This window comes from Erpetoichthys calabaricus, chromosome 9, assembly GCF_900747795.2.
Source record: "Erpetoichthys calabaricus chromosome 9, fErpCal1.3, whole genome shotgun sequence".
NCBI classification, from domain to species: domain Eukaryota; kingdom Metazoa; phylum Chordata; class Cladistia; order Polypteriformes; family Polypteridae; genus Erpetoichthys; species Erpetoichthys calabaricus.
The window spans coordinates 12,606,811-12,750,989 of record NC_041402.2 but is presented as its reverse complement, the minus strand read 5'-3'; positions in this window follow the sequence as shown (position 1 = coordinate 12,750,989).

Here is a 144,179-nt window from a genome sequence, read left to right as displayed (position 1 = left end):
GCTGTATGTATTTTCATGAAAATTATGGGATAATGCAGGGATAGTCCAACTTGTCATGTCTGTGCTGGAGATGGCTATCAGGTTTCATTCTTCCAGAGGCTAATTTTAAAGCCTATAGATTCAAGCTGAATGACAGTCGGACTGGAATGGCTCATGGGCAGAATGAGGGGCCATGATGTCAATGGGATGTTATAAAGGAGAATTAGCCCATCAGTTTTGAATGGCTCTGTGAATCTACACTCACCAGGTACACCTGTTCAACTTCTTTTTAATGCAAATATCTAATCAGCCAATCACATGTCAGCCACTCAATACACTTAGGCATGTAGACAATGTCAAGCCGATCTGCTGAAGTTCAAACTGAGCATCAGAATGGGGAAGAAAGGCGATTGAAGTGACTGTAAACATGGCATTGTCGTTGGTGCCATATGGGCTGATCTGAGTATTTCAGAAATTGCTGATCTACTGGGATTTTCACTCACCACCATTTCTCAGGCTTACAGAGAATGGCCAGTAATATCCAATGAGCAGCAGTTCTTTGGGTGAAAATGCCTTGTTGATGACAGAACAACAACAACATTTATTTCTATAGCACGTTTTCATACAATAAAGCAGCTCAAAGTGCTTTACATACTGAAGAAGAGAAAAATAATCGACAAAATAAGAAATTAAAATAAGACAACATTAGTTAACATAGAATAAGAAGTAAGGTCCGTTGACCAGGGAGGACAGAAAAAACAAAAAAAAACTCCAGATGGCTAGAGAAAAAAATAAAATCTGCAGGGGTTCAGAGACCACGAGACCACCCGGTCCCCTCTGGGCATTCTACCTAACATAAATGAAATAGTCCTCTTTGTATTTAGGGTTCTCACGGAAAGACTTGATGATGATGGTCATGCAGACCATCACTGTTGGAACATCACGGTGCTTTGAGTAGATGGTGGTGGCACAAGCAAGAAGTCAGAGGAGAATGGCCAGACTGGTTAGAGCTGATAGAAAGGCAACAGGAACTCAAATAATGACTTGTTACAACCGAGGTAGCAGAAGATCATCTCTGAATGCACAACACGTCGAACCTTGAAGCACGTCGAACCGGGTGACATTCCTGTCAGCTAAAAAAGGGCTACAATTCACACAGGCTCACCAAAACTGGACAATAGAAGATTGGAAAAACCTTGTCTGGTCTGAGCGAGTCTCGATTTCTGCTGTGACATTCAGATGGTAGGGTTAGAATTGCCATCAACAACATGAAAGCATGGATCCATCTTGCTTTGTATCAATGGTTCAGGCTGGTGGTGGTAGTGTGATGCTGTGGAGGATATTTTCTTGTTACACTTTGGGCCCTTTGGTACCAACAGAGAATTGTTCAAATCCCACAGCCTACCTGAGTATTGATGCTGACCATGTCCATCTCTTTATAACCACAGAGTAGCTCCTTCCAGCAGGATAATGCGCCATGTCACAAAGCTCAAATCATCTCAAACTGGTTTCTCGAAGATGACAATGAGTTCCCTGGGCTCCACAGTCACCAGATCTCAATCCAGTAGAGCGCCTTTGGGATGTGGTGGAACGGGAGATTCGCATCATGGATGTGCAGCTGAGTGGCGGAGTGGTGGCTCTGAGGCTAGGGATCTGCACTGGCAATAGTAAGGTTGCTGGTTCGCCAAAAGGGACTCTGCTCTGTTGGGCCCTTGAGCAAGGCCCTTAACCTGCAATTGCTTGAGAGCTTTGAGTAGTGAGAAAAGCGCTATTTAAATTCAAAGAATTATTATTATTATTAAATCTGCAGCAACTGTGTGATGCTATCATGTCAATATGGACCAAAATCCCTGAGGAATGTTTTCAGCATCATGTTGAATCTACGGCACAAAGAATTATGGCAGTTCTGAAGGCAAAAGAGGGTCCAAACTGGTACCACCAAGGTGTACCCAATAAAGTGCCTGATGAATGTATATTTCATAGCTACTCATCTCCATTCGCTTGCACAGATGAGTGTTTTATGTTGAATTTAAGGTAAAAGAAAACAATAAAGGCAGATGAAGAGGGACCCATTTATAGTAAAACTAGGAATAAATGCGATAAATACCACGATTAGTTCTCCATAGTAAAAATTTTCCCTCTGGTAGATCAGTTCTCCACAAAAGCTAGTCCAATTACAAGCAGGGAATTGCGGTGAGGTGTCAGTTTAAATATTATTGGCACCGGAAAGAGTAGGGCTTATGGTGTCAGAGTGGAAGTAACATCAAACGTCTTCAGCTGACTTCTCAATGATAAAACAATTCTGCATTTTAAGGACTTTATTCTCCTAACTGTGTATCTTTCTTATGTACGTATGTGTACATTATTTATCTATCTTCTTGTATACTCTTTATTCATTGTTAGACCAGGTTTATACTTCACGTGACGCGACGCATGCTCCAGCGGATGCTAGTGTTACGCAAGCGTTTTACTGCTCATTCTTGCACGTGTACTTTATGTAAATCTGGAAGATTCCACCAGGTGGCAGTGTGAGCTATCATCACGGTGAGAAGATGTTTGGCTTCGCTGTGTTGTGAATTGCCTTAAACATCCATTAAATTCTGAGGACACCTTGCCGCAATCTCACTGAAAAGGATGTTTATTGATTAAATCCATCAATCCAGGGATGTGCCCATTTCAGCTAGCATTGGACACGAGAAAGAAACAGAATCCCTGGACGGGGCATCAGCTCATCGCAAGGTGAATCAAGCACTCACATACACTAGTGTCATTTTAGCGTCACCAGTTCCCCAAATCTGTATGTCTTTGGAAGGAAACTGGAGCACACTGAGGAAACCCAGCAGGAAAACATGTAAACTCCAGGTCGGAAATACCAGTGACGTGACTGAGGACTGATCATTTCTGTTAGGTAGAATGCCTAGAGGGGGCTGGGTGGTCTTTTTGCCTCAGAACCCCTGCAGATTTTATTTTTTCTCCAGTCGTCTGGAGTTTTTTTGTTTTTTCTGTCCTTCCTGGCCATCGGACCTTACTTTTATCCTATGTTAATTAGTGTTCTCTTATTTTAATTCTTACTTTGTCTTTTTTCTCTTTCTTCATCATGTAAAGCACTTTGAGCTACATTATTTGTAAGAAAATGTGCTATATAAATAAATGTTGTTGATGTTGTTGTTGTGACTCCTCTGCCACTGTTTCACCCCCATGTGTAATTATTAACAGTATTAATTATTTAAACGAAATTAACGATTTAACTGTAAAATATAACAAACATACTTTAATGCATTTTGTCATGAAAGTGATGTCAAGTATAAATCTAAGGATTCTAAATGTACAGAGAGCTGGAATATCAGAAATGTAATGTGTTCTGTGTGGCGATCACTGCCTGCCACTGCTGTCAGGTCAGGAGGAAGCCTCAGAAGCTCGTAATGATTAACAACTGGGTCGGTTTTAAGATGATGCATACGACCGTCTACTTTAACGATAAAGTAAACTACAATATACATATATATATATATATATACGAGGGTTGTCTGGGTTCCACGCGGAATTTTATCGTTTGTCGAGTGTCAGCCTGTCGAAACCTGTTCTCCTGTGTAGAGGGATTATTCAAGTGGTTGCATGTTTTTGTTCAGATGTTTTGCTCCATCTCTTCCTTCAGAATGAACACGAGAAGCAAACGAACTGAGAGTGCGCAGCCGACTCCGTGTGTGCATGACTGTCGAGTGATGATTTTTTACGACTTTTCTGATGGTTTAATCTGCTCGGTGGAACGCACCATGTCTGCCATCTTTTTCAACATCGATGGCATTGTCGCGTCAATTCCGCTGATGAAGGGGACAACTGTCACCTCTGAGTGGTACACCAGTCAGTGCCTACCTGACGTTTTTTATGCGATGGCTAGAGGCCGGTCCAAGAACTTGCGAAGGCACTTTTTGCATCATGACAATGCGCCAACCCACACGGCTAATGCAACGAAGCATTTCATTGAAGACAGTGGTGTCAACGTTTTGAACCCGCCACCCTACTCGCCTGATCTTGCACCGTGTGACTTTTGGCTCTTCCCCTTAAGGTGACAGAACCCCTGCGAGGCCACAACTTCGAAACTCGAGAGGAACTGATTGCAGCTGTCAAAGAACAGCTGGACAACCTCCCAAAGACAGCCTTTCGCGAGTGTTTTGCGGCGTGGGTCAGAAGAGCCCAAAAGTGCATTGATGTTGGCGGTGAATACTTGGAAAAAGTTTAAAAAGGATCGAAGTACATGAGAAAAATAGAAAAAAAAAATCCTTGGCTACTTATTTCGAGTGATTCCGCACGGAACCCAGACAACCCTCGTATATGAGGCATACATAAGGAAAAAGAATGTTGAGGATGGACTACCTGGCAAAAAGAAAAGAGGAAGGCCAAACAGGAGATTCATGGATGTATTGATGGAGGACATGCGGGGAGTCGGTGTGGCAGGAAATAATGTTAAAGACAAGGATAGATGGAAACGGATATTCTGCTGTGGTGACCCCTAAATGGGAGCAGCCAAAAGAAGAACAAGAGTGGAGTCTGAATAAACGCTCTGTGCACTTGTAGCTGCTGGTAAGTAAGGCAGGATCAAGCACAGGCCAAACGCGTGGTGAAAGAAATCTCTCTGTCCAAAAGTTTGCTTTTTAATAGATTTAGTGAAAATTCTAGGCAAACAGTCCACACAAGAATAAAGAAAAAGGTTGTTACACATGTAGAATAAAAGGCAAAAAATATTGGAACTAAACTTAGCTTTTCTTGTCAAACTTCAGTTGTTTCTCTACTTAAAGATTCTTAACTCTGCCTTTAGTATGCTCTAAACGTACAGCACTGCACATTTAATTCAGCTTGTTGTGTTACATTCTATTTGGTACATTAAGGCACAATTTACAACCGTGTGCCCTCCATATCTTATCCATGGCAAGGCAGGCCAATAACTGAGAGTAATCTGTAGTCAGAGAGACAAGAAATAGTTAGAATGTACCCATTCAATTCAGCTTATGGGGGCTATAAGAACCTCCTATAGACTATGTACTAATATTTAGGTAAACATTTAATATAACTTAAATAACTAGCAAATGGTTCTTACAGCACTTTTTTGCCAGACTTGTTGTTTTGTCCTTATGTGCCCCAGTCCACCTCGGTTATGACTATCTAAGTCCCGGAAAACGGAAGGAGCCCAAGGCTGTGGGTACCCGGGGCATCTCATGTTCATGTGTTTGGTTAACTGGCATCTCTAAATTGGCCCTGAATCAATGAATTTATGTGTTCATGAGGATGTACTGAGATAAACTGGCACCCTGTCCAGGGTAGTTTCTCTCGATCCTGAACTAGATATGCAGGTTAGGAAATGGATGAATGGATTCTTTTTGCTCTGTAAACTATTCATTTCATGGCCTTGAGTTACTGTAGGTGAGCTGAAACAACTCAGGTGCAGTAGCAGTAATGGGACAGACAGGTACATCTAATAGCAATGAAGATGAAGCCCTGATTGGTGATTACAGCCTTCACCACAGCGCCAAAGGAGAATTCTGAGAGGAGATAACACCTCCTGCCACAATAACAGCAACAAGAGGTACATCAAGACAATAGCCAGATATTTCAGGGCTACTCGAAAGTCCTTGCTTTAAATTTATGTTTAGTACCTTCTCTAGTGTTACGCTCTGTGCCATCCTCTTTTCATTCTGGTCAAATGCGGGATTAATTCTGCTACTTCCCACCTTACAGCAAAACCACAGGCCAATCTTAGAGAATGATAAAAAAAAAGTAATAATAAAAATAAAGAAGACAAGAAAAGCGCTCTAACGTGGTGTCTTGGCCTCTGGAGTTTAATTATTGGAAGGCAGCAGCTGACAGCGGTGTATGACAGACGTGCTTCGCTGAAATTTCTCTGCTTGCGCGACACATTCAGCATGTCTGTCTTTTCATGACTCATCTCGCAGCAGAGATCTTAGTGAAGCCTGAACAAAAAACACACACTCGACTAGCTGCCCAAAACATGTGGACATTATATATACCAGCACGGTGGGTGTCGTGGGAAATGTGGTCTTGCATCGAGGGACATAGTCTTTGTTAATGATCGGAAAAGGGAATCATTTCCTAAGGGTGTGATTGGGATCCTTTGGCACACTGCATGAGACAAGAGAAGCTAGGTGCTCACAAGCATGTACACACACTCACAGGCACACACACCGTCGCAGGCTCGTTGGAGGCTTTTACTTTTGTCTGTCCAAATCAATTTAATCTGAAGGGGAAAGTCAAACTGAAAGAAAAGTGTATCGATGCTTTGACTCAGTAGATCTATATGTCCATGGTTTTTAACTTCCTTAAGGAATTGGTTCCCATCTCTGCTGTATTGATAATGAGCTGACCATGAAAGTTTTTTTGAAGACTCTGACTCTATTTTACTATGTTTAATAAGGAAATAAGGAATGTTTGCCGTCAACTATTTTTAACATATCATGCAAAAATCATTCATTCATTCATTCGGTCAATCATTCACTCTTTCACTCATTCACAGCAATTTATTTGAAAAGTCGAGTTTGGTAAATGAATTTCTTTCTTTCTTTCTTTCTTTCTTTCTTTCTTTCTTTCTTTCTTTCTTTCTTTCACAACAATTTATTTGAAAAGTTGAGTTTGGTAAATGAATGAAGAGCAAATCTTTCTTTCTTTCTTTCTTTCTTTCTTTCTTTCTTTCTTTCTTTCTTTCTTTCACAACAATTTATTTGAAAAGTTGAGTTTGGTAAATGAATGAAGAGCAAATCTTTCTTTCTTTCTTTCTTTCTTTCTTTCTTTCTTTCTTTCTTTCTTTCTTTCTTTCTTTCTTGCCACATGATAAGCATTTTTCATGGACTTGTAATCAAAATTTTAAAAACTGCTAAAAACCCATTGTTTTAACATGGGTTTCTCATAGCTTCATTTTAGTGTAACCCTGATATTCTGTATATTCATTAAATTGTGGTTTCTATCATGGATCCGCAATCAGTACTAACACCTACTTTCTCTGCTGTTCTTTTCCAGTTTTCTGTGGTGGTGATCTGCGCCAAATGAAAATCATGAGGACTGATTGAGATCATTGATTTTAGATAGAATGCCCAGTGAGGGCTGGGTGGTCTCGTGGCCTCAGAACCCCTGCAGATTTTGTTTTTTTTACTTCATTTTTTTTGTTTGTTTTTCTGTCCTCCCGATCATCGGACCTTACTTTATTCTGTGTTACTTAGTATTGCCTAATCTTATTTTTTCTATTTTCTTTCTTCATTTTGTGAAGCTCTTTGAGCTACATCATTTGTATGAAAATGTGCTATAGAATAAATGTAGTTGCTGTTGTAAAAGTCAGAGTGTATTTGGAATATAAATTCTGATTGCAAATGAAAAGTAAATCTTTCTTTCTTTCTTTCTTTCTTTCTTTCTTTCTTTCTTTCTTTCTTTCTTTCTTTCTTTTCTTTCTTTCTTTTCACCTGAGTCCAGTTATGCATGCACGCCATCTCCAGTGCCATCACACTGAGCATTGATGGCCCCCCAAGGCTGTGTATTCAGCCCTCTTCTGTTCATGCTGCTGTATTATGTACAGCTCTGACGCCATCATTAAGATTGCAGATGACACAACGGTGGGGGATCTCATCAGCAGCTGCAATGAGCCCGCGTAAAGAATGGAGATGTGGACAATTGTTGACTTCAGGAAGGCTCATGCTATTCAAACCCCACTGCACATCGACGGCCCTGTTGTCGAACTGGTCAAGAACACCAAATTCCTTGGAGTGCACCTGGTAGCTGACCTTACTTGGCTAATGAACATCACCTCCAGAGCCAGGAATTGGCAGCAACGTCTCCACTTTCTTCGGTGGCTGAAGAAGGCAAGCCTACCCCATTCTCACCACATTCTGTGGGGACAATTGAGAATGTTCTGACCATCTCTATCAAGGCTTGGTTTGGGAACTACAGTGTCTTTGATTGTAAAGTCCTAGAACATGTCGTGCACCCAGCAGAAAAGATCATTGAGACCTCTCTGGCCTCCATTGAAATCATCTTTATCTGGAGATGTATCTTTAAATCCTACAGCATTGTGAAGAACCGTGCCTACAGTCCTACATAGAACCAGCAGAAGGTGCTGTAGCATCCAAGCCAGCTCTGCCAGCTTCTACAACAGCTTTTACCCCTTGGCGGTCTGAATTCTGAACTCTGTGTTGTCTCTACTGCCCTCAGACCTGCTCCTGAAAGTTTATTTGTAAACAGTACATTTGTTACACTTGTTACTATGGTTGTTCTTTTTTATTATTAATTGTTGATATTTTTTAGTTTATTTACTACTATCTATTTCAAATTATTACTAATTATTATTACTAATCGTGCAGTGGTAGCGCTGCTGCTTCGCAGTAAGGAGGTTGAGGGTTGTCTTCCTGGGTCCTTCCCTGTGTAGAGAGCACTTTGAGTAGTGAGTAAAGTGCTATATAAATATAAAGAATGATCATTATTATTATTACTATCTTTTCACTTATGTATTATTTATTCATTAATATATTGTGGCCACCAGGGGGTGCACCAGCTCTCCAAACCTGATACAAACAGGTACCAGGCAATAATAAATGACAAGGGCAACCAAAGTTCTGGCTGCTGCATTCTGCTGTAACTATAACTGACTGATGTCTTTCTTAGGTTCCGTAAATACTCGCAGATAAGTTCTGCCGCAGATAAGTCGGGATTTGATTTTACCATAGAATTTCTGGTATTTTATAATGTTGGTCATATTAGTTGAATGCGGAAAACTCACGCTATTGGTCCAAGTGATTATGATATGCTAACGGCCACCTGAGAGAGTCACCACGGAGCAAACGGACCTTTTTTTTTCTATGTATTGTGCCTACGTGACTATACGGTAATACACAAACTATTCTGAAGTGATATTTGCCCAGATTTGTGTTTTTTGTATCTCACACCTTTATCGTAAGAGCATCCCTTAACTACGATGGTGCGTTCGATCAGAAGAAAATATGAAGCTGGTTTTAAATTAAACATTGTTGAAGTAGCGAAAGAAAGTGGAAACTGCGCTGCTGCAATAAAATTCGATGCATCTGAGAAACTGATGCGAGATTGGAGGAGGCAAGAAGATGTAAAAAAATAAAATTTAAGTGTTGCATTTTTGAACAGGTGTATAAGTCTCTAGTTTCTATGTATTTTGCCTACGTCACCACATGGAAATACCCAAACTATTCCAAAGCAACGTTTGCACCGATTTATGTTTTTTGTATCTCACACCCTCATACACCGCAATTGTAAGAGCATCCCTTATTTATGATGGAGAGTTCGATCAGAAGAAAATATGAAGCTGGTTTTAAATTAAACGTCATTGAAATCGTAAATGAAATTGGTAACTGCGCTGCTGCAACAAAATTCGATGTATCTGAGAAACTGATGTGAGATTGGAGAAAACAAAAAGAAATAATAAAATGTAAGTGTCGTATTTTTGAATGGGTGCATAAGTCGGGGTCTGATTTTATGATAGATTTTTCGCCTTTCAAGACTCGACTTATACGTGAGTATATACGGTAGTTCCGGTAAGGAGTGCATTACAGTAATCTTGTCGATTGAATACAAAAGCGTGAACTAATTTTTCAGCAGCTTATAAAGTTATGAGGTCTAACATTTTCTATATTCCTTAAGTGAAAAAATGCAGTCCTAGTAATCTGATTAATATGTGATTTAAAATTTAGGTCAGAGTCAATAGTTACCCCTAAATTCTTTCCAACCGACTTGACTTTTAAGCCTAAGGCATCAAATTTATTTCTGATACCATCACTATATCCATTTTCGCCAATCACTAAGATTTCTGTTTTCTCCTTATGTAGTTTGAGAAAGTTACCGCTCATCCATTCTGAAATAAAAGTAAGATGTTGGATCACAGAGTCAAGAGTGTCAGGGTCATCAGGCTCTTATCAATAAATAAAGCTGTGCATCATCTGCAGAGCTGTGGTAGCTCACCTTGTGCTTTGAGATATTCTGACCTAATGGAAACATGGAGATCAAAAAGAGCAGTGGACCCAGGAGGGACCCTTGTGGTACACCGTATACAATATCACTTGTCTCCGAAGTACAATCACCTCAACTAACAAAGAATTTTCTACCTGTTAAATAAGACAAACCAATTTAAGATGCTGCCAGAGAGGCTCACCCATTGCCTAAGACGATTTATAAGAATACTGTGGTCTATGGTGTCAAATGCTGCACTGAAGTCTTAGAGAATAAGAACAAGAGCAGATACGCGGCTTCTGTCAATTAGTCAATTACAACTTTAACGAGTGCAGTTTCTGTACTGTGATTTGTTCTAAAACCTGACTGAAAATGGTCAAGAATAGAATGTTCATTTAAGTAATAATTTAGCTGGGTAATGAATGCCTTTTTGAGAATTACTTAAAAAAGGCAGGTTCGTCTAGAGTTGTCGAAAACAGAGGAGTCCAGATTATTTTTCTTAAGCAGGGGTCTGACAACTGCAGTGTTTAGACTGTCAGGGATGACGCCCGTATCTAATGAAGAGTTCACTATGCCAAGTATACTATCAATTAGCACAACAGAGGCCACTACATCTGTGAAGTGAATAGACTTCCGTAGTAACTCAATAATACAATTTTTTTTTTAAATAATGAAGGGATATTTATTTCCATAAATAAGTATTGTATTAAGTTACTCGTTACTTTAAAAAGTCATCTGCCAAATAAAAGAATAAGCACAACAAAGATGAAAGCAAAGAAAACATAACAATGTCTTTCCAGATGCGACTCCATTAATGAGACTGCGGCTCTGTGGTGGTCAGGGCTATAATGATGGTCCTTTCCCAGAAGAGGGGAGGGGCTTCTTACAAAAGCAGTCTTGCCTTAACGGATTATCAACTCACAGATCCTCTGGTCCTTAGATAAAAAAGGAGGAGTCGTGAATGACAGCGCCCCCTCAGCACCGGGAGCAGAATTACAATCTGTGCACAAGCCCTGAGAATGTCCCCTACTCATGCGTGTGTGAGACTACGTAACTCAGATTACTTTTAACGTGTGGGCTTCCTCACAATCACATTTTTGGCCACAATAATTGGTCAGACATACCTGGCAGGTGCTTCCTTAGCCCTCAGGGTCCCCTAATATAATTAATATTATTATACACTCCAAACTAGTTCACTTTCTCCTTCTCCCATTGACTTCCATCAAGATCTCCCGAAGCTTTCTGATTTTGTGGAAGTCGAGGCAAAGCAAATTCACTTCTGAAAAGTAATTAAGAGGGCCCTGGAGCAAAGCACACAAGGTGGAAGGAAAGGTTAAAGGTGAAGCCAAAGCCCACTACTGACAGTGAGCCAGCGGTGCTAACTAGCATTAATAATTGTTCTATCTCTGTGCACTATTGTTCCACATACAAAATGCTTATGACTTGTATTCTGCACGAAAACGCTATTTTAAATAAAAAGCTTCATAAAACAGCATTCCGCTTCAGCCTTTTGGGCTTTGTAGGTTGTCGGAGGCCTGGTTTGTGGTTTTGTGCAGTCTTTAGGCAATGCACGCTTATCTTTTTAACTGACAGACATCAAAACAATAGTCTGTGTACGTTCACATCTGCCGATTCACCAAAAGATTCTATGTAGTGTCAATTAACTTTACAACCTAAGTGTTGTGTCTGCAGTTACCTCCGAGTGTACAGGTGCTGTCTTAAGGATCACAGGAAAGCTTTGTTAGACTAGAAAAAGAAAAAAAAAAGAGAGAAGAAAGTGAAAACTAACTTAAAATATGCAGCTCAGTGTATTGGCTAACTGTCAAAAAGCTCTGCAATATGAGACTTTAGAAAGATTTTAGGTGATGATATGCATTTTGTTGCCTGGAAAATAACTAAGATAATGATAAAATGTTAATTATATGTGGCATTGCATGCTTGGAAAGGTGCTATATAAAAGGTGCAGGGGTGGGATGCGCTATATAGCTAGAGGATAAGGTGAGGGCTGTGCAGTACCCTCATACGGCATGTGTTCTCAGTGACAAAACTAATTGACATGCCAATATTATAACTGGCATGATACCAGCAGGTGGAAAGATTAATGAATATCTAGAATGCCCTGCAGAGTGGACTCTCAGCGAAGAAGAAGAACTACGTGCCCATTCGATATATACATTCCCTTCTGGAACCATGTGATCATTAGATGCCTGGTGGCAGGGTTGGATAAACCATTAAGCAAAATAAGCACATGCTTAGGGCATCAAGGGAAGGGGCGCACCACAGAAATTTTTCTTTAACAGGTACCATATGGTGCAGGTTCCACAAGGGGGGCTCACACATTAAATGAAAAATTTGCATTAGAAATTGTCACACACGTGTGCATGGGAGGCAGCTAAAGGGCCCGAATGAGAGTAATTCCATGCCAGACCAGGGGGTGCCGGAGTGCACTAACTCTTTCTCTCACTTCTCTGAAGACCAATTACAGGAATTCCACCTGACCCTGATGATGCCACTTCCGGTTCTGCCCCCACTGATGACATCACTTCCTGTCCTGGGCCTAAGGAAATCTCTTCCAATTTAGGCCCCACTGATGACATCACTTCCGGTCTCGGGCCAAATGACATCACTTCCAGTTCTGGCCCTACTGATGACTTCACTTCCTGTCCTGAGCCCTATGACACCACTTCTGGTTCTGGCCTCAGTGATAACGTCACTTCCTCCACTCTCCCTTAAAGCCGCCATATTTGTGCCAGCAAATCAGTTCAGTTGTGGACTTGAACCTGCACAAGTCTGTACCTTACGATTATTCATTGCAGTCAGGAACAATATGGGTGGCCGCCCCAAACATTTTTTTTGTGTGGCTGTTTGTTGTGCTTATGACAACAAATATAAACAAAAAGACGTGTGTGTGTGTGCATGTGTGCATGTGTGTGTGGGTGTGTATGTGTGTGTGGGGGGGTATGGAGCAGTCCGCTCTGCTCACGCTCAACCACAGCCACTAGATGGCGCATGCATACACTTTTAAATTTTTCGCCTCTTGTATGCACCTGAGTTCTCACTATGAAAGACGTGTGGTGTGTATGGAGCAGTCTGCTCTGCACACACACAACCACAACTTCAGGAGTTGGTGTGAATTCTATGAAAGATTTAGAACCTTATACAAGTGTGACTTGCACTTGGTGAAATGGCACATGCATGCACTTTTACATTTTTTCGGCTCTGGCATGCACCCCACTTCTCATTCAACCCTAACAGAGAAACTCAGCTTTGTGGTACATACACATTGTACTTTCACACAATGAGCTATAATACGTTTCCCTGTGACAGATTCCAACCTGTCCCACTCAATTTGTGCCACAGCTGCACTCAACTACATGTCCATTTTGAACAAGATACAACCTGTCCTGGCCCACTTAGCTGATGCCTCTGCAAGTTCATCAATGTAGTACTATTGCTAGGGAGTCGTTGGGTTAATTTTTATCCCGAATTTGGTGGGCTTCTCCTGTAGTGATGTTACCAGCCCAGTACACCACAATGAGTTGTAGAAAATGTGATGGATATCACAATAAATGTCACTGTTAACATATTGTGTAACCGGCATTTGTGGATGTAACTGCATACTGGATAGATAGATAGATAGATAGATAGATAGATAGATAGATAGATAGATAGATAGATAGATAGATAGATAGATAGATATGAAAGGCACTATATAACAGATAGATAGATAGATAGATAGATAGATAGATAGATAGATAGATAGATAGATAGATAGATGTGAAAGGCACTATATAATAGATAGATAGATAGGAAGGCACTATATAATAGATAGATAGATAGATAGATAGATAGATAGATAGATAGATAGATAGATAGATAGATAGGAAGGCACTATATAATAGATAGATAGATAGATAGATAGATAGATAGATAGATAGTTGTGAAAGGCACTATATAATAGATAGATAGATAGGAAGGCACTATATAATAGATAGATAGATAGATAGATAGATAGATAGATAGATAGATAGATAGAGTGTTTGTCATGAATATCACACCACATTTTGTCCCAGTTTGAACATTTGTACTGTGCTAACTGGTGGTGGTCAGCCACAGATCTGGATTATGAAGACCCTCAAAAGCAGTTTGCTTTCAGTCCTACAAAATAAGAGACCTCCCACAGTCTCAATCCTGCCAACTACACCAAGTGTTTTGTTGTGGAATAAAATGATTTTTCATCTCAATCTGGACATTTTCACTGTGGAAACTGCTGACAGCCAGCTGCAAACCCATAATGTCTGGATTACAAAAATTATCAAAGGAAGCTCCTTTATACTTGTGCTAATAGGAGAATTCCCACCAATTGTGAAGGTGAGGGGTTTCGAGCACGCTCATATTTACGTCCAGTGGTCTTTTAATAATGGCTGGGGTTGAGGGCTGGGAAGGTGAGACTTGATATTGAGTCTTCCATTGGCTGACTTTGATTATCTGATATCATTCATGCTGTGGCACAGATATTCACACTGTTCCTTCATGGCACTAGAAGACAGGGTCCTAATTTTAGTCTGGTTGTTGTCTGTGTAGAGTCTGCACATTCTCCCAGTGTCTGTGTGAGTTTTTTCCTCTGGGTGTTCCCGTTTGTCTGCAGTATTCTCAAAGAGGTGCAGGTTGGGTTCATTGGTTTTGTGTGTGTGAATGTGGGTTTTTGCATGTGTGTGCCCTGTGATGGACTGGTAAGTGAATTTGATAAGAGTGTACAGGTAATGAAGGGATGGATGTTGCTCTTCATGTTACACAATACTATATACAGTTGAATAAAAAAATGAATCATGAAGATTAAGCAGCAGTTAGACAAGCCACTTCTTTAACTGTGAATTTCAATTGAATGGCCCCTCTACATTTACCTGGAGGGGTGCTGCTTTATTTTGTGGCTTGTGGGATTTTTGCTTCTCTTTTTAGAGAAACAAATAAGCTGCCCTGCACCTTATAACAGTATGTCCCATTTCTTTTGTATGTGCCAGGTTGCTCTACTCAGCCGAAAACGCATCCTTGGAGCAACACGTACGGAGACCACATGGAGCCGTTCTTTGCACTTAAGGAAAAGCTGCAAACACAGCAAGGCTTATTCAGAGCCATGAGGACTAGTTTAGTGAACATCTGTAGACCACAAAACAGCGCTTTATGCCTCTTCAAGGGTAATCGAGACCATCTGGTGATCACCCAGCAGCGTGTGATTCAATGAGCTACCGTTGTCTGGACAGAGCTCTCTAAGTGCCTGTATACTGTAAAAAGAAACCTTGCAGCTTGGTTGGGCTGATGCTCACTTAATACTCAGGTTGTCTATTTTGATAGAAGTATAATAATAATAAGCCTGTGTCTCCTTAAGCACGTTTCTCAAATATGAGATGAGGATCTTCTTTTTTTTTTTTAATTATAGTAAACCAGGGGAAAATCATGAGTGTGGTACAAACATTTATTAGCAAACCCCATGATTTAAATGAACAAATTATGCCAGCTAAGCAGCCAAGAAAAAAAATTGGACCAGATCCTGCCCCTCTGTTAGAACAATGGCATTCATATTTGAAGGCTGCTTCTTTCTCTACAGCAGACAGGCATCACAAGCAGACTTTGTACCACGCCACTATTAAATGAGGCATTCCAGCTTCTTTTAAAATATGTACATCCCTGGGAGGGGGTCTTCTGAGGACCACCTAGTTCAAAAGCTATTTGGCAATGCGATGTGAGCTTATAATGGTGCAATCTAGAAGAAGAGGTGACCGAGACACGCATGCAAAATCCCTATGCAGGTGCTGTCCAAGGTAGACGGCTGAACCTTCTAGAATGTTCCATCTGCCTTTTTATCTAACTGATCACCAGAAATAGAAAACATTTATCCTCGAGTGCTTCAGAAAGTTAGTGAGTGCATATATAAACTCTTGGTACATCTTTTTTGCAACTCTCTGCACACCAGAGAAATTTGTAAAGACTGTAACCTAGAGAATGTTATCCAATTGGGATAAAAAGATGACCAGGCAGATCTAACTAACCATAGTCCTGTGAGCTTAACGTGCATCAAAGGTAAATTAATGGAAGGAATTATTAAGGAAAAGATTGAGCAGCACAAGGCCAGAATTTTAAGGAGCAGTCAGCATGGGTTCAGACAGGGACGTCGTGTTTTAGTTAATATGCTGGAAATCTATGAGGGAATAACATAAGGATACGACTGACACCTTCGATACCTTCAAGCCATCCCAGTTAAGGGGTAAACTCACAGACATGGCGGATGAGCCTGTGATGTCCTAGATCATGGATTGTCTGTCAGGGCAGACCACCAGTGTGTGAGACTCAATGACTGTGTGAGGAATACTGGAGCACCACAAGGAACAGGCCTGTCTGCTTTACTCGTCACTCTGTACACCTCAGACTAGAAATATAATAGCAGGCCATGTCACTTCCATATATTCTCAGATGATTCTGCACGTATGGGGTGTATTGATAAGGGGGATGAGACAGAGGAGAGGAGTCATGGGGAGAACTTTGTTTTTTTGGTGCAGAGAGAATTGTCTACAAATTAACATCAGCAAAACCAAGGAACTGCTTATTGACTTTTACTGCACCACAGAGCCTCTGTGTCCAGTCACTATTCAAGGAGTGGATGTAGAGGTGGTCCACACCTACAAGTACGTGGGTGACAAATTAGACTGGTCTCGTAACACAATGGCACTGTATAAGAAATGGTAGGGCAGGCTCTTTTTCCTTAGGAGACAGCAGTCCTTTAATTTGTTAAGTAACATCCTTCACATCTCATACAACTCTGTGATGGCCGGTGTGGTGTGCTAGGAGGGTAACATCCTTCAAGAGTGGCCTTCTGAATCAACAAGGGCAGGCTCAGTTATGGGGTGCACTTTGGACCCCCTGGAGACAGTAGTGGAGGACAAAATGAAGACAAACAGAGTACCATTGTGAACAATGCTGCACATCCTCTTGCTGACACAGTAACACTGAGGACTTTCATCCATCCATCCATCCTCTTCCGCTTATCCGTGGTCGGGTCATGGGGGTAGCAGCTTGAGCAGAGAAGCCCAGAATTCCCTCTTTCCAGCCACTTCTTCTAGCTCTTCTGGAAGAATCCCAAGGCGTTCCCAGGCCAGCCGTGAGACATAGTCCCTCCAGCGTGTCCTGGGTCTTCCCCGGGGCCTCCTCCTGGTTGGACGTGCCCGGAACACCTCACCAGGGAGGCTTTCATCCAACAAATTATTCAGCAGAAGTGTGTCAAGAAATATGACTGGCGATCCTTCATACCAACAACAATATGCCTGTATAGCGCCTCACTGGGACTGAGACGGCCAAGTCAGAAGTTTTATTTCTTGTTAGTTTTTTTGCTTTACAGTCATTCTGGTGTGTGTTCAGACCATAGTGTGTGTGCATACATATTTATTTAATAAGCTTCAAGGCCCTTTACGAGTCAAACCTACTCACTCTAGGAACAAATAAATGACTATCTATCTATCTATCTATCTATCTATCTATCTATCTATCTATCTATCTATCTATCTATCTATCTATCTATCTATCTATCTATCTATCTATCTATCTATCTATCTATCTATCTATCTATCATATAGTGCCTTTCACATCTATCTATCTATCTATCTATGCACAAACTAGAAATAGTGGCTAATAAAGTATAAATACTGATTTGTCATTCTTAATTCAGACACCCTCTGTCCGTTACTTACGAATGCTTGTGCTCAGTGCAACAGCCCCGAAAATGTAGATCACCTACTATGAGTTAACTTGTGTTTAGCACACAATGTTTTAATGAAATTGCACAACAAAAAACAGAAACGAAGATAAAAAAATCAAAGATGAAATCTAGAACATTTCATAATTATCATGTTCATACTCTTAGATCTCCTTATTTAAATCTCTTGGCTATGCCTTCTGCTTGTATATCTACTATGGCATCTAAATCCTTTAGCTTTGTTGCTCCTCACCTCTTCAGTGTCCTTCCTTAAGATATCTGCAGCACTGATTCATTTCTCATCTACAAATCCAGACTTAAAACTTATTGTTTTAAACTTTGATTTTGTCCCTTTATTGTACAGTGTTGTACTTTTATGATTATATATATATACTAAGGGGCTCTGCCCCCTGCTCTCTTCGCTCGCCAAGCACCAGGTTTGGTTAACCGGATATACAATTTAAAAAGATTGTTATTTTCATGGTAATTGCTACCTACTCTTTCAATTCAATGTTGCATCACTTCTCCGTGATCATAAATATACACCTGACTGAATTGTGATTTCTTCAAAATGAAACTTGTCGTAGCTTTAATTGTTGCGGGACCACAGATTCTTATAGTGTATGGTCCATTATTGTGTAAATCTACGTTTTGAGCATTGAACGCGAACAGATTGTTGTAGGCTCAGATATTTTGCCTGCAGTGTTTGTGGATTTCACTTTCACCAAACACCAAATCTTTTAATTCTCACGGATACACCTCTTCATTGGGAGGCAACACTGCTCTTCCCTGATGGCAACAGGAATTAGATGATCTACAAGTCTCTGACTTAAACTTTAAAGCCTTGCAATATCTACAGTATATAACTCTGACATATCACCTATGTCCATATATTTGATCTCTTTTTGCTGTTCCATTATTTCACAGAGTAACAATTTCCTTTTGTTGGTGCTAATGTGATCTTTACTTTCTTTTTTTTGATACTTTCGAATTTTACTACTTTCATATTCTTTAATTTGCTCTGAATGTGTATCGCGCCAATGTTTTTGAACGTCTTTATGAAGTCTTTTATTTCTGACTCTGATTGGACCTACAAGGTTTTCAATTCCACTTGGTTTGGGCAGATTATTACTTTCCTTATTTTCAGAATTTGCACATAGATTATTATTGTTCTTTTTTGCCTTCTTTTCTTTCCAGCGATTTTGGGTCTCTTTTTGATGCGCTGCTTTCTTCTTCGCTTAGTCGTTGATGTATCATCTAGAACATGTAAAATTTTTAAGCGCTGAGAGCACATAAAGTATGTCTCCTAAATGCATTCCAACAACTGAGAGGTTAGATGTCTGTGATCTTGCTTTAAATTGGTGGATCTGACAGGACGTCAAAGTGTCTTTCCAAGAAGGTCACATCTCAACCCAAGATTTTTTTATATAATAGTGATATACATGTACAGTCATATGAAAAAGTTTGGGAACCCCTCTCAGCCTGCATAATAATTGACTCGACTTTCAAAAAAAAGATGACAGTGGTATGTCTTTCATTTCCTAGGAACATCTGAGTACTGCAGTGTTTTCTGAACAAAGATTTTTAGTGAAGCAGTATTTAGTTGTATGAAATTAAATCAAATGTGAAAAACTAGCTGTGCAAAAATTTGGGTCCCCTTGTAATTTTGCTGATTTGAATGCCTGTCTCTGCTCAATGCTGATTACTTGCAACACCAAATTGGTTGGATTAGCTCGTTAAGCATTGAACTTCATAGATAGGTGTGTCGAATCATGAGATATAAAGGTATTTAAGATGGTCAACTGCAAGCTGTGCTTCCCTTTGACTCTCCTCTGAAGAGTGACAGCATGGGATCCTCAAAGCAACTCTCAAAAGATCTGAAAACAAAGATTGTTGAGTCTCATGGTTTAGGGGAAGGCTACAAAAAGCCATCTCAGAGGTTTAAACTGTCAGTTTCAACTGTAAGGAATGGAATCAGGAGATGGAAGGCCACAGGCACAGTTGCTGTTAAACCCAGCAGGTCTGGCAGGCCAAGAAAAATACAGGAGCGGCATGTATCTACAATTCAGCGCAATTTGCAGAAAGGACATCTGTATGGCAGGGCGATGAGAAAGAAGCCCTTTCTGCACTCACACCACAAACAGAGTCGCTTATTATATGCAAATACTCATTTAAACAAGCCAGATTCATTTTGGAACAAAGTGCTTTGGACTGATAAGACAAAAATTGAGTTATTTGATCATAACAAAAAGCGCTTTGTATGGTGGAAGAAGAACACCACATTCCAAGAAAAACACCTGCTACCTACTGTCAAATTTCGTGGAGGTTCCATCATGCTGTGGGGCTGTGTGGCTAGTCGAGGGTTGGATGAATTCAACCCAATATCTACAAATTCTTCAGGATAATGTTCAAGCATCAGTCACAAAGTTGAAGTTACGTAGGGGCTGGATATTCCAACAAGACAATGACCCAAAACACAGTTGGAAATCTACAAAGGCATTCATGCAGAGGGAGAAGTACAATGTTCTGGAATGGCCGTCACAATCCCCTGACTTGAATATCATGATGATATTCATGATTTGAAGCAGGCTGTCCATGCTCGGCAGCCATCATATTGAACTGAACTGGAGAGATTTTGTATGAAGAATGGTCAACAATACCTCCATCCAGAATCCAGACATTCATCAAAGGCTAGGCGTCTAGAGGCTGTTAGATTTGCAAAAGGAGGCTCAACTAAGTATTGATGTCATATCTCTGTTGGGAGGCCCAAATTTATGCACCTGTCTAATTTTGTTATGATGCATATTGCATATTTTCTGTTAATCCAATACACTTAATGTCACTGCTGAAATACTACTGTGTCCATAAGGCATGTCAGATATTAAAAGGAAGTTGCTACTTTGAAAGCTCAGCCAATGAGAAACAAAAATCCAAAGAATTAAGAGAGGTTCCCAAACTTTTTCATATGACTGTATATAGACATATATAAAATGTCTCTCTGTTATAATAAAAAATATTGGGAGATGAGACTTTTTATCTGGCGATGAAACGTGATCTTTTGAAGAGACTTTTTGGAATGAAGTCCCGCAAGATGGAGACTTTTAACATGAGATTCTTTCAAGTCACACGTCACTTACAACCATTTTCAAACAAGGTCCTCTCACCTCTCAGTCTTGTGAATGCTTTTGTCAGACACACTTCTTGCGCTCTCAGTTCTTATAAATTTTAACGTTTTCCTCACTTTACGTTCCCAATTTAAGAAGACTTATTATGTCCAAATCTTATTGAAGAATTTCATCACGAAGGCTTATCAACAGAAGAAATGAGTACACGGGCAATCCTAGCACCTAGTAACGAGGAAGTCAAATGAATTTATGCCAAAAATGTCCGATGGGAACTTGGCAAAATGGTTAAACGTGTATCAATAGACTATGCTGAAACAGTTGGTGGTGATCATACAGAAGATGAAAACAACAACTTACAATATCATGAAGAATATCTACAACCATTAACACTGTCCGGTCTTCCACCGCACAAATTACTGTAGAAAGAAGGATATATCCAAGAAAGGTAATATAGTACATCTCCCACGGATAACATTAGACATCAAAGGAGTTCTTCATATGCCATTCGTATTAAAATGTTAACAGTTTCCCGTTAGAATAGCTTTTGCAAAGGCAATTAACAAATCTCAGAGCCAATCATTTGAAAAAGTTGTTTTATTTAATAGAGAGAAAGAAGCGAAATGCAATCACAGGCAGTTATATGTCTCATGGATGCAAATGTAACAATTCAAATGAAAATTAAAATCTGTTTAAATTGTACATTCACATCCCCATACGCGAGCGACAGAACCGCATAGAGGCTTGTGCGTAGCACTGGCCAGAGGGTTGGCGAGCGAAGCGAGCAGGGGGCAAAGCCTCCTAGTTATTTTAATTTAAAGGTATATTGTTATTTTTTATTGTAGAGTTTTCTTTTTATTTATTGTTTATTTCTTTTAGTCTTTACATTATTTTAATTCTTTGATTTGGCATATTTTCTTTTAAATTTTTATAAGGTGTCCTTGAGTTCCTTGAAAGGCGTCATTAAATAAAATGAATTATTATTGTTATTTTTGTTATTAACATTATAAATAATAATACTTAAAAGACAAAAACACACAGTTAAGCTGGGTATAAACGCCTGGCTGAACCATATGTTCAGTTAATGCATTATTATTTATTTAATATTTAATATCAGGTGAGATTAATTAGGAAATATACTTTTTTTTTGGTCTTTCCCTGTGGGTGGTTTCCAGGACTGGTGCCACATTGCGGATTGCTCCTTCCTCATACTTGATGCTGCCAGTATAGCCTCTGGCCCCCTGTGGACCTGATTTGGGTTAATCCTGCCCAAGAATGTACGTAAGGGTCTAGATATATATATTTGGATGGAGTGTAGTAGTTGTCACATGGTTGTGATGGCTTCTTGATTTCCATCTCACCCACTTACATTAAAGGCCCTCAGCTTGGATCTTGACTGTCCCCTCCCGACTTATGTTAAGAAGAGGTGGCTCAGGTCCAATCTTGAACAACCGCCCCCCCCCCCCCCCATAATTGTTGTAACTGTGCCCCTGGAAGACTATCAACAGTTACAAAGAAGCCCATCCTCAAAGGACCAAGTATAGGAAGTCTTGCTGTGGGGTCCCTCTAAATCCCTTTAAATCCTGTTAAACTATTAATCCATCACCTTCTGTCAATTCGTTTTCTCCTCAGCCGTCCTTCTTGTGTGTTTGGCTCCATGCATCCTAAGTGATTTTGCTCTAGCAAAAGCATACATCACAGAAACACATCTTTTGTGGATTTTTAACATCCATTACAGCTATTTCTAGCAGTGACCCAGCTGGATATTGACTTTTGGCTCCCACATATTTTGTAAGAGGCTTTTTAATTTGCGTATAAATAATCTTGAACCTGACAGGTAGCCAGGACAGTTGGGGGCTATCTATTTTGTATAATTTGCATCTGGCCGGGATTCTGGCAGCATCGCCTTGAACAAGTTGCAGTCTGTTGATCTCTTGTGAATGAAGATTGCTGTTAGATAGAATTGCTTTCGTTCAGGAGAGAAAAGTAATAAATGCATGGCGGGGAATCTCCTTATCAGCAAAAAGGAAATTAGAACAAAAACTTTGGCAAAGCTCCAAAGGCAGTCAGAGGAGAAATTTTACCATGTGTTAGAAACTCATTGTCAGAGGTAATGCAACAAGTTCTTCTGGGCCCCTGAGACTGAAGGAGACAACCGCCAACATTTACGGTCCATGTGAAAATAACTTGCCCCTCTTAATCTTATTGGTGTACAATTTGGAATTCTAATATCGTGTATTGGGGATGGACACTACCAAAAGAGCAGAAATAATAAGGTTTTTGCTTCTTGGACATGCATTTTAAAAAATTGGATATGTCCAGTACATTAGTATTCCAGCATGAAGGAATATTTGAATAGTAAAATAATGTAGGGTGTAACACAAGACTAGAGGACAAGGTAAAGATTTGGAGAGTCTCCATGAATAAACAAAATTTAATGGAAAAGAAAACGAAATAGGTTAGGCCAAAAAATCAAAATAACGTCGGACCATCAGGTAGGGCTGCCAACTCTCTTTCTATGGAAATGAGGACATTTGAGTCGAAGAAGGAAGACTTTTGAGGACGCCTTTCGCTATGATATATGCCTTTATACTGTCTTATGGTTTTTTAAAATGATATAAACCTTTAGTAGCAGTTTATCACTATAATTATAATATGATGCAGTCACTGGCAAACTAATAACCCATTAAATATTTTGAATAATATCAAGTCTCTTAAATTAACAGACTTCATTCCTTCCATTCTTATTTGGATAGCTTAACTGTCGTAAACCTGTAAAAAATGATACACATGGTAAATTCACTTCGAGTAAAATAAAAATAATTTTACTTTTTTCAATTTAGTTTATTTGCATTTATCAAGATTCTTTTAGATTTTTCCACTGAAGCGATTTTTATAGGTTCTTATGAATACAAATCATTACACAGCATGCTACTGAAATTGAATCTTGGGAGTATTAGCCCCTTACTTGAATCTGCTCTACCCTTTCGAAAACAAGAAGATTTGTTGTTCAAGTAGTCTGTGAACTTGCACTTTCTTTTCTGCATAATGGGTATTCCCGAATTTATGCAAATGAAAGAATTATGAAAATATTAAATTTCTTGAAGAAGTGACTTATTACTTGATTAACTGATAACTAAAAAGATATTGCATCTATATGACAGAAAAATATGTGATTTTTTTAAATTACCATATATACTCACGGATAAGTCAGGACTTGATTTCATCGTATAATTTCCGGTATTTTATAATGTCGGTCGTATAAGTCGAATACGGAAAACTCCCGCTATTGGTCCAAGAGATGATGATATGCTAACGCCCACCTGAGACAGTAACCACGGAGCACACAGCCTTTATTTTTTCTATGTATTTTCCCTACGTGACCACATGGTAATACCCAAACTATTCTGAAGCAACGTTTGCACTGATTTGTGTTTTTTGTATCTCACACCCTCATACACCTCAATTGTAAGAGCATCCCTTATCTATGATGGAGAGTTCGATCAGAAAAAAAATATGAAGCTGGTTTTAAATTAAATGTCATTAAAATCGCAAAATAAATTGGTAACTGCGCTGCTGCAATAAAATTCGACGTGTCTGAGAAACTGCTGCGAGATTGGAAGAAGCAAGAAGAAATAATAAAATGTAAGTGTCGTATTTTTGAGTGGGTGTTTATGTCGGGGTCTGATTTTATGATCGATTTTTCGCGTTTCAGGACCTGACTTATACATGAGTATATACGGTAACTGAAACTTTAATAGTTGACTCATTCATTTACAATTATAAATCCATTTTGGAATGACGGGCACTAATAACAATATTTTCCATTAAAATATTACAAAGCAGTACTTTACTCGCACTTAAATATGATGGACTGAACCTGGATGTATGAAATTTCTTGTTTAACCAAGCTGCTGAAAGAAGAATTGAAAATAAGATCTCACACATGTGAAACTGTAATTTCGATTTTGCATAAATTCACTTAGTTAATTGTGAATTAGGATTACAAATAATTAACGGAAGGAACAACATTTATAACGAACTGTCTACTCGTCTAGAAGATAAAGCTGAATTCAAAAGATGAAGTGAAAAAGTCAAGTTGGACAGACCTCGACTATTTTCGTTAATATCTGGATTGTTTACTACTGGAATTGAAGTGAAGATGCTGGGAAAAAAGGGTGTGCACTACTTCTGCAAATGCTGATTGGTGTACGGCTTTCAATTTTTACCAATGATAAGGATACGGACATTTTCAAAATTTTATAAATTGCTCCCGGACAGTTCATGGCACGTTAAAAGTGAGGACGGTTGGCAGCCCTACCATCAGGGTCATCCATCATTTTGTTGCTTCTGTTAAGGAGCTACGCCTTTCACAGTCGTGGATTCTCCAATAAAGGCCTAATTTCCTGATTGTCTCATTGTTACAGCATCTTCAGAAAGTCCTCTGACTTCTTCACTTTTTTTGGTGAATCATTTTGGTAAGACATAGCCTTGTGCTAAAACCATCGAAATTCATTGTTTTCCTCATCAACCAACTCTCAAGAATGAGCAAAGATCAAAAATGGAATTTAAAACATTTTTGCAAATTTATTTCTATATTTATTTTAATTTTTCTTTTTATACACAGGTATATAAATGATTAGGATAGGAATATAAGTAATAAGATGGTAAAGTTTGCTTGGTGGATTGGAAGATAATCGAGAATTAATTAAATCATCACAGAAGGACTTGGACAGCAGACAGGCTTGGGCAGATTTATAGCAGATGAAATTTAACATGACGTGTTGTGCTTGAAAACACAATGAGAGGGCTGAAAATCAAAAGTCCACCTTATGAAAAGGACTTATGCGTCGTAATGGACTTGATATGATCAACTGCCAGACATTGTTCACAAGCCATTAAGAAGGCTAGCAGAATGTCAGGCTATATAGCGCCTAGATGTGTGGAGTACAAGTCACAGCAGGGTCTGCTCAAGTCTTTATAACACACTGGTGAGACCTCATCTGGAGTCCTGTGTGTAGTTTTGGTCTGCAAAAAGGACATAGCAGTGCTAGAAGAGGTCCAGAGAAGAGCAACCAGGCTGATTCCAGGTTTACAGAGCCATGTGTTATGAAGAAAGATTCAAAGAGCTGAGCCTTTTCAGTTTGAGCAGTTTTGGAAGTTGTAGAACATGACAAAGTGATAGGGAAAATGTTTAAGGGGGTTTAGAGAATGTGCCTGCAGTATAAACGACAGGTTATAAGCTTCACTACAGTATTTATCAGATTATCGGATAACAGGTCAAAATGGTCCCAACACTCATGACTGCTTTTTTACATTTCTGGACTCCATATTTAATTTAATTTAATATCATCTCTGTATAGTATATCACATCCCATTTAATTGCTTGTGGGTTAAAGCAGACAGAGCCTTGCCGGTGTTTCAGTGCTGTCCAAAGCTTTGGATGTCATCAGTCCAATAGTAATGGAAATTTGATTTAAACTTTGACAGGCTGTGTTAACTCAGTGTGCTTCACAAAAGTGACGTGAGCTTCAATGCCTCTTAGTGACGGGTGATTCAAGAATGTGTTCGAGAATGGTTTGCTCTGTTTGAAGGAGTCTTTTCAGTGAGTCGTACGAATCGATTCACAAACGGGAATGAATTGATTCAGCAGGGCACAATGGGGGTGCTGCAGGGCACGTGTGGTGTTGTCAGTGTCTTTCATTTTGCAGGTACATATTTGTGTGTAAATACAGGCTATCTGATTCATAATTCTTGTTCACTTTGTTTATGATGCTTTTGAGTTTGAACCGAATCATTAAAAGCAAACGAAAAGTCTCACTCAACACTCATCTACCAATATTTTTTAGCACAATTTGTTAACGGAAATGTTTTAAACAAAATATGTAAACAGAATATCAAACTAATACATTTACAATATGTTCCTTTATAGATTCAACAAATTAGTCACAGAAAATTAAACCTTAAAAAATTACTATTCTAATTTCTAACAATTATTTGCTTTCAAATTCACTTTAATGCACATTTTTGAATGGCTTATTGACTGCACCAGCATTTGTCATTCACGTACGACTCTCTGATGGTTTGTCTTATTTTAAATATGCATTTTAAATGTGTTGTCACACTTTGTGTCATAGGAATAATCGGTTTCTTAAATATATCACTTATCTATATATATAAAATCCCTGTGTGCGTCCAGGTGTCCGTGTGTGGGTGTCTTCTGATGAAGTGCGCATGCGCGGGGCACGGTGCGATGCGCGATATTACTGTCAGAGAAAGTTATTGGCGTTTTACGGAAATACAAACCAGTATTACTGCGAGAGGAAATTAAAGGTACACAATACAGTGACGCATGTTACAGCCACATACAAGCCAGTATTACTGTCAGAGGAGATTAAAGGCATATTACCGACACGCACGCCTGTATTACCGCCAGAGAAAATTAAAGGTATATTACGGACGTACAAGCCAGCGGACGTACAAGATGGTATCCTCAATTGAGGTCGCCCTTTTGAAGCTCGCCTTTTTGTGCGTGCCCTTATTGAATAGAGCCGTAAAAGACAGTATTACTGTCACAGAAAATTAAAGACACACAATACACGGCGGCAGCCCACGAAGAACGGTCAGCTCAGCAAGTATACATCAACAAAAGAAAGGCAAAGAACGAAAAATACGACCAACAAAAAGAATGAGGTCAAAGTCCCTTGCCATTTAATATAGACTGTTCCTACTAATATTTATGCACTACTGTTCTAGCGCCCGTTATTGTAACGGGCTAAATGACTAGTTGTATATAATAATGTATACATTAGGAAATTAAATATTTACATCGTGTTTAGAGGGTACCCGGGACATAGCACCATTGAATCTTTTAGACGAATCAAATGAATTGATTCACTTTAAAGAGTAGTTCTAAAAATTGAAACAGTAAAGTGAATCAAAATGGCCATCGTTATGATTGTGGCTTCACAAAATAGTGAAGGTGTGAGGCCTCTAAAAACCACAAAACAGATCTTTCTCAAGGCAAGCCTGGTCCAGGTAAAATGGAGTATTACGCCCAACTAGACCTCAAACCATTGTGACTTTGGAGTTCCAATGCATGTAAATCCCAATAAGTACCAAACTCAGTTCCAATAATTCCCCACTAGAGGGGGGTACACCTCCAAACCCCACTAGATACAAAAAGGGTTTTGTAGAATGTTTAGAAAATAAAAAGGTTTATTGTTAATGAAAACACTCAGACATAACATGAAGCTCCATTGAGCACAAAGACCTAAAGGAATTAAGGCAATCAGGAAATCCCAAGCAACCAGAATCCAAGCTGTAATCAAAAACAGAACACAGGTTCGAATATCCACAAAGACACAACTCACCAACTCCCAAGCACATTCACAATGAACCGTCAGATACTGTGGGAGACACGGCAGAATTATAGGGCAGGGGGCAGTTCATGGTGGTGATTTGCAGGTGGCCCTGCCTCTTGAGGAAACACCCACAAAACACATGCAACATACTGTAACACAGGTAGTGTGTATACATAGACAAAACCAAAAATATACAAAAAAAGCATAAAAACAATCAAAAATGAACTAAAGAGACATCAAACATGAATTTGGGGATGAACCTTGGTTAAGACATGACACAAACAAGACATTAAAAAAAAGCTAATTTCTTGAAAGTTTTTCAACAGGGGGAAGAAATGTGTAAATCCAGCTGGAGCTGAGACAAGTCCCCCGTGAAATCTTTATCAAATTATAATAAATTAATATTTATTAATGAAAAGTAAAAGACAGTAAAATGCCCAAATGAGCAACAAAAATTCACAGTAACCAAGTCCCAATACATAAATCACTATGTTAATTGCCTTAAATTGAGCAAAATAAATAAATAAATAAAATGTCCCAAAGATTAACAAAACAGAGAACTAACTAAACCACCAGTGCATAAAAGGCACCACAGAGGGACTGCAAATCCCATGAGCCTTTGTGGGTCTGACAGCAATCCCTCAATGGTGATTGACAGGTGGCCCCACATCTTAGGGAAACACCCACTAATATATATACGGAACATAAAGGCATTTAAAAGAAGTTGCTTAAGTATATTTAAACATTAAATTAAATAATTATATATTACACATAATAACAGAAATATTCATTATAAATAATTTAAATTGAAAACGGATTGATAAAGACAAAAGAAAAGGAACATAAACAAAAGCCAGAGAAGGAACTCCAGCCAAAACACCAATCACTAATGCTTCAGTGTCAAACGTCCCATCCCATTTGTTATGTTTCAGCCAGGGTTCAAATCTTTATTTTATGTTCTTTTTGATTCTTTTCTTTACATTATTATTGATTGTGTTTATTATTTGCATTCTTTGTTTTTCAGTTTGTCTCTGTATTAATACCTTAGTTATGTCCTATGTGTTTTGTGGTTGGCCCCTCAAAAGGCAGCACCACCTGCCAATCACCACCAGGATCTGCCCTCTGCCCCTATAAATCAGAGTGTCTCCCATAGTTCTTGGCGGTTTCATTTTAAATGCTCTGAGGACTTTTTAGTGACTTCTGTATTTTGTGCCTTGCCTGAAGCTTATTGTGATGTATTGGAATACAGTCATATGAAAAAGTTTGGGAACCCAACTTAATTCTTTGGATTTTTGTTTATCATTGGCTGAGCTTTCAAAATAGCAACTTCCTTTTAATATACGACATGCCTTATGGAAACAGTAGGATTTCAGCAATGACATTAAGCTTATTGGATTAACAGAAAATATGCAATATGCAGTATAACAAAATTAGACAGTTGCATAAATGTGGGCACCCCAACAGAGATATGACATCAATACTTAGTTGAGCCTCCTTTTCAAATCTAATAGCCTCTACACGCTGTCCTCCTATAGCCTTTGATGAGTGTCTGGATTCTGGGTGGAGGTCTTGTTGACCATTCTGCCATACAAAATCTCTCCAGTTCAGTTCAATTTGATGGCTGCCGAGCATGGACAGCCTGCTTCAAATCATCCCATAGATTTTGGATGATATTTAAGTCAGGGGACTGTGACGGCCATTCCAGAACATTGTACTTCTCTCTCTGCATGAATGCCTTTGTAGATTTTGGGTCATTGTCTTGTTGGAATATCCAACCCCTGCGTAACTTCAGCTTTGTGATTGATGCTTGAACATTATCCTGAAGAATTTGTTGATATTGGGTTGAATTCATCCGACCCTCGACTTTAACAAGGGCCCCAGTCCCTGAACTGGCCACACAGCCACACAGAATGATGGAACCTCCACCAAATTTGACAGTAGGTAGCAGGTGTTTTTCTTGGAATGTGGTGTTCTTCTTCCCCATTGCAAAGAGTTTTTTTGTGATGACCAAATAACTCCATTTTTTGTCTCATCAGTCCAAAGCACTTTGTTCCAAAATGAATCTGGCTTGTCTAAATGAGCATTGGCATACAACAAGCGACTCTGTTTGTGGTGTGAGTACAGAAAGGGCTTCTTTCTCATCACCCTGCCATACAGATGTCTTTTGTGCAAATTGTGCTGAATTGTAGAACAATGTACAGATACACCATCTGCAGCAAGATGTTCTTGCAGGTCTTTGGAGGTGATCTGTGGGTTGTCTGTAACCATTCTCACAATCCTGCTCATATGCCGCTCCTTTGTCTTGGCCTGCCAGACCTGCTGGGTTTAACAGCAACTTTGCCAGTGGCTTTCCTTCCTGATTCCATTCCTTACAGTTGAAACTGACAGTTTAAACCTCTGAGATGGCTATTTGTAGCCTTCCCCTAAACCAGGAGACTCAACAATCTTTGTTTTCAGATCTTTGGAGAGTTACTTTGAGGATCCCATGCTGTCACTCTTCAGAGGAGAGTCAAAGGGAAGGAAGCACAACTTGTAATTGACCACCTTAAATACCTTTATATCTCATGATTGGACACACCTGTCTATGAAGTTCAAGGCTTAATGAGCTCATCCAACCAATTTGGTGTTGCAAGTAATCAGCATTGAGCAGTGACAGGCATTCAAATCAGCAAAATTACAAGGGGACCCACATTTGTGCACAGCCAGTTTTTCACATTTGATTTAATTTCATACAACTAAATACTGCTTCACTAAAAATCTTTGTTCAGAAAACACCGCAGTACTCAGATGTTCCTAGGAAATGAAAGACATACCACTGTTATTTTTTTTGTTGAAAGTCAAGTTAATTATTATGCAGGCTGAGAGGGGTTCACACACTTTTTTCATATGACTGTATTTTGACTTTGACTTTGCCATGGGATTCTGATTTTGGACTGTCATTGCTTTCGACTGTCTTGCCTTTTTTTGCTCCATTGAGCTTCTTATTTCACAAAGATTCTTTAAGGTCCTTTTTGTTTCTGGTTTGGGTTTTGACAGAAAATCATCCCCCTAGTGAGCTATTTTGAAGCATTGATGGGATTTATGCGCTACTGGAACTCCCAAATCACGACATCCTTTTAGATATCCTAAAAGCCTACAGTGTGGTAACTGCTATTAAAAATTACATCTGGGAGTTTACGATGTCTTGTATATTTGTATGGTGGTTTTTTGGTTTACTTATTGAGATTTGGTATAATGATCTGACTGACCATTTGGTTTTTGCCTTGTTTTTGTTTCTATATTCCAATTATTTTCCCCTCATACATTTCCTGGTCCACCACCATCAGCCCTTTTTGTCTTCCATTCTTCACACTGGCAGAAGACACATGTCATTTTTTACTCATTTTGTTTGCAGCCATGTAAGATGGTACTTTGAACACTGGGCTGTCACCCGTCACTGTCAATGCTTAGAGCTTCAGTTCATGAACCTTATAGGATAATTTGCATATTTATGTAATCCAAACTACTTTTAAATACTATTTCTGAACAGAAAAAGTGCACTTGTTTTAAAATGATATACATTGTTTTTATTGTTTTTTTTTTTTTATTTTTGTTTTTAACTGTTAACAGTCGTGCAAATAACTTAATTTTAATAATCATTTTGGAGAAGTTACAAAAATCCCAGTTTGTTTATTATACAGGATATTTGAGTGGAAAATATATCATTATAAACCAACATGTCAATAAGCCACGCTCTGAAAATATGCTTTTAATTTCATTTAATTTATGGTAAATAATAAAACCCTTACAGACTTGGCATAAACAGCACATGGCATATGCTTTTGATCCTTTCGGAATAACATAGGTTTAGAATAAGTCAAGCCATATGATGAAAAAAAAATCTCAACATGACTTCCTATTCTCAGAACATTCAAAACTTTAACAGAGTTTAACCTGTTTCACTTAAAAAAGGAAAAAGAAAGTTTTATCCAAGGACTTAGAGCTTAGGAGGGGAGCATCTGTCTACAGTATTTCTCTTTCTCTGTGTGTGTTTGTATGTATATATTGTGGACATACGTTGTAAGAGAAAGAAAAAAAAGAAGCTCCACAAAAACAAAATTTTGGGGACCATTCCCGTATATTGGACAAAAATAAAGCAAAGAAAAGGGCTGAAGTGATCAAAAGCACTTGTAATTCGTAATGATTGACAGTTTACATGAAACAAAATGGCATTTATATACAGTATCAAAATGGAGGACAGGAAGTGGTTGGCAGGAGATGACGTCGAAAACACGAGACGGAAGTGATGTCATCAGTGGTGGCCGGAAGTGATGTCATAAGTGGCGCCGGAAGTGACGTCTTGGTGGCCATTTTGGAACCTGGAATTGAAGTGTCTACTTTTCTTCGGTTTTCTTGTTGGGAGATTAAGAGATTTGGGTAAGTACCACGAGACAGCCCCCTGTCTTGCGATGTTTCACTCACCTTTGGGCTTTTTGACTGCCTCCTAAGCGCACGTGTGTGATAATATATATATACTGTATATATATATATATGTGTGTGTGTGTGTGTGTGTATATATATATATACACAGTGTATATATATTAGTGTATATGTAGTGTATACTGTATAAATATTTATTTTTATATTGATGGAGTTTGGTACATCTAAATTGGGTTCCATGGAGGCCACCAAAGGGAGCTGCAGAGCCCTACTCTGGGTTTCGACCACACCTGGGAGTGCTTCCAGATAATGCTGATAAGCCACCTAAGAGCGCCCAGGTGCAGCATAAAAGGGACCACCTCACTTCACTCGAAGAGCCAGAGACAGGTATCTGAGTGTAGAGAAGGTCCCACAATTCACACTGCATTTCAGGACAGAAACCAAACCGCAAAGTCCTAGGAACTCTCCGTGGACCTCCACGATCAAATTGTGGTGAGGCATTAAGCAGAACAAAGGGATCAAACCATCTGTAAAACTCTGAGTGTTTCCAGGAGTATAGTGGCCTCAATAAATTTGAAGTGGAAGAAGTATGGAACCAACAGATCTCTTCTTTGGGTTAGCTGTCCAGCTAAACTGAGTAACCAGGCAACAATGGCCTTAGTCTTGGGACCCAATGATCACTCTAAGAGAACTTCAGAAATCCTCTGCTGAGATGGGAGATCATGTTGGAAGAAAGACCATCTCAGCCACACTCCATCAATCAGGCATTTACAGTAGAGGGGCCAGACGGAGGCCACTCTTGAGTAAAAGGTGTATGACAGCTGAACGGATTCTGAGAGCTTAAAGAAAACAGCTTCTTTAATTTGATGAGACAAAAATTGAACTCTTTGGGCAGAACTCCAAGCACTTTGTCTGGTGAAGAGCCAGCACTGCTCATCACCTGGCTAATATCATCCCTATGGTGAATTATGGTGGTGGCAGCATCATGCTATGGGGGCACAGGGACAGGAAGACTGAGCAGAATCAAGAGAAGGATGAATGCAGCCAAATACAGGTAGACCTTTTGAAGAAAACCAGCTGCAGAGTGCACACCACCTCAGACTGGGTGATGGTTCACCTTTCAGCATAACAAAGACCTGAAGGATACAGCCAAGACAACACTGGAGTGTCCTTTTGTGGTCCAGCCAAAAGCCCATAGGACATGTGTAGAGAGACCTGAAGATGGCAGCTCACAGGTGCGTTTCATGGAGCTTGAGAGGATCTGCCAAGAAGAATGGGATAAAGCTGGTAGAGACTGACCAAGATGTCTTGAACATGGAATCACTGCCAAATAGACTTTTATAAAATACTAAACTAAGGCTTAAAACACTTTTATGAATGAAAGATTTCAGTTTTTGATTTTTAATAAATTTGCTAACTTTTCTGTAGTGAGAAGTCAAGAAAAATGACACCTTTTGTTGGCTAACTAAAAAGATTACAATATGAAAGCTTTTGAGGCAACTCAGACCCCCTTCTTCAGGCGAGATGACTTCTCACTACATTCATAATGGCTAACACAGTACAACACTCTAGTACTACAGACTCTTCTGAAAACATATTTTCACTTTCTCGTTTTGGGTTTTTGAGTGAAGGTAAAAATGATAATATATATCCATTTAAATTTAAATGTGCAACACTGTAAAGTTCTCAAAAAATGAAGGGGTTTGAATGCTTTCTGAATCCACTGTATATGATGATAAAGTTTTTATGAACAAACCCCCCCAAGAATACAAAGAATGTGATCCATTACAGTGATTTTTGTTGTTACTGACTTCAGATCTTCACCTTTTTCCCCTGCAGAACGGCTCTGTGGAGTGATTGGTGTCATAAATTTACCTGAGCGAATCCCACGTTCTGCTTTATTGTTGCTATACGTTCATGTCATCGCCGAAACAAGTATGTGAACAATCTTTAACAGAGAAACTGCAGCGGGTCTGGCAGCTTCCCCAGTCAATCATAAAACTCAATACGTTCTTTGGACACTTTTCCATTCCACTTAGAAGCGTAAAGGGCTTAGTGCACACGTGGCAATGTGACCACTTGGTCCTTCTGAATCTAATAAGTAGGTTCTCAGCAGCAAAATTTTGAAAATGTCAACCTTGACGATAAGTAGAGAGTTCAGCCTTAATCCCCAGTTTTATGCTTCTGATATGTTCATTTAGAAAAGCATCAACATTTTGTGGACTGTAGGGAGCACACACAGGATCAGACACCGATATAAAATGAAGAAAGAATTTTTTATTGTGGGAAATGCTTCCTCTGTAAGTGTTTCCCACCACAGCCACAAGTACAAACAGTATAGCACAAGCACAATACAGCCAGCTCTGTCTTCAGCACCACTTCGCCTCCTCGGCTCCTCCAGGCAGGCTTTGTGCTCCTTCCTCCCAACTCTGGCTCCTGAATGAAGGAAGCAGGCTTCTTTTTATGTTACACCCAGGAGTACTTCTGGTGGCCCATTAGCAGGGTGAGGCGGAAGTGTGACACCCCGTGTGGTGGGAATTGGGGGACACTAGCCTACCCTCTAGGTGTCTAGTATGCGGGACTGAGCGGGACCAGGATGATGGTGTAAGACAGGGAGACACGGACACAAAAGGGTTGGGTTCTTGCAAAAATAAAGTGAGATTTTATTTACAGGTGCACATAAAGAAAAAAACAAAAATAATGTCCTGCGGAAAATATATCTTTATACACAGTCCAATACCGCAAAGGACACACAAAAAACAGCAATGGAACGGAGCCCAAAAATGAAGACAGTATACAGTATTTAGAGTGCTGACTGAAAGTCCCAAAGGAAAAAGAAAAATGCACACAAACTAGTGAAACGCATGTATACACAAAAAAACAAAAATAAAGCTGTCTACCTCCACAGAAATCCAAGTCAGGAAGTGGCTCCTCCAAATAGTGTACAATACAGGGTTTATCAAAAACAAAATATTCAAAATACTGAAAAAGAAAAAGTGTATATGTAACAGGTGTCTGGTCACACTTACAGGTAATCTAACTTTGTCACCATTAAAATATCCAACTACGCCACTCAGTTTTATTAAGAGACTGGGAACTCTTGAAATTTACTGAAAATAGCACACAGGTTTCTTTAAATTGGGCGGTGAGTAAACACACAATGAAAGACACAACAGTAATTTCAGGAAAAAACACAGTAAGTTCTATTACACAAGACAATATAAAGTACATTAAAAAGATAAACGAACATAACAAAATCTAAACATATCAGGAACAAATTTCCTTTTTTAAAAAGGAAAACACACAGTCCACACTCTAAAAGTCCGTTAAAAGCAAGAATTGGAGGATACAACCTTTAGTGGTGCAGAGTCCAAGTTGCTCACTGTGTTACCCCAACACTTAATCGTTCAACTGTCCACGGATGCATTCTGTTCACCAGACACTCGTTTCCCAACAGAAGTTTTGTCAAAACATTGAATCCCTGTCAGCGTCTCTTCGTCGTTCGTTTTTTTTTCCAACTCTGGGCTCCTTGTGTTGCTGTGACCTAGGCACGCCTCATTTCTCGTCTGCCAGCTTTGCTTGGTCCTTTCATGCGGCTTCCCTCTCTCTCTGGACCCAAAACCGGCGTCTCCTTGTGGAGCTGTCTCTTCCTCCCTGGAAGTGTTGCCGTCCTTGTGCCTCACGTCGTGCCAACCACTTACCCTTGTCTGCTTGCGAGCCCCTGTGCTCTGTCCGAGTGTCTTGGCAGCGTTCTCAGTGGACTGTTTCCTTTGCTCCTCCTTTCCTTCTGCTGCCCAGGAGTTTAAATCTCCTTCAGTCCCCGCCATTATCAGTTCTGGACAATCAGATTAAACAATGGCACATCTACATTTCCTGGGTTTAACAATTAATGAAAACACAAGTTAACAAAAAGAATTGTTACCAATCATGAATAAGTACAGATATGCTGATTAGAAACCAATAGCGTCAGATATGTAATCTCCAAGTCAGGTAAATACACACATCCTCCAAGGAAGGAGCAAGTCTTTTATCACAACTTGGTATTGTTGGTATACCCAACCAGCCAGACTTCAAAATGGTGACTCCTTTGCAAGACAGCAAATACCTACATCCTGCAGACAACCCTGACACAATCAGTAACTGGATTATCCAGGAAATTGAAAAACAAGGTCCCCTTCTGACATATATACAACATAAACAGGGCCCCATTAACCACAACCCAATAAACACCTCCACCAAAGCTAATCTAGATCTAGATTAGATATCTATCAAAATATATACAAGAAATATTTACAACAATCAAAGTATAAGCCGCAGAGCTTGGTAAACTCAAGACAATGTTCTACCAAGTAACGATCTCTCCTGAAATTCCCTTTTGAGGGCGCCGACCAATTAAGCTGCTGAACGCCACCCTTCCATGGGCATGCAATGACATTGACACATTTATGAAAGTGACGTCTCCTGCCCCGCATAATTCCTATAAAAATGCAAGCGGCCGGTGTGCGTGCACATAGCTATGCCAGCGTTTGAGACGCGAACTGCGCTCCTCTCCTAAAACTGAAAGTAAGCCCCTTTTTTTTCTCACCCGGGTTACTGCCCCGACAACTGAAATTTATGGGATCCCTTAATATGCCGCAGCAAGCCGATACTAAGATGCCTTTTGCTCTTTCAGCATTACGAGGTCATGGGAGGCACACGCATGAGTAGGAGTTGGACAACGCCATTCCGGCTGGACAATAGTGGAGCCGTCTTTCCACTCTTGCATGAAAACTTGCCATATTGTCCTTCTGCACATTATAAATGGACAAAAAGGCGAGCTTTATATCTTTACACCGTATTTGTCATTTTTCTCCAAAATCAATGTCTCTCTTTCAAAACTGCAGAGGACACAAAATTAACTTTATTTATTTGCTGGTAATGCCTTTGAGGCACATTACCACAGAAAGCCCAAGAAAGTAGGCCTTGGCAGTCCCCGCAGCTCCCCCTGGTGGCACCCACGGAACCCAACGGGGCTGAATCAGCAATCACCAAGTCCCATGATGCCCTGTGGGAATATGAGGCAATGCTGCAACCTAGGGGGGATGCCATCTACCAATCCAGGTGAAATAATGCCATGTTGAAACTCTCTCCACAAGTCCTATAAATTATGAAGGCATCCCAGCGAGGGCCCTTACCCAGCAGTCCGCCACAATCTACTTCCTGAAGAGCTTAAATGGCCCATTTTAAATGGTAGATTATGCATTTGTTTCATGCTACCCTTAAAAACGAATTGTTTAGCGTTGTAAACTTTTCTTAATTTTTTTAGAAGATGTCATTTTTCCTCTTTTCTTGGGCTATTTTCAACATATTGTTTGAAAAGAAAAGTTCTTATAGGTCTTATTTTTGCAGATGTAGCCTAATATATGCAAATATAGCAATAGATATAAATCCACTGCAGTTTGTGATGGGTAGCCTGATGGCCAAGGTGGTCCATCACAGGAGCAGAGCCCATCAAGACTGTGCACTTGACGTCTTGGAAGTAAGACAAAGATGTCTATTTAATGCTGGGTTCAAGGAAGGCTGGCAGGAGGCTGGAATTTTCCTTCCATCCACCTTCCACTTTGACAGCTTGTAATGTGTAAAGATTTTAGAGAGTGAAGAAAGAGAGAACATCTGCAGTTAAAAAAAAACAAAAAACAAAGTGACGTTCACAACTGGTAGGAAAACGGATCTCAGGACTCAAGGGGTAAGATCGAGAATCGTAGGAAAGTAAACACGTAAGGTCAGAAACCAAAACAAACAAAGAGTTGCAAAGTACATGTAGAAAAGTATACAAATCATGGACAGATTAGAACCGTCTGGGTAAGCTTTAAATAGTCGCACCAATAATGATATCGCTGCCTCACCCTGATGAATCCTGGGATACAATGTCATGGAAATGGCCGCTGTGAAGCCCATAACTTAGCCGTGCCTATGGACAAAACAAAACAGTTTTGAAAAAGGCATGAAAATAAGTAAACTTTTAAACAGAGGCTCTAATCCAGGAAATACAGTAATCCCTCCTCCATCGCGGGGGTTGTGTTCCAGAGCCACCCGCGAAATAAGAAGTAGAAACCATATGTTTATATGGTTATTTTTATATTGTCATGCTTGGGTCACAGATTTGCGCAGAAACACAGGAGGTTGTAGAGAGACAGGAACGTTATTCTAACACTGCAAACAAACATTTGTCTCTTTTTCAAAAGTTTAAACTGTGCTCCATGACAAGACAGAGATGACAGTTCCGTCTCACAATTAAAAGAATGCAAACATATCTTCCTCTTCAAAGCAGTGCGTGTCAGGAGCACAGAATGTCACATAGATAGAGAAAACAATCTCTAGCAAACAAATCAATAGGGCTGTTTGGCTTTTAAGTATGCGAAGCACCGCGGCACAAAGCTGTTGAAGGCGGCAGCTCACACCCCCTCCGTCAGGAGCAGGAAGAGAGAGAGAGAGAGAGAGAGAGACAGAGTTTGTTTTTCAAGCACAAATCAATACGTGCCCTTCGAGCTTTTAAGTATGCGAAGCACCATGTGCAGCATGTCGTTTCAGGAAGCAGCTGCACAAAAGATAGCAACGTGAAGATAATCTTTCAGCATTTTTAGACGAGCGTCCGTATCGTCTAGGTGTGCGAACAGCCCCCCTGCTCAATCCCCCTACGTCAGGATCAGAGAAAGTCAGCGCAAGAGAAAGAGAAAAGTAAGCTGGGTAGCTTCTCAGCCATCTGCCAATAGCGTCCCTTGTATGAAATCAACTGGGCAAACCAACTGAGGAAGCATGTACCAGAAATTAAAAGACCCATTGTCCGCAGAAACCCGCGAAGCAGCGAAAAATCCGCGATATATATTTAAATATGCTTACATATAAAATCCGCGACGGAGTGAAGCCGCGAAAGGCGAAGCGCGATATAGCGAGGGATTACTGTAATAAAAAAAATAAGATTCACTGGTTATAAAAACTCCAGAAATGATGTCAAGAACATGTTTATACCTCAGGAGAAGCTATGGAAAAAATGAATGAAAAGCTCAAATCATTACAGAACTAAGATGACCAAAAGCTTCCTCAATGTTATGCCTTTCGCCAGGAAACGACAAATTAGAAATGGGGATCACTGGGAGATGAAACATTGACAGAAGCCAAAATTGAAACGGACTCTGTCATTTACAACAACAACAGTTTATCTTTTATAAACCCCAAAAATTACACAATGTAGACCTCAAAGGGCTTTCACAGGCCATGTTTTGACAGCCACCCAGCTTTGACTTTCTAAGAAGACACACACAAAAAAATCTGTCCTGTTGTTCGTTAACAGATAAGTTTGATATGTTTCAAGTCAAAGTATTTCTTCACAAATCTACTGCACTTTATATGCATTTGCCATGGTAAGTTATGTTTTGAAGTTAATTGATTTCTGTAAATTTAACTCTTTTAGGGCAGATGTCGACTTTTGTCGACACAAGGGGTTAAAGGGCAGATTTCGAGTAAAGTTGACATCCAGGGACAGAAGGCAAAAATTCAAGCTGTAAATGTTGATAAAGCTGTAAACGTTACAGGTAGACCCTCTTTGATAGTAGGACTATTATAGTCGTTGACTTGACGTAGACTCCGTGCGTATGTGAGTAGCGTAAACAATGAATGGCATCAACATTGGGCGAGAAAGCAAAGCGAATGCGCAAAGCAAAATACTCTGTGCATGTTATTTATTTATTGTATTTTGTTGCTGAATCAGACTCTGATTTATCAAAGTCCAATTTTGATGCAAGTGATCTAGAGATTGAAAATGAAAGTCAGGTACCAGCATCAGCTGATCGTTCCCCAGCTGATCTGGCAGCTGACACAGCCAAGGCAACATTCACGAGGGAGGACTATACAGACACTTACCGAAGTCCGATTTTGATGCAAACGATCTGGAAATTGAAAATGAAAAGCAGGTACCCACAGCAGCTGACCAGTCCCCAGTTGATCGGTTCCCATCTGGTCATAGTGCTGAACATGTTTGTGTAGTTGACGAGCCTCTGGAAATGTTCACCCTGGGAAGACTACACAGACACAGATCTGTGTGAAGGCAAGCTGGTTACAGGACTTCACCAAACAACACGGACTACTAGTGGACACAACAGATTACCAGCCACTCGACTACTTCAAAATGTTTTATTTCAGAAAGTGCCTTTCAGCTTATGAGTGATGAGACAAACAGGTATGTAATAAATATTTGAATTTACATACTGTAGAGGCTCATAGAGCATAAAACCGAGTGACAGTTCTCATGAATAAATATTTTATGTCGATTTATATGTGAAAACATTGCTTTGTGTGCCTTTTAGAAAACTTAGTTTTATGGAAAAATATTCAAATATTTTTATTTGTGGGTCAAATTGAAAAAAAAATATTATCCCTAAAAGAGTTAAGGACATACCTTGCACACATTGAAGCTTTACATTGTAGTCTATGGGGCACGGAAGCAAATCTTCAGGGCATCATGGGACTTCATTTTTCAAGCCAAAACAGTTGTTGAGTATTGATCTTACTTCTTGCAATTACACACACATGGAAAAATAGTTTATACATGTCATTTTTGAACAAGAAAACATATATATTATGAGATTCAGCAATTTTAAATAAGGCCAGCTGTCATTGCAGAGCCAAACTTGAGCTACGAGCTGCAAACTTGAGAGACGCCACAGGGTTATGGGTAGATGCCACCTTACGACTACAAAATCTGAGAACATAAGAGACTCTGTGAAACCTAAAGGGGGATATATTAAATATTCCCGTACTCTGTATGCTGAAAGAACTGTGATCGCTACCTCCTAAGGAGCTCTGTTACAGTTGTCACACTCGTGCGCATAGGGGACAGCTGACCAGCTCTAGTGATTGTAATTCTACCTCCACACCAGGGGTTGGCACTGTGTCTTAATGCCTTTCTCTCTTTCTCCCTCTACAGACCGGATGATTGACGGCTAGAATATCTCTGACATCGCTTCCGGCGCTTCACCCACCTAGACCTCCCTCTTCCTGCCAGGAGGACTGAAAACCAGAAGCTCCACCATCTTTACAAGTTCTGTCCTCAACTTAAAACTTTCTGCAATCATTTGCTCGTTGTCTTTCAATTTTCCTATGAACCAATTATACGGGGTTAACCCCAACTCTTTACCGTTGTCCTTTGATTCTCTTACATAGTATACCTTGTTGGAGGAGCAGCTCATCTGTGAAAGGACAGGGCGAAGATCTGGAGTGAGGATTAGAGTTAAGGTAGAAAGACTGGCCTGCCTCCAAATATCAAGGAATGTTCACTCGCTTTTAAATAAGTTGAATGAGCTGTCACATCTCACGGCAAGTCATGGTGAAGTCAAATACTGTGACATTTTGGGTACAGAGTAGGGCCGGCTTAAATGTGTTATTTAAGATGGTATTTTAATGCTGGATAGGTTTCATCTGATATAATATGACAGAGTGGAAAATTCAGGAGGGGGACTAGAAATTTATGTGAATGAACAATGGTAAAAATTGAATACGCTATAATTAAAACTAAAATGTGTGATCCATACATTGAAATGATGACTGGATTTGTCCTCGTTACAACCTAGGTTGAAAAGTTACATCATTCTAATTCGGGTTTATTAACTCAACATCAGAAATTACTCATTCTGTTACCAGCACTCTAATAATGAATCATTCTGTCCCAAGAATGCTGGTGACTTCAACCAAGGGGACATTGAAAGGAACAAACATCTATCAGCATATTAAAATTTGTGGACATAACAAGTTACTTTATCCAAATGTTAATGACTTTAAATGAAACCCTGTGGCACAGCTGGAGAGGTCTGACTTCATCTTAGTCCCACCTGCAAGCCTGCCATCAGACGGCAGCAGGTGTCTTATTTTTCAAACCAGAAGTTCTTATTGTACAGATTTGCAAGAAGCAGTAAGAAGGAAATTTAAATGACCAGGAGAACTGTAAGTCCGAAAATGGGCTAAAATGTCAAAATTGGTAGTCCAAGAGATCTTTGGTCAAAGCCAAAGCACAACTGGAAAATTTGGAATGGAAAACAATAGCAGGGATTTAAAAAAACAAAGGACTAAATAATGATCTTTTAATACAATGAAACAAGGTTTATCTGTTAAGCCTGGATACCCTAGAAACACCTGGGGTGATCTTTGTATTGTCTGCAGATTAACATTACAAATGAATGCACCCCGAAGAATTCTGGGCAAGATCACCATAGAGAAGGCAGAAATGGCAACTTAACATAGTGGTGCCTAAACTGGAAACAAAAATGGTGCTGCAGCAAAACGGGTTTGAATAATGAGCTTTTTCAAAACAGGTTCTAGACTAAATCAAAGCCCATATTTGAATTTTTTGGGACTCAAAGCCACTGCTATACAGATTGATAGGAACTGCACAGGAACTTACAGAGAAAAAACATAAAAATTGAATGTCATAAAACGTATGTGTATAGGGGGGAGGGGGTTGTTTATTATATATATATATATATATTTTAAACTTCTGTAAAGTTTTAATTTCCACATGGGGACAGATGAAGTATCTATTTGAAAACAAGAAGGAATCTATGATTAGATAGATAGATAGATAGATTATTGGTTTATCTTTTCATTTTTTTTATTGTGTGCCATTTCTGGCCTTTTTTCCAACTACTTCTGCACTTATGTGATTATGTACTTTGTTAATATTGTCCTGTTTATTATTTATAATCTATGTATAATGAGTTAGTTTAATAATAATAATAATTCTTTACATTTATATAGTGCTTTTCTCACTACTCAAAGTGCTCTCCATGCAGGGAGGACCCGGGGACACAAATCCATAATCTCCTTACTGCGAGGCATGTTCCTTGTACTGCTTTGTGGGTGGAGCCCCAAGAGGCGGGGCCACCCTGATATCACAGCTGAAGGACCGCCCCCAGACTTTATATTCTGAAGCTGAGAGAGAATCCTTCAGTGGTTCATTGATATTAATTGAGTGCGCATATCTGTAAGTATTGGATTTTCAAGTTTGTTGGAATATTTTTCCTCTGTTCTTGGTTTTTGATCTTTGGACAGCATATTGGGACTTGTTCAACGTGGGTTGCTTTATTTTGCCCTTTTTCTTCTTGTTTTTTGTTATGTCCAAATAAATGATTGCATTTATAAAAATTACTTTTTGGCTTTCTTCTACCTAGTGAAAGATTTTGACACTTCCTTTCAGTAGAAAGGCATTTTTAGTTATTTTATAGATTTTGGGGCATTTAAGGGTATTGTTTGGAACTTTGAAAGCCAATTCCTCATTTTGGGAATGAGTAGGACGAAGCGTTACTGTGGAGTTGAGAGGACAGACTGCCTGGGGTCAGGCCAATTCTAGGCAGGCTAGAAAGACCCAACCTTGCTCGTGAAATCTTTTGGAAGCTTCACACCCTCTTCTTTAGAGTACTCTGAATTAATGTTGTTAATACAAACTGAAGCTTCTGGATTGGTATAGAGTAGTTTGATCCTTGCACAAATGTTCGGGCCAAACCCAAACTTCTCCAATATAGTGAAAAGGTAGTTCCATTCAACCATATCAAATGCTTTTTCTGCATCCAACGATAATATCTCTGGACTGTTAGTCTTTGTAGGTGAATATATTACATTAAACAGGCATCGAAGACTGGAAGCCAAGTGTCTGCCTTTAATAAATCCAGTTTGGTCTTGTGATAGCACTTTCTCAATCCTTCTAGCTAGGACATTGGAGAGTATCTTAACATCATTATTCAGAAGTGAAATTGGTCTGTATGATGCACATTGTAATAAGACCTTATTTTGTTTATGAAAGACAGTAATTAATGTTTGGTGAAAAGTTTGAGGTAGAATTCTATTGTCTCTAGCTTCTGTAAACCTCATTTCTAGGCCATTTCTGGACTATGTGTTGTGCAGGAAAATACATCCTTATGATAAGAGAGTAAACCAGGGGTGTCAAACTCCGATCCTGGAGGGCCTCAGAGGCTGCTGGTTTTCATCACTGCCACTTTCTTCATCAGGGACCAATTTCTGCTCTTAACTGTTTTTTAATCCCTTCATTTTAATGGCTGTGTTTTTAAAGACTCCATCCTCTGAATTGACTTTTTTTTCTGTAAATGGTAGCCAAACAAAAATAAGATATGAAGTGAGCCAACACATGACCTGCTAACTCCAACCAGAATCCAATGATTCTTGATGTTAATTAAACCTGTTATTTAATTCCATGTCTTGTTGCTGTTCTCATTCTGCCATGGAAGACATTTCCAAATCAGTTGATTTACTTTTTTCTAAGCTCACCATCAAAATATTCTGCAGACCTGAGCAGATCAACATTCCTGAGGCCTTCACCTTTCTTTATTTTCAGATATTGCATGATGGACACAGGTGAGCTGGTCAAGTGTTGTCTCACTTGTGTCTCATTATTGTTTGAATGGCTAATTAAGGATTAAAGAAGCAATTAAGGGGTCTGTGTCTTAAATAGCAAGTCAATTACAAATAAGGCAAAAGAAGTTAATTAGCAGCAGAAACTAGTGACTAATTAAGAAAATGGTTAGAATGAAAGGCTGCAGTCACTGCGGCCCTCCAGGATCAGAGTTGGATATCAATGGAGTAAATCAATAGAAGTCTTCAGAAAATAAAATGAGAAGGATTTGAAGTTGTGAATTCCACATAAACCGACCCCAGGGGTTCACTCAATAATGGAAAATGAGGGGTCAAAGTGGTCACAGTTACCCTTTTTCACAAAATTTTGAAATACTGGTGATCTGTAATAAAGGCATGTGGAGTGTCGTTTAATACTGTTTTGAGATTACTGGTCACAATGTGATCATATCGTTTACATTAGCTTCCTTACAGGTGGTCCTATCTCTCTAAGAGCCACTCCTAGAAGGTTGAAAATAACAGATTTTAAGCTAAAGCAAGTGGGGTATTGTTTTAGAACCATTTCAAGGTCCATGATTACGAAAATATTATTTTTGATTTTTATTCTGATACAATCAAGAATATTTAGACCTAAAACATTTAAATTGTAACTCACAGTTACATATTTCAAATATCTTGTAGTAGTTGTGAAATGCTAAGATTCACACCATCAGAAAATTATATTTTATTTATTTTATTACCGGGATATCAGTAACACAATCAGCTCTGACCCGACTCACACACACTCACACACTGAGTCACGTAAAACAGCTGTCCAACTGAATTGATAATAAAGAGAATATTAAACAAGTAAAGAGGGCAAGAACAAACAATTTATTAAACAAACAACACATACACAAAAGTCCCCCTGGATTCCCCCAATGGTAATAATTATTTAACAAAAACTAGACAAACAGTACCCGACAAAACATTAAGCACCAAATGGTTAACGATAAACGCTCACACTACAGTCCACAAACAGTCCGGTTCCACAAGATGTCAAGATGGTAAAAATGAATTGAGATGCCAAGTGAACAGTTTCCTGAATGTTATGACAGTTTTCTCTTACCATGATCCAGTTGTTCCGTGAACATCTGTAGAAGATGGGAGCACTTCCCAGACGAAAAAATGTTTGCCAACCCAAATGAAATCACACGGGCAAGCAAGAACAGGACAAGCACATAAATCCTGAAAGAAACTGTAATCCAAAGGATGATTTGTAATCCAAAACTGGGGCGAAGCTTGAAAACACAAAAGACGGATTACACTGGTCAACAAGCATTTTGCTATTTGGATTCTTTCACCTGTACTTTAACAAATTTCACTTGCTGACTCCAAATCTGAAAACCGTTTTCGTCCCGCACGTCCCATTTTTTAGTTATGATGTTCCAGATCTTGGACAACTAGGGTGACTGGACAGTAAAGGTGATGCTTTTCAGCATTTAAGAAATAAGTTTGGTCTTGAGAAAAGTGAAGCCAAAATTAAGGACGGTGTTTTTGTTGGCCCTGAAATACGTGAACTGATGCTTGATGATGAGTTCAACAGGAAACTGAAGCCCACTGAATCAGCCCCCTCATTCGTGCAGGTTTTCCAGAATTTTCTTGACAGTCACAGAACAGAGAATTATACTGAGCTTGTGGAGAATATGCTGAAAGTATATTAGCTTACGGGAACCAGATGCATTTTTTACATTCTCATCTCGACTTTTTTCCACCAAATCTAAGCGATGTCAGAGATGAGCATGGGGAAAGATTTCATCAAGATATAAAGGTGATGGAAAACTGATATCGGGAAAAAATCAATCCGAGCATGATGGGGGACTACCAATGGTTCTTGCAAAGAGAGATGGATATGCAGTATAAGAGCAAAAGCGAGTGCCTCCGACATTTTTGGGCACGTTGACCTCACTTTTACATTTAGGTAAATTGACATAAATATACTTTAACGTGTCTCTGGTATCGTCTTCTGGTTTGTTTTCAGAATAAACACATCAAAACAGTTTTGGTGGGACAGAGTCCAAACTCCAGATATCGTGTTGATATAAAATATTGACATTCAAAAGTGTCAAAACGTCAATGATGTGTTTTTCAAAAACCTGACATGCTAGCTTAATTCCGATTTCATATATGAAATCAGTGTAAAAAACTTAATAAAGAGCTGCTCTGAAGTTCCCAGAAGCAAACAAAAAATATTTTTTGTAGACCAGTGTTATCAATGATTATTTCAGTGTGCCTCTGGCACACTTTTGAAGTTTGCACTTTACCATTTATTTTGTACCCCTGAGAAACACTTGAAGCTGGGCAGCTGGGATTTGTAGTTCATTTAAGTGACACTGCTTCAGTCCCCACTCCTAGGTTGTTGGCTACGGCTGAACCAAGGCTTATAGTTGGTTAGAGATGTTGACAGTGTCCACTTTCATGGTTCCTGGCCATGGCCATTGTGCCGTACAGGTCACAGGAATTTTTCTTTCTCAGTATATATCATCGATTCATATGAGCCTCTTTATACTGCAAGTGTGTGTAAGTGTGTGTGCCAGATCAAGGCTGGGTGTGTTCCTGGGGTTCTGGTAATAAAATGAACAAATCAACATCTTTGCATGGTGTGAATCTTAGCACTGTTACAATTTGACATAATTATTCTGATTTATTATGTAATTCTAACACATGAAGTAAATCATTAAATTTCTTTTTGAACACCTTCCACAAATTTCGCCTTTTTTGAATTTATTATTATTGTGTGTGATGGCTGAACTGACTTAGCATTGATTTTAACGGCACTTACTTTTGATTTTTGTTTTATTTGCACTTTACTGCAATAAAGGAGAGTCTTGTTTGCACCTCATTGAGTGTCTGTTGTGTGCAACTCACTCAATACTGGTTTTTATTCGGTACATGAACTTCTAGATGCCTAAGAATTAACTTTGTGCTAGGGTTCAGGAAGCAATGGGGCAGCTCAGCCTGTCCAGCGGTAGAAAGAACCTTTCATTGATTTTTTCATGATAATGCACATGTGATCTCAGAAATAACATAATTAGCTAGAAATCAGGACTTAATTGAGAGCAGAAACATTCTTAAATTTGAACTGGAAAAAATTTAATTGGATTGATTGAATTTTAAGTAACAAGTGGTGAATTAAATAAATTAAAATAGTTACTGTAAATTAAATAGTTTAAACTACATTATCGATCAAAAGCTTTAGAACACCTCCATTTTTCTATTTTTGTTTCCAGATTCCATTTGCCTTTGGATTGTGTAGGACACCACTGGACTCACTGACACTTTGATTTTTTTTGCAACTTCTCTAAATGAAAGGGCTACACCTCTAAGGGTAATAATGCTATGTGTTATTTCATGTGTTAACTGGCATTTTCTTGCCATTATAACTGTAATATTGTCCAAGTCGTACTTCAGAGGGTGTAGTCACAAGTCTGCTTTAAGACACACAAAGGGTTTTAAAGTAATCGACACAAGTCAGGACACCTGTGCAAATTGTTTGCTTCATTTACATGAATTGCTGCAGAGCATCTGTAGGTTGTCACCTGAAGAAGGCCCATTTGTAATATTCTGATATTTCCTTTTATTCAGTTTTTCCTAACCTAAACTTTAAATTTAAACCTCTGGCAGTTTACTGCTTACCTTTTCATCATTTTAGGTCATTCATTGCATTTCAACAAATTATATTCGAAGACAAACTGGAATAACTGAGGTTTTCTAAAACTTTTGACTGGTAGTATAAGCAATTCTTAAAAAGCACAAATCCAAAAATGTCTAAACTGGAACAGAATAATGATAATGAATATAATTCATTTTCAAATTATAGCATTTAGTTTTACTAATAAAACTAAGGTTTTTCTTTTCACATACCTAAATCAAGCAGGCTAGGTTAACTGGTTATTTCAGATTAGACCAGCATTGGTGACAGCTTGAACTGCATTAAATAGGTTTTAGAACGTCATATTGCACCATGATAATTCTATTTGTTTTGTCCACGGAAAGAAGAAAACAAAAACCTCACATTGCTTGTGTGACATAATTCACATATCAGTTATTCAGTTGTATGCTCAAAACGTTCAAAACGCATGCTTTCTTGCTAAAATATTGCTAAATTATTACATTTGGAACAATCTGTGCAAATCATAAATGGAAAAACCTAAAGCATGATGGGACTGGCTTTGGAACTGAAGATAGAACTTTGTTTTTTTAAGACAGTGGTAAGACCAGCAATGATGTACAGTGCATCCGGAAAGTATTCCCAGCGCATCACTTTTTCCACATTTTGTTATGTTACAGCCTTATTCCAAAATGGATTAAATTCATTTTTTCCTCAGAATTCTACACACAACACCCCATAATGACAACATGAAAAAAGTTTACTTGAGGTTTTTGCAAATTTATTAAAAATAAAAAAATTGAGAAATCACTTGCACATAAGTATTCACAGCCTTTGCCATGAAGCTCAAAATTGAGCTCAGGTGCATCCTATTTCCCCTGATCATCCTTGAGATGTTTCTGCAGCTTCATTGGAGTCCACCTGTGGTAAATTCAGTTGACTGGACATGATTTGGAAAGGCACACACCTGTCTATATAAGGTCCCACAGTTGACAGTGCATGTCAGAGCACAAAACAAGCATGAAGTCAAAGGAATTGTCTGTAGACCTCCGAGACAGGATTGTCTCGAGGCACAAATCTGGGGAAGGTTACAGAAAAATTTCTGCTGCTTTGAAGGTCCCAATGAGCACAGTGGCCTCCATCATCCATAAGTGGAAGAAGTTCGAAACCACCAGGATTCTTCCTAGAGCTGGCCGGCCATCTAAACTGAGAGATCGGTGGAGAAGGGCCTTAGTCAGGGAGGTGACCAAGAACCCGATGGTCACTCTGTCAGAGCTCCAGAGGTCCTCTGTGGAGAGAGGAGAACCTTCCAGAAGGACAACCATCTCTGCAGCAATCCACCAATCAGGCCTGTATGGTAGAGTGGCCAGACGGAAGCCACTCCTTAGTAAAAGGCACATGGCAGCCTGCCTGGAGTTTGCCAAAAGGCACCTGAAGGACTCTCAGACCATGAGAAAGAAAATTCTCTGGTCTGATGAGACAAAGATTGAACTCTTTGGTGTGAATGCTAGGCGTCACGTTTGGAGGAAACCTGGCACCATCCCTACAGTGAAGTATGGTGGTGGCAGCATCATGCTGTGGGGATGTTTTTCAGCGGCAGGGACTGGGAGACTAGTCAGTGATAAAGGGAAAGATGACTGCAGCAATGTACAGAGACATCCTGGATGAAAACCTGCTCCACAGCGCTCTTGACCTCAGACTGGGGCGACGGTTCATCTTTCAGCAGGACAACGACCCTAAGCACACAGCCAAGATATCAAAGGAGTGGCTTCAGGACAACTCTGTGAATGTCCTTGAGTGGCCAAGCCAGAGCCCAGACTTGAATCTGATTGAATATCTCTGGAGAGATCTTAAAATGGCTGTGCACCGACGCGTCCCATCCAACCTGATGGAGCTTGAGAGGTGCAGCAAAGAGGAATGGGCGAAACTGGCCAAGGATAGGTGTGCCAAGCTTGTGTCATCATATTCAAAAAGACTTGAGGCTGGAATTGCTGCCAAAGGGGCATCGACAAAGTATTGAGCAAAGGCTGTGAATACTTATGTACATGGGATTTCTCAGTTTTTTTATTTTTAATAAATTTGCAAAAACCTCAAGTAAACTTTTTTCACGTTGTCATTATGGGGTGTTGTGTGTAGAATTCTGAGGAAAAAAATGAATTTAATCCATTTTGGAATAAGTCTGTAACATAACAAAATGTGGGAAAAGTGATGCGCTGTGAATACTTTCCGGATGCACTGTATGTAGCTGAGACACAGATAGTAAAGGGAGTACAGCAGAAGAAGTTGAAGGAGGCAGAAATGAGAATATTGAGACGGATGTGTGCAGTTAAAAGAAAGAACAGAATAAGAAATGCAACGATCAGAGGTACAACAAAAGTTGGAGAGAAATCTAAGAAAGGACAGGAAAGGAGGTAGAAGTGGTGTGGACATGAGATGAAGAGAGACAATGAAAATGTGGGCAAAAAAAAAGTGCAGAGGAAGAGAAAGTGAGAGAGGTCAAAGAAAAGGTGGATGGATAAAATAAAAGAAGATCTGAAGGAAAAGGGACTGACCAGGGAGGTGGTGTAGGACTGTGTTGTTTGGAGAAGGCTGATCAAGCACATCAACCCCACACAGAAGTGGGAAAAGATAAAGAGGAAAAAGAAGAAGAAGTTTCTTGACCATCAAATGAGGGGAGAGGCAGATCCTGCACATGTATTATTTAAACACATGGTGCAACAATAAAATAAAAACCTTTAGTACTTTTAAAGACTATTGTGGTCTAGGTGAGTGGGAGAGACCTCATCCTGACACTGCATACATTGAAGCCAGTTGTTGAACCTTAGAAGCCTCTTATTGATGTCTGCAATGCAAGAGCTTCTAATGCAACTCAAAAATCTGGGAGATAGCTAGAGACACCACAGAGCAAAAACCTGGAATGTATCAGAGAAGAAAGAAAAATGAGGAAATATTTTCATACAATACAGTTACTCCAAACTTAACTCTTATAGCCATTAGTTATTATACCTGCTGAATCCACCCAAGGTTTCAGTAGACTGCAGCTCATTCTGGCAACACTGGGTACAAGGCTGGAATGTTTGCTGGACAGGGTGCCACTCTATGGAATTATGACCATGAAATAGAGCTGTTGTGCTGTTCTGCATGAGCTCTCGGATTTTTCAATTGGTAAGCCAGGTGAAATAAAGAAGAGACAGACTTTTCAGGCTACACTGCTGTTACAGCTGTTTGGAGGTACGGAAGCAAAAATAAGCAAATACATGATTAGAGGTCCCAAGGGAAATGCGTGTTTTATGCTGATGTCAGTAGAGAGATAATCAGATCAAGATGGAATCATTAAATCAGCTGTTTTTCAGAAGATTGTTTTCCACAAAAAAGGCGACAGTCCATATCTGCAAACTGAGCGGATCTCTTTCGAACAACACAGCTCTGCCACAACAGGATAACAAATAATAGATAATTAGGAACCTTCAGCTAGTGCTGCGTGAACAGATAATAGCCCACCATAATGAATGGCTTATATACAAACATCATTTAGCTTGATGGCTACTGTGAAACAGCAATTAATATTAATTGAACAGATAATAATGATGACAATTATTAGTGAGGACCAGAACTGAATACAAACTGCTAAAAGCAAAACCACCAGTTAACACTGAAAGTCAGTCAAGAAACACAAACATCACAAAGATAAGATGTCAGCAGATATAAAAACTCAAAATATTGCGGACATCCAGCCTTGCAAAACCAAACATTCCTTAAAGTCAGACGACAGCAGCAGTTCCCTGGAAATTCACAAACAAAACAATTCAGGTACATGGCCAAAATTGAGGTCTGTCTCTATGGAGAATTACTCTCTGATTTGTTGCTAAATTGTCAAACAATCTATATAATATAGTGCCTTCTATCTATCTATCTATCTATCTATCTATCTATCTATCTATCTATCTATCTATCTATCTATCTATCTATCTATCTATCTATCTATCTATCTATCTATATGACACTGCTATCGTGGGCTGCATCAGGAGTGGGCAGGAGGAGGAGTACAGGAACCTAATCAAGGACTTTGTTAAATGGTGCGACTCAAACCACCTACACCTGAACACCAGCAAAACCAAGGAGCTGGTGGTGGATTTTATGAGGCCCAGACCCCTCATGGACTCCGTGATCATCAGAGGTGACTGTGTGCAGAGGGTGCAGACCTATAAATACCTGGGAGTGCAGCTGGGTGATAAATTAGACTGGACTGCCAATACTGATGCTCTGTGTAAGAAAGGACAGAGCCGGTTATACTTCCTTAGAAGGCTGGCGTCCTTCAACATTTGCAATAAGATGCTGCAGATGTTCTATCAGACGGTTGTGGCGAGCGCCCTCTTCTAAGCAGTGGTGTGCAGGGGAGCATAAAGAAGAGGGACGCCTCACGCCTGGACAAACTGGTGAGGAAGGCAGGCTCTATTGTTGGCATTGACCTGGACAGCTTGACATCTGTGGCAGAGTGATGGGCGCTGATCAGGCTCCTATCAATTATGGAAAATCCACTGCATCCACTGAACAGGATCATCTCCAGACAGAAGAGCAGCTTCAGCGACAGACTGCTGTCACCGTCCTGCTCCACTGACAGACTGAGGAGATCGTTCCTCCCCCAAACTATGCGACTCTTCAATTCCACCCGGGGGGGTAAACGTTAACATTATACAAAGTTATTGCCTGTTTTTTACCTGCATTATTATCAATCTTTAATTTAATATTGTTTTTTGTATCAGTATGCTGCTGCTAGAGTATGTGAATTTCCCATAAAGTATCTATCTATCTATCTATCTATCTATCTATCTATCTATCTATCTATCTATCTATCTATCTATCTATCTATCTATCTATCTATCTATCTATTTATCTATCTATCAAAGTTCTTCACCCCCATGGAAGTTTTCACATTTTATTGTTATATATCATTGAATGACGGTAGATTGAATTTGGCTTTTCTGAGGCTGATCAACAGAAAATAAAGACTCTTTAATGTCAAAGTGAATACAGAACTCAGCAAAATTGCCTAAATTAATTACAAATATGAAACACAAAATAATTGAATGGCATAAGTATTTACCCCCTTTCAAGTCAGTATTTGGTAGATGGTAACCAGAAGTCTTGAAAGCAGACCATGCAGAGAGAAAAATGGACAGGGCATCATCAGTTAGAGTTTGGCAGAAGGCACATGGGAGACTCTGAAGGCAGTTGAAAGAAAGTTCTATACTCTGAAGAGACCCAAATGTATCACGTAGTTTCTTTATATCTGTTTCTCATTTTTAACCAATTTCAAATGGGTTCTCCAATGCATTATAACACCACACACTCCAACATACACATTAACATTTAAGATATTTTTTTAATTATAAGACAGATTTCTAAGACGCTGTATTGTATGCCAAAGTATTACATAAAATGTACTGGATAATGTAGACAGACTTAATGTACTATTATATAAAATTATTTCATTGCACAGTCTGACATGGAGAACAAGTCTACTTTGTCTTAGTTACTGAGACGATTCAGAACTGAACTGGCATAAATGCTCTTCAAGAGCAAAATTAGCAGCCCAGTTTTTTTGTAGCTTGCAGTTTTAAAACTGGCACCTTAAGAGCAATTTACTAGAATGAATAGCATGGCCTGCTCACTTTGAGATGCTGACTGCAAAAAGAGAATCTGTTGAAACTATTAGCTGAGCTGCTCACATTGAGCCGAAGCACTGGGTGTACTCCTGTGGTGTGTTAGTCATTACTACAGAGATTTGGAGACAGAGACTGACTGCACCTCCTGTCTGGAGGACCCTTAAGTGCACTTTGGGAATTTTGTCCAGCATTTTTTTTCTAATCAATGAGGAGAAACGTTTTTTTCCATGAGGATCAGCATCATTTCTTGATGAGTGCACTGACAATTTATAGGACCTTGTAGCAATCTTACAATAAAAGAGTCTCTATTGTCCCTCTTAGGCACTCTCTTTGTCTCCTGAAGTCTTGATTGAAAGCTTACACAAAGTTCATTTCTAAAGCATTTTGAGTATGAAACACCCTTCTACCCATGCTCTTTACTCATTTTCAGAATTAGTTTTTGTCTTAGTTTGTAGATTATGTTTAAATTGCCACAATGTTAACTGGTGTGAGCATTAATGTTGAAAATTGGCTAAGATGGATATTAGAATACTACAGACACAGATAAACATACATAAATTGCAATATATAACAGCTAGATATTAAATGAAAAAGATAGATAGATAGATAGATAGATAGATAGATAGATAGATAGATAGATAGATATGAGAGGCACTATATAAGAGATTTTTTAAAATTTTAAACAGACCTTTATAAGCAATTAATACAGAATTATAGTCATATTAACAAACAAAGTTCAATAACATATGTAAAACAAAGTGTTTCTACTTATACTTTAGCACTAAACAATCATTTTCTGTGGAACATATGATATCATTTACACCCCAGATTTCTCTAAATATATCTAATTGATTAATTAGTTTATACTTTGTAAATTCAATCTTCAATCTCTTTTAAAGGAGTACCTTAAAAATTAGTAAAGCATCAAGGGTTTGCCCATCTTTATCCTTATCTCTTCTTATTTTTAAAATTGCCATCTTGGCATAGCCTGACAAAAAATTGCTAAGTAAACATTCCCTTTTACATTTTCTTGATGCAGACATTTCAAAAATATAATTAAGTTTGTTTAAAACAATTCCTAAATCCATAAACAATAATGCAAGGAAATGTAACAGTGGTGTTATTCAGGTACAATACAGAAATCCATTGCCTCTTTTTGGAGAAAGATGATAAAAATAATAATAATAGTAATAATAATTTTATTTATATAGCTCCTTTCCTATGCCCACAATAGATAGATAGATAGATAGATAGATAGATAGATAGATAGATAGATAGATAGATACAACTGTAGATAGATAGATTAATAGATAGATATGAAAGACATTATATAATGGATAGATAGATAGATTGTCCTGTGGTGGGTTGGCACCCTGCCCAGGATTGGTTCCCTGCCTTATGCCCAGTGTTGTCTGGGATTGGCTCCAGCAGACCCCCATGACCCTGTATTCGGATTCAGCGGGTTGGAAAATGGATGGATGGATAGATAGATAGATGTGAAAGGCACATTATAATAGATAGATAGATGTGAAAGGTGCTATATAACAGATAGATAAATAGATAGACAAATAGATAGAGATAGATAGACAGATATAAAGGCACTATATGATAGATAGATAGATAGATATGAAAGGCACTATATAATAGGTAGATATATAGATATGAAAGGCACTATATAATAGATAGATGATAGATAGATAGATAGATATGAAAGGCACTATATAATAGATAGATAGAAAGATAGATAGATAGATAGATAGATAGATAGATAGATAGATAGATAGATAGATAGATATGAAAGGCACTATATAATAGATAGATAGGCAAGCATGGGTCAATGTAATAGATGCTTAGCAAGGTGGCATAGGTCAATTCTATATTTGCTTAGTCAGGGGGTGTATGTCAATAGATAGATAGATAGATAGATAGATAGATAGATAGATAGATAGATAGATAGATAGATAGATAGAACTTTTTTTGTCTCCACAGCGAAATTTGTCTTCTCATAGAATCTATTTAAATAAATAAATACATGAATAGATAGATATATACACGGACATTATGGTCTGAACACACAAAGAGAAAATTTAAAAAGAAACAAAACTTCTGCCTTGGCAGTTCCAGTCACTATGAGGTTGTTGTTCAGACGTATTGCTGTTGGTAATCTTTATATTCTTGGCACACTTTTGCTCATTAGTTTGTTAACTGAATGTCCTTAGTGGTGTTGTTGTCTGAGACAGAGGATGTGCCGTGTTGTTCATAATGGCACTCAGTTTTGTTTTCATTCTCTCCTTTGCAGTGACCTTCAGAGGGTCCAACGTGTGTCCCATAACTGAGCCTGCCCTTTTAATTATCTTGTTAATTCGGTGGTCCCTCTGTTGAAGTGATGTTCGCAGCCCAGCACAGCGTAGACACTTATAAACATGCATAGATGCACCATGAAGTAGTCATTAAGGGCGGATTGATGAAAGGAGATATTAAAAAACTCCAAAAAAATGACAGCTTGTCCCTTGAAACACAGAAGAGAAAAAAATGTGCAAAAGGCCGATGTAATAGAAATGGAACTCATGATTGGCATGAAAACCCGGGACTGTGGATGTCTCTCAGAAAGGTCGGCCAGATTCGACTTGAAATTTCAGTCAGGCCACAGGCTTTTTAATGCATTTTCCTCTTTTTTCAGATGTGGAGTTTGGAATAAGAGCTCTGATCCACCAACCATATGTGGGTGGGACAGTTGACTTTTTCAGCTTGTAAAATGGCAGCTTTAGCCAAAAACAGCTGAATGATGATGGATAAAACGTCAGGCAAAGGTTTTGAAAAGGGTGGGACTTGAGCAGAGCATGCATTAGGAAATCGGGGTGTTTGGTAGGAATGTATAATACTGGAGAACAGTAAACGAAAAGAAAATGATCAGAGGTTAAAGTGGGGCGGTCTCTTTCTGATATTTTGCCAAACTTAACCTTTTAAGAGAAACTTAATGTAAAATAGAAACCTTTGAACCCTGCCATCCACCAGAGAGACAAATGCATGGCGTGGACTGAAATCGACCAGTGTCATCTGGCGCTCGTATAATTCAGCACTTGCTTAAAACAATTTCAAAGGGATTTATTAAGCAAGGAAAAAAAAATTATCACCTTGAAGCTAATGACAGGCAGCCAAAATACTGTTGAAATGCTGGCACAAGAAAATGAGAAGCAATCTTATTTATTACAATCCCATTTGCAATTTTCCTCCAATAGCTCTGGCTGCTCACAGTTGCTTATACATTCACGCTGTTTTGTTCTCCTTCCCATGTAGCTTGCTCTTAAATAAACCATATGGCAGGTAGTATGTTTTAGCCATAGTGTGTGGACACACACTCTCACACTTACACACACATACTCGCTCACACTAAATATTGCCTACCACTGTAGTGCTACGTGCCAGCGTAGATCTGCTTCTTTTTAATAACAAGTGATTTCGATAATCTAAACCAAATGCACTATTTGAATTCCAACCAGAAGAAAATGGGCTTTCATTAAAGATCTGAATACACTGTCTGAAATTATCAAGGGTTTAATATTCAGGCAAACCTCGCAATAAAAATGTGTTTGATCTCTCCAGTGCGGTTCAACAGTATCATTAAAGACCTCAGCCGCCATGCACAGTCAGTCCTGTTTCTCTCTCCTGTCTCCTCCAGACCATTAGCACTGGATTTGGGGGAAAGTTCTTACCTTGATGGCTCGTCAACTGCCACTGGTGCTGGCAACCGCCTGCATGGACTTGATGTGTTTTCTTCCGAAATTGTGTTTAATGGATGATGTGTTATTCATTGTCTGTCTTTAACATACAATATTGGATGTCTACTTGACTAAGTGGCAGGAGATAAAGAGTACAGGTAAAAGAAGAATGGGGTCATCAGTGGGGTCCCTCAGGGGTCTCTCCTAGGACCCCCTTTTACTCTTTCTGATTTACATTAAAAACAATGAATTCTGTATAGGTAGTAAACATGTGAAATTCGCAAACGACACTAAAAAGAGACTAAGGAGGCTGCAAAAACAATTCACATAATAATAATCTGATATTTCGTGCGGAAATGTGTGTGTTTGTTTGTCTGTCCGGCCCAGAAGTGCGAGGCTACAGTAATGAAGCTCCAAAGAGCCGGCAAAGCGTTCCCAAGTTAACGAGTTGGAACAAGAAAGACGAACGAGACTAGAGCATGAAGCTGAAAGAAAGCGACTCCGTCACCAAAGTAAAACCGGCGAGGAAATACAAACAAGAAAGAAACTCGCTTAGCCGCTAATAGACAAGGGGGTAGGTGAGCATGTCCGCAAAACGAACCCGCTGACTCTGCATGTCAATTTTTTTTCTGACAATTTCAATAGTTTCTAGGTGCCTGGGCTTTTTACAGCACAGGCTTACACAGCTAGTTATAATAATAATAAAAATAATAATAACTGGGAGCTCTGCCCCCTTCTCGCTTCACTCACCCACCACCAGGTTTGGTTAACCGGATATACAAATTAAAGAGATTGCTATTTTCACTGGAATTGTTACATATGCATTATTTTCACTTTTACTCTAAAACTTTAGTAAAAACAATATTTGGAATTAACTTTTCTTCAAGATCGCATTGAATTTTGAGCAACGTATAACTGCCTGTGAGTGAATATCATTTCTTTCTTTCTAATAAATAAAACAACTTTTTCGAATGTTTGTCCATGCTCTTTCTTCTTTGCTTAGTTGTTGACGTGTCATCCAGAACGTATATTGTCCTCATAAAATTTATAAGAGCTGAGAGCGCAGGAAGTGTGTCTGACAAAAACATTCACACGACTGAGAGGTTAGATCACTGTGGTCTTGTTTGAAAATGGTTGTAAGTAGGGCGTGACTTGAAAGAATCTCCTGGCAAAAGTCACCGTCTCACGGGAGTTGCTTCCAAAGGTTGTAAGTATGGCGTGACTTGAAAGAATCTCGTGTTAAAAGTCTCCATCTCACGGGACTTCATTCCGCGCCAACGTTTTTTGAATCTTTTAATTCTAGCTGGCAACGCGAATTAGACGGTCTACAAGTCTCTGACTTAAAGTTTATATCCGAACAATATGCAGGGGGTCCTCGGGTTACGACACAATTCCGTTCCTACAATAGTGATGTAACCCGAATTTTGGTGTAAGTCAAAACACACCCTAACCTAAGTCACCTAACACATTTTCAAATCATAATCTAGAACATAAACAGACAACTAAGCCACAGAAAAAGCAAAAGGACATAAATATACTGTACTGTACACTGTACTGTAGTAACAGAAAAAATTAGTGTAAAAAAAAATCCTTACCTTTATTCCTTCTCACGTCTCAATTTTTTTAAAGTTTTTATGGGAGTGAGCGTTGTAAACTCGAAACGTTGTATGTCGAGATGTTGTAATCCGAGGACCCCCTGTATTCGATCTCTTTTCGATGTTCTGTTATTTCACCGAGTAATACTTTACGTTTGTTAGCGCTAATGTGATCTTTATTATCCTTTTTTTGAGACTTTTGAATTTTCGTACTTCCATTATCTCTTATCTTTCGCGGGATGTGTAAGTGTCTCTCCGAGAAAATCACATCTCGTCTCCTTCCAAGATTTTTTTTTATAACAGAGAGATACATTTTATTTATTTATATAGTGCCTTTCCCATGCTCAAGGTGCTTAAGACCTGGACAAGCTTCAGAACTGGGTGACCACTTGGAAAATGCAGTTTAATGTACACTACCAGTCAAACGTTTTAGAATACCTCAGTTTTTTTCATTTTTTATCGGAATGCATGCAGTTTATGTTAATGTTTTATTAAATCAAGGCAAAGAACAAATAAACAATGAAAAACAGTGGCATAGCTAAGGGCAGACGGAGGGGGTGTTCCTCCCTGGGTGGCACATTTTTGGGGTCGGCATTATTGGCCAAAAGGCTCAGTACAATTCGAGTGTAAGCAGCAGGATTCAGGAATGAAAAAAGTACAATTCTCTGATTTTAATCCACAAACACTTCAGAAATAATTTTCAGACTGTCCTTCTGTGACGGCAACAGACAGAGCAGTTGAAATTTATGAGGCAATAACAAAAATAAACATAAACATTACACTGATAATAATTTCTAGGAAGATAAATAACTAATTTACAATTTATAATTTTGTTTTGTTATCAATCTGAATGTGTTCTTGTTCTGCACAGTAAACATCCCCACCTACCACTTGTACATTACACTGATTCTGGTTTTCACAGTGTAATTATATTAAACTAATAATTAGAATACGGCGTCTATACTATATTCTTGTCTAGTTGATGCTTATAAATAATTATATGTGAAAAACTAGCCATCTCCTACAGCTTCGCCCACATATCAGTGAAACAGGACAGTGAGGAGGGCCCTGCCCAGCTCTCTTCTCCTGACGTCACTCTTCCCCGTCCCCTCGGCCTGCAGCCTCTGTCTCGGATTAGCGCTAATATATCGCTCCTGCAAGTGAAATATGATTCTTAGTGCAATGAGAGAAGTCACAAAATCAACCGGAATGTTCAAGCAAATTATAGAAAAAAAAAGATCTAAATCCGTTAAGTAATTCTTTTGTTCACTAACTAAGCAGCGTTAAGGTTACGCCCCAAGGCAGACGCATGAGTGAGGAGGGTCCTGCCGCACTCCCCGCAGCCCGATGAGTCTCTCTCGGATTTGCGCTAATAAATCGGTAATGCAAGCGAACTATGATACGTAGCGCGATGAGAATGTCGCAAAATCAATGGAATGTTCAAGCAAATTATAGAAAAAAACCCGATCTAAATCCGTTAAGTGGTTCTCTCGTGAAAAGCGGACAGACATACAAACGGGTCTAAAAAACTTTAAGAAATTTCGCGATTGGACCACGACATTTTTAAAACCTTTTCTTATTGAGCACCTATGGACCAAAGGTAACCTACATTCCAAATTTCAAGTCCCAAGTCCTCATGGTTCAGGAGATTTCGTGATGAGTGAGTCAGTGGTATTTAGCTTTTATATATATAGATTATTGCTATTTCTCTATATATGAATAAATCTTTGCAATATTTATCTTAATTTTTCTTTATACAGTGCATCCGGAAAGTATTCACAGCGCATCACTTTTTCCACATTTTGTTATGTTACAGCCTTATTCCAAAATGGATTAAATTCATTTTTTTCCTCAGAATTCTACACACAACACCCCATAATGACAACGTGAAAAAAGTTTACTTGAGATTTTTGCAAATTTATTAAAAATAAAAAAATTGAGAAAGCACATGTACATAAGTATTCACAGCCTTTACCATGAAGCTCAAAATTGAGCTCAGGTGCATCCTGTTTCCCCTGATCATCCTTGAGATGTTTCTGCAGCTTAATTGGAGTCCACCTGTGGTAAATTCAGTTGACTGGACATGATTTGGAAAGGCACACACCTGTCTATATAAGGTCCCACAGTTGACAGTTCATGTCAGAGCACAAACCAAGCATGAAGTCAAAGGAATTGTCTGTAGACCTCCGAGACAGGATTGTCTCGAGGCACAAATCTGGGGAAGGTTACAGAAAAATTTCTGCTGCTTTGAAGGTCCCAATGAGCACAGTGGCCTCCATCATCCGTAAGTGGAAGAAGTTCAAAACCACCAGGACTCTTCCTAGAGCTGGCTGGCCATCTAAACTGAGCGATCGGGGGAGCAGGGCCTTAGTCAGGGAGGTGACCAAGAACCCTATGGTCAATCTGTCAGAGCTCCAGAGGTCCTCTGTGGAGAGAGGAGAACCTTCCAGAAGGACAACCATCTCTGCAGCAATCCACCAATCAGGCCTGTATGGTAGAGTGGCCAGACGGAAGCCACTCCTTAGTAAAAGGCACATGGCAGCCTGCCTGGAGTTTGCCAAAAGGCACCTGAAGGATTCTCAGACCATGAGAAAGAAAATTCTCTGGTCTGGTGAGACAAAGATTGAACTCTTTGGTGTGAATGCCAGGCGTCACGTTTGAAGGAAACCAGGCACCATCCCTACAGTGAAGCATGGTGGTGGCAGCATCATGCTGTGGGGATGTTTTTCAGCGGCAGGAACTGGGAGACTAGTCAGGATAAAGGGAAAGATGACTGCACCAATGTACAGAGACATCCTGGATGAAAACCTGCTCCAGAGCGCTCTTGACCTCAGACTGGAGAGACGGTTCATCTTTCAGCAGGACAACAACCCAAAGCACACAGCCAAGATATCAAACGAGTGGCTTCAGGACAACTCTGTGAATGTCCTTGAGTGGCCCAGCCAGAGCCCAGACTTGAATCCGATTGAACATCTCTGGAGAGATCTTAAAATGGCTGTGCACCGACGCTTCCCATCCAACCTGATGGAGCTTGAGAGGTACTGCAAAGAGGAATGGGCAAAACTGGCCAAGGATAGGTGTGCCAAGCTTGTGGCATCATATTCAACAAGACTTGAGGCTGTAATTGCTGCCAAAGGTGCATCGACAAAGTATTGAGCAAAGGCTGTGAATACTTATGTACATGGGATTTCTCAGTTTTTCTATTTTTAATAAATTTGCAAAAATCTCAAGTAAACTTTTTTTCATGTTGTCATTATGGGGTGTTGTGTGTAGAATTCTGAGGAAAAAAATGAATTTAATCCATTTTGGAATAAGGCTGTAACCTAACAAAATGTGGAAAAAGTGATGTGCTGTGAATACTTTCCGGATGCACTGTACATCATTTTAATTTTCTATTTAAATAGGTTAACATATTCAGATATGTTGGAGGGCGGCAAATTGAAACACCGTCCCTCCCTGAGTGGCACAAACTCTAGCTACGCTAATGACAAATAAAGAAAATATACAGGGCTAATCAAAATGAAAGAGCAGATTTCAAAAATTTATTTCAAACAAACTGTATAAGACAGAAACACATTCCGCACATCACTGGAAAGAGGAAAGTTAAAATTTTGGTCCTATGATCCTTGAGGTTGCATGCACTTAACATGAGCACCACGTGTAGCGTGACAAACATCAAAACGGTAGACCATTTCTTGCCACCCATGAGTCAATTGGTCCCTAGTTATTGAATTCACAATTTCCTCAATTCGATGTTGCAAATCTTGGAGATTAGCGGGCATAAGTGGAACAAACACTCTTTCTTTAATGTACCACCATAGATAAAAATCAAAAGGGGTAAGATCTGGAGACCTGGGAGGCCATAGACGATGAGCAAGATCTCATTGTCCACATCTTCTAATCCATTATCCTGGAATGGTGTTGTTTAGGTAACACCGGACCTCCAAGTGGAAATGAGGCAGGGAGCCATCTTGCATGAAAATGAAGTAATTTGAATCTTCTTGAAGTTGAATTTTTAAACTTTGAACTTTCCTTCATCCAGTGATGTGTGGAATGTGTTTCTGTCTTATACAGTGTGTTTGAAATAAATTTTTGAAATCTGCTCTTTCATTTTGAATAGCCCTGTATATGTCAAGGATGTATTAAGTGTGGGCGGCACGGTGGCTCAGTGGTAGCGCTGCTGCCTCGCAGTTGGGAGATCTGGGGACCCGGGTTTGCTTCCCGGGTCCTCCCTGCGTGGAGTTTGCATGTTCTCCCTGTGTTTGCGTGGGTTTCCTCCGGGTGCTCCGGTTTCCTCCCACAGTCCAAAGACATGCAGGTTAGGTGGATTGGCGATTCTAAATTGGCCCTAGTGTGTGCTTGGTGTGTGGGTGTGTTTGTGTGTGTCCTGCGGTGGGTTGGCACCCTGCCCAGGATTGGTTCCTGCCTTGTGCCCTGTGTTGGCTGGGATTGGCTCCAGCACACCCCCATGACCCTGTGTTCGGATTCAGCGAGTTGGAAAATGGATGGATGGATGTATTAAGTGTACCAAATTCTATTCAGATTTTTGATTTATTAAAGTAATGCCCTTGTGCTGATATAGCAGCTAAACTGTGGTAACCCTTTTGATTCAGAATGCCACTCAACTCTGTGCTAGTCACCAACTCTGTCTCCAGTAAAAGAACCCCAGACCATCACACTTCCTCCTCCATGGTTGACAGTTGGTGTCACGCACTGACGAACCATCCTGTCACCAACTCAACGGTGTACAAACACCCTGCACGATGAACTGAAGATTTTGATTTTTGATTCATCGATCCATAAGACTTTCTTCCAGTCTGCAGTCATCCACAGCTGACATTTAAAGGCCCTATGATGTCCTTTAATGAATGGCTTAATTCCTGCCACTAGCCATGTCAAACCTGCAGCACAAAGTCTCCTCTTCACAGTAGAAAGTAACACTTGCTTTATTCAACCTGCACCGTTAAACTGTTGTGCTGTGAGGCACCTGTGGTGGCCCTCAGAAACTTGACTTCTGATTGGCTGGTGACTTTGGTTCTGCCAGATCTTCTCCTATCAGAGTTTCTTCCACTTTCCGATTGTCTTTGGATTGTGTAGGACACCACTGGACTCAATGGCACTTTCATTTTTTTTTTTGCAATTTCTCTAAATGAAAGGCCTACACTTCTAAAGGTAATAACGCTTTGTCTCATTTTATTTGTTAATTGCCGTTTTCTTGCCATTTTCACTGGAATATTGTCCAAGTCATACTTGTAGTAACACAGTCTGTTCCAACTCTGCTTTAATTAAGACACACAGGGGGATTTTAAGTAATCAACACAAGTTGGGACACCTGTGTAAATTGTTTGCTTCAACTTGCAAAGCTTCATTTACTTTAATTGCTGCAGAACATCTGTACGTTGTCACATATTAGTTGTTCCCTGGAGAAGGCCCATTTGTAATATTCTGATTTCATTTTTTTCAGTTTTTGCTAATCTAAACCTTAAATTTAAACCTCTACTAGTTTACTGCTTACCCTTTCACCATTTTTGTTTATTCATTGCATTTCATCTGATTAAATTTGAAGAAAAACTGGAAAAACAGAGGTGTTCTAAAACTTTGTAGTGTAGAAATATGCAAAGTGCTACACGTGGGTAAAAGGAAAACCAATTGTAAATGCAAGATGGGAGACACTGTCATATGAAAAGCAACCTCTCAAAAGGATTTAGGGGTTTATGTTGACGGAACTTTCATCGGAATTTTCATCGACTAAGCAATGCAGAAAAGCAATTAGAAAGGCAAATAAAATGTTAGGTTATAGCATAAAAACTGTTGAATTTAAGCCAAGGGATGTTATGCTCAAACTATATATGCACTGATAAGACTGCATCTGGATGGTTGTATGCAGTTTACGTCTCCACAATACAATAAAAACACAACAGCACTTGACACTGTGCATCCTGGGACTGACAGCCTTTTTTGTAACAAACATAGGTGGATTCATGGGATCCTTGTCTTCAAAATCCTCAAAGGCATCGATAAAGGAGATCCAGCAATATTTTTTCAGCTTAAAGGTGAATCACGTAATCAAGGACATCAGTGGAAATTCAGGGGAATTTAAGACTGAAGTCAGGAAGCACTTCTTTTATGCAAAGAGTTATGGGACTATGGAACAAACTAGAAGAAATCTTAACTACCTTTTAGAAGTTCCTGTATAAAAATATTGGGACAGCTTAGCTATTAGCTACACAAACAGGCTTGATGGACTGAATAGTCTCCTCTTGTTTGTCAAATTTCTTTTCTTATGTTCTTTATACTGATACTAATCTGTGAGAAAAGAGTAAGTAAGACTTTCATTGTTTTAGATACACTCTGAAGGAATGCTGAACATGTGGTTATATTATGTGGATGGCTTAAATACAACTGGTAGATTGTCTGATACAGCATATTCCCTGAATGGAATGCCAATCTCCCACCTGGAACACTTCTTCATCAGAACAAGAGTTCAAGGTGTGCTCCTCTGGGCAACTAGAGAGCAGCAGAGAGGTGATGGGGTGATGATTTTTCTATTTGGAAGATTATGTGAACTGGAAGTCAACCTTCCACTTGGGTGATTATTTGGAACACTCCCTAACTTGAAGAACGTTGTGGTTCAGATGGCAAAAAATGAAGGTCTGCTCCTTCGGCAAACTACAGAGCAGCAATAGGGATTTGTGACAATGTCCAATGTTTCATCTGGGAGATTTCCTGAATAAGACGTTAACCTCCTACTTTTGAGAGTATTTGGAACACTTCCTGAGCTGAGCTACAAGGTGTTTTGGAAGGCAAGAGTTAAAGGTTCGACACTCCAAGGAACTAGAGAGCTGTGGTAGGGAGATGAATTGATTTCATTCAATCTGCGAGATTCTTTGAATGGGGCGCCAACCTCCTACCTACCAGATTATTTGCAACATTCCCTAATCAGAACTACAAGGTACTTTGGAGGACAAGAATTGAAGACCTGGTCCTCTGGGGAATTAGAATGTAGGAGTGAAGCGATGCGGTGATGTCCCATAGTTCCATTTAGGAGATTTCCAGAATGGGATGAGTATTTGGAACACCTGATTGGCACTATAAGGTATTTAGTCAAAAAACAAGAGTTGAAGTTGCTCTAGTTCGGGAACTAGTGGAGCAGTATTGGATAATTGTGAACTGTCTCATTAAGAGGTTGGGACAGGCTGGAAAGGCATTGACACCTGGAGCCACCAGGGGGAGCTCCTGGCTTGAAGCCACACTCCTCTGAAAAGAGACTGGATGATCTGGACGGTGAATCAAGCACGGGAAGTACTCTTGGGTTTTGCCTTAAAATGATCTTCCATCCTTCTGTCAGGAATGGAAAAGAGGTGAGGACTCGCCCAGCAAGGGAATGGAGCAGGATGGATATCGCATTATAGGCGATAGATGGAGGTAGGTGAAAAACGGAATTGTTTAGTCAGGTTCTGCAGTGGCTTATTTATTTTTCATTTCTTTGCTTGTGTGTGTAATTCTGTGCCTTTTACTTTCCTGAAAACTCTTTCTCCTGCAATCTCTCTCTCTTTTTTTTGCTGGTTTTGTAATGTCTAGCTGTCATTCTGGATTCATGGTTTGCTTAAGAGCAGCCCTAACAGTCACGGCACATGAGAATAAATTTGAATTTGTATAAGCTAGTGAACTGTATAAGCCAGTGAGCACATGATGATGTAATTCTATCAACATACAGTATGAAAGATAATATTCTCAAATTTTCTTGATCCAGTTCTGGGTCATGGAGCCCAACATCATTGGATACAAACACATATAAAAACAGGTATTTACTACACTTGGATTTTGCTCCTGCTGATAGTCTGTGCTTTAGGCCTACTGATTGCACTTTCAACTTGTGACCAATCAAGTATATTGTTTATTTTTTTATATGTTTCTTTTTATGGTGGTCCCCATCCATACTTTTCTAACATACAGTATAGTCAATCCACATCCAACCATAACACATGTCCAGCTGTGATTTGCTTCATATCTGTTTGCTCTCTGATGTTCAGCCTAGTGTTCTGATGGGCACAGGGAGAACTTACAAACAAACGAGCAGGTCTTTGAACCCAGAATTCTGGAATGATGAGGTAGCAACAGTGACCACTGGTGACAATAAAGTACAGGAAGATAAAGTAAGTGTAATGGAGTGGAGGAAATGATATTGCCAATTATTTATAAATCTGAGAAAAGAAAACTCCAGGGAGAAGGCCACCTGATCTATGGGGCTTTCCCTGGCCACCCTGTATTTATTTATTTATTTTTTGATCTCTAACTATCGATGAGACAAGGTTGTCTCTGGAGCTCATTTGCTACCATTGGTGTCACTGGATTTCAGATTTCACTCATGATGCATTTCCATGTTTTGCAGCCTGTGGCGATGGCCTTGGCATCATGGACACAAAGTTGTTGGTTTTTCAAGTCCTCCTTAATTTCCTTGGACCATGCCTTCTTTGGTGCAGATCTCTGCACCTTCTAACCCCATGGCTGTTGCCACTATAGAAGTTGATATGGGTTCATACGGCATATGTGTCCAAACCACCTCAACCACTTTAGATGAACCACCACTTCAATTGTAGGTTGGTTATCACATCTTGCCAGGATAATTTCGTTTTGAATTCAATCATGAAGAGTAATACTGATGCAGGTATTGCCTTGGAAAAACCTTGAATTTGTGCAGGTCAGGTTTGAGCATAGTCCACATTTCAGATCCATTCAGAAGAACTGGCAGGATCAGCATCCTGAAGAAGATGGATTTTGGCTTTGATGGTAATACGAGACTTTTCCCATAGGCACCACTTCAGCAAAGCAAGTGCTGCTGTTGACTGGCTGAATCTGCTGTTGACTTGGTTGACAGAACCTACTTTCTTCTTCTGGCCAAGTGATCCCAGATAATTGAATTCTTGCGCTTTTTCAGTTTGGATTACGTCTATGTGAACCTTAGCCCACGATCCAAGATTCTGGTTTTATCCAGATTGACCTTCAGAGAGTATCGCAAGGCCTTGAGCATAGGAAAGGTGCTATATAAATACATCCATCCATCTATCCATTTTCCAACCTGTTTAATCCGAACACAGGGTCGAGGAGCTGCGCCGAACACAGGCTGGAGCCAATCCCAGCCAACACAGGGCACAAGACAGGAACCAATCCCGGGCAGGGCGCCAACCCACCGCAGGACACACACACACACACCAAGCACACACTAGGGACAATTTAAAATCGACAATGCACCTAACCTGCATGTCTTTGGACTGTGGGAGGAAACCGGAGCATCTGGAGGAAACCCACACAGACACGGGGTGAACATGCAAACTCCATGCAGGGAGGACCGAGGAAGCGAACCCGGGTCTCCTAAATGCCACCGTGCCGCCCTATATAAATACAATGCATTATTATTATTATTATTATCAAATAATATTAGTGGCAGCTCTACCATACACTAAATATCCAGTGACACGATATCTGTCATTGGTCAGGCCTTCCCAGGCCCCCTACTGGCTAAATAACTGAACTGGTAATTTCTGTGGACTAGTTTCACCATGGTTTTGTAAAATAGGAACGTGAGAACAATTTTGGCTTTTCTCTTTTTGCAGTTTTTCTAAAGCATTCTGATAAATTTTCTGTCTTATACATTACTGTGAATCTATCTATCTATCTATTACTGTCTTGCTTTTTATCATTTCTTTTTTTACTGGATGTTCCATCTTTCCATTAGTTAATTTGGGCACCAGGCATCCCCTTTAGCATTCCTATTAGTGTTCATTTTTTCATATGAAATGATGGGAATGAATTTCTCTTATTAGTTGATATTCTCTTTTTTTATTTCGAACCAGCTTACTTCTGTGTTTTATGACATACATTTTGATTTCACAGTAATAAAGCACCTCCTCCGTTTGTCTTGTTCTCATCAATTTCTTATAATTTATTCCCGTCTCCTTCTGCTTTTGCATTCACTATCATTTTCTGTCCATCATCTTTGATCCAAGTTACCTCTGTTCTGCGTATTATTATTTTATTTTAATGACTTTTTTTATAAGAGTGATAAAAAAGTAGAACAAAAGTCAGCTAACAGTATTTGTCAGGCTAGTACATAAAGACTGCCTACCGTGTATTCATAGCATTTCTTATTTTGACACCATAAATCTGAGAAGAAAATTAAACTGATAAGAAACCTCCAAGTCAATACTGAAATATTTTTCCAAATTCCTTTTTTTGGGTAAGAATGGCATGGTGGCACAGTGGTTAGTGCTACTGCTTCAGGGTGTGGTCCTGAAGTTACTCTCCTGTACCCTGTGCTGGATACTGTAGTATTATTGCCAGGGCCTGAAGTGGCCCGGTACACAGCATAGTACATAGTTTTGGAGCAGCGTTCCAGCTGTAAATGGCTGCATACTGGCATTTCCCGTTCTGCTATTGTGACGGTGTAGGTTGCCCCCCACTAAAACAGTTGCATCCTGGGGGCCTCTTGAACCTGCATCACCTATAACATCCGAGTGATGAGCTGTGCAAATGAGGACACAGCACCTGCCTCGTGACTGATTAAAGCCTGCACTGTTAAGCAGTGCGATTATTTATTTAAAATCGATGACAGTATCACACACCACCCTCCACAAGGCCCCAGTTGCACGTTCTCTCAACCCAGTACAACTGGTGGCCCAGGTCCATGGCGTGGCCCCACATTGCACTAAAACCAAACAATAAAAGCACTGAAACAAACACTCTCTTAAACAAAACCTAAGCTCCCTTTTATAAATCAGGACATTAAAAGAAACTAGAACCATAAAATGATGTTAAAAACAATCCTCTTTAATAAAATCCCTGTGTGCGTCCAGGTGTCAGTGTGTGTGTCTTCTGGTGAAGTGCGCATGCGCGGGACACGGTGCGATGCGCGATATTACTGTCAGAGAAAGTTACAGATGTTTTACGGAAATACAAGCCAGTATTACTGCGAGAGGAAATTAAAGGTACACAATACAGTGACGCATATTACAGCCACATACAAGCCAGTATTACTGTCAGAGGAGATTAAAGGCATATTACCGACGCGCACGCCTGTATTACCGCCAGAGAAAATTAAAGGTATATTACGGACGTACAAGCCAGCGGACGTACAAGACAGTATTACTGTCACAGAAAATTAAAGGTACACAATACACGGTGGCAGCCCACGAAGAACGGTCAGCTCAGCAACTAAACATCAACAAAAAGAAAGGCTGAAAGACAAAGAAAAATACGACCAACAAAAAGAATGAGGTCAAAGTCCCTTGCCATTTAATATAGACTGTTCCTACTAATGTTTATGCACTACTGTTCTAGCGCTCGTTATTGTAGCGGGCTAAATGACTAGTTAGTAAATAAATGTCCATTAAAAAGTTCATTTCTTAAAATGTCCTCCTCCGGCTTGAGTTTGTGGGTTCTTTTGAAAGTCAGGCACTTGTCCCACTTGCTGTTCCTTCTTCCTGTCTTCAGTCCCCATTGCCACAGCTCATCCCACCGCTGCCACCAAATGTGACAGTGCAGGTTGGTCTCACGCTACCAGTTGCATCCTGAGAGCTTCTTGAACCCAAATCCACCTGTAACGTACCTGAGGGATGAGCCGAGCAAATGAGGACACACGCAAAGCAAGGGGTTGGTGCAAAAGTGCTGCAATGCGCTTTTATTAAAACAATCCAAGCAAACAGTGTTCAGACAGTTCAGTGCTCAAAAACTCCAATAAATAAATAATCCATTAAAACGGTGAAAATCCAAGAGATTAAAAGCAAGACTTAAAATGATAATGAAAGCGACAGTCAATGTTCCTTCCACTCATAGACAAGCCCAGCACAACATCCTCATTGTCTACCCAGCTCTCACATTGCTCACTAAGCTGGCGGAGATTCCAGCAACCGTGGTCCTCATATTAGAGTTTGTTTTGGTTCTGTCCCCCTTGGCATTTCTCTCTTCATTTAAAACTAGGGTGGTCAGTGTTTCACTTGGAGGTTGTCTCTGTATGGGTTCCCCCTTGGAGGTACTCTTCAAAGCAGTGGGTTGTGAGTAATTAAATTACATCAATATTGTGAGTTTGAGAACCACTGATCTATGGAATCTCCGTTGTGGGTTTTTTAAGAGTTGTACTGTGGGTGTGAATGGGTGACTATATGCAGGAGGAGTCCCAAAAAGTGTTAGGGTGTCAACAGGGCTCCCATTTTTGAATTCTAGACAAATATAAATCAAAATCTGTGCTCAGAACAGAAATAGTAATAATGCAGCCGTCCTGGCTTCCTAGAATTCTTGACTCTTGAGTGCGGGTCAGTCACAGGGAGCTCTGTCCTTTTTCAGGTTTGGGTCCAAATGTGACGCCGACATCAGGAGGTGGTGAACTTTAATAGCCCTTCTGCTGGAAGGGGCGGGGTTAATTTCCCTAAAGGGGCGTCTTCTTGCTGCTGCAGAGTAAAGAAGAAATTAAATGGTTAGCGACAGCGCCCCCTCTCGCCTCGTTGGGGTATTACGCACATATAATGAGCTGGGAATGTACTCTTCTGATGTGGATACTTGACAAGGTTAAAAGGTGTGAACTGAAAAAAAGAAACCTGATTGGGAATGATGGGCCACGTTGTGAAATCACCAGACAAACTGACAGTTTTGTAAAATGCGCTCAGATATCCTGAGAGGCGCCTAAAAAGAGGACCTTTCTGGACATATGGTAACCTTACCCACCCACCCTGAAATCACATATCAAAATATACTCATCTGTTTGTGCTCAAAACTCCTAGTGAGACTGCCCCCCCCCCCCGCCACCCTCCCCCAATCCTCACTCAAATGATTGTATATTTCTCTGCTCAGAACTCGAAGGGTTCACTCCCTGATCAAACTGAAATTTATACCAAAGGGGTCTCCTCTCCCCTCTATTAAAACATAATACTTAAATGGAGAGCACTGGAACTTATGTGTTGTCTTCACTGCAGGAACTGCCGTTTTTTGGGTGTCCCAAGGAGGGAAATTTCAAAAGCAGGCGTATTAATCGTGTAAAAAAAACGTCAAATATGTCCCCATGCTCTTGTTGAACTCATTTGAACAGATCAGGGTTATAGTGTTGGATAAAGGCTCATTTTAGGACCCACATCAGTTCATAAGGGGCTCCTATTGTTTAGTCAGGCCTTGACGACTTAATCCTTCCCGTTTTCTCACTTTATGTACGTGCTGCATTGTATCTCCAGATGTAAATATTCGCATTGTTTGGGTTCAAGGATGCCTGGTGCCTGTCCCTTACTGTTCACTCATTTAATAATTTGCCAGGCTTGATATGGTCAGCCTCCATTGCATACTATGACAATGTAATTTTGTGATTTTGGAAGTAGAGTCAATTTTCGTTGTCCGTGGGGGTCGTGTTCCTCAAAAACCCTGTGCATACAGAATCATAGATGCTAAAGCATTTATCCTATGGGAAAAAATGGTGTTAAGTTCCATTGGGTTTTTTGCTGGCTGGGAGCTGACGTGATCATCTGACGCACTGGCACTCCGCTCCTGCTTCTCATGGCTTGGTAATGAGCATTCCACAGGTTCACCTAAGGAAACTTTATTATGACTTTGACTTCCTCCATAATTAAGTTTGATCATCTCCTAGGCATTTACATGTGACCGATCCAGAGCCGATTCCAGGATCCCATCAAACCATCTAATCAGTAGTAGCGATGGGTGGTGTGTACAAAGGGTAGGGGCTGAGTTAGTGAGGACTTATTAATTGCACTTACTGGGAACTCGTGCATGGGGAACAATTGCAAGACCTGGGTCTCCTTTCCCCTCTATTAAAAAATAATACTTAAATGGACAGCACTGGAATTTATGTGTCTTCACTGCAGAAATTGGTATTTTTTGGGTGTCCCAAGGAGGGAAATGTCTATAGCAGGTGTATTAAAAGTGTAAAAAAACGTCAAATGTATCCCCATGCTCTTGTTGAACTCATTTGAACAGATCAGGGTTGTAGTGTTGGATAAAGGCTCATTTTAGGACCCACATCAGTTCATAAGGGGCTCCTATTGTTTAGTGAGGCCTTGACGACTTAATCCTTCCCATTTTCTCACTTTATGTACGTGCTGCATTGTATCTCCAGATGTAAATATTCGCATTGTTTGGGTTCAAAGATACCTGGTGCCTGTCCCTTACTGTTCATTCATTTAATAATTTGCCAGGCTTGATATGGTCAGCATCCATTGCATACTATGACAATGTAATTTTGTAATTTTGGAAGTAGAGTTAATTTTCATTGTCTGTGGCGGTCGTGTTCCTCAAAAACTCTGCGCATACAGAATTGTAGATACTAAAGCATTTATCCTATGAGAAAAAATGGTGTTAGGTTCCATTGGGTTTTTTTCTGGCTGGGAGCTGACGTGATCATCTGAAGCACCTGCACTCCGCTCCTGCTTCTCGAGGCTTGGTAATGAGCATTCCACAGGTTCACCTAAGGAAACTTTATTATGACTTTGACTTCCTCCATAATTAAGTTTGATCATCTCCTAGGCATTTACATATGACAAATCCAGAGCTGATTTCAGGATCTCATCAAACCATCTAATCAGTAGTAGTGATGGGTGGTGTGTACAAAGGGTAGGAGCTGAGTTAGTGAGGACTTATGAATTGCACTTACTGGGAACTCGTGCATGGAGAACAATTGCAAGACCTGGGTCTCCTATCCATCCATCCATCCATCCATCCATTTTCCAACCCGCTGAATCCGAACACAGGGTCACGGGGGTCTGCTGGAGCCAATCCCAGCCAACACAGGGCACAAGGCAGGAACCAATCCTGGGCAGGGTGCCAACCCACCGCAGGACACACACAAACACACCCACACACCAAGCACACACTAGGGCCAATTTAGAATCACCAATCCACCTAACCTGCATGTCTTTGGACCGAGGGAGGAAACCGGAGCGCCCGGAGGAAACCCACGCAGACACGGGGAGAACATGCAAACTCCACGCAGGGTGGACCCGGGAAGTGAACCCGGGTCTCCTAACTGCGAGGCAGTCTCCTAACCCCTCTATTAATAAATAATACTTAAATGGACAGCACTGGAACTTATGTGTCTTCACTGCAGGAATTGACATATTTTTTGGGTGTTCCAAGCAGGGAAATGTCTATACAGGTGTATTAAACAGAATTCCTAAACAGCTGCAGTGGCCACTTATATTAGCTCAGACATTTTCTTATTGATGAAATAGAACAGGAAAGTGTAGGAAGCTTAACTGTTAGGTAAAGGAAAGGTGAAAAAAATGGCCTAGGGATATATTCAGAGCAGAAAGGCAAAGCTAATTGCAGCCAATGAAGAGAGGTTTGTTTAAAGTTGCATTGTGGGCCTACTCCCCTGCTTATTGATTACAGTAAATGATGATCTTAATCAAGAATAATTAGACTAATTAGGCAGAGTCAGCAGAGATGCAGGTGCTTTGGTGTCTCGTCGAGGAATACATTAAGCAATGCCATAGGCACCCCTTAGCCCCCTGTGAGGTTACAAAGGGCTGGCAGGACCAGGCAGTGCCCTTGATTGTCAGCACTCCTTTCTTGAACTCAGGAGACCTCACGGAATTCCAACATTTACTGCAAATGTCAAATAGAAAAATGTTAACCTTCTGCCTGGCAGCTATGTCTATGAGAGGGAAGCACTTTTGAGTGAAACAGCGCACACATTTTTGTATCGACTGTATTTATACTTAAAAAAGGCGACTTTAGTTTTATGGTGATCCGGTAAGACCATTTGACAGCTTTCAGTAATTAGTGACAATAAGTCTTTGCATTAGTTTTTAGCAGTTAGCCATTTTCAGGTCTACAGAGTAACTTAAAGTAGGTGATGACATTCAGTCCCTATAACGACTCAGTAACTCATAAAATTTAAATCTGTGTATAGTGGCTCCCAATAATTCATAATGTCTATTCTACATACTGAAGTGATTTTCACTCCAGCTAATTCATAACTTTCTTTCTGTATAGTGATCCTCAGTAATTAATGATGTTCAGTCTGTATATTATGACAGTTACCAGGTGATGATTTTAAGCTTTTATTTTACTGCTCAATAGAATTTGAGACTCTTGGGAAAATTTTGCCATAAACAGGCCATTGAGCCCAGCAGAACTTGTCAATTCTATCCACTTAATTCCTCCAAAATAACATGGAGTTGAGTTTTGCAAATCCCTAAAGTTTAGGTGTGAAGGTCCATAAAGACCTAATGTCCACCACACTACTTGGTCTCTTACTCCATGTGTTTATAACTCTCCGTATGAATAGAAATGTTAATGTTAGTGTGAAATTCACCCTGATCTTTGCTCTTGTTGAACTCATTTTAAAGGAACAGTGTCTTAGTGTTGGATAAAGGCTTATTTAGCTACCAGGGCCATCTTAACAGCATTTTAGACCACCGGGCAAAGCAATGCACTGGGGTCCCTTACCTATACAACCCACTCAGCAAGTCAAAAACATACATAGATTAACATGGGGCCCCTATGCTTGTGGGGCCCCCGGGCAACTGCCCAGTGTGCCCATGCGTTAAGATGGCCCTGCCAACTACCCACACATGGTTTCGTAATGGGCTCCTATTGTTTAGGCAGGCCTTGGTGACTTAATCCTTCCCGTTTTCTCACTTTATTTATGTACTGAATTGTTTTTCCACTTGTAAATATTCGCATTGTTTGGGTTGCCTGTCTCTTACTGTTCACTCATTTAATAATTTGCCAGGCTTGATATGGTCAGCCTCCATTGCATACTATGACAATGTAATTTTGGAATTTTGGAAGTAGAGTCCGTTTTCATTCTCCGTGGGGGTCATGTTCCTGATAAACCCTGTGGATACAGAAATTATTTTGTAGATACTAAAGCATTTATCCTATGGGAAAAAATGGCGTTAGATTCCATAGGGATCTTGGCTGGCTGGAAGGTGACGTGATCAGGCTGACGTGCCGGCACTCTGCTCCTGCTTCTCGAGGTTTGGTAATGAGCCTTCCACAGGTTCACCTAAGGAAACCTTGGTATGACTTTGACTTCCTCCATAGTTAAGTTTGATCATCTCCTAGGCGTTTACATGTCACCGCTCATCTCATCAAAGCCATTCAATCAGCAGTAGCGATGGATGGTGTGTACAAAGGACAGGGGCTTAGTTAGTGAGAGCTCTTGAATTGCACTTATTGGGAAGTCATTCATGGGGAACAATTGCAAGACCTGGATCCCACCACGAATAAGATTCAACTGCTTACCCTAACCCTAAGGCTAACCCTAAGGCTGTCCACCTTCTGTTACCAGATATGGCCCATATAAGAATACCAAAAACACCAGCAGGTATAAGAGGCGATGGCTCTAAGTTTGGAAGGACAGTGCTTTTTCCCTTCTTCTGTGTATTCCGGAGTGACTTGGGAGTTTATCTCGCAAAAAAACCTAAGACTAACCCTACAAAGTAAAGGGAAACTTTGGAAGAGAGGAAAAAGAAACAACAGCTAAAGAACATTTTACAACAAGTCTTCATTTGTTTTGTGGGGACCTCGATATAAAAATCTCCAAGAGAAAAGTGGCGATGGCCTGTATATTTCTGAGCACCCATGGGACCCCAAGGAAATTTTGTACAGTCTGTTAGAAGTGCACATCTGTTAAGCGCACACTCCGCTTAGCTGCACGTGTCTTGCACTGTCCCTATTTGTATAAAGTGAAGCAAATGGGCAAAAACTTTGGATAAGCGCACTAACGATAAGCTCACACTCCGCTTAAGCGCACTAACAGTATTGATCCCATTGCTGTTCTCTCCAGCCAAATTCACAGTATGGTCTCTTCACATTCACTAGTCAAACAGAGATATTGATTGACACGCTCAAATAACGTAATCATCGTGTGATGATGTAAGTAGCCTGGCTCTTGTGACCGGCTGAAGGCGGATCTTTCAGGTGCTGATGTCCAATCCCGCTAATGTACTGAGGCCTAACAGTTTACAGTGCAGGTACTAGGTGTACACTGTAGTCAGTTTAGAAGTGTGTTCTTATGTACGTGTAAATGTCGTCTCAGAACTGCCAATGCGTTAAACAAAAGTCTGTTTAGCAATGAATGACATTACAGATTAGCCTTACAACTCAACTGTAATAAGTTAGCTGTCATGACTTTTGACTATGGTGTCAACTTCGTCGTCCCGAGCGCAAATATCGTTGTCTCTGGTTGAATTTGTCGATGTCTTAAACAGACTTGACAACAAGGAGAGTCAGGTCTCTATTGCGAAACATTACAGAGTTCATCCTAGCCAGATTTCTCGAATTTACAAGAATAGGGAATTGATATTGCAAGACTGGCAGAACAATAGCAATCCGGACAGAAAACGAAAAAGAATAGGGAAGGCTGAAGACATACAGGTACAGTACATTATATATCTGAACAGTTAATGTGTACGTATTATACATGTATCCACCATATTCTTCACCATGTCTATTTTAATTAATGTTTTATTGCGTTTGACTAGGCTAGTAGGTGGGGTAACTGAATGGTCAACTTTCAGGACTGACATGTTGCACTCTTATTAAGTGCACGCTCCATTTAAGCACACGTGGCGATCTCATCCAGAGGCCGTGCACTTAAACGGAGTTGCCTATAGCTCAAACTGCAGCAATGTGGAAGGAGCACATGGGAACTGTTTTTTTTTTTTTTCCCTAAACCTAACCCTAAATCATCCATCCATCCATCCATTTTCCAACCCGCTGAATCCAAACACAGGGTCACGGGGGTCTGCTGGAGCCAATCCCAGCCAACACAGGGCACAAGGCAGGAACCAATCCCGGGCAGGGTGCCAACCCACCGCAGGACACACACAAACACACCCACACACCAAGCACGCACTAGGGACAATGTAGAATCTCCAATCCACCTAACTGACATGTCTTTGGACTGTGGGAGGACCGCAGACATGGGGAGAACGGGAAGCGAACCCGGGTCTCCTAACTGTGAGGCAGCAGTGCTACCACTGCGCCACTGTGCCGTAAAAAAGAAATGCACATACTGTACATGTAGTTCAACACTTCACTACACACAGCCTCGAAGCGTTAACTATAACAGGGATCCAACATATTTATTAAGTTTTGCATAATAACTAAGTTTCAATCTTAAGTTATATTGATATTAAAGGCAATATGATCCGTTTTAAATTGTAACTTAGACAGTAATTTTTTATCAAATTTTATAACAAATCTTTTATTATTGAAAAGACATTTTAAGTTTTTATGCAAAAAATATGAAAAAGTTTTTATAAATATGAATACTTTTTATTGATAATATTGTTGTGGGTATGAGTGACATGAATAAAAAATGTATTTTCAGAATGAATGTTCCAAGGCCTTTATTGTCCTCTAAACTTAATCTTGATGTAGCTCAAAGTGCTTTACAGGATGAAGAAAGAGGAAAAAAAAAGAAAAAATATCAAAATAAAATTAGGCAATACTAATTAACATAGAATAAAAGTAAGGTCTAATGGCAAGGGAGGACAGAAAAAATCAAAACAAAAAAAAAAAAACTCCAGATGGCTGGAGAAAAAAACCAAAATCTGCAGGGGTTCCAAGGCCACGAGACCACCCAGGCCACCACTGGGCATTCTAGTTAACATCAATCATCTCAATCAGTCCTCATGGTTTTCAGGCTCCACATGGAAGAATTAGACGATGATGGTCATGTGGACATCTGGCCTTCAATCCATCAGTATAGGGACTGTACGGTGCTCTGATTGGGTGGTGGGGGGCACAGATCACCACCACAGAAAACCAGAAAAAGAACAGCAGAGAAAGTAGGGGTTAGTACGGATTGAGGACATACCTGTATGATATAAATGATAATTCAATGGATACACAGAATATCAGAATTACACTAAAATGAAGCCATGAGAAAGCCATGTTACAATAACGTGTTTTTAGCAGTTTTTTAAAGTGCTCCACTGTATTAGCCTGGCGAATTTCTATCAGTCAGCTATTCCAAATTTTAGGTGCATAACAGCAGAAGGCCGTCTCACCAATTCTTTTAAGTTTAGCTCTTGGAATTCTAAGCAGATCCTCATTTGAAGATCTAAGCTTATGATTTGGAGTGTAAGGTGTAAAACATTCTGAGATAGAGGATGGAGCAGAATATTGAAGGCTTTGCAAACCATAAGCAGTATTTTAAAGTCAATTCTAAATGGCACAGGTAACCAGTATAACGACGTTAAGAGTGACCTATTGTGCTCGGATTTTCTTTTCCAAGTTAAGATTCTAGCAGCTGCATTCTGCACAAGTTGCAAACGATGGATGTCTTTTTTAGATAGTCCTGAGAGGACTGCGTTACAGTAATCTAGCCAACTAAAAACAAAACCGTGAACTCATTTCTCTGCATCTTGCAAAGTTATATGAAATAACCTGGATCCAAAAATTGCAAACACACTTTCCAACAGGTTTAAACATGAGGGGCCTTCAGTAAGGAAAAGTCCCAAAAATATAGCAGAGATGGCCTGTGCACCTCTGGGTATACTTGGGACCAAAGATATTCAAGCTAAAACTTTTAGCAATGTGGATGGAGCCCATGGGAACCCTGCTTTCCCTAAGCTAACCTCTTGGCGCCAGGTAGGCACCTGTTGATCCATTCAGTGTAACAGTGCAGCCAAATGACATCTCATGGCACCACAGACCTGTCATTACAGTGCACTATAGGCCTCCGCATTGAGAGAATCCAATTGAGGTGGTTCGGGTATCTGATCCCGATGCCTCCTGGACACCTGGTTTTATGGACACGACCAGCTGGGAGGAGACCCTGGGGAAGACCCAAGACTCGGCGAGAGGATTATATAGTATCTCCCTGATTGCCTGGGAATGACTTGGGATCCCACCATATGAGTTGGCAAGTGTGGCTGGGGAAAGGGACGTATTAGCCTCACCGCTAAGAGTGGTGCCCCTGCAACCCAGCTTGTGATATGCGGTGGAAAATGGATGGTTGAATGGACTATAGGCCTCTCAGATTTTTTTTTCAGCTGTGCTAGGCAGTAAATAGGCACAATTAGACCATGCGTGTTGCAATATGGGCTACACTTTTATAATAATGCATCAGCAAATCTATTGGAATGGGATCCAGGGATAGTGATTTACTGTCCTTAAAAAACTTTCAGTATAGGTTAACTTGAAGGCTTCCAATAGTTACAGTGTCCTCCTATAAAACAAAATGCAGAGTTTTATGAGTTTTCAACAAGACAGAGCCAAATCATTTGGCCTTGCCACGAACAAACTGCCTTGAACAGAATCAGATTCTTCTGTTTCTTTCTTTATTTCTTTCTTCTTTTATACTTTTACATAAATCCACTTTCCTGTTTACTGTATTTCTAACTATGTGCAGTAAATCACTTTACGCCTTAACTGGACCAAAAATGTTCTCAAAGAGAGGGGGGAATAACATACCATGCACTTTTCTGTGACAGCAACTTTGGAGAGGTTAGCACATTTTAAAATATTTTTTTGCTTCTTTTTTTGTTCCATTATGTTTCAAATAAATATAAGTGGAATTTCATATGTTAGATTGTAGGCAGAACTGGCTACATTTTTGGGTTGGCCCACATGGACTGAGATGTAGCTAATCATACATTCAGAGAGTCAGAGGATGGAATTAAATTGTTACTAGAAAATAACTTAAATATTTTTTGTTCATCTATTCATCCATTCATCTGTCCAGCCATCCATTTTCTGCCACTTATCCGGGTCTGGGTCATGGGGGTAGCAGTCTGAGCAGATGTCCCTTTTACTCCTCCACCTCCTCCAACTTCTCCATCTCCTTAAAGGGGATGCTGAAGCATTCCTGGGCTATCTGGGAGATATAATACTCCCAGTGAGCCCTGGGTCTTCTCCAGCATCTCCTTCCAGCTGGTTGTGTCCATAAAACCTCTATAGGTAGGGATCCAGGAGACATCCTAATCAAATACCTGAACCACCTCAACTGGGTCCTTTTAATATGGAGCTCTATTTTGAGCATCTCCTGAACATCTGCTCTCATCACCCTCTCTTTAAGGCTGAGCCCAGACACCCTGTGAAGTTAGTTCACTTCCACTGCTTGTATCTACAATCCAGTTCTTTATGTCATAACCCAACGCTCCTGGTCATAGGTGAGAGTGGGAACCTGCATCAATCAGTAAATCGAGAGCTTTGCCTATTGGCTCATCTTCTCTTTTCACCATGAGTGAGTGGATGACTTGCAGGCTGCTTCCTTATTTCCTCACTCACATGACCACAGGACCCTTGTAGGAGGAGAACGTGCATCCCAGCTTGGACAGAGGATTGTTCATTACCCAGATGGGAGGCCAGTACAATAACGCACACGATTTGGCCGGTGGGACACCTTAATGAACTTATAACTGGCTGGAATGTCTTATGAGATGGACTGAGGAAAGGATCGGGATTGGTTCCAAACCTCATACACTGGGTGGTAGTGGTCCTGGAAGTATTTCCAGGAAGACCTGGCTTGACACCAGAAGCATTCCAGGGTCCATCTTAAAAGAGCCTGGGAGGCAGCAGGCAACACTCAGAGGGAGGTAGGAAGGAGGAAGAATTGTTAATTTATTGTTTGATTTCTGTATACTTGCATCTTCTATTTGGAGAGGTGGTCGAGGAAAGTGTTTTGGAGGAATTAATACCTTTTATTTTATTCTAAAAAACCTCAGGTATTTTATTGTGTCTTGGGTTAGGAGTTCTCTGGTGCCTCCTCTATGGTCACACACTTAAACTCCTCTGCTTGAGGCAGCACCTCATCCCCAACCTGTAGAGGGCACTCCATCTTGTTTCAGTTAAGAATCATGATATCAGACTTGACGATGCTGATCCTGCATTTTTTATTCTTTTCTCTATTGAAATTTGTATTAAATTATCGGTATTTTGAACAGTCCAGTTGCCATTTTGTCTTCTGTAGAAGTTGCTATTCTGTGTACCCATTGTTTTCAGTTACTGGGGGCTGATGGTTATATAGGCCTCAACTCCTACACTAATTCAAGATGAGTTTAAAGGTCATCGTTTCAGTGCTTCTCTGTCCAAGATTGTGGATAAGCCCTATCTTTGAGTGCATTTCTCTTTCTTATAAATCCTTTTGGTTCTCCTTGTCATAATCATTTTTATTGAATTTGATATTTGTCTCATGTCTCGGACTTGGTTGCCTGCATTTACGATATTCTGGCTTTTTAACTTTCGGTATGTTTTGACCACATCTTATCTCCTGACCAGTTTCTTAAAACCTGCTTCTGTTGTTTATAAGCAGGATAGAAGTGAGGGAGTATTGGTCATCCAGAAAATTTTCTTTCTTTAGGCAGGTATCTGTTTGTGAGAGTTAAGATTTTGAACATTAGAACAATCTGGACGAGAACAGGCCACTCAATCCAACAAAGGTCGCCAGTCCTATCCACTTAATTCTTTCAAAATAACATCAAGTCGAGTTTTGAAGGCCCCTAAAGTCTTACTGTCTACCACACTATTTGGTCACTTACTCCATGTATCTGTGGATCATTCTGTGAAGAAAAACTTCCTAATGTTTGGGCGGAATTTACCCTTAACAAGTATACAACTGTAGTTAATGTCAATGACCAGGAAAAAGACCTACTCAGAAGCTGAAATAAAAGTCTAAACTGGGACACCCATCAACACTGTAACCAAAGCTATAATGAATAACAGAATCGTGGTTAACGAACTCAAAGGAACTACCGATGAAAATGAGTTTTGACAAAAGAAAGTTTGTTAAAGGGTTGTGTTATCTGCAGAATTGAATGAGGAAGTGCTTAGAACAGCAACCTTTTAACCTTTGGGTGGACACACCCATAACAATGTGGGTCACGATCCTAAAAATGGGAGACGCAAATCAATGGTACCCGTAAAAAATCAAAATAGTGACAGAATCTGCATGATAAATATTACAACTGTTAAAGTTCATAGGACTGAATCCCAATCTGACTTTTTAAATGGTTGCCCGATGAGCCCCAATTAGTATGTGTCGTGTACTCTTTGGATTATTTGGCAGGTACTGTATCACATAACTATTAAAGTATGAACCAATTAAAAAAAAAAAGATTTCAGAAGGAGATTCCTGGTCTGGAAAAATCCCCATAACACAGCGTTTCTCAACCTTTAAGTATTTGCGACCCGAGTTTTCGTAACAGTTTTAATCGCGCCTCCCTAACGTTTTTTTGAAACCCTAATAAAATGTATTCCTATATTTTTTGCTGCCGATACACCGCTACAAGTTTAAAATTTCCCTACGAATTGCCAAATTACGCCACCTATGGCAACATTTGTGCCCCCTTTTTGTTACTAGGGGGGTGCACCCCACAGTTTGAGAACCGCTGCCATAAAAAGTGAAAATGCTTATAAAAGATATAGGATTTACTGAAAAACAGACTCCTAACAGAAGTTAGGACTACGGGTTTGTGGCATCTGCATGGGGATTCTCCCATGATGCAACGAGGCTGCACCACCTTTGACCCTATCATAAAGTTCACTCCAAAACAAATCAAAGCATATTAATTTCTTTGAATTTATGATTGCTGGTTCATTGATGCTTTGGTTTCTGATGTTTCTCTCTTTTGACTTACGGTTTTGACCCTCGTCTTGCCCTTCAACTCTGTCGTTTCTCCTGCAATCTTAGCCTCTCTGCGACTGCTGCAAGGGAACTATGAATAAATACTGGATACCTACTTTTGGCCCACCCTGTATTTTTCCGGGGTTTGAGTTTCTGGATGAGAAAAGAGTGTAAATGAACAGGTAGCAAGTCTATGGCACAATCATATACTCGGTGATGGAGAAACTCTCTGGATTTCTGCTTATTAAAAAGTCTGGAGAATCACAGTAACAAGACAGCAATGAATGGATTACACCACAATGCAAAACTGAAAGAGTAATTGGCATCAGGCAACGGCTTTAACAGAAGGTCCTCCATTCTTTTATTTCCTTTAACTTGCAGTTAATTATAGGGTTATGTTTTTGTAACCAAGGGTACCCTGGAATAACCTGAGGGAATTTACTAGGAATGACATAAAAAAAAGGATTTGATGTAGAGCACCTATTTGAATGGTAATTGGAGGTTCCACTTGCTCAATAATACTCGTCCCTAATCTTTTCCGTCCACTTACAGTATTCATGGTTTAAACTTCAGAAGGAGGGATGCAATTTGCAAGCTTTTGAATAATTTGATGAAATTCTCTGCTGCTCCAGAATCTATTGATATTTGGAAATCAAAAGATTAAAAAAAGATTACCTGGACCATTAATGAATTTATAAATACGCTGCCCAAGAAAATGAAGGGAACTCTTAATCATCCCATTCTAACACCAAGTCAGTGAAGCTTCAGGGATATCAGTCTGTCCAGTTAGGAAGCACAAGCGACTGTGATTCAACTTCATCTGATTTGGTGCAAAGTGAAAGTGACAACAGGTGACCTGGAGAGGCAACAGCAAGGCAACCCACAAAAAGGGAATGGTGGCCACAGACAATTGCTCTTTCCTGATCCCTCCTGACTGATTCTTCTCTAGTTTTGTGTTTTGTTAGCGTCCTTGTCACTGCTGGTAGTGTGAGGTGGCACACGCAGCCGTCTCAGGCTGCACAGGTGGTCCAGTCAGCTCCTCCAGGATGGCACATCCTTACATGCCGTTGGAAGAAGGTTTGCTACATCTCCCAGTACAGTCTCAAGAGTATGGAGGAGATACTAGGAGACTGGCCATTCCACAAGGAGAGCTGGACAGGGCAGTAGAAGCAGGACCGGCATCTGCTTCTTTGTGTGAAGAGGAACCAAAGGAACAGAGCCAGAGCTCTACAAAATGACCTCCATCTGGTTACTGACGTGCATCTTTCTGACCAAACTGTCAGACTCCATGATGGTGGCATGAGGGCCTGATGTCCTCTAGTGTGACCTGTGCTCACAGCACATCGTTTTGCATCTTGAGTGGCATTCTGTACAGAATACACAAATGGCAGCTCCACCATTGATTTCCTATTCTCTTCAGGTTCACATGACAAAATCACCATGGTGAAAGAGATGCAGCCTGAAATATCATCCAGCATGATGAGTTTGGCGGTGGGTCAGTAAAGGTCTGGGGAGGCATATCCTTGGAGGTTCGTAACAAACCTCCATTTTCTAAGCAATTGTTCCCTGACTTACTGTTAGGTACCAGGATGAAATCCTCAGAGCCATTGTTAGACTTTACGCTGGTGCAGTGGGCCCTGGGTTCCTCCTGGTATTCAGGACAATGGTCGGCCTCATGTGGCCAGAGTGTGTAGGCAGTTCCTGGATGACAAAGGCATTGATGCCATTGACTGGCTGGCACGTTCTCCAGACCTGAATCCAATTGAGAACGTCTGAGATGTTATGTGTCGATGCATCTGATGCCACCAAGTAGTGCCACAGATGGCTGTCCAGGTGATCACTGCTGCCCTGATCAGGTATGGTAGGAGATCCCCCAGGACACCATCTGCCATATCATCAGAAGCACAACCAGACATACAGGTACGTTGGGGTCATACACACTTCTCGGTCACATTAGGAACTGATGAAATTCACACAAGTTGGACAAGCCTGGGTTTCTGATTTTTGTCTTTGATTTTCGGTGTGATATTAAATCAGCCCTCAATGTGTTGCTGATTTTGGATTCCTTTGAGCAGTTTTGAATCAATTTTGTTCTCAACGAATTACACAATATAACCTTGAATATTTCATTCATCAAGATCCAATGTGTGATTGAAGTGCTCCCTTAATCTTTTCTGAGCACTTTATATCTTGATTATTTTCACCAGCTAGCCTGCATTTTATTCCTCTCTTATTCTCCACCAGCTTTTGAAAGGTGGAACTCAAATGCCCACCATAAAAGCATCAACTGCTGTTCACCAAGTGCCTCTAAAAAATGAGCCGAGATTCGAGACGGTTGAAATTCAACGGAGGGCGCTTTTAATTCTCACTCACAGCAGGACTTCAAGATGAAACTCCTTTTCTTTATGTTGTCTAAAAGTGTGACATTACAAGATGGCAGGATGAACTAGTAGACGAGTCGCAGGATGTCAAAGGCATAAAGGCCGCACCCTGATGGGTTTGGGAGCCCCCTTAGGTTTCAAGGCTAAAAGAGCTTCCACACCATTTTATGTTTTCTTGCCATATCTGCAGTGCATTCCGAAATAGCCAGACTGCACATTTGTGTCCAGTTATAGTTAATGACCAACGCACAATTTCCAAATTCATTTAATTGAAAAGTGCAATTTTTTTACAATGGTGTGAAAAGAGTAAAATCCTTGACTTTTTTATTCTTCTCAGCAAGTTTCCAATGCCAAATAAGGAAGCACACATGAACAACTCACAAATACTCCAATAAATAATACAAGGGTGGGCAAAGTTGTTCCTGGAAGGCCGTAGTGGCTGCAGGTTTTTGTTCCAACAAAGTTGCTTAATAAGAAGTTCAAGTGACACTTCTGCTTCATTTTAGTTGTCTCCCTTGTTACGATTTTGAACCCTTATTGCTTATTTAAGTCTTAAGCAGTTGTGTTCTTGGTTTTAAATTGCTTCTTATTAGCAATAATATGCAAATGGCAAAACATTTCTCCATTTAGCCTGTTTCCATTTACACCTGTGTGTAGAGGGGGCGGCACGGTGGCGCAGTGGGTAGCGCTGCTGCCTCGCAGTTGGGTGATCTGGGGACCTGGGTTCACTTCCCGGGTCCTCCCTGCGTGGAGTTTGCATGTTCTCCCCGTGTCTGCGTGGGTTTCCTCTGGGTGCTCCGGTTTCCTCCCACAGTCCAAAGACATGCAGGTTAGGTGGATTGGTGATTCTAAATTGGCCCTAGTGTGTGCTTGGTGTGTGGGTGTGTTTGTGTGTGTCCTGCGGTGGGTTGGCACCCTGCCCAGGATTGTTTCCTGCCTTGTGCCCTGTGTTGGCTGGGATTGGCTCCAGCAGACCCCCGTGACCCTGTGTTCGGATTTAGCGGGTTGGAAAATGGATGGATGGATGTGTAGAGGAGTTTCTTTCATTCTTTGTTAGTAAAATTGATACAATCCGCTGTGGTAATGTTCCAACTGGCTATGAACCTTTCTACTGTTAATCATGGCATTGTCTTGGAATCTTTTGATTTTATCTCACTTTCACAGTTAAAAAGTACTATTGGCACCCTTAAACCTACTCTCAGTCCTCTTGATGTTGTACCACCACGCCTCTTAGTGGAAGCCTTTGATGCTTTGGGTCCACCTTTACTAGCCATTATCAATAGTTCTATTAATGAGGGGGTTGTGGCCTCATTTTTTTAAACACGCTGCGGTGCTTCCCTGTCTAAAAAAGGCAGAATTAGATCCTGGAGTTTTAGCCAATTTTCACCCGATTTCCCAATTACCATTTGTGGCTAAAACATTAGAAAGAATTATTTATAATCAATTAGTTGATCACCTTAACTCCAATAATTTATTTGAGATCTATCAATCTGGCTTCATCATGATGTTGAGATGGCCTTCTTGAAAGTATTCAATGACATCTCTATTATTACTGACTCAGGTGTCCTCCTTGACCTGTCTGCTGCCTTTGACACCATTGACCATGAGATCTTGCTGTTGCAGCTTGAACATCTTGTTGGGCTTAAAGGGACTGCTCTTAACTGGTTCAGGTCATATCTAACTGGTAGACACTTTTCAGTGACTTTAAATTCCTCTTTTTCGTCTCCTGCTCCTCTTAAATGTGGTGTTCCTCAGGGATCCATTTTGGATCCTATTTTATTATCTATATACCTTCTCCCTATTGGAGCTATTTTTAGGAAATGTATCATTTCTTTTCATTGCTATGCTGATGGTACACAGGTTTATATTCCCGTCTGCAACCCTGCAATTAATCAACTGCACAACTGTCTTTGTGAACTAAGATCCTGGATGGCTAATAATTTTCTTGATCTGAATCAAAATAAAACGGAGGTGCTTATAGTGGGTCCATCAGCTAAAGCCTAAATTGGTCTCGGACTTCTCGGCTCTTTCTCTGTCTTTTGCAAACCTCAAGTCTGCAATCTTGTGTTACCTTTGATAGTAACCTCTCTTTGAGAAACAGATTAATTCTGTAGTCAAGAGTTGCTTTTTCCAGCTTTGTTTTTTAGGTAAGATGAAGCCTTTATCATCTTCTAGGGATCTTGAGAAAGCTACTCATGCTTTTATTGCTTCTCACCTTGATTACTACAACTCGCTGTATTCTGGGATTAGCAACAACGAACCACACGCCGTGGCGCAATTTTAGGGGCTTCGCCTGTAGCGCTGACGTCCGAGGTTCGATTCCCGTAAGGGAGTGAAGTGAGTGGCTGGTTACCTACCAGGTAATGCTTATGGTTGGCCAGCAAGTGAGGTAACATCAGCCACGGTGCCTTCAGTTGTGAGAAGCAGATCATAGAATGGTTGAAAATAGTTTACTGTCAAATAATGCAAAGAGTACGCGACACGTCTTTCCCCCTTATTCTTGGCTCATCAGGCGTACACACTCACTGCACTCGCTTACGGTAATCGAACCTCGGACGTCAGTGCTAGAGCGGCTTCACAGCGGTGAAGTATTGCTTTTAAATTTTAATTAAGAAGAAAAGAAAACCTTTTTAAATTAAGTCTTAAAAAGAGGTGTAAAGATATTGACAATAAGCTACGCAAACCCACCAAGAAATGCAATCGTTTAAATCAAGGCACGAGTCGAAAAACACCATCCCATAATATTAGTTAACGATTAACACATTTCTATATGTATTGTAAGCATACAATACAACTGATAATATGTTGCGCTTATTTATCTGGTGTACTGACATTTTTGCGCGTTTAACGTCTGAAATCTAACGTGGTTTGTGCCCTTCAGAATGAAAACAGTTTGCATTTACCTTTTTAATAAAAGGCGAGCTTTTAAACCTGAGAAATCACCCCGTAAATGCACACGTTTAATTGCACATGTGTTAATATGTATGCTTACACAGTATTAAAAGACACTCAAAAATTAACGTCATTTACCTTCGTTCCCGCGTTTGACTCGTGCTGTAAATCTCTTCCTTGTTTTTAGTTCACGTGATTACGTAGGAGGCGTGATGACGCGATACGTGACTCCGCCTCCTCCATTAGAGTATATGGACAAAAAACAGGTTCCAGTTATGACCATTACGCATAGAATTTCGAAATGAAACCTGCCTAACTTTTGTAAGTAAGCTGTAAGGAATGAGCCTGCCAAATTTCAGCCTTCCACCTACACGGGAAGTTGGAGAATTAGTGATGAGTGAGTGAGTGAGTCAGTCAGTCAGTCAGTCAGTGAGTCAGTGAGGGCTTTGCCTTTTATTAATTAGTATAGATATGAGATTGGCTTGACATGGCAGACTTAAAGCACTAACAAGCCATGAAATTAAATTATTGGCAAACATTGTTTTCTAATTAAGCAAATTGGGTTGGAACAAAAACCTGTAGCTGCAGCAGCCCTCCAGGACAGACTTTGCCCACCTCTGATGTAATTGGCTTTCTTAAAGGATAAATTCAGTATTTTTCAAGTCAAAGTTAATTCTTCACAATCATACAGTGGATTGAGAAAGTCTTCAGACCCCTTCACTTTCTGCGCATTTTATTGTGAAATGGATACATTTGCCATTTTGGTCCATCAATCTGCACTTAATAACCCATAATGAGGAATTTAAAATCTGTTTTTAGAAAGGTTTGCAATTTCATTAAAAATCAAACGCTAAACTGTCTCATTCGTATAAGTATTCAGACTCTACATTCAATACTTTGTATTGTAGATGCCCCTTTGGCAGCAATTCCAGCTCTGAGCCTTCTTGGCGAAGTCTCTAAAAGCTTTGCACTCGTGGATTTGGCCGCTTTACCCCTTTCTTCCTGTCAGATCCTCTCAGGCCAGGCTTTGTTAGATTGGATGGGAAGCGTCTGTGAACTGCCATCTTCAGTTCTCTCCTCTCATGTTCTGCGGGGTATGAAAAGTGAGGTCCGCAGCTGATTGCCATTTTAAATAAATAAGGAGGGGGCATGGTAGTGTGGCAGGAGTGGTTCCTGGGCACGATGTGGGTAGACCCGCACTTAAGTGCATGGGTGCGGAATCGCCCATGGCCGTAATTGATGCTGGGAGATGGTAACTACATTTACTTTCTGAATTACATCTTTAGTGTTTTTCTTTAAATTCATTCTAATTGATTTCTAAAGTGGAAAAATCTTTCCATTGTTAGAACACTAGAACACTCTAGATGAGAACAGGCCATTCAGCCCAAAAAAGCTCACCAGTCCTATCCACTTATTTCTTCCAAAATAACATCAAGTCGATTTTTGAAAGTCCCTGAAGTCATAATGTCTACCACACTACTTGGTAGCTTATTCCAAGTGTCTATTGTTCTTTGTGTAAAGAAAAACTTCCTAATGTTTGTGTGAAATTTCCCCTTAACAAGTTTCGAACTGTGTCCCCGTGTCCTTGATGAACTCATTTGAAAGTCACCGTCTCGATCCACTGGACTAATTCCATTCATAATTTTAAACACTTCAATCAGGTCACCTCTTAATCTCCTTTTGTTTAAACTGTAAAGGCTCAGCTCTTTCAATCTTCCCTCATAACTCATCCCCTGTAGCCCTGGAATCAGCCCAGTTGCTCTTCTCTGGACCTTTTCTAGTGCTGCTATGTCCTTTTTGTATCCTGGAGACCAAAACTGCACACAGTACTCAAGATGAGGCCTTACCAGTGCATTATAAAGACTTGATCAAAACCTCCTTGGACTTGTACTCCACACATAAAGGCACTATATAAGCTAACATCGCCACACATGTGCCATGTCTCCATTTGGAGGAAGAAGAAAAAGAGACAGAACAGAGGTTAGTGAAGGAAGAAGGCAGGAGGCCAAAGAGCCGGTGCAGGAGTGAATGAGCAAAACAGCAAGCTCATTGGAGAGAAGGTAGGCAAGTGGGAGGAGAACCCCTGTAAGGAGTGTATGGGGGCATGGGGGAATGGGTCATTCCTGCTGAGCTGTTTTGAGAGCGGGAGTGACTTTGAGTATGGACGGCTTGCCGTGGAAGGCAGCAGGGTCAAGGAGGCCTGGTGGGGTGGGGAGCCCCCACGTGAGCACCTTGGTCGTTGGGGACCCGAGTCTCGGTACGGCGAGGGAGACTGTAAGTAACCAGGGGACGGAAGGCAACCGGACCTGATGAAGATCAGCTACGTCTGCTGATAGGGCAACTTCTCGGCTGCAAGGCCCGTGAGCGATAAGCAGAGGAGCCGCCAGATAAAAGGAGAAGGAACTGGATTTTTTTCTGCCAGTATTTTAATGAATATATGAATTTATGAATATGTATGTATGTATGTATGAATATGTGCTATAGAAATAAATGTTGTTGTTGTTTCAGGTAGTGTACTGGTGTTACGGAGGTGTTGAATAAACTCACTGATTCTTTAAATGTAGTTCTTTATAGCAAGTCCACATAATTATTTATTAAAATCATATTTCTTCAAAAGTTGTTTATACCAGAGTTAGAAAAAGATGATTATATAAATGATATACTGTGTGTGTCTGTGGTTTCCTTTAAAAAACAGAGAGAAAAAGGTAAACGTTCATAATAATAAAAAATAATAATAATAACTGTAATAAATACATAATAACTAAGAATGTGACTGAACTAAATATCGTATGATAATGATACGGAGAACAAACTGCAATGAAAACTATGATACTTTAAAGTAATAATGAATAAAATGCTGTATTTTTAACGTTATACACAGGGCACTATCATTAAAAAAGCTTGAAAGCATTGACGCAGTTTAAACAACGTTTTGAGACACGCTACTCATAAACTGCAATATTTACGCATAAGGAATATTGGTTACAAATAACAATACCTTTAAAGCTACAACTATCTGAACAATAGATACTAAATGAATGTGAACTAACATGCAATAAAATTGCTTAACAATTATCCATCCATCCATTTTCCAACCCGCAATATCCTAACGCAGGGTCACAGGGGTCTGCTGGAGTCAAAAAGGCAGGAACCAATCCTGGGTAGGGCGCCAACCCACCGCAACAATTATATATATATATATATATATATATATATATATATATATATATATATATATATTGTCACAGGTGGCTGGGAGGGTGACCCAGCTGGGACACCCCGGTGGACCAGAAGAGGGCTTACACCCACCTCAGACCACGTGGGGGCGACCACCCTGGTTGCTATGGGGACCACAGGTACAGAGCTTTGAAGCTCAACCCTGTATGGTCCCGTGGTCACCGCCAGGGGGTGCCCCGATGCCTTGGGAGCCCTGGACCACAGCACTTCCGCCACACCCGGAAGTGCTGGGGGGAAGAGGAGCAGGGACTCCCAGAGTACTTCCGGGTACGCAGCCGGCACTTCTGCCACACCGGGGAGTGCCGGTGGAAGATTGCTGGGAAGCGTCTGGAGCATATCCAGGTGTGTATAAAAGACAGAGAAAGCCTGAAGAAATAAGGCATTGTGTTGGCCGGGACTTTGGGGGTTTGAGGTGCACTTTTGTATATTTGTAAATATGTATAATAAACATGTTGTGGGTGACGTCAACGTGTCCGCCTGTCTGTGTCTGGGCCGGCTACCACAATATATATATACAGACATTATTTTTACATGGTAACGGAGCAATATTATACTGCATAATATCCACTTCTTACGGACGTACACTGATTAAGTTTCGGAGATGTTCTTAGAATAGAATAAATAGGATATGATGAATCTTGTTGCAGATGAGAATTTTTTTGAGAAGTCTCTTGTAACGATTAACTTGAAACAGCAGGAGATGCGGTTGGCGGGTGTTCCTCTGGAGTTGGCTGATGCAATAACCCTTGGACGGATATAAACTCCAAAAGTTCTTGGGCCAGTTTCTTCAGGACTTTACAAATCGACATGTTATGCTAAAAGATTATCAGCTGTGCAGTGAACAGCAACCTGTGGGGAACATTCAGTGTTGAAAATAGGAATGACTGAAGCTGTATAGCAAATCTTTTGTACAACTGGAATTTCGTTATGTGTGTTACACGATGACAGAACAGGAATCTTATCTTATCGTTAGCTTATCCTATTTTGTCCCGTCTTATCTTATCTTATCTTAGCATATCTTATGTTTTCTTATCTTTTCTTATCTTATCTTATCTTATCTTAGCTTGTCGCGTCCTATCTTATCTTATCTTATCCTATCTTATCTTATCTTATCTCGCCTTGCCTTAGCGCTGCTTGTCTTTCCGAACCTTATCTTATCTTATCTTTCATTATCTTATCTTATCTTATCTTATCTTATCTTATCTTATCTTATCTTATCTTATCTTATCTCAGCTTGTCTTTCCGAGCCTTCCCTTATCTTATCTTGTCTTATATTATCTTTCCTTATCTCGCCTCGCCTCGTCTTGTCTTAGCTCAGCTTGTCTTTCCAAACCTTATCTTATCTTATCTTATCTTATCTTATCTTATCTTATCTTATCTTATCTCACCGTGCCTTGGCTCAGCTGGTCTTTCCGAGCCTTTCCTTATCTTATCTTATCTTATCTTACCTTTCCTTATCTCGTCTCGCCTTGCCTCGTCTTGCCTTAGCTCAGCTTGTCTTTCCAAACCTTATCTTGTCTTATCTTATCTTATCTTATCCTGCCTTTTCTTGTCTTATCGCATCGTGTCTTATCTTATCTGATCTTTTCTTATCTTGTCCTGCCTTATCTTTCCTTTCCCTGCCTTATCTTATCTTATCTTATCTTATCACCTCGTCTTGCCTTAGCTCAGCTTGTCGTTCCGAACCTTTCCTTATCTTATCTCATCTTATCCTGCCTTTCTTGTCTTGTCTTGTCTTATCTTATCTTGCCTCCTCCCAGCTCTGACCACCTGAGACGGACTGCTTCATTTTAAGGAGTACTTCTGGCACATCAGCACAGTAATCATAAAGCAGTACCAAAGGTATCAGTAGGGCTGGCCACCAGAACTGCACCTTGGACACGCAAGTGGTTGGGAAAGTGCAAACAAAATGGTCTGTCTATTTTACAAAGAGAATTAGCAGTATGTATTCTATTTAATTTATCACTGTGTGTGTTTATTTTGGGTTCTTCCAGGAAATATTTCCTAAAATATGTTTGTCATTGGCCATTCAGTTGTATGCGTGCTGCTATATATGATGGTTAGATTTTTGAAATCATAAAGGTTAAAACGGGCATGAAAACAACAATACTCAATGCGTAATGTATTGCAGTTATTTCTTTGTTGATCTGTGTGAAGCCATGATAATGTATATGAAAGTTGGGTGGGGTTTTGATTAGACCCAAAGGGGGGAATATATTGAGAACTAGCAAAATACCCGCGCTTCGCAGCGGAGAAGTAGTGTGTTAAAAAGGTTATGAAAAAAAAAAAGGAAACATTTTAAAAATAACGTAACATGATTGTCAATGTAATTGTGTTGTCATTGTTATGAGTGTTGCTGTCTTTTATATATATAATATACACACACACACACACATAAACATATATATATACATATACATATATATATATACATATCTACATATACACATATCTACATATACATACGTATATACACATATACACATCCACATAAACATATATATACATATACAAATTTACATATCTACATATATATATATATAGACATACATATATACATACATACATTCACACACACACATATATATATATATATATATATATATATATATATATATATATATATACTGTATATATATATATATATATATATATATATATATATATACTGTATATATACATATCTACTTATTGGCTCCTGTATTTAGGATATAGCAAGTTGGATAATGGACGGATGGACATTTGTATGCATAGCCCCATTTGCCCGTTTTCGTTTTTTTTCTTTCTTCAGTAATATTTCAGTAAACCCGGAGCTTGTCAGTTCAAATCCTGGTACTGACACCACTGTGTGACCCTGAGGAAGTCACTTCACCTGCCTGTGCTGCAAAAAACAAAAGTAATGTAACGAATTGTACCTCAGATGTTGTAAGTTGGTGGAATAAAGGCATAAGTAAAATAGATAAATATGTATTATACACATAGGAACTATTCATTTATTTTCAGTTAAGTCATCTGCAGCAAACTTTAATAAATGAGGGTTTCTGATTTTTAGATAGTGCAAACTGTTTCTTCTTCATTGACGTTTTCTCTTGGAGAGCTTTTTTCATTTCATTGAAAATGAAAGCAGCAGCTGCCAAAATATGTAGCTTTCTTATTAATTTTTCAACATTGTGTAAAATAAATGTATAAAGTAACATAAAAGGTTTAAATACTGGTTATCCTTTTACAGTAAAATATTACTAAAGAGATACAAAAAAAGTAAAATGGATATGTTCTTTTTCTTTAAGGAGATTAAATATTACTGAAGAAAGAAAAAAAAAATTAAACAGCCAAATGGGGCTATGCATACGAACTTAAAAGGTTTAAATAAAACAGAAATATATATTTTATCTTTACTTGCTTAACTTGTGGAGGGTGTGTCCTGTAGCAAAGCCCTAACTTTTTTCGTGAAAGCCCGTTTCAGTAAATAAGTGTTAAAAACAGGTGTAAAGATATTGACAATAAGCTACGCAAACCCAGGAAGACATGGAATCGTTTAAATCAAGTATCATTACATCTTCCTTTCTTAAAGAGAAGTAAGGCAGTACTTATAAGCTTACATATTTATATATAGACATACATACACATATATATATATATATATATATATATCCGAAGCCGTGCAAGCACACTCTTGAGAATGCAACATATAGTTGTACAGAAGAAAAGCAATCTTGCCTCAAATGAATGGCAACCTTTTGTAGGTCTATGAACTTAATTTAAACTTTAGGTTTACACGGTGCTTTCTTTCCGAAGTACCTGCACTCATGAATATGTCTGTATGTGTCAGTCGGTCAAATCCACGCGCTTCGCACCGGCGAAGTACCGCTTTTAAATTTTTATTAAGAAGAAAATAAAACGTTTTTAAATTGAGGGAAAATATACTAATAACAGTTTGTTAAGGATCTGTTTTTTTGTGAAGCTGCCTTTACTCGAGTGATCACTTCAACCTGACTTGGTGGCCAAGTATAAGCGTTACCTGGTAGGTAACCACCCATACAATCAGATTGTGAATCAGACTACGAATGCCGTGAATGTAATTACACACTCACTGCACTTGCTTACGGTAATCCAACATGGGACGTCAGCGCTAGAGGGGCTTAGCAGCGGTGAAGTATTGCTTTTAAATTTTAATTAAGAACAAAAGAAAACCTCAGAGGTTCGATTCCCGAAAGGGAGTGAAGAGAGTGTCCGGTTACCTACCAGGTAACGCTTATGGTTGGACAGCAAGTGACGTAACATCAGCCACGGTGCCTTCAGTTGTGAGAAGCAGATCATAGAATGATTGAAAATAGTTTTGCATTTACCTTTTTAGTAAAAGGCGAGCTTTTAAGCCTGAGAAATCACCCCGTAAATGCACACGTTTAATTGCACATGTGTTAATATGTATGCTTACACAGTATTAAAAGACAGTCAAAAATTAACGTCATTTACCTTCGTTCCCGTGTTTGACTCGTGCTGTAAATCTCTTCCTTGTTTTTAGTTCACATGATTACGTAGGAGGCGTGATGACGCGATACGTGACTCCGCCTCCTCCATTAGAGTATATGGACAAAAAATATGTTCCAGTTATGACCATTACGCGTAGAATTTCGAAATGAAACCTGCCTAACTTTTGTAAGTAAGCTGTAAGGAATGAGCCTGCCAAATTTCAGCCTTCCACCTACACGGGAAGTTCGAGAATTAGTGATGAGTGAGTGAGTGAGTGAGTGAGTCAGTCAGTCAGTCAGTCAGTCAGTGAGTCAGTGAGTCAGTGAGGGCGTTGCCTTTTATTAATATGTATAGATTTAGAATAAGGATCAATGTCCTTTATTATTAATTTTAGTGCTATTAGCCATTAAAAGCTAATGCTTGAACAGCTTAAAAGGTTACTATTTATTTAAGCATAAGGACTGCTGGGTCTCTGTCTTTTCTCTTGCTTTGTTTTGAACTTCTGTGAGTCAAGGACGTTCTATACTCTGAGGTAACTGAGCAAGCAAACTTTTGTTTTGGGAACACAGGTACTGAGGCTTCTGACTGACAGAAGACTAAACAATCTTCCACAAGCATTCAAGGCCTTTAATAATAATAATTCTTTGCATTTATATAGCGCTTTTCTCACTGCTCAAAGCGCTTAGCAATTGCAGGTTAAGGGCCTTGCTCAAGGGCCCAACAGAGCAGAGTCCCTTTTGGCATTTACGGGATTCGAACCTGCAACCTTCCGATTGCCAGTGCAGATTCCTAGCCTCAAAGCCACCACTCCACCTGAGAACACTAAGCAGACTCTGACACTAGCACATCTTATATATAAATGTCTACGCGTGGAAGTGTGCGTGTCTGTCCTGGAAGTGAGAGGTGGAGTCAGGGTAAGGGCTCCACCTCCAAGGATACTGAAACGAGGCCAGCACATCAGCAAAACGAAACCTCGGAAGAGAGAGTTGCTCGCTTAGCCGCTAATACAGAAGCGAGGCGAGCACATTGATAAAGCGGTATCCCTTTTACTTTTCCTCCCACCACTAATACACAAGTGAGGCGAGCACGTCGGCAAAAACGAAATCGTCTAGGAGAGAGATGCCCAGAGTAGCTTCCTTTCTATTACCTGACATCTCTACATTTCATTTTTTTTCTGACAATTTCAATAGTTTCTAGGATCCTGTGTTTTTTACAGCATAGGCTTACACAGCTAGCAAACATATAAACATTTTAAATAGCATTTAGAAGTACAGTATATAGTAAGGCTCATCAATATCTTAGGCGATCAAATTAAAGCAAAATGCACGGTGTTAGCTAGTTTTAGATATATAGGAGTTTAAGAGTTGATTATTAAAGGCTAGGGTCTTTCTCTCTTTTAACCAGATGCCTGTGAGCTCAGGGTTGCCTTTTTCCATCATCAGTGCCTCAGCCCCTGTGCTGGCAAGTCAGACAGAGTGCGGCTGCGTAACGACACAGGCTTTCAAATTAGCATGCATACATATATTTTATACAGTATTTAAGTTATGTGTCAATGCTTCTTCATGAATCATTATAATAAATCAAGTTACAGCAGATTGTGTTAGACTAGTTAGTTCTTTAAGCTATGTAAGAATTGTTAAAGGCTTGTATTTTTTTCCTTTCTTCCAAGCAGTCAGGAGGCACCATGCTTGTCTGCTAAAGGCCGTCTGCAGCTTAGCCCTTATCAGTGAAGCTTTGCGCTGCTGACTATCAGCACAACCGCCTATGATTTTAGCCTTAAGGGATGCTAATGCAACAAGTAATCATTAAATGAATCATTAATTGAGCAGTCCAGTTCTCACATGTGGGTCCTCCTGATTCCAACTTAATGGTGAGAATTGATTAACCAAAAGGCCGTCAGACTTCAACAGCCCAGGATGAAGAACGTGAGAATGCAGAAAGGGGTAAATGGGTGATGCTCACTTCCAGGAGTCAAATACGTCCTTCGAGCCAAAGTGGTTCTTATGCGAAGGTCTACTAGGAAAGAGATTGCAAAGTACTTGTTGTGCGAAAGTCCAAAGGACCAGGGGCTATACAACAACAACAACATTTATTTATATAGCACATTTTCATACAAACAATGTAGCTCAAAGTGCTTTACATGATGAAGAAAAGAAAAAAAAGACAAAGGAAGAATTAAAATAAGACAACATTAATTAACATAGAGGAAGAGTAAGGTCCGATGGCCAGGGGGGACAGAAAAAGCAAAAAAAAAAAAGAAACTCCAGACGGCTGGAGAGAAAAAAATAAAATCTGCAGGGGTTCTGAGGTCACCAGACCACCCAGCCCCCTCTTATGCATAACACCATAACACCATACATAGGATTGACACTAAAACATGACGTATGGACAAAAACAGAAATGTGAGTAGGCACAAAAAAATGCAGATGCATAAAACTGTGCATAAGCAAAGTTCCATGCACTTCCTCTTTATAAATCTCAATCAATGTAAATTTTAATGCACATGCATGCGTCTGCAGCCTCACCCTGACACCTCCCAGAATTTTGCATATTTGAATATGCAAATCAATACAAATAGCCCCTTCCATTCAGTGTTATTTTAAAAGACAACGGTAAAAGCATGTATAAAAAAAGAAGTATTTCAAAAAAGAAGTGGTCAGAAGTTGACGTGAAAAAGCAAGTGTCTGAGTGTTAAACAGAAGTGTATTAGGGCCACAGAAAAAAAAAAAGGTCTATGTCGGGATTAAATTTAATCTTCAAATTTCCACTTTAATCCTGTAGTTCATTTTGTCATTAAAGTAGAAAGTCATGAAAGTCATAACTAAAGTATCACGTTAAATGCTTCGTATTCTATGCATGGGCTTTCACTTACGCCAACAGGAGCATGTAGGCAGTGATTGTCACACAGAATACATTACATTCATGATATTACAGCTCTCTGAACATTTTAGAAAACTAAGATGTATACTTGAAATGCATTTAAGCATGTATTAAACATGTGAGGGGATGGTGGCACAGTGGTAGTGATGAGCTGGCACCATGGCCAGGGAATGTTCCTGCCCCCCGCAAAATGCCTGCTGGGATGCGTGTTCCTGAATGGGATAATTTTTTGCAGCAGTACTTTGTCTGTCAAACGTACCGACCCCCAATTCTTGTCCTTCTGTCTTCTTTATCCATGTTACCAATTGCCACACCATAAGCGTCTGTAATAAATGGGAAACCAGCTGCAAGTTTAGAACGGTGATTCTTCAAAACTTTTAAGGAACATTGAAAAGTCTTCATTCTACATGTTTAATTATTACATCCATACATCCAGGGTCACGCCAGTCCCAGCAAGCATAGAGCTCAAGGCAGGAACAATCCCTGGACAGGGAGCCAGCTCTTTGCTACCACTGCACCACCATTCCCCCACATTTTTAATTATTAACAGTATACATTATTTAAATGATGGGCGCAGTGGTAGCGCTGCTGCCTTGCAGTAAGGAGACCCGGGTTTGCTTCCTGGGTCCCCCCTGTGTGGAGTTTGCATGTTCTCCCCGTGTCTGTGTGGGTTTCCTCAGGGTGCTCTGGTTTCCTGCCATGGTCCAAAGACATGCAGGTTCTTAATTGTCCCTAGTGTGTGTGTGTGTGTGTGTGTCTTGCGGTGGGTTGGCGTCCTGCCTGGGATTGGTTCCTGCCTTGGCCCCTGTGCTAGCTGGGATTGGCTACAGCAGACCCCCATGACCCTGTGTTTGGATATAGCGGGTTGGAAAATGGATGGATGGATGGATTATTTAAATGAAGTTAACAATTTATTTGTAAAATGTAATTTACATACTTTAATGTATTTCATCATAAAAATGGTATCAAATATACATCCTAGTATTATAACAGCATAGAACTCCAAGAGGATAGCTCTTTGAAATCTAAATCAACTTCGAAGCCAGTCGTCATCATCCGTAAACATGCACTGTCTTCTATTGAATTGAATTGAACTCCTTTATTGTCATTTTATGGTACAATGAGGTTCAATATGCAACTCCTCCATAAACGTATTTTCCTATAAAATAATAACAATAACATTATTATTATTAATAATACATATACATATAGTGCAGATAGTGCAAATGGTTCATAAAGTGGCTCAGGTTGTGCAATATTATAACTGAAGTACAAGTTTACAGTGAGGTAATTGTAATTATAAGTACAAACAGTTCTACTGGGAGCACTTGATGGACTGTTTAAGAATTCTTAGTTCTTAGTTAGAGTTCTTGGGATGAAACTGTTTCTGAGCCTCGAGGTGTGTGCAGGAAAGGCTCTGAATCATTTGCCGGAAGGGTGAAGTTCAAATAGACTGTAGCATGGGTCAGTGGAATCCATGCAGACGCTGGTGATTTTACTGATTTAGTGTGTGTTATAAATGTCCTCCAGGGTGGATGCTGTGTCCTCTGCTGTATGTTGTAATCCTCTGCACTCTCAACACAACCTGTGCTGCCGTGATACCACACACAAATACAATAAACAGGTTAAAATACTCTCTTTGGTGCATTGAGAGTAACAATGCTAAAGCAGCCATGGTTTGGCCATTCTGTGAAACATTATATAGTTACAGAATGATTACAATCACGATATGCAATTAATTCTGGTGTATTTGATACAGCCTGCATCATTGATATGAATCTAAAAAAGAAACACCACAGAAACAGTAGCACCGCTTTGACACTGGGTGCTGCCAGTTTGCAAAAAAACTGAGATGAATTGTGCATACACATGGTGTGAGGATGCTGTGCAAATGTGTGTGGCATTACACCCAGTTTAGTTTTTATACATCTCAAAGTGTGGGTGGAAACGGATGTATTCAACAGTTTTGTGCATACGCAGCGTTTATACAAGGGACGTTCAAAAACTTTCTGCACTTTTTGAACTTTATTTATTAAGAATTTCAAAAACAAATCACTTTTCTGCATAGTCTCCTTCATTTGCTATTCAATTTTCCCAACATCGTAGCAACTTTTTAATGTCCAATTACTACTCCTCCCACCTTCACGATTTCCAAGAAAAATATAAAAGTGAGGAAACTTTTTGAACGTCCCTCGTACATGAGGCCCCAAGTGATTGGTATGAGAAAAGGTATTAAGCTAGGTCATTATCATGAGAAACACTCTAAAGCAAGTGATGAGAAATGATGTGAAGTAGGAATATTTTGAGATAAGAATTGTAATAAATGTGAGGCTCGCCCAAAGCAAGGGGCTCACTTCATTGAACTGAGACAGGCTTTATGTGCTCTGCAATGGTTTCCTATGCTATGCTTGTTTTTTCCGAAGGTGTTTTCGCCACATCATGGTCACTGCACAATGAATTTTGTGAAATATGATGGCAGCATCAGAAGAATCGACTAGCAAGACTACTCACACTACAAGACAGCCGACTGAAATTTTTCAAATGACAGAATCGGAAAATGCAATTGGGCATCACAGTCCTTCTTATTCTGCACATGAAGTGATATCTGATAAAGCTGAAATTCAGGCTAACTCAGAAAATCAGTTGAAAACTGCAAATCGGGTTTAACAAGTGCCAAAAATCACACAGTGTTTGCCCGGCATTAGTCTTGCTAAGGAATCTTATTGAGTACTGTGCTTGACTAGTCTGTCTGTATCACTCTCGTATCTTATAGGTCATGAGTTGACCTGCTAAACACACTGGAGAGAGCAGGAATGGGAGAGATTCATGGACCGATTCCCGATTTACAATGAAGAGGGGATGTGGCAATGGGTGAGGGATCTGAGGACTGTGTGAATGGAAAGTACTTTGTGAATGAGCTGAGGTGCAGAACAAGTTGTGGGCAAAGCGCTTGTGCAGAGAGAAGGTTTGGAAAGTGAGGATAACAGACAATGCTTGGTGGTTGGGGATCCAGATATCTTGAACAAATGGAGGCGTGGCGCGATTAAATGCTGAGCTGTAGCTCAAGTGAAAGTGGTGAGAATTATTTTTACAGATTTGCTTTTAACTCCAAGAAAATGTCCGTATGGAATTTTAAAAGTATTTTTCATTTTCTCTATTTTTGTTGTATGAACCTACATTAATGTATACTGGATATATTAAGAAGTGCATGGGCAGAGAATCCTTTGACATTTTAGAGCACATGATCTAATCAAAGTAAAACAGTTTACAAAAAAAAAAAAAAAAAACTGATAATAAAAAAAGAAAAGTTCTTATATAAAATGTTTCTGTTGATACAGTGCCCTCCATAATGTTTGGAACAAAGACACATTTCTCATTTATTTCACCTTTCTGCTCCACAGTTTAAAATTACAAATCAAATAATTCAGACATCGTGATTAAAGTGCACATTGAGGACTTTCATTTAAGAAGACCTGCATATATTTCAGTAACACAAGTTTTTCTACATTGTCCCCCATTTTAAAACACTGTGATATTTGGGACAATTTCTGTCACAGGTGTTTGTGAGTTATCAGGTGGGTTTAATTGCTTCTACCCTGTCTGTCTGTAGCTGCCACTGTCTAACATAAAGACAACAGCTATGCCAATAAAAGTCAAAGAAGCCATTGTGAGGCTGACAAAGAAGAATAAAACCATTGGAGACATCAGTAAAAACTTAAGATGAGCGAAATCAACTGTCTGGAATATCATGAAGAAGAAAGAACACACTGGTGGGCTCAGTAGTTGCAAAGGGACTGGTAAACCAAGGAAGACCTGCACTGCTGAGGACAGAAGAATCCTCACTTCTTCTTCTTCTTCTTTTGGCTGCTCCTGTTAGGATCATTTTCTTCCATATCTTTCTGTCCTCATCATCTTGCTCTGTTACACCCATCACCTTCATATACAGTTTATACAATACAATACAGTTTATTTTTGTATAGCCCAAAATCACACAGGAAGTGCCGCAATGGGCTTTAACAGGTCCTGCCTCTTGACAGCCCCCCAGTCTTGACTCTCTAAGAAGACAAGGAAGAACTCCCAAAAAAAACCTAGTAGGGAAAAATGGAAGAAACCTCTGGAAAGGCAGTTCAAAGAGAGACCCCTTTCCAGGTAGGTTGGGCGTGCAGTGGGTGTCAAAAGAAGGGGGTCAATACAATACAATTCACAGAACAGAACAAATCCTCAATAAAAAATTTAAATTTTTTTAGAAGTACAGAGCAGAATTTAACAGTAGATGATATCACATAATAAGATTTAGATAATTTTAGACTCCTGGAGACCTCATCCATTAAGCTGCCTCCCCCATTTGGCCATTCCAAATAGTGTTGGGTCAGCCAATCCGATGAAAGGACCCCTCTTTCTCACGATTCCTGCGATCCTCCATCAGGGATGACTTTACCTTAGGCATGCAAAACAACTTGGCAGGTGGTCCGTGGCACCAAGTGCCACATTTGAGTACCAAGAAGAAAAACAGAATAGGTGAGGTTTAGTATCCAATTCTAACTATCATGTTACTTATGTTTTAGTGCTAATGACTAACAACAGAGATGCAGTCTGCACAGTTAATCAGCAGCTCTAGTCAGGGTGTGCTAAACTGAAGTAGTGAGTCTTCAGCCAGGATTTAAAAGCTGAGACCGTAGGGGCATCTCTTATAGTAGAAGGCAGACCATTCCACAGTTTAGGGGCCCTGTAACTAAAAGCTTGACCTCCCATTGTTATTTTATTAATCCTTGGAACCATAAGCAGACCAGCATCTTGAGATCTTAATGTGCGCTCAGGTTTGTAAGTCATGATAAGTTCAGACAAGTAAGCTGAACCTCGGCCATTTAATGCTTTATATGTGAAAGAAGGATTTTGAAATCTGCCCTAAACTTAACCGGGAGCCAGTGTAAGGATTTAAGAACTGGAGTTATGTGTTCGTATTTTCTTGTTCTTGTAATAATTCTTGCAATTCTTTTTGTATTAACTGGAGGCTGTATAAAGAACAGTTTGAACATCCAGTGAACACTGCATTGCAGTAGTCAATCCTACTAGAGATAAATGCATGAATTAATTTCTCAGAATCCTGTTTATTTAGAAAGCGCCTTAATTTCCTAACATTTTTGAGATGGAAGAAACATGTTTTGGACATCTTCGTAATATGCACTTTAAATGGCAAAAGATAACTCCTAGATTGCGGGCTGATTCAGTAAAATTAATTGGGATTCCAATTGAGTTAAATGATGACAAAATATTGTTATGATCAGCGTCATGCCCTCCAACAATTAACATCTCTGTTTTATCTGTATTTAAAGACAAGTAGTTCTCATTCACCCACTCCTTTAATTCGCTAACACAACTATTTAAAGACAACATCGGAGAAACTTCATCTGATTTAAATGAAAGGTATAACTGGGTGTCATCTGCATACGAGTGAAAGTTAACATTATGTTTCCTAATGAGAGATCCCAGTGGAAGCATGTAAAGTGAAAAGAGTAAAGGTCCCAGTACTGAGCCCTGCGGGACACCATATTGAACTTCTGTGTATAATGCTGGAGTCCTGTCAGCACATTTCTGTACATATTGGAATCGATTTGATAAATAAGAACTAAACCAAGCGAGCATGGTGCCTGTAAGCCCAACATCATTTTCTAGCCTGTGTAGTAAAATAGAATGGTCGATGGTGTCAAATGCTGCACTTAAGTCCAATAACATATCCTCTCTTACAACAACAACATTTATTTATATAGCACATTTTCATATAAATAATGTGGCTCAAATTGCTTTACATGATGTAGAAGAGAAAAATGACAAAATAAACATCAACATAGAATAAGAGTAAGGTCCCATGGCCAGGAAGGACAGAACAAACAAAAAAAAAATCCAGACGGCTGGAGAAAAAATTTAAATCTGCAGGGGTTTCAGGCCACAAGACCACCCAGCCCCCCACTAGGCATTCTACCTAACATCAATGACCTCAATCAGTCCTCATGGTATTCAGGGTTCTCATGGAAGAACTTGATGATGATGAGGGTCATGTGGACTTCTGGCCTTTAATCCATCAGTGGAGGGACATCACTGTGCTTTGATCAAGTGGTGGAGGCACAGATCACCACCACAGAAAATCGGAAAAAGAACAGAAAAGAAAGTAGGGGTTAGTAATGATTTTGGAGCCACCATGAATAATAATGATAATTAATTGAATATACAGAGCATCAGGATTAAACTAAAATGAAGGCATGAGAAAGCCATGTTAAAGTAATGTGTTTTCAGCAGTGTTTTAAAGTGCTCCACTGTATTAGCCTGGCGAAATTCCTCACCACCTCACCACATCCATAAACCTCCTCTTAGGCCTTCCTCTTTTCTTTTTTCAAAAGCCCCACACGCGGTCTTCAGGAGGCAGATGTGTGTGTGTCAGAGTTGACTATCAGCAGAAGACTTCATGAACAGAAGCACAGAGGCCACACTGCAAGGTGCAAACCACAAAAACAGGATGGCCAGATTACAGTTTGTGAAAAAGGACTTAAAACAGCCAGCAGAATTCTGGGAAAAGGTCTTGTGGACAAATGAGGCAAAGATGAACCTCATCAGAGACATGGCAAGAGCAAAGAGTGGAGATGACAAGGAACTGCCCAAGATCCAAAGCAGACCACCTTATCTGTTAAACATGGTGCTGGAGGTGTTATGGATTGGGGATGTATGGCTGCCACAGATCCTGACACACTTCTCTCCATTGATGATGGAACTGCTGACAGCAGACACACAATGAATTCTAAGGTGTGTAGAAACATCTGATCTGCTCAAGTTCCTGTAAATGGCTCCAAACTCACTTGATGGCGCTTCATTGTACAACAAGCCAAACATACTGTTGAGGCCACATGGCTATAAAATGGAAAATTCCTGAATGGCCAAACCAGTCACCTGATTTAAATCCAACTGAGCAGGCCTTCCATATGCTGAAGAGAAAACTTAAGTGGACAAGCCCCCCGAAACAAGCAGGAGCTGAAGATGGCTGCATGAGAGGCTTGGCAGATCACCACCAGAGAAGTCCCTCAGGACCCAGTGATGTCTGTGAATCACAGACTTCAAGCAGTCATTGCATGCAAGGGATACACGACAAAGAACTTAATGTGACAACTTCAATAGTCCTGCTATTGCTGTGTCCCAAACATTATGGTGTACTACTACTACTAATAATAATAATTTAAAGGCACCTTTAACGGCACTCGAGGAATTCCTTACAAAAGTAAAAGAAAACAATACAATAAAAACAATTAAAATAAAATAACATTATGTAAATGTAATAATCAAAGTGCAAAGATCATACAGTCATGGAGCAGGGAAGTAGGCAGGTCTGAAAAATGTCAGGTTTCAAAAGTGGGAAGTTAATCAATTACTGAAGATATCTTGAGGGTGGGAGTTCCAAAGATGAGGAGAAATGAAGCTAAGAGATCTAAAGCCTGTGGTAGATAAACAAGCAGAGGACGCAACAAGGAAGTTTGAATAAGAAGATCTAAGAGTATGAGCAGGTGTATAAATGATCCGAGAAACACTGGGGTACCAAATTATGAAGAGCTTTGAATGTTAATAGCAAAATCTTGAAATCAATACGATATTTAATAGGATGCCAGTGGAGTTCACATTGAACCAGAGTAATACGTTCTATGGAGGTGGTTCTGGTGGACGCCCATGCAAAAGCTTGTGAGGAGGGCCAACCAGTGTAGAATTACAGTAATCAATGCGAGACGTTACCGGAGCATATGAGGTGAGACACAAAAATAACCAGATTGGTAAAAAAAAAAATATTTATTGATGACTTACAGCATTCTAAACATTGTCACCTTCTCTATACTCCCCCTGCCATACGTATCTTCCATTAATTGAAACAGTGCTGAAATGTCTTCTTGCTTGAGGCTATTCAACAGGCTGGCTTGCTGTTTCTGTCTTCACTTCATCCATTGAAGAAAAATGTGTTCCCTTCAGGTCACTTCTGATTTTCGGGAACAAGTAAAAAAAAATCACAGGGAGCTAAATTGGGTGAAAAGGGAGGATGATCGAGAACAGGGATGTTTGTCAGTCAAAAACTGCTTTACCGAAAAAGCAGTATGATCATTTCGAATAATTTCATTCACCGTTTGATGTTTTCATCCACCTGAGATGAGCGTGGGTGACCTGGGCATTGAGCGTCTTCCACATGTTCTTATTCTTCCTTGAAACGTTTGTGCCATTCAAAAACTTGTGTACGAGACAAACTTTTATCACTATACATTGTTTTTATCATCTCATAGGCATCTGTGGCCGTTTTGTTCAATTTTCGATTTTTTCAACCGACATTATAGCAGCAACTCGTGTAGCGATTGTTGTGCAAATACTGACTGGGCTATTCAGAGGATATACCTAGCTAGTCGGCGGTTTGAGAGGGCACGCATGTAGGAGGGGATATAGTTCTATGATTCACGTTCGGCTGAACTTCAGACAGTTTTCAAGGAAAGCCCCAAGCCCAGTCCGGTTATTTTTGTGTCTCACCTCGTATACAGTCCTTGCCAAAAGTTTTGAGAATGATCCAAGTATTGGTTTTCACAAAGTTTGCTGCTTCAGTGTTTTTAGATCTTTTTGTCAGATGTTTCTATGGTGTACTGAAGTAGAATTACAAGCAGTTCATAAGTTTCAAAGGCTTTTATTGACAATGACATTCAATTAATGCAAAGAGTCCATATTTGCAGTGTTGGCCCTTCTTTCTTTTTCAAGACCTCTACAATTCACCCTGGTATGCTGTCAATCAACTTCTGGGCCCAATCCTGACTGATGGTGGCCCATTCTTGCATAATCAATGCTTGGAGTTTGTCAGAATTGGTGGGTTTTTGTTTGTCCACCCGCCTCTTGACCACAAGTTCTCAATGGTATTAAGGTTTGGGGAGTTTCCTGGCCATGGACCCCAAATTTTGATGTTTTGTTCCCAGATCCACTTAGTTCTCACTTTTGCCTTATGGCCCGGTGCTCCATCATGCTGGATTGTTTATTGTTGGTCACCAAACTGTTCTGGGATTGTTGGGAGAAGTCACTCTCTGAGGATGTTTTGGTCCCATGTGTTCTTACACCAAATTGTGAGTGAGCCCACTGCCTTGGCTGACATGAATAGTTTCAGGACGCTTGGTGGAGTGGTAGTGCCACTCACCTTTTCTTCTTTCCAAATGCCCCAAACAATCACAAAGGGGATTCATCAGAGAAAATGACTTGACCCCAACAGTCCTCAGCAGTCCAATCCCAGAATATCAGTCTGTCCCTGATGTTTTTCTTGGCTTCTTTGCTGCCCTTCTTGACACCCAGCAGGCCATCCTCCAAAAGTCTTCCTCTCACTCACACCTGCCTGCTGCCATTCCTGATCAAGCTCTGCATTGGTGGTGCCCCTCGATCCCGAGCCATTAATAAAGAGTAGAACCAAAACATCCTCCAAGAGCAACTTGTCCCAACCATTCATGAACAGTCTGTTCTTTCTCTTTCTCTTACTGGGGTCACAGTCATGAGCTGCAAGTTGCCCAGAGTTTGAAATATGCTGGGGTCCGATGGCAAAAGGCATGAAAAGGTGAGTGGATTGATTGAAATACATTTATTAAAAATTGTAGCGTTGCAAAACGATCCACCCATCCATCCCATCCTGTATAACTCACTCTTTCGAAATGTAAGGTCATGGTGGGAAATCTGAGAACAGACCCCCAGAAGGGGCACCGGTGTGTCATAGGGATCTGCCCCACCATAAACACAGAAGCACAGAGAGCTGTTTGCTTTGCTTTTGCATTTTTTTCAGTTTGAGGCCAGGTCATGAAATGTTACATCTGTCTATGAACTTCCCTGTCATTTATGTTTTCTTTAAATTTTCTCATTATAATGTTTTGGTTTTGAGTGCATTTTTTAGAAGCACTGTGCGATAAGGCTCTTTATGAAAGGTGCTATATAAAAGAGCATACGATAGGCAGGGTCTCTGCTTTTCGGCTTATGTAAAAGCACTCTTTCTGTACGTTTCTCTCTTCATTTAAGTTCTCGCAACTTCACTTGGCAAGCGATAAAGTCTTTCACTGGAAGATAAATTCAATTTACAATGACGGGGGGGAATATGACCTGGATAATCAAAGCTAATGACAGGGAGATTTTAGAGCATGTGTAAACTACAGTAGAATAAGGAAAGTCACAAAATAAAAAGCTCATCATGCCACATCACACCAAACCCAGCAGTCCCTAAAGAATCAGAACAAAGACCCCCCCACCACCCTGTAACAGATAGATGTATGTGCTCACGTGTGTGGTCTTTCTGTCTTGACATAGCAACTCATCCCTTGAAGGCAAAATGAAATCCTCCCCCATGAAGACAGTGGGCATCATAGTCAGTGCTTGCTCGAGAATGGATTAGATAAGTGAACATTCTTCTGCTGCAAACCTAATCAATTCTGAAATGTGTGCAATGCTATAAAGCCATTTTATAGATAAGTGTACACATTACAGTTTTCTAGTCCCAGGATGCTTAACTTTTGCTTCTGCGCAAGCAAACGGTTCAATTAAAGCTGGAAGCGTTTTAAAGTGAACTAAACCAAGGCTGATACCAGGTCAACTGATTTGCCCTTTAAATCGCTGCACATCCCTTCCAGCCATGGAGCTGAACCAAATAAACAAATCATATATCAGGTCATCAGCGTCTCCTCTATTTTTTTTTTTCCTGGATAATTTATCATAAGGATAGAGAAGTGTGCTGGAACGGAGCCCACCTCTGCGGCTAAACACACTTTAAAAGCTGAGTCGGTGCCAGCCATTGGTGTATTGGACCTCTGCTGGGTGTGAAATAGAGCCGCTGGAAAAGAAAATCTGGCTGCCTGTTTTAAAACAGCAGAGACAGAAAGAGGGCGACTCTCATTCAAACAACTGTTTGCATGTCATCTGTAATGGAGGCTTTACAATGATGTGACGCAACGAAAAAGGCAGAATCTCCACTTTCAGGTTAACCAGGAGGTCTGTGCCATTCTTACAGCAGCAACTAGAAATCAAACAAGGGGAACATTAGAAAAACACGGCCTCAGGCACAGATCTATCTATCTATCTATCTATCTATCTATCTATCTATCTATCTATCTATCTATCTATCTATCTATCTATCTATCTATCTATCTATCTATCTATCATATAGTGCCTTTATCTATCTATCTATCTATCTATCTATCTATCTATCTATCTATCTATCTATCTATCTATCTATCTATCTATCTATCATATAGTGCCTTTATCTATCTATCTATCTATCTATCTATCTATCTATCTATCTATCTATCTATCTATCTATCTATCTATCTATCTATCTATCTATCATATAGTGCCTTTATCTATCTATCTATCTATCTATCTATCTATCTATCTATCTATCTATCTATCTATCTATCTATCTATCTATCTATCTATCTATCTATCTATCATATAGTGCCTTTATCTATCTATCTATCTATCTATCTATCTATCTATCTATCTATCTATCTATCTATCTATCTATCTATCTATCTATCTATCTTTCTATCTATCTATCATATAGTGCCTTTATCTATCTATCTATCTATCTATCTATCTATCTATCTATCTATCTATCTATCTATCTATCTATCTATCTATCTATCTATCTATCTATCTATCTATCTATCTATCTATATAGTGCAGCAGAAATCCTTAGATATCTGGAGAATGTAGTGCAGTTACTCAATAGGTTTACACTAAAGAAGAAACGGCCATGAAAGTCCAGCTAATACTTTTTTTTATTAGATGTACAAGGCATGAGATGCAAAGGGAATATAAATGAAATACACTATATCAAAAATTTATAATTTTCATTTCATATTTACAAAGTTATAACAAATAATAAACTCCCTGAACGTAAAGATATCATTAACTGTGCCTTTCCTTTGCTACAGTATATCAAACAAGAATCACAGAAATAATAAACTGTAAACAGAATTTTTTCTCTTTATGTATAAATATTTATGTATATATAATCATATATATATATATATATATATATATATATATATATATATATATATATATATATATATATATACAGTGCACCCTGAAAGTATTCACAGCGCATCACTTTTTCCACATTTTGTTATGTTACAGCCTTATTCCAAAATGGATTAAATTCATTTTTTTCCTCAGAATTCTACACACAACACCCCATAATGACAACGTGAAAAAAGTTTACTTGAGGTTTTTGCAAATTTATTAAAAATAAAAAACCTGACAAATCCCATGTACATAAGTATTCACAGCCTTTGCTCAATACTTTGTCGATGCACCTTTGGCAGCAATTCCAGCCTCAAGTCTTGTTGAATATGATGCCACAAGCTTGGCACACCTATCCTTGGCCAGTTTCGCCCATTCCTCTTTGCAGCACCTCTCAAGCTCCATCAGGTTGGATGGGAAGCGTCGGTGCACAGCCATTTTAAGATCTTCTCCAGAGATGTTCAATCAGATTCAAGTCTGGGCTCTGGCTGGGCCACTCAAGGACATTCACAGAGTTGTCCTGAAGCCACTCCTTTGATATCTTAGCTGTGTGCTTAGGGTCGTTGTCCTGCTGAAAGATGAACCTTCACCCCAGTCTGAGGTCAAGAGCGCTCTGGAGCAGGTTTTCATCCAGGATGTCTCTGTACATTGCTGCAGTCATCTTTCCCTTTATCCTGACTAGTCTCCCAGTTCCTGCTGCTGAAAAACATCCCCACAGCATGATGCTGCCACCACCATGCTTCACTGTAGGGATGGTGTCAGGTTTCCTCCAAACGTGACACCTGGCATTCACACCAAAGAGTTCAATCTTTGTCTCATCAGACCAGAGAATTTTCTTTCTCATGGTCTGAGAGTCCTTCAGGTGCCTTTTGGCAAACTCCAGGTGGGCTGCCATGTGCGTTTTACTAAGGAGTGGCTTCCGTCTGGCCACTCTATCATACAGGCCTGATTGGTGGATTGCTACAGAGATGGTTGTCCTTCTGGAAGGTTCTCCTCTCTCCACAATGGACCTCTGGAGCTCTGACAGAGTGACCATCAGGTTCTTGGTCACCTCCCTGACTAAGGCCCTTCTCCCCCGATCGCTCTGTTTAGATGGCCGGCCAGCTGTAGGAAGAGTCCTGGTGGTTTCGAACTTCTTCCACTTATGGATGATGGAGGCCACTGTGATCATTGGGACCTTCAAAGCAGCAGATATTTTTCTGTAACCTTCCCCAGATTTGTGCCTCGAGTCAATCCTGTCTCGGAGGTCTACAGACAATTCCTTTGACTTCATGCTTGGTTTGTGCTGTGACATGAACTGTCAACTGTGGGACCTTATATAGACAGGTGTGTGCCTTTCCAAATCATGTCCTGTCAACTGAATTTACCACAGGTGGACTCCGATGAAGCTGCAGAAACATCTCAAGGATGATCAGGGGAAACAGGATGCACAGGATCAATTTCGAGCTTCATGGCAAAGGCTGTGAATACTTATGTACATGGGATTTCTCAGTTTTTTTATTTTTAATAAATTTGCAAAAATCTTAAGTAAACTTTTTTCAAGTTGTCATTATGGGGTGTTGTGTGTAGAATTCTGAGGAAAAAAATGAATTTAATCCAAGGCTGTAACATAACAAAATGTGAAAAAAGTGATGTGCTGTGAATACTTTCCGGATGCATATATATAAAAATATATATGAGCCCGCATGCAATGCATACAGATTTCAGTGTTGTGTATCACAAACACATGTGGTCAGTTCCTGCATTGCTCAGGTCTAAGGCCTCATAGCAGGCCCCCCGTTTGTGTGCAGTTTGCATGTTCTTCTCATGTCAGCGGACGTTTTCTCTGAGGAGTGTGTGTTTTCTTCAGTTAGGCCCCATGTGTGTGCATATGAATGGGCTCTGCATTTAACTGCTGGTCCATCCAGAGGTGGCTCCTGCCTTGCACCCGATTCTAGTTACCAGATATGGAGGAATATTTTGGATAAAGTTAAATAAATAAATACAACAGAAATAAATAAAAATAATGTGAAATTTGAAAATACATAAATAATGACATGACATTTGAGTGTAAATGGTTAAATGTGCAACAAAATGTATGTTTATTACTTATTTGCAAATGCGTTTATTTAATTATTTCTTAATTTATTTATCTCAGTGACACCAAACACAACATGAAGGAGAGCAATTGCTGGTGAAGTGAAAAACATTGATGATCTCATTCCAATGGCAGGTGTCGAAAGGTGGAATGTATCAGGCAGCAAGTGAACAGTCAGCTCTTGAAGGTGATGTGCTGAAAGCAGGAACAATGAGCAAGCATAAGGATCTGAGTGACTCTGACAAAGGGACAAATTGTGATGTGGGTTAGAGCATCTCCAAAATGGCAGGTCTTGTGGGGTGGTCCTGGTTTGCAGTGGTCAGTACCTACCAAAAGTGGTCCAAGGAAGGACAAGAAGTGAACCAATGACAGGGTCATGGGCGCCCAAGGTTCTTGGATGTGTGTGGGGTATGAATTCTGGCCTGTCTGGTGTGACTTGCTGAAAAACTAAATGCTGGCCACGAGACAAAGGTGTCAGAAGAAATAGAACATCACAGCTCACTGCCTATGGGTTGGTGCAGCGGCAGACCAGTCAGAGTACCCACGATCCCCGTCTACTGCCAAAAGCGCCTACAATGGGAATGTGAGCATCACAACTGGACCATGGAGCAATGGAGGATGCATCACATTTTCTTTGTTAACGGCCGGGAGCATGTGTGTTGTTTACCTGGGGAAGTGATGGCAGCGAGATGCACTATGGGAAGAAGACAAGCTGGCGGAGGCAGTGTGATGCTCTGGGCAATGTGGTGCTGGAAAAAATCCCAGTTTCATGTGCAACAGAGAAGAGATGACTCCAGATTTACTGACCATAAAACACTTTTCCCATCATCTTCTGTCCAATGTTTGTGTTCTTTGAGGAGGCAACAAAAGGATACGATCAAAGTGGAGCAGATGAGATTATTTATCTTGACTTTCAGAAAGCATTTGATAAGGTGCCACATAAGAGGTTGGGCATCAAATTAAAAGAAGTGGGAGTTCAGGGTGTGGTGTGTAGATGGGTGCAGATTTGTCACAGGAAGTAGAGGGTGATGGTGTGAGGAACCTCATCAGAACTGGCTGATGTTAAGAGTGGTGACCAGCAGTTTTCGGTGCAAGGGCTGCTGCTATTTTTAATATATAGAAATGATTTAGATAGGAATATAAGTAACAAACTGGTTATGTTTGCAGATGATGCCAAGATAGGTGGATTAGCAGATAATTTGAAATCCGTTAGATCATTACAGAAGGACTTGGATAGCATTAGAGCAGTCATGGAGAGCTACTGTGGCTGCAAGTTTTCATTCTAACTCTTTTCTTAATTAGTGACCAGTTTGGCTGCTAATTAACTATTTCCCTTTATTTTAATAGACTTTTCTTGAGAGACTGGCCACTGGATTGATTCTTTTTTCCTTAAACGGCACCTAAACATAAATTTGAAAATTCACTTAATTCACTTCATTCTTTTTCTTAATTTGAAGCCAATTCCCGTTGCTAATTAAACTCGTTATTTAATTCCATGGCGCTCATTCTGCCATGGCAGACATTTCCAAAACTGTTGACTTTCTTTTTCAAGAGCGCTGTCAAAATGTTGTGTGGACCTGAGCAGATCAACATTACTGAGGCCTTCAACTTTCTTTATTTTCAGTTATTGTGTGATGGACGCAGGTGGTTGTTTATGTATTGGTAGATTTAGAGTCTTAATATTGTTTGTTTGCTAATTAAAGAAAAATGAAATAATTAAGGGGTCTTAAGCTGTGCATCAATTAAAATTAAGTCAAAGAGTTAACTAGCAGCAAAATCTGGTCACAAATTAAGAAAAGTTAGAATGAAAACCTGCAGCCAGGACTGGAGTTGGAGACCACTGGCATAGAGGCTTGGGCAGATTTGTGGAAAATAAAATTTAATGTCAGTAAATATAAAGAATTGGGAAGTAAAAATGTGTGAGGTTTGAATACACAATAGGTGGTCTGACAATCGAGAGTACACCTTATGAGTAGAGCCCACGATTTACCGCGGCAAGAAATCGTAAATTCCGCGGCATATTTTAAAAAATTCTGCTGCGTACCACAGCACAGCAAATGCAGTACCAGAACTCCATAAGACTAATTCGTAACCCAAGCAAAATAAATGCAATTTTTCTTATTCTTAATCCTTAATAATAATCATAATTCGTAATACTAATCAAATATGTATCAAAGCATTCACATCCGCACATTTTAATCCACAGATTTGCTTTAGGCAAACGATGCTGAAACATATATAAGCATAATATTATTCTCAACAAACTATCGAATGATGTTTCTAAAATTATTGTTTATTTATTGTTGAAGAAAACGGCACTGTAAGCTCGTAGGTTTTCTTGTGACAGAGAATATCGCAGTGGTGACAACACCGATCCATATTTTGAGAACGAACGTTTCACATCAACAGAAGAGATCGGCAACGCAATGTAAACTTTAGCAAGAGCTGCTAAGCGAGGCAGTCTGTCCTCTAAGGCCACGGTTTTCAAACTTTTTTGAACAAGTACCACTCCGCGAGGACCAGTAAACTGAAGTACCACTGTCAATGAATCGTTAATTTACGCCCGTGTTATTTTGAAGAAAAAGTCACTATAATCACTATAATGACTATAATTATGACGTTAAAGTACCTAATAAAAGCCGGCTTGGAGTCTTCCACGCATTTACAGTAGTATAATTATACTATATATGATTATATGCAACATATTGGCATTCTAGCAACATCGATTCGTGGAAAATAAAGGACCACACAAGTACCACTTGGCATGACTTGAAGTACCACCAGTGGTACGCGTACCACAGTTTGAAAACCGTGGCTCTAAGGCACGCCAAAAAGCAGTGATATCAGCTGGAATTACTTCACGAGATGCTATGTCCAGATAAGCTTGCCATTCATCTGCTGCAGCCATCATTGTTGGCACTGATTGTGCATGATCAGCAAAATTCTTCGATAAGAGTGGTAGCCGCAAGGCGAAGCTCTCAATTTACCAGTCGATCTATGTTCCTACCCTCACCTATGGTCATGAGCTATGGGTAGTGACCGAAAGAACGAGATCGTGAATACAAGCGGCTGAAATGAGTTTCATCCACAGGGTGTCTGGGCTCTCCCTTAAAGACAGGGTGAGAAGCTCAGTCATCCGGGAGGGGCTCAGAGTAGAGCCGCTGCTCCTCCGCATCGAGAGGAGTCAGATGAGGTGGCTCGGGCATCTGATCAGGATGCCTCCTGGACGCCTCCCTGGTGAGGAGTTCCGGGCACGTCTAACTGGGAGGAGGCCCCGGGGAAGACCCAGGACACGTTGGAGGGACTATGTCTCTCGACTAGCCTGGGAACACCTTGGGATTCTCCCGGAAGAACTAGAAGAAGTGGCCGGGGAGAGGGAAGTCTGGGCATCTCTGCTCAAGATGCTGCCCCCGCGACCCGACCTCGGATAAGCGGGAGACAATGGATGGATGGATGGATGGAGTGGTAGTTATCGTGGATCAAATATTCTCACAGATCTGAATAGGTCTATTGCCGGCTGTTTGGTTCCCACAAAAAATTCTTCAAGTTTAGCAGCAGCAGCATTGTGCTTTGCATCTTAACAGCTGCTGGTTGCAATTGGAAATCCGGACGATTTCAGGCAAGACAGTAAGTCAGATACTTTGTTGTAGACATCGACAGCCATGAATGACCGTACCTCAAAAGAAGTCAGAGTGTTCATAATTGGCTGGCAGTGAACAGATACAAATTCAAGTTCATCTCTCAGCTTGTTAAGTTTATCAGTACTTTGCAGCAATGCCGACAGCTTCTTTAACTGGACTGTAGCTCCACTGTGTTCGATTTCAGTAGCAACGAATGAGATATAATAGTCTTGATACTCAGCGTGATACAGCACAGCCTTGAACCAAGAGTTCCATCTTGTGATGACTGGAGTTGGCGGCATGACTGCCTTTTCAACTTTCATTTGTCGCAGATGATGAAAATATCTAGCACGACGTCCTGATGCTTTGGAGAATATGGCCTTGACAGAAGCAGCCAGCATATCACAAAGTCGTAGTGCTTCACAAAACTCTTCTCCAACTAATGACAGGATGTGGGCCCAACATGTGACATGAACGGCATTTGGCAGTATTCCTCGCAAACTGTCACGAAAACATTTTTTCATATAAGCTGCATTATCCGTAACAAACGCTGCAATGTCATTGAAATGCACATTAACCTCTGTCAGAGTATGGATACTTAGCTGCGCCAATGCTTACATTGTTCACTTTGGTTAAAAAATCTGTGTTCACTAACATTGCTGTGCATTCATCTGGTTTAAAAGCATTGAGCGGTTGAATAAGCACATTCACAGCATAACGTCCAACAACATCCGTTGTTTCTTTGGCAATAATGACCACTTTCTGTTCGGCTAGCTTCGCTATTATATTAGCCTGTTGTTGGTTGAAAATTCTTGTAACGTATAGTTCCCTAAATGTATTAGCCTGCGGTATTCCACCACCACCCTTCAGGTTCTTCTGCATAAAACTACGCATGGTAGGGTTGTCAACTTTCTCCAGCGGTATATTGGCTGCCATAAATGCTTCAACCAGTTCCATCACTAACGTATCTTTGGCAGCAATTGCAGCAGTTGATCGTTCAGTGCATCCGGTAATAGTACTTTCTCGTTTGCTGCTAGTGGGGTCATTCATGGCTTCATGTTGTTGTTTACTTGCACGCTTTGTGTGCTTTTTTGTCCCTAGATGATCAGTTATAGTCTGGCGTCTAACATGATCGACCGGTTCGTTACAAGTCTTGCACCACAGTAAACCACCTTCGGCGTAGAATTTATCCTGTCCAAATTCTTTAACTCGCTGTTCCGGTCCAATATTCACCGCAGTTTTATTGCGTTGCTTGTTATTGTTATTGGCCATACTCAAAGATTAATTTTACTAAATTTAAATAAGCCCAATTGATTGTAAAGTACACGATTGGTCAAATTGTTACCAGAGGCAATAAATCGATTTAAAAATTGCTACAAGTAGCACCAATGCTTATAAATCGACTGTAAAAAATTAATGTTTACTCTTCCAACGGAAGGGCTAATGACGTAATGAGATGACGCAATAGGCTAAAGAAAGAACTTAAAGAAGTAATCAAAACTAGTCATACTAATATCAATATGCCTCAAATGGTGAGATTTCATTCAGATTTGGTATTTTCCGCGGCAGTTAGGTTAATTCCGCGGCGTGGCGTTTTACGGCTGCAAAACCCTAAATTCAGCGGGCCGCGGTAAATCGTGGGCCCTACTTATGAGAAGGATTGAGGAGTCATAGTAGACTCTAAGCTATTGACTTCCCGACAGTGTTCAGAAGCCATTAAGAAGGCAAACAGAATGTCAGGTTATATAGCACCTTGATGTGTGGAGTACAAGTCACAGGAGGTTCTGCTCAAGTCTTTATAGCACACTGGTGGGGCCTCATCTGGAGTTCTGTGTGTAATTTTGGTTCTCCAGGCTACAAAAAAGACAAAGCAGCACAAAAAAAGGTCCAGAGAAGAGCCACTAGGCTGATTCCAGGGCTACAGGGGTTGAATTATGAGGAAAGATTAAAAGAGCCGAGCCTTTACAGTTTAAGCAAAAGAAGATTAAGAGATGACATGACTGAAGTGTTTAAAATTATGAAGGGAATTAGTCCAGTACATCAAGATGGTGACTTTAAAATGAGTTCATCGAGAACACGGGGACACAGTTGGAAACTTATTATGGGGAAATTACACACAAACATTAGGCAGTTTTTCTTTACAGAAAGAATGATAGACACTTGGAATAAGTGACCAAGTAGTGTGGTAGACAGTATGACTTTAGGGACTTTCAAAACTCAATTTAAGTGAATAGGACTGGTGAGCTTTGTTGGGCTTAATGGCCTGTTCTTGTCCAGGGTGTTCTAATGTTCTTTTGCCCATTTTAACTTTTTCCTTTTATTTACCACTTCAATGCATGGCTTTCTCTTTGAAACTCCCTTCCTCTAAAGCCAGTATCCCAGAGTCATCCTTTCTCTGTTGCAGACGGCGCTGGTATTTGGTGCTGTGGTGGACTGGTTTCTTATTTGTGTGTAATTTTTATGTTCCAGGAGGCCTCTTTTACTTCATTGATGAGAACAGAGATGCTTTGATGTTTAGCTAACATCTCCAGTCTTTAGGACTGACTCAGGATGTGAAATTTTACGGTAAAGGGGATGGAGCATCAGACCACCTTGGCAAGGATGACTGTGTATGGAGTTATATGAGCATATAAGCCTGTGTTTTTCAATCTGTGCACCATAAGAGCTACAAAGGTGTACCGTGAAAATAATAGTGTAGCGCACCTGGGTGTTCACCTGAAAGGGACAAGCTCTGCAGGAGGTCGAGACCTGTCTGAGAAGGATGGTACCACCTGGAGAAGCTGGCATCAAAACAGCTGCGCAATCGCTATCTTGCAGACACTGCACTTGGAGCACTTGTCTTCACAGGTGGCGCAGTGGTAGTGCTACTGCTTTGCAGTAAGGAGACTGTGGAAGATTGTGGGTTTGGTTCCTCCCTGTGTGGATAGCGCTTTGAGTACTGAGAAAAGCGCTATATAAATGTAATGAATTATTATTATTACTTTGGACGTGTCTCCTGGCTGCTAGAGTCCATCTACCTGGGTGTGTGATGGCCAGCAGATCTCACAGGGCCAGTGGACCTGAGTTGTCTCTGAAGCAGAGAAAGGCTACTTGGGTTGTGTGTGCGAATGCTGATCTTGGAGCTGCTTTTTTACTGGCTGCTCTAGTAGTCCCGCCCCTTTGGACAATTCAGCACGTGTATGAGATATAATGAGTTTGTGGTTAGTAAAACAGTGCTGGGGCTTGGGATGTTTGTGGTTGCAGAAAGTGTACAGACAGAAGGTTTGGACACACTGCTATAAGCCATCCACTGCAGGACTAACAAAGCAACTTGGGGATGAGTTGTACCTGAGCACTTTTGTTGGCAACTGGTCAGGATGGGACAGATAAATTAATTCTGTTGGTGCCATCTGAATACCATCTGAAAGGCATTTCTTGCAGTTATTGCTTGTTTCCTGTTTTTCAATTACCGGTTGGTGCCCCAACTCTTTATTGTTGTCTTTCTAATCTCTTACATTGGCGTAGTCGGCAGGATCTGCTGCAAAAATGACAGAGCAAGAGGACATGGTGGCTGCCCTCCAGGCCATGGCAGTTGAACTCCAGGCAATCAAGATCCAGATTGGGGAATAATGGTCTCAGCCTGCTGAGGTGAAGGTACATAACCAAACACATGTCCCCATCCAACAGCAACTGACTGACGAGTCTGTCCTAAGTATTTTTGCCACTACGCTCTGATGATGATATTGAGACCTATGTTCTAGTGTTTGAACGTACTGCTACCCATCATCCCTGGGAGCATACGGATTGGGCACACCTACTGACACCGTTCTTAAGGAGACTTGCTTAGTGGACTTATTATGAACTTGATGAGCGGTGGCTATGGATTATGACCAAATCAAAGCTGAGGTGCTGCTGAGATAAGGTGTCTGTCCAGATCAGCAAGTGACGGCCTGTCAGGAGTGGAAATTCAACCCGGAAAGGTCAGTATGCTCCCAGGTCTTTGAATTATGGAGCAGAGTTGGGCATTGGCTAAGACCAGGGGCCGATGAAAAATAAAAGGATGGTCAAACTGGTAGCCTATGACATCGTAATGAACGTCCTCCCTGATTTCCTTGCCCGGGCAAATCGGTGATAAGAGTATCGATCCATGAACGAACTCATAGCAGCCCTCGAGAGCCACCATAGGGACTCACAACTCGAGCGTTCCAAACGGTCCATTGGTTGCCACAATCCTCCGACAGCATGGGTTGCTATTCCTGAGCCCACCCGTTGCAAGTCGGAAATATTTGTTCAGCCCGACAGAGAAGCCCATACCCCTTGTCCACTGCTTCAAGTGTTGGGAGGTGGGCCATACTAGCATGAAACATCCCTCTCTTACACTTGTATGGTTGTAGCCAATGGGCATAAAATAACCAATTAGCATGTAAACAGGACTCATTAATTAAGGATAAACTCAGAGAGTTGACCATTAGGACACTAGAGGAATGGCTGCTGAAAATGGGGCTTTGCACCCATATGTGAGTAATAAAGTCATTTCAAACAGTAATAGCCATTATACACACTAGTAATGCCTTGACTATATTTTTAAATTAATTAAGTGGTATCTTTATTAAAAAGAGGTGTCAAGTTGTATCAAAAACTTGTACATTTCTGGATGCATCCCAACTTTGAATTGGTAGGGTATGTCAAAATGGTAATGTTAAGGGCATCCTACTTCATAGGTGTTTCCTGCTCTGCCCTCCATGACCCTGATAACGATTAAGTGGGTCTGAGAATGTAAAGGTATGTTACCGGCATCCCAGCTGGGGTATGTGCCAGTTGTTGCCCCTGCCACACCACTAAATGAAACTTGAGGGTCATGATGTCACATCCACATTCTTGATGCTACACAATATGGAGTCAGCTAATGACAGCTGATGGGCTGGGAGTGAACCAAACAGTATAATAAGAAAGCAATATAATATGCATTAATATTATGAGCACAATAGTTTGAAAAGATTGTTTTTGCAGGTTGACATGAAAAGTTAAAAATCAGAAATGATATTCATGTCCTAAATATGAAATGGTGCTTTGTAGGCTCTTGTCACTGTGAGCTGGTCATGACTTTCATGGCTGTGTTTAGTCATTGTTTGTAACTGCTGCACCTGATTAGAGACTACAATTCACTGCAGATGTTGCTTCCTCCCCCTGGTTAAGAGGCTCTTTTGATCACCTACAACCGTTTGTTATCCTGGACGCTTGCCATTTCTTCAAGAGTGGAGATTTTCAAGTCCTTGATGTTTCCGGTGACAGTATGTCTCACAGACAACATTACACCTGCCCTCCTCAAAAAGGCAGACTTAACTCTTTCAATGGTGTGTTACAAACATGGGTTAGCTGGCATCTTGGTCTGGTATGGCTGTTTCCTTACCCTATTAATGGAAAGATGTGGGTGGATGGGCATCCCGACGGGGTTTATTAGTGCTACTTTTCCTTGGTGGGTGGCCGTTGTAATGGATGGGCATTGGGCCATGTGCTTCACCAGTACACTGGGTGGCAACATCCCTCTGATGTGCATCCTGTTTGGACAACCGCAGGGCTGCAAGGGAGTTGTAGTTTTGTAGTTGATGACACTAGGGGGAGCTACTGAAGATAGGCTCTCCTATCATGTGTAGGTTTCATTGCACCCAGAAGTGCTTCCTGGATGCAATGTGACAGCACCAGCAGTACCCCCGATTCTGCTTCACCCAGGGGGTATGTGGTGTCGTGGATTTTATATTTTATTTTGTTTTTTTGCTCACACAAACAAAAATGAACTTCATCTTCCAAGGACAATTAACAAATTGCATCACATTAAAGCAAATATTTTGCTCCAATGGACAGAATAAATTTAACACTTAAGAAAGCAGGACATCAAAGCATCCTGTTTTCGTGAATTGTACCAGTATCAACCACAGTAGCATCTGTTTAAACAAAGCAGAAATCTAGGAGATGCTTCAATTAGTATCGATTACTTTATAATCTACAAACAGAAGGAGTTTCTTAGGACTAAGAATTACTAACTTGGTATACATCTTGGGAAAGGAAGACATGCTGATGCTTCAGTCTGTATCTGATTACTTTATAACCTGAAAATGGATGGGCAGCTGGAATAAAGAATTTTTGATTTCATATACTGTATTTTGCTAATTCCCAAGGGGAAATTGTCTTTTAACGTGACCCTTGGAGGTCCAAGAGTAGGGTCAGCCATTGTACAACCCCCTTCTGGAGCAATTTTCAGGTTAAGGGCCATGCTCAAAGGTTCAACGGAGTAGCAGTAATGGGACTTGCACCAACAACCTTCCAGATACCTTGTGCAAATCCTTAGCCACACAACCACCATTCTTGCCCTTCGTTTTTGCAATTTCTTTCTTCCTCGAACTCTCCCTCATTTTTCCTTTGTTTTCCCATTTACTTTTCTGTCCTACTCAGATGCCTTTATTCCATGTGGGTGGAGATGCTTTCACTAACCACCCATGGAGAGTCAATGAAGAATGGCTAGCAGGTTTGAATGTGCAATCAGCCAATTTCCCCATTAAGCATTTTGAGGCCGCACAGCTTTCTGGCATCACACCTCTAAAATCCCACAAAGCCTGAGCCACATTGCTCATAAAACCCTGTACCACCATGGACCCCCTTGCATGCAGCATCACAGTTATTTATGATACCATTTATTTATATGCTGATTGGTGCAAAATGCTACATCTTAAAGATATGTGGTGAAATGATTCTAGCTCATTTAAAATTTTATATTTCTCAGTCCACATAGAAAACCCTCCAGGTGGCAATATGTGGGCCACACAGGGTCCAATGCTATAATAAAGGACTTTCATATTTGGCTCAGTGTATGGTGATCTCAGCTCTCATTTAAAAGTATTTAAAGAGCATTTCTGTGACAATACCCAGATCTACTGTTTTAATTTTTAAGAAACAATGAAGGAGTTGGGGCGGCACGGTGGCGCAGTGGTAGCGCTGCTGCCTCACAGCTAGGGGACCTGGGTTCGCCTCCCGGGTCCTCCCTGTGTGGAGTTTGCATGTTCTCCCCGTGTCTGCGTGGGTTTCCTCTGGGAGCTCCGGTTTCCTCCCACAGTCCAAAGACATGCAGGTTAGGTGGATTGGCGATTCTAAATTGTCCCTAGTGTGTGCTTGGTGTGTGGGTGTGTGTCCTGCGGTGGGTTGGCACCCTGCCCGGGATTGGTTCCTGCCTTGTACCCTGTGTTGGCTGGGATTAGCTCCAGCAGACCCCCGTGACCCTGTGTTCAGATTCAGCGGGTTGGAAAATGGATGGATGGATGGATGGATGAAGGAGTTGTTGCGTCAAGCTAAATACCGCTCAAGCACAATTCTGCTTATTTTCTCGATCTTTTTCCTCTCTTCCTGTCCTTAGATTCCTCCAGGCAAGCTTCATCCACATTCACACGACTTTGACTCACCTAGATGAGATTGGGCTGCTTCTTTTTTGACTCTTCTTACAGGTAGGAGGTACTTCTGGGTCAGGCGGAGGTTTTTTGAAGTGAAGACTATTTGTCCCTGCAGCTCCCCCTGGCAGCACCCATGGAATATGGCTGAGTTGCGCTATTGAAGTACAATTACCAGCCTGCATCTTGGGTAGCCATGCAGGCACCATAGTCCAGGAGTACTGCCACCTTTTGTGTTGGGGAAGGAAGTAGAATTGGCCTCCAACTGTCCTTTCTATTAAACTGACCTCCCGGGCTGGGTAAGGTACCTTGAACCTTGGCCCAAACACCAGCCCATGCCTGGTGACCATCATACCATGTAGTTCTGTCCTGACAGTCGTGAAAAGACGGGCAACTTGTGATGAAGAAACACCTTTGGGGCAACAATCTGCAGGTTCCACATCATCCAATTGATTGTCACTCTGTCGATCACTGTCATTATCATCAAAACATTCATCAAATCTCCTTGTATCAAAATATTAGCAGCTTTTTACTCTTTTTCTTGAATACATAACTATGGAGTGTCTATTTCCAGCATTATTTGCTGCACACTGTTAAAACAAACAAACAAATCTATGGCTATCCACAAGATGGCAGCACTCTAGTAAGCAACAAGATGGCTGCATCTATCGAGGTTGAGGTAAAAGATATATCATACATTATACCTTGACAGGCTCAATGACATATGATTTAACTTGTACCTCGTGTTTAAAGTGTTAAACTGTCGCACTGATGACATCACAAATTACTATGGAAAAAGTTGCCAAGGAAATGGCAAAAACAACAGGCTCAAAAACAGTGCCACCTATCAGGAAAAAAAATGACAAGACGTAAAGAAAATATATGCTTCAAAAATAAGCCAGATATACACCATTTTTGACCAAATATTTTAAAACCTTAAATGTGAAAACCCAAGATTCTGTATGTAGATTGCCAGGATTGTCGCCCCCCTTGAAGTTTCACATGGGCACATTGTTCTTATAAATAAGGGTTTCTCAAGTTTCTAAATGTTGCGTACACCCGTTTCCACGCTTACATCGCAATGTATAAAACATAACCTTGGTGTAAAGCCACGCACATTTTCACGGTAGCTCAAACCCTGGTGTACGTAAGTTCTCTGTGCGGTTTTGCAAACTGGCGGCACCCAGTGTCAAAGCAGTGCTTTTGTTCAAGTGTGGTTTCCTTTTCTTATTTAGATGCACATCCCTGAAGCGGCTTTATCAAATACACTGAAATTAACCGCATAGTGTTTATTAGTTTAACACTAGAATTATCAGAGCCTATGAAAAAACTTGTAGATCCGTCCTTCCTTAAATCGCTTCGCACCTCTCCATCAGCATCTTTTGTCCTGTAAATGTGTCGATAAGCAGCAAGCAGCCTGCTATCACATCCCCCCACCCCTCACAGTTTTCTCAGCTCAAGTCTGTTTACCTGAGTGTCAGTTGCTTAGAGTTGTATAGAGTGAGAAGTCAAGCAAAATAACACCATTTAGAAATATTATATCATTATTTGGAACACTTGCATTTCATGTGTGTTCAGTGTCTACAATGATCTATGTAAACACATCATTAAAACTGAAACGTTTTTAATGTTTTAGTAATAATTGACAAAATGTAGACATGAAATGTATAATGTGTGAAGCCTGAATTCCAAATATCAAAGAAACACTTTCACAAAAGGTACAAATATAACAGAACAAGTGCACTTCAATTCAAGGATATAACTGCAGAAAAAGAACCCGCGTTAGGGTGCGACATTGACACGCATTTGCTACGACCGATTTGGTGGTGCAACGGTATCAACTGTTGACTGGTAATCAAAACTTCACGGGTTCGACCCCTGACAAGTCCGTTTTGAGAAGTGAGTTGCTCTTATTCTTACTATTTTAGAATAAAAACATACATTTGATTTCAGTCTGTAACAGCTGGTGTAAATGTATGATACTTGTAAAGGTTAGCTTTGTTTTTTTTTTTTTAATTCAGTTTTATTCTCTCAGTCACGTTCACGATCCCACCCCCCAACCCCCCCCCCCTCACATTTGACACTGCTGTTTTCACATAAAGACGTGCTATAACAGAGGTGAACTCAGATGATGACGATGGTTCTACATTGGAGCAAGAATGCATGTCGCACTTTTGCCATCGCTGTACTTTGTATACGTACATGGGAAGCTCTGCACTCTACTTGTGACTTTATGCTGTAGGAAGTAAGTAAATAAATAAGGGTAAATAAGTAAATAACATTTGATCTCGCTGTTACATACAAAGTACAGCGACGGCAGCTTCCACCTTTAGCTATAACTCTTCAGTACGTTAGCGAGTCTCCACAGATCTGGACGCACAGTCTATTTGAACGGCTCCCATACGGCAAACGCTTCAGAGCCTTGCCTCGCAGTTGAGAAACAATTTCAACCCGAGAACTATAAATGCACTCAATCAGTCCATCAAGTGATCCTTGTAGAACTGTTTGTACTTATAAGTACAATTACCTCACTGTAAACTTGTGATACAGTTATAATATTGCATAACCTGAGCCACTTTATAAAGCGCGTATTTACATATGATGACGATATCATTTTTAAGAAGAAATGCAGCAAAATATGTTTATTACATTATTCAGATAAAACGTTAACTTCATTTAAGCAATCTATACTGTTAATAATTAAACATGTGAGGACATGGTGTCGCAGCACTAGCTAGTTCAGGGATTGTTCCTGCCTCACGCTGTATTCTTGCTGGTGCTGGCGCGACACTGGAAGGATAGATGGATAGAATATTTAAACATGTACTACGAAGATATTTCAATGTTCCATAAAAGTTTTGAAGAATCAGCGTTCTAAGCTTACAGATGGCTTGACGTCTCTTACAGAGCTGATTGTGTGATGATTGGGTATTTGGAGAAAGAAAAGGAAAGACAGGAATTGGAGGTTAGTACATTTGAGAGAGACAGTATTGCTGCAATAAATTATTTCATCAAAGGTCGCGCACGGTGCAGCAAGCATTTTGCGGGAGGCAGGAGCAATCACTGAACAGGATGCCAGCTCATCACTATCACTGCGCCACTGTGTTCCCATGTTTAATAACATGCTTTAACTCCTATAATCATGAAAATGATATCAAGTATACATCTCAGTATTTTAAATATTCAGAGAGCTGTAATATCATGAATGTAATGGATTCTGTGTCCTGTCGAAGGAAGAGAAAGCCCGGAAGCACGTAGTGATTCACACACATAGAGCACATAGAAGAACATATAAAACAAAGCATTTAACGTTCTACTTTAGTTATGATGGGATTTGAGAAACTAGTAAATTAAACGATTTTAAGATGAAGTTTATGATGTTCTACTTTAATGACAAAATAAACTACGTGATTAAAGTGGAAATTTCAAGATTAAAGTTGACATTTTGAGCTTTTTTCCCACTGTGTTCCTATTCTTTTTCTCTGTATTCTAATAAACTTTCATATGACACTCAGACGGTGGGCTATGACTCGCCTTTTCACTGCGACTTTGATATCTGACAACTTTTTTTTATTTCAGTCACTGTGCGACTTTGTGAACTTCAGCTTTCGAGTTTCTCTGACACTCTATGTCACTCAATCAACTTCCTTTTGTTGATTATATCACTGTTTAAACCAACAAATAGCAAGTTTTTCCTTGCCTCCAGTTGGTATTCGCTGAAATTCTTCTATTTCCCCCCTTGCTTTTTCCATTGTCTTTTCACAGAGCTCTGAGCTTAAGGGCTATTTATATTGATTTGCATATTCAAAGAGGCGTAATTCTGGGAGGAGTTGGGGAGTGGCGGCAGGCGCGTGCAACGTGCGTTACTTTTTACGCTGACCGGGATTTATGGAGGGGAAGAACATGGAAGTTGAGGAACGCACAGATTTATGCATCTGGATTTTTTTGTGCATATGCACATTTTCACTTTTGTCTGTTGTGGCACGTGGCTGGGGGTGGTACCCAGCCGGGACGCCCAGAAGGACAGAAGGAGGGCTTTTGCCTCCTCCGGACTGCCAGGGGGTGTCCTTATGCCTGGAGGACTTGGAACCCTGGCACTTCCTCCACACCAGGAAGTGCTGGGGGGAAGAAGAAAATGAGACACCCGGAGTGCTTCCGGAAAGACAGCCGGCACTTCCGCCACACAGGGGCGTGTCAGGGGAAGATTGCCGGGAACCACCTGGAGCACATCCGGGTGATTATAAAAGGGGCCGCCTCCCTTCATTCAGGGCTGGAGTCGGGTGGAAGAGGACGAGGTCTCAGAGTGAGAGTTAGAGGAGAGAAGGAGGCGGCCTGAAGGTATTGTGGACTGGCCTGGACTATTGGGGTGATTGGTGCTGCAGCACTGGGTTGTGCATATTTGGACTGTGTGCATTGTGTAAATAAACGTGTGTTGGGACTTTAAAATGAAGTCTGTCTGTCTGTGTCCGGGCTATTTCCGACACTGTACACCATGTTATAGTGTGAATTCTGTGCACTGCGTTATGCATGAGGCCCCTGGCCCTTAGGTAGAAATAGCCTTATCCTAGCTGAGGATATGCACTCTTCCTGTGATTTTATTCCCACTAAAAATCTTTTTTAACAGTTGGATACATGCATTATTAATACATGAAAACACTTTGACACAGGAATTAAATGGATTTCTTCATGTGTTAATGACAGGAATTTTGTTGGAAGTAAAACTCATTGCACAAATTTTTCATTTTAATTTGTATCGCTTATCCCTAGTTGCTTCCAGTCCTCATAGCTAACAATGGTGTCATTGCCTTTAATATCACAGTAGTGACCAGGGAAATAAACATATTGTAATGTCTCTGGGTCCGGACCTCCGAGGGACACACACCTCAGGTGGCGTCGGACTGTATGAGGGGGTGGGAATACCTGAAGAAGCCATCTGTAAAGTAGTGACATGAACAGGGGGTGGAGGTATAGCACTTAGAGAGCACTTTGGATGTGTCTTGTAGCTGCTAAAGTCACGTGAAGCACGCTGAGCCAGGGAACAGCGCGACTTACAGGTTATCTCAGACCCTGAATGGGCAGAGTGAGGCAGAGTAGACACGGCATTCATGAGTGGACAAAGTAACAAAGCAGCCTGAGGAACCATTGAATATCTGGACGGCACCGGTCAATGTGTGGTGAAGAGACCACAAAGGTTCTTGTCTGGGCTGGCCTCCAGTGATAGGCATAAAGTAGCTATTTCCATCAACAGACTCTAGCTGCGGACCTCCAGAGCTCTATTCCATTGAGAAGGTGGCTGCCTTACATTATACATCAGTAATAACACCTGATTACACTATGGTTAAGATTAGGTTTGTGGGACTCAAGTAAACCATGTGACAAAATCCCGCAATCCAATTGCCTGTCCGGTGGAGCTACTGAATTGGAGGTCTGCAGCTGGACCCATTTCTATTCTACCTCTCGCACACCCTGAGGTGGACATTCACCCTGTGTCCAGTGTTTGTTCCCTGCCTTGTGTCCTATGCTAGCTCGGATAGGCTCCAGCAGACCCCCCACGACCCTATTCAGGACTTAGTGGGTTAGAAAATGGCTGACTAACTGACATCTCATGCAGTCTTGGATCATTATGATATAAATTTAATACTGTACAATAATATAACAATAGAAATAAGTTCAAAAAGGAAACAGAATGAAACAAATTTTTCTCTAATGAAATCACAACAGTAAATATTAAAGTAACAACAGTTATGATACCAAAAATTACATTAAAGGAATTAGGATAATCTCTAATGAGATCCAGACTGACATTGTCTTTATGACTACAATGAAAAATGTATCGGAAATTTACAATGGAGTGTGGTTCATCGAGGAAATTGGCAGAAATATTTTAAAGTTCAAATAAAAATAAAAATGAATGTAGGACAAGAATGAAGGACAAAGAGGAAATAAAAAAGATTTATTGAATGTACATGAGAAAGGCAAAAATTGGAGTAAATGGAAGTAACAACATTAAAAATAATAGGGTAACAGCAAGCTGAAATTCCATTCTGAAATGAAAGAAAGTTATTTAAAAGAAGAATGGAAAGTCCAATAAAAAGGCAGATGTTTTTTTTTAAGAAAACAAAAGAGGGACATAAAAGAGCAATTGAAGTGTTGGTTGTCTTACAGTTTGCACTGCATTCACATGGGAGTCCCCGAGAAACCACTCGAGACGGACTGAGGACTCAGATCATGTCTTGCCCTCTTATTTGTTATACATTTATTGTGGAGTATTGGTGAAGTTCCAGTTTCTAAACTCACTAAATCCACAACTGGATCACTGGGGAGCTGGAGCTTATCCAGGCAAACTCAAGGCAGGAGCAATCACAGGACAACAGGGCGCTAGCCCATCACATGGTGAACACACACACACACACACATATACATACGGTACTGGTCCAAGGTTTTAGAACACCTCAGTTTTTCCAGTCTTTTTTCAAATTAAATCAACTGAATTTCAAGGAATGACTTAAAATGGTGGAAAGGTAAGCAGTGAACTGCCAGAGGAGTGAAAGTTTAGGATAGCAAAAACTGAAAAAATGGAAATTTCTGAATATTACAAATGGGCTTTCTTCAGGGAACAACTAATAGGTTACAATCTACAGATGTCTGGCAGAAATAAAATTAAATGGAGCCTTGCAGGTTGAAGCAAACAATATGCACGGGCGTCCCAACTTCTGTTGATTACTTAAAACCCTCTCTCTGTCTTGAAGCAGAGTTGGAACAGACATGTTACTACTCTATCTATCTATCATATATACAGTATTATGATGGACACCAGGGCGTCAGCCTGCCCAAACCCCGACGCGATCTCAAAAGCAAAGTCCTTTATCTACATAAATGAAGGTTTTATTTTAAATACCTCCAAAAAAGTATTACACAAAGCACAAAACACTTGTCTTTCTCTCTCCACAAAATACTCTCTCACCACCACACTGCCCTCCTCCAGTTGAGTGTTGCCTCTCTACCACCCAGCTCCGACTCCCCTGAATAAGGGAGTGTGGCCCCTTTTATTACAGACCTGGGAGTACTTCTGGTGCCAGGGCGATTGCCTGATGGAAGTACTTCCGGGTCACATGGAAATCCATTATTAGAGTAGGGAGCTTGTTTCCCTCGAATGCCCTCTTGTGGCACCCTGTGAGCCCAGCAGGGCTGCCCTGCCAGATTACATTTTCCGGCATGCCCAGCTGGCATCCTACTGGGTGTGGACTGCTGCCATCTAGTGTGCTGGGGGAATTACAGTTCCCTAGTGATATCCCTGCTTTTATAGGGGCTGTCTGTCCATTACTTCCTTCCGGGTCTGCTTCCTTTCCTGGCCGGTATGTCCATCCAGCTCATGTGGCATCTACAATATATATATATATATATATATATATATATATATATATATATATATATATATATATATATATATATATGTATTGTGACGGGTGGCAGGGTCCTATGTCTGGTCGGGATACCCCTTCAACACCGGATCCGGGGGAGCAGCCATGGTATGCAATCTACGTCCCCCAGAACGCATGGTGGCAGCCCTCCTGGGTTGCATCGGGCCGACAGGTGTGGGATTTCAGTACTCAGACCTGTTGGGCTCCGTGGCCACCACCCGGAGGAGCTGCACGGCTTAATGAGCCTCTGTGGGCTGGAATGCAGCCACACCCGGAAGTGCAGTCTAATTAGGCCAATTACCACCTGGAGCACTTCCTGGAGCCTGCAGTCACTACTTGGGGGCCAGAATCGGGAGGAAGAGGACGAGGTTGCCTGGGAGGAGTGGTGGTGCCATACAAAGGGATGGTTGTTTTGATTAAGTGCTTGGGACTGTGTATTGCCTGTGGGGTTCACGGGGAAGACGTGCCCCACAGGTGAAGAAAAATAAAAGTCTTGAGGGTTTGACACGTGCCTCAGTATGAATCTGTGCCAGGTCGGGCGGCTATATATAGCGTCATAATTCACTATATATATATGTATCTTATATATAAATGTCAAAGTGAAAGCACAGAGAAAAGAGAAACTCGCTTAGCTGCTAATACACAAGTGAGGCGAGCAAATCGGCAAAATGAAACCACAGAGGAGAGAAAAACTTGCTTAGCCAACCTATTGCACAACCGATGCGATTGATTGATTGAAGTGCCAGAATCCAGGGTTTCTAAGAGCCCGGGCTTTTTGCACCATGGGCTTACACAGCTAGTATATATATATATATATTTATATATATATATATATATATATATATATATATATATATATATATATATTATGGCGTGCCAAACAGGCAATTACAATGATTTTCGGACTATATAAAGTCAGCATTGGAATATATATATATATATATATATATATATATATATATATATATATAGGGGCGGCACGGTGGCGCAGTGGGTAGCGCTGCTGCCTCGCAGTTGAGAGATCTGGGGACCTGGGTTAGATTCCCGGGTCCTCCCTGCGTGGAGTTTGCATGTTCTCCCCGTGTCTGCGTGGGTTTCCTCCGGGCGCTCCGGTTTCCTCCCACAGTCCAAAGACATGCAGGTTAGGTGGATTGGCGATTTTCAATTGGCCCTAGTGTGTGCTTGGTGTGTGGGTGTGTTTGTGTGTGTCCTGCGGTGGGTTGGCACCCTACCCAGGATTGGTTCCCTGCCTTGTGCCCTGTGTTGGCTGGGATTGGCTCCAGCAGACCCCCGTGACCCTGTGTTCGGATTCAGCGGGTTGGAAAATGGATGGATGGATGGATATATATATATATATATATATATATATATATATATATTGTCGCAGTTTGAGGCCCTTGTCGTCCTCTTGAACCCTCTGACTCGACTCCAGACACCAGGTAAAAGTCCAAAAATTACTTTTATTTGAACAATACAGTGCACAAAGCACCCTCCACTCCACAATACTCATAAATCAATAAACAATACTCTAATCAATCCTCCACACTCCCAGACACTTTGCCACCCTTCCTCCCAGCTCAGCTCAGTGTACTGGTTTCCCAGAGTCCTTTATATAGTCCATGACCCGGAAGTGTTTCTCCCTTCTGTCCATGTGATCATGAACACTTCCGGGTCGGATAAAAAGCTCCTTTCTTCAACCCGGAAGCACGTCATTGCCTCTTGTCATGTGATCATGACGCACCTCCGGGTTATAGGGCAAGTAAGAGTCCGGCAGCCTCCACACAGCGACTCCTGGTGGTCCCCATGGTATCCAGCAGGGCTGTGCATATAAACTACAAAGTCCATGAGGCCCTGCTGGAATTTGGGGAACGTCCACGCTGTTGAGAGAGCTCCACCTGGTGGCCTGGGGGTGAGGGCCGGAATATTTTGCCGGCCACCCACCACAATATATATATATATTAAATATGTATATATGTTATGTATATATATGTTACATAGTTTACTGTCAAATAATGCAAAGAGTATATGACACGCATTTCACCCTTATTTGAGCTCTAACCACATGCATTACTACATTACATTTGTGAATTTCCCCTTGGGATTAATAAAGTATCTATCTGTCTATCTATATATTGTGAAGCCCAGGGCACATACAGCCTCGCCTATCCCCGACACAAACTGGCCAAACATGACTTTGCCACACAACACATGGTTTATTTATTTAAAACACAGTTCAATGCATGCCCATATCATAGTCCTTTTATCACCAGTCCTTCTGCCTCCATTCCTCCTCAAGAGCTTCGTCCACTTCCTCCCAACACAGGCCATTGAGTAGTGGTGACTGGCTCCTTTTATACGGTATCTGGAAGGACTCCTGGAGCCACTGAGCTTCTTCTGGCAGCGCTGTAAATGTCCAGGCACCCCCTGGCAGTGGCCATGCTGCAAACCAAGGGGGCTGCCCTTTGTCAGTCCGTGAAAATACTCTCTCTCCCGGTCCTTCCATACTCAGGGCATCCCGGTTGGGTTTGGGCTCCTGCTGTCCGCCACAATATATATATATACATATATATATATATACAGTATATTTTCAACATGTGTGAATAGGAGGCAGCTGAAGGGCTTGGAGAATAATGGTAACACATCTGCTCAGGGGGTGGCGGGGTGCACTAATGCTCTTTCTAAGTTCCCTGCAGACCTTTCCTGGGAAATCCCACCAGGAACCACTGCCTCGATTCAGGACACGCCACTTCCAGCCCCGGCCCAGAGGACGACATCAGTTCCCCCAGACTTCCCATGAAGCCTCACTCCCTTCCTCTGGAATTCAGTTCTGTTTTGGTCTTGTAAACTTTACTTGCTACCAACCTTTTTTACTTTTGCAGCCAGGAACACATTATAAGGGTGGCTGCCCCAAATCTTTACAATGTCTCGGGTCTGTCCTTCTCACAATACACACACACACACACACACACACACACATATATATATATATATATATATACTGTATATAAATAGTATAAAATAGCATGGATCTCCTTTATTGATGCCTTGATTATATTCTCACGCAGTCTCCTCTGCTTGAGACTAAACAGGTTTAATTCTCTGAGTCTGTCCCAGTAGGACATGTCCTTCAGTCCCATGATGCACTTGGTTGTTCTCCTCTGCACAGCTTCAAGTGCTGCTATGTCTTTCTTGTATCATGGTGACTAGAAGTGCACACAACACTCCAGAGGTGGTCTCACTAGCGCATTATATAGTCTGAGCATAACGTCCCTTGACTTAAATTCAACAGCTTTTATAATGTAACCTAACATGGCTGAAAATGTTGCGCTAACATAAACTCCTAGATCCATTTCAGAGATTGCCTCCTGTAGCTCAGCATCTCCCATCTTGTTTTTGTTATTGATGTCCCGGTTGCCCACCTGTAGCACTTTGCACTTTTCTACATTAAACTGCCTTTTCCAAGTGTTTGCCCAATACCGAAGCTTCCCAAGTCTTTTGGAATTCATTTTGCTGCCTTCTCAGTTTCTGCCATCCCATTTTTATTACATTTGCAAAAAATCTAATATCCTGTTTTTGCTTTTGTCATTCTGGGATGTTGTTTAAATGAGGGAAAAATTAATTTTGGCACAAAGCTACAACATAACAAAATGTGAAAAGTGAAGGGGTCTGACCACTTTCTGAACCCACTCTACCCCTCCTGTGCCACTTCTAAAAAGTTAAAGGAAGGAAAAATTAAATGTGTAAAAGAGGATTGGGCTTAGAGTTTTAAATAATAACGTTAAGATAAGAAAAAGGTCAATGAACGATTTAAGAAAAGATGGCTCTAGAAGAACACACCCTTTAGTGTCGTTAAACTATCTCGTTGGTAGTTCGGTATGTTTCGGTAGAAAGGATTTGAATTTAGGTAGAGTCCCCTTGCCTTCCTTGCTTATCAGATTGCAGCTCCACACTTCTTCTTCAGCATCTATTAAAAAAGAAAATGGTGCACCCTCCAAGAGGAGGCTCCTTTTCACTTGAGCACCATTAAATCACTGCTGTTGAAAAACACTCGTCCTAATGAAACGTGCTGACCCGGTGCGCCGAACACACAGTCACATAATTAACAGTTAAAGTTCTATTGAGTAAGAGGGGCCTTGAGGATAATTTATTATGAAAATGAGATGCACTGCATTATTGGTTTGTTCTTAATTATCCAATGTTCGACAACAGTTTAAGAGTCTCATCTCTAACCTCAAGAAGCCTGATATCCTTTACCAGTAGTTAATTAACAACAAAAAAAATCTTTGGTTAAGGTGGAAATGGATTCTGCCTGGGCAATTTAATTGATGGTTTAGGACAAGTGTTGGGATGGAATTAGAATGATAAATTGACCTTTGACCCTCAACCTAAGGGTTTCTGATGCAGCACTGTCATGTCAATAGCCAAGGCTTCACCAAGGATGATATATTTCGGAAAACCAAACAGGCTGAGCCTCAGAGGAGAGGCAGATTTCTTTATAATTAGTGACATTTAGACCTAATTGCAACTGAGGAGAGAGCGGCAGGGCAGACTGCAGGCTTTGTAGCTTTTTGAAAGTGCCCTTTTAAAAGACGAAAATCTATCGGACTTTCTGTTACATTTGGTCAACTGGTGACAGACAGCAGTTTAAATGCATAAAATGTTGGACACTTAAAAGCCTATAAAATGGTAAGAAATGTTTAAATGAAGCAATTGAATTCAAAAGGATCGATTACCACCTTAAGTTTTGAGTGCATTAGGAAAGAACTTCACAAACACATTAAACTCTCAACTTACAATATTTGAATGCAAATTTAGTATATACTACTGAGTAAATTCAGCAGCTCATCTTATTGTTTTTTTATATTTAATTTCATTTAAAGAAAATAACATTCCATATGGTCAAGTCTAACTTATACAATGAAGAAGATAACATTATAAGTTGAACTTAATTAAATACAATCAAGTCAAACTCAAGAAAACAGAATCCAGCCTCCAAGCAGCTTTTAATAAGGTAATAGTTTATTATTAAATAATGTTTACTTACTTTTGTCCATGCCACACCATGAATGTTTGATAGGTGGGTTCAGGAAAGATATGAAAGATTATAATTGCTTGTGTGTTCTACACGTAATCATATTGTGTATGTCTATACATGTATACTTGTATACTCGACCCTCTGCTTCAAGAAGAGCCAACTGAGCTGATATAGATGCCTCCTGGATGCCTCCCCATTGAGGTTTTACAGACACAACAAGCTGCAAGGAGACCACGGGGAAGAACCAGGTCTCGCTGCTGGGGAGGATTATATATTCGGAATACTGTACCACAGTATGAGTAGGCAAGTGTAGCCTGGGAAGGGGACTTGTGGACTGTACTGCTTAGATGGTTGCCCCCTGCGACCCAGATTCAGATAAGTGGTGGAAAAATGAATAAATATAATTCTAACATAGATGAAGATCAGTGTCCGTATTTATCAAGAGTCTCAGAATTACTCCTTGGAATTACACTAAAAAGCTGAGTAGCTGAAGGAATTCTTCTTTCTCCAGAATAAGACATGAGAAGCAGTTACGAAGTGTCCTACTCCAGGTTCCAGTGATCTGAGAATGAAAGATGCAAGCCCTTGTCAACTGACACTGATGATGGCATTTCGTAGTTTTCTGATAATAACCTTGAGACTTCACCACTGATATAATAATAATTATTAATAATATAATTAATCCATCCATCCATCCATTTTCCAACCCGCTGAATCCGAACACAGGGTCACGGGGGTCTGCTGGAGCCAATCCCAGCCAACACAGGGCACAAGGCAGGAACCAATCCTGGGCAGGGTGCCAACCCACCGCAGTAATATAATTAATAATAATTATTATTAATAATAATGTTAATCAAATCAGATGAAGAGGAAAACAAAGAAGAAGAAAAAGAAGGAGGAGGAGGAAAACATAATAAGTTTGAATACTACATCAAGTTACACATAATTGTGGCCACTTCACAGCTTCATGAATAATATTGGAATTAACACTGAGATGGAAATACCAGGACACAAAAATTGAATGAGAGTTAAGTTCGATAATGGGCACGTAAATTTAACAATGAATGACTCCTCACCTGATGCTCCACAAGGAATAGAAGAAATTCAATTTTAAGTCATTTAGCAATGAATGACCCACAACCGTATTTTCTGAAGAATCACACTGAGAGGAGCTGCAGACACAGATAAATATCTCAAACAATCGAGGTAACTCATCACCCAGTGCTCCAAAAGGAACAGAAGAGACTTAGTTTAAGTTATTTAACAAATGAATGATCCACAGCTGTACTGTTAGAAGAATCACATCATAGGGAGAGGGAGATATCAACTGTAGGAGACAACGCATCAGCCAATGCTCCACAGGGAACAGGGGACAATTAAGTCGTAAGTTATTTAACAAGGAATGATCCACAGCTGTACTTCCAGAAGGATCCCCTTCCTGCTATGATGGCACATGGGAAATGCTTCATAAAGTAACAGTTATACTGAAACTAGCCATGGCTATCCCAGCACTGTTACTGCAGTTGCTTTCACTCATGCACTGTTCTCAATCATCTTTCACTGTACCGTGTCATGACTCTCTTCGTAATCCCCCTTATCTTCTGTGAGGCTCTATTTACACAATGCTGCAGGGGGCCACCTTGAAACATCCATATATGGAGCATGCTAATGACCCTCATACATATGCGATCACAACACAGCAGATCTTCATTGTGTTACATTACAGCCAGGATTCTTTCCCTGGCCCAAGTTCAGCTCTTTGTCTGATGTCCTTTTTGTCCATTTTTGATTCTTCAATTTATGATAATATTGCTTGTGTTTATTATTTGTATTCTTTGTTTTTCATTTTGACTATTTATCAATGCCTTGTTATATTCCATCTGTTTTGTAGGTGGTCCCCCAAGAGGTGGGGCCACCTGCCAATCACCGCCAACAATTGCCTTCCACCCTATAAACCTAGAGGGTCTCCCACAGCTCCTGGAGGTTCATTCAAACATACCAGGGAGTTGGCGAGTGTCCATGTGCTTATATGGATCTCCAGTTTTTTGACTTTATGGTCTGTTTTTTGACCTTGATTTTGGAATTTCTTTTGGGTCTTGTTTGATTTGGATTTCCTCTGTGTTACAGGCAATATCATTTTGTCTTTGTAGCTTCTTTGTGATTGGTATCTGATATGTGAAGAATTTTTTTTATTTTACAAAGATTCAGTGTTTGCCTTTATTATTAACTGGGTTTTGACTGTGATATCCCCCTCTATATATCATCTATGATACCAGGATGAAACTGACAAACGTTGTGTCTCCATGGCTTGAGTCAGCCCGTGATTCGTTAATTTTGAGGCTGTCTCGTATTGACAGACATTATGTTGCTTTACAAGATGGCTGGCTTGTTGGTAAGGCTTGTAACTGCCTGAACCCTGTGTTTCATATGGTCTGTACTATTCATTGTAACAGCAAGTCATTACAAACGCCAGGTGATAATTGGAGATGTTTAAATACACATCAAAATTCATTGTGCCACTGCTGCCCGTCATTAGTGAAGAAAAGTGTGCCAGGACCTGTGGCAACCATACATGCACCAGCCAGAACACCCCCAGCACCGCCATGTTTAACAGATGAGTTGGTCTGCTTTGAATCCCGGGCAGTTCCTTGTCGTCTGCACACTTTGCTCTCGCCATCACTCTGATGAGGTTCATCTTTGTCACGTTTGTCCACAAAACCTTTTCCCAGAATTCTGCAGACTTTTTGAAGTCCTTTGCTACAAACTGTAATCTGACCATCCTGTTTTTGTGACTAACTGGTGGTCTGGATCTTGCAGTGTGTCCTCTTTGTTTCTGTTCATGAAGTCTCCTGCTGGTAGTCGTCCCTGACACACACACATCGGCCCCCTGAAGACTGTGTATGATCTGTCAGAACGGCATTTGGGGCTTTTTCTTGACCATAGTGAGAATTATTCTGTTGTCAGCAGTGGAGGTCTTCCTTGGCCCACCAGCCTCTTTGTGATTATTGAGCTCAGCAGTGTGTTCTTTCTTCTTCATGATATTCCAGACATTTGATTTTGGTCATCTTCTGGTTTCACTGATGTTTCTAATGGTTTTATTCTCGTTTATCACCTCATAACGGCTTCTTTGGCGTTCATTAGCACAGCTCTTGTCCTCATGTTGAACAATGACAATGCAATGGGGAGAAGTGAGCCGAAGTGTCTTACGAAGCCATGAGACCCACCTGAGGAATCACAAACACCTGTGACGCCAATTGTCTCAAACTTTATGGTGCCCTGAAATGGAAAAGGGGTCTGTGTAGAAAAAGTATGGTGACCGAAATTTCTGCAAATCCCCTTAAATGAAAGTCTACACTTTGATCAAAAGTCTGAAATGTTTGATTTGTAATTTTAAACTGTGTAACTAAGGGGTAAATCAAGGAAAAATGTGTCTTTGTCCCACACATGATGTAGGACACTGTATGTGTGAATCGTCCTTTAGCTGGTTTGGCTTCATTTCCTTCCTTGATCAAAAGTTGTCATTTTCCAGGTTCTGTGAAATTTTGCGAATGGATGGCTCAGAGTTAAATCTATGCTCGATTACCTCCCACCAAATTTCCTTTTATTTATCCCCAGTGTTTATGTGGAGAGTTGTGTGCGCAGAATTTGTGACTCTTTTTGGGTGTTTGTTAGTTTTAGAAATCAAACCCCTGGTCTTTGTTTTCTTATTCTTGGTGCGCCCCTTAACACATTTTTTTGATTTCGTTTTACTAACTTGGTGACCACTGACTTCATTTGTATCAGGGTTTGCATTAGGCCGTGTCACTAAAAATAAAGCCTACCCGAAGTGAAATCTGTATTCGATTCTCAACTAAAGGTATGAAATCCTTACATCTGAATGAACTGCTCATTTTATTTCACACTATTTTGTAGTCAACAGAGCAACAGCAGAGAATTGTTGACTAATTAAAAAAAAGCTGTGACTGCCAAGCAGAAATGGGGTCTTGTAAAAGGATCTGGTGAAAAAGGGAAACCAGCTGCCGCAGTGGTTTGCCGGCACGGAGTCTTGAACCGTTCTGCGTAGACTACAGCATCCAGAGTTGCTTTCTAGCTGGTGTCTGAAGCTCCACAAGGCCGATCTAAAATAAGAAGCATCAGCAATGGACAGATGGGTAGTTCAACACTCTAACACCTGTGCAAAACTTGGCATTTTTCATGTGGCGTCCATAAAAGTGTATTGGCATACTTTACCGGAGTGATAGGAACCTAACATGCAGCCTCTAATAGACCTGAAAGGCTAAAGAAATGCTCTCATTGTCAAAGCATTTTATAAAATATGAACAGCAGGGGACGCTATTGATGCATCCCAGATCCCAGAAACTGACACCATAGGGGCTAGGTTCCTAAAATAAGATGGACTTTAACACAAATTATTAACATAAGGAGGGAATAACATAATCAGAAAATTCAGAGTATCACAATAAAGGGGCACAACCAGAAACCTTGAATGCCACACAGTCCCTAACAAACAGATTGTTACGATTTGGGTTCATTTTAATCCTTTATTAACAGTGCTCTGAACTTTTTCTTTTATGAGGGGGTCCCAAAAACTTGCTCAATGAGTCAATATCATTGGTGTTAGTGTATACTAATTGAATATGTTGCCAATTGTGATATGCTGAGTGGCATTAAGTTGTGGTGTTCTCTGTGAGTTTGGGTGATTTTTTTTTAATTCAAGCCACCATGACAGATTTTCAACAGGCAATGATGGTAGTGTTTTTCGAAACACTAATGTATAGGCCAGCAACGTTGGGGGGGGGGGGTCCCACAAAGTCTCATGATGTCCCACTGGGCAGCTTGATCAACTGAGTTCAAACACTCTAAGAAACTCTGCCGATATTCACGTTTGTGCTCTGTGAGAACCCTCAGTGCCAGGATGTGGTCGATGGTAGACTTCTTTCGCGTAAAACCAGACTGCTCCGGTCGCTGGTAGGTGAGCAAGTGATCACGGATCCTATTGAGGAGGACCTTACCCAGCCCCGAGAGCAGAGTTATCCCCTTGTCGTTACCGCAATCCAGGCGATCACCCTTCCCGTTTCCAGATAGGGAAGACAAGTTCCATTTATACGAATCCCCTTAAATCAACGTCTGGAACGTGCTCTTTAATAGATAGATAGATAGATAGATAGATAGATAGATAGATAGATAGATAGATAGATAGATAGATAGATAGATAGATAGATAGATAGATAGATAGATAGATAGATAGATACTTTATTAATCCCAAGGGGAAATTCACATTCTCCAGCAGCAGCATACTGATACAAAAAACAATATTAAATTAAAGATTGATAATAATGCAGGTAAAAACAGACAATAACTTTTTATAATGTTAATGTTTACCCCCCGGGTGGAACTGAAAATTCACATAGTGTGTTGGAGGAACAATCTCCTTAGTCTGTCAGTGGAGCAGGACGGTGACAGCAGTCTGTCGCTGAAGCTGCTCCTCTGTCTGGAGATGATACTATTTAGTGGATGCAGTGGATTCTCCATGATTGACAGGAGCCTGCTCAGCGCCCGTCGCTCTGCCACAGATGTCAAACTGTCCAGCTCCGTGCCTACAGTAGAGCCTGCCTTCCTCACCAGTTTGTCCAGGCGTGAGGCGTCCTTCTTCTTTATGCTGCCTCCCCAGCACACCACCGCGTAGAAGAGGGTGCTCGCCACAACCGTCTGATAGATCATCTGCAGCATCTTATTGCAGATGTTGAAGGATGCCAGCCTTCTAAGGAAGTATAACCGGCTCTGTCCTTTCTTACACAGAGCATCAGTATTTGACTGATTAATTATGATTATGATTAATTAATTATGACATTAATTATGTCTGAATTGTTTTGATTTGTAATTTTAAACTGTGGAGATCAAAGGAACGTCAAGGAAAAATATGTCTTTGTCTCAAACATTATGGAGGACGCTGTGTGTATATGAGAAGTAAATGATAAGGAAAATGCCGTCATTCGACTCTTTAACATTATTTATTTTTTTCTCACACCTCACACTCTGAAAACACGACACTCCTAATTGGAGCTCCACATTTCATCAGTTCAGACATGAATAGTTTAATAAAAACACATCTCCGAATAAAATGACCAGTATTTCAAATAAAATGTTATCTCTTCTCCCCGGTAGCTAATCATCCACATTCAGAACTCGTAGCCATTAAACCAATCGCTCCCAAGCGCTCCCTTGGTTTCATGAATTATCCATTGGAAATGTGTCTCTGAAATGATGAGCTTCTGCTGCTGCGATTGTTCAATTATTCTTGTTGTGTGTACTCTACAAAGGACAAATCATGGAGTGTTTCAGGAAGCGTTTTCTCATTGTGAAGCATATCAAAATCTTGCTGACACCAATCCATAGCTGAAGATGTCATTCTTGAATAAACATGATGTCATTTTCATTCCATTCATACTCTTACCAGACAGCAGCTGTCAGCATCAGTGAGAGAAAATGCCACCTCATCTATGA